The sequence below is a fragment of the Cricetulus griseus genome, chromosome 10 (genome assembly GCF_003668045.3).
Source record: "Cricetulus griseus strain 17A/GY chromosome 10, alternate assembly CriGri-PICRH-1.0, whole genome shotgun sequence".
Taxonomy (NCBI): domain Eukaryota; kingdom Metazoa; phylum Chordata; class Mammalia; order Rodentia; family Cricetidae; genus Cricetulus; species Cricetulus griseus.
The window spans coordinates 21621924-21764056 of NC_048603.1; the positions used below are offsets into that span (position 1 = coordinate 21621924).

General features: G+C 49.8%; 2 protein-coding genes and 1 long non-coding RNA gene across 5 annotated transcripts; 2 read left to right on the forward strand and 1 right to left on the reverse strand.

Moving 5' to 3' along the window:
- Positions 1-19808: 19808 nt before the first annotated feature.
- Ndrg1 (N-myc downstream regulated 1) lies at positions 19809-60632 on the forward strand. Its single transcript, XM_027431706.2, has 16 exons — positions 19809-19964; positions 29689-29769; positions 30803-30838; positions 42611-42716; positions 44565-44685; positions 45113-45175; positions 45868-45928; positions 47114-47200; positions 49386-49442; positions 50546-50649; positions 52024-52080; positions 52954-53005; positions 53632-53679; positions 54598-54633; positions 55922-55973; positions 58908-60632. The coding sequence occupies exons 2-16, from the start codon at positions 29707-29709 to the stop codon at positions 59147-59149; spliced, it is 1185 nt and encodes a 394-aa protein (XP_027287507.1). The 5' UTR covers positions 19809-19964; positions 29689-29706; the 3' UTR covers positions 59150-60632.
- Positions 60633-71585: 10953 nt separating this feature from the next.
- Positions 71586-96344, reverse strand: LOC100755834 (CCN family member 4). 3 transcript variants are annotated; one of them, XM_027431587.2, is made up of 5 exons: positions 96111-96344; positions 84362-84641; positions 78089-78349; positions 74224-74414; positions 71586-72499 (listed from the first exon to the last, which is right to left on the reverse strand). In XM_027431587.2, exons 1-5 carry the CDS (start codon positions 96177-96179, stop codon positions 72200-72202), a joined length of 1101 nt encoding a protein of 366 aa, XP_027287388.1. In that variant the 5' UTR covers positions 96180-96344; the 3' UTR covers positions 71586-72199. The 3 variants fall into 3 exon arrangements, with proteins under 3 accessions (XP_027287388.1, XP_027287387.1, XP_027287389.1); XM_027431586.2 differs by having other exon boundaries at positions 74224-74417; XM_027431588.2 differs by lacking the exon at positions 71586-72499 and adding an exon at positions 73798-74029 and having other exon boundaries at positions 74224-74417.
- A 56-nt stretch (positions 96345-96400) lies between these two features.
- LOC113837474 lies at positions 96401-101940 on the forward strand. The gene is made up of 3 exons (XR_003488055.2): positions 96401-96576; positions 97287-97366; positions 97830-101940. It is a non-coding gene; the product is annotated as an uncharacterized LOC113837474 (long non-coding RNA).
- The last annotated feature ends 40193 nt before the right edge of the window (positions 101941-142133 follow it).

Sequence of the window (142133 nt, forward strand, 5' to 3'; positions counted from 1 at the left end):
AGGCTGGGTGTTGGTGGCACACACCTTTAATCCCAGCACTCGGGAGGCAGAGGCAGGCGGATCTCTGTGAGTTCGAGGCCAGCCTGGTCTCCAGAGCGAGTGCCAGGATAGGCTCCAAAGCTACACAGAGAAACCCTGTCTCGAAAAAAAAAAAAAAAAAAACTAAAAAAAAAAGATACACGGATTTAGGGAAATGTGTAGTTAACACATTTATGCAGCATTTCCAGCAACTACAACTATGTAGACTATTTGGACTGATTTGAGGGGCAAAGGGGGTGCAAATATACAGATATTCAGGAGAAGTTTTGACATTGACTAACTATCTGATCACGGTAAATGTGTTAATGTGCCTGATATGATTGTACTTGTGTTTGGAAGGAACACTTGGTGACAGTGGCGGACGATGTCTGTAAGTCTAGCGCTCAGAGACTGAGGCAGGGAGATGAGGTGTTCAAGGCTAGCACTAAAAGACCATGTGGCGGTTTGAACGTAATTGGCCCCATAGGCGCATGGGGAGTGGCACTCCTAGGAGGCATACCCTTGTTGGAGTAGGTGTGACCTTGTTGGAGGAAGTGTGGGGAGGCAGGTTTTGAGGTCTCCTATGTTCAAGTTAAGCTCGTTGTGACACCCAGCTCCTCCTGCACAATGCCTGCCCGCATGCTGGCATGTGTTTCATCACGATGACAATGGACTAAACCTCTGAAACTGTAAGCCACTGCCCATCAAACATTTTCCTGTCTAAGAGTAGCCGTGGTCACTGAAGGGACCAGCTTCCCTTTTGGTAGCCATAACGGCCCAACACGTGCTTCTATGACCTTGTCCTAGACACTAGAAAGTCAGATGCCTGCCTTGTGACAAGGAACCAATCAGAAGTTAGCTGGTGGCGCTATGCTTTATGACTCTGGGTGTGCTTTACGGACAAGCGCACAGCAATGAAGTAGAGAGCATAGCAACCACCCTGGGAGGGCCTATGGGCCATAACAATCAGTTGACCAATCAACACAGGGCAAGCCCTCCAAGGCTGGAGACACACCAATCATGAGCCTGTGCGTACCCCTAGACACTCCCCTTACGCTGCCCTATAAGATCTCTTGGGAGGCTCTAGGTCTTGTCTTTTGCGAGCCATCCACCATGGTGGGTGGGTGAAAGACCCGAGTTAACATGGGGTTAGCTCGTTAAATTACAATAAAGCCTTGTGCAGTTTGCATCAAGCTCTCGAATCCGCCTGGGGATTGGGGTGACTTCGAACGTGGCCTGGGACCCCGGATACCTGAGTTTTCCAGGGGTCTAACAGTCACGGTGTCTAATCACAGCAATAGAAACCCTAACTAGGACAGACTACGTGCGTGTGCATGTGCCTCTGTAGTTGTGCGTTTATATGGATGTCATGCTCCCCTCAGGTGTCAACCATCTTTTTTTGGAGACATGTTCTCTCACTGGCCTAGAACTGGTCAAGCAAGCCAGGCTGGTGAGCCAGCAAGCCTCAGGGAATCTCCTGTCGCTGCCTCCCTGGCTTTCTCTGTGGGTTCTGGTGAGCAAGCTCAGGCCCTCATGTTTGCAAGGCAAGTACTTGACTGACTGAGCTATCTCTCCAACTGGAATACCTATTTTTTTTTTAATGATTGATACTGAAATGTCTATGGACAAAATAATGTAATCTGTAAGGTTTGTTTCCTAGTAATAGAGATTTTGGAAAGATGATTAGAAATAAACTAAGAATAAATTTAACTGGGTTGGGGTACAGAATACTGCCATAGCATATGTAAGGCCTTGGGTTTGATCCAGAGAGAGAGGGTGATATGGAAACACAGGGTTAGAGATGCAGTGGGGTGGAGAGAGGAGCTCAAACTCTTCTGGCAGATACTCCAGAGAGGGGCATCATCTTGGTGTGGCAACCGAAAACTCCAGAGACCCTACTGCCCTGGCAGTACCCCAGGAGTTGCATGCCAGCGCCTCTCTGGTCTGAGGGAACCCCACCTCTCTTTTGTTCCCCAGCATTTCCAGCAACTTTGAAGTCAATTCCTGTATTCCATCTCCTCAGAATGAAAGCCCTAACCGGATTCCTTTTTACTGACTGACTGATCAAACAGATACAGTGGACGAACGCACAAGAACGAAGCAGCTATAAAATGTTTACGTGTCTGGGAATAAATTTTAAAGGAAATAAGGCTCGCTGTGGAGGAAACGGTAAGACATTGCCAAAAGACACAATGGTAGACCCGAACCAAAGACAACATGAAACCTGACCTTGGCCAGGAGACTCAGCGGCACAACAATGTTAGATTTTATGAAGGATGTATTCTAAATTTAGTGCCATCTCAGCAACAACAACAAAAATCCAAGCTTTTGCTATGGTTTTAGAAGCAGACTGGGTGACTTTCATACTGTACGGCAGGGAGACCTGAGGAGTACTTGCTTAGAATTCTGGAAAGCCGGAGTGGGGTCCCCTTTACTTCATAAAGCCAGGCACAGGGGTCCATGCCATGCAATCCTAGCACATTAGAGGTGGAGTCAGGAGAAATTGAAGTTCGGCTCATCCTTACTGACATAGTGAGTTCAAGGCTTCTAAAATCTAAAGAAAGAATAATGGCAGATACTTAAGTATATCATGAAATTTGGGGATCAGTTAATTGTTAATTGAATTGCCGTGGCCAGATACAGAAATCATCCAACACAATAGAATAGAAAGAGCAAACAGGACTCAGCACGCTCCTCAGTGTAAAAATAAAGGTGGCCCCTAAGGCCATCAGGGAAAAGAGAAAGGATGGAAAGAGTACATCTAGAGAGCCGGGAGCCGGTTAAGAGCACTGGTTGGAGCTGGGCAGGGCATTGGTGGCACACGCCTTTAATCCCAGCACTCAGGAGGCAGAGACAGGCGGATCTCTATGAGTTCGAGACCAGCCTGTCCTGTGGTCTACCAAGCAAGTGCCAGGACAGGCTCCAAAACAATACAGAGAAACTTTATCTCCAAAAACTAACCAACCAACCAACCAACCAAACAAACAAACAAAAAAAAAAAAAAAAAAAGAGCACTAGTTGGTCTTTGAGAGGACCTGGATTCAATTCCTAGCATCCACATGACAACTCACAACCATCTGTCATTCAAGTTCCAAAGGATGTCACACCGTCTTCTGGTTTCTGTAGGTTCTAGACACACATGTGGTGCACACAGGTACATGCGGGCAAACACTCATAAACAGCGCGTTATGTTGCTATTACTATTATTACTTTGAGACAAGGACTCTCTCAGGTTGGCCTAGAACTTGCTATGCAGCCCAGGCTGGCCTAGAACTCTGGTCCTTTTGTCTCAGCCTCCCACGTGCTGGGATGACAGGCTTGCACCGTTACCTCTGTGTTCCTGTACACCGTTTCACACCATCTGTTTAGCAAGCTATTGAAATGTTCCCTAGGATTCAAATTAAAGTGGAAACGCTGGCTAGAGAGTGGCAAGAACACAGTGCAAGCCAGAGGGAAGACTGTGTTCTCTTCTCTGACATGAGCCTGCCCAGGCCCTCAGACTTTCTGTCCCCTTGTCCGGGGCGAGTGGACAGAAAGGTACAGGTTCTAGCAGTCCTGCTCTACTGTAGTAGGAAACCCAGAGGCCAGGGTGCCTGAGTCAGCAGCAGCCCTGCTCCTGCGTGCAGAAACAGCTCTCAAAGATGAGGTCGTGATGAACATGTTCCCAGCCTGGGATGACCTGTCTGCTGCAAAACACAGGCTTCTCTAACCTTAGCGGGAACCACCCGCCCATCTGTGGTGAAAGCCAACGCCTTGTCAATCCTGGGAGACTGCCTGGCTAGCTCAGCAAAGGCAGAGGGAAAAGGACACACCATAGCAAGAGTTTGCATGCATCTAGCCCAAGCCCATGCCTATGTGGCTTCCCTGCCCCTTGAGAGCCATGCTAATTCTCCCAGAGGATTTCAGATCATTAATTTAGAATACTTTAAAAGAAACGACTTCAAAACAACAGTAGTTTAAACTATATGGAAACTAGTTTCCTATGTGCCAAATGCCAACAGGAGCTGCCCATGGTAGCTGTGGTGCCTCAGAGTATAGGAGCCGATGCAGAGACCTTGGAGGGTGCTGCTTCCTGGCTTGCTCTCCATGACTTGCTCAGCTTGCTTCCTTTTGTCAACCAGGGCCACCAGTTTGGGTGTGGTACCATCCACAGTGTGCTGGGACCCCTTACATCAATCATCCATCAAGGAAATGCAATGTAGACTTCCCCCTAGGCCAATCTTGTAGGGGCATTTTTCTCAGTTGAGGTTCCTTCTTCCAAAATTATTTTAGCTTGTGTCAAGATGACAGAAAAACAAACAAACAAAACAAAACAAAAAAACCCAACTAACTGGCATGGGCACCCTTCTCCAAGTCCAGGGCCTCAGACCTCTGTGACCCTGTCAGTCTCTGGAAGAATTCTTTGTGGTAGGCAATGCATGGACTTTGGGGTTTCATCCTGGGGTCAAATCTTGGCTCTTCCTCCTGCTTGCTGTGATATGAGCTCAACTGTGTCCCTTAAATTCGTGCGATGAAGTTTAACTGCCAGAACCCCAGAATGTGACTGTTCTGGGGTCTCTCAAAAGTAAACCCAATTAAAATGAGGTTAATGGGGAGGGCTAACCCAATAGGATTGGAGGGGGAAGGGTGAATAAAGGATGATATTTGGATACTGTCAGATACAAAGACTGCAGAGTCAAGAAGAACCATCCTTCATCTTCAGGAGATACCAACAACGCTGACGCCTTGGCCTTTGACTCTAGCCTTAAGAACTGCAGGAAATTTATTCTGAGAATCACACCATCACTGTAGACACTCACCATTGCCCCAGGGGCTGACAAGTGGCACAACACTTTCCCACTTTCATTGTATATAATCAGAGTCATAACCTCACCTTTCTCCAAATATTCTAAGCCTTCAGATATGGAAGGCTCTTGGTGCAGGGTCTGGTCTCTGTGGGCACACATTATAATTATGCCAATTGATACCAACCAACTTGGCCTCCTGACCTAGTCAAGGCTCATCCTCTATTCTCTTTCTCTGGTGTTAGGGAGGATAGACTACTTTGATCATTGTGGTGGAGCTCTTCGGACAATTGCCTGACTAAATGAATGACGAGAGAATGAATGCATGCTGTTTCAGTGTTCGATGGAAGACACAGGGCTAAAATCCCTGCATAACTAGTGAGCTATATGTGTGTGTATACATGTATTCATATGTGCCTGGATGCACGTGTGAGTGCTGGGGTGTGTGTGTGTGTGTGTGTGCTCGAGCACACGTGGAGGCCAGAGGCCAGACAGCATCAGGTGCTGTTCCTCAAACACCATGTACCTTGTTTGCTGAGGCAAAGTCTCTCGTTGTCCGGGAGCTAGCTCATCACGTAAGCAAGGGAGGGTGGGTTGTCAGTGAGTCCCAGGGATCTGCCTGTCTCCACCTTCTCAGTGCTGGGCTTACAAGGATGGGCAACCATGCTCCTTCAAGTACTTCACTGACAGGAGCTAGCTACCCAGGCCCTTGGGCCACAAATGTTTGAAACCAGAGCTAAACTGTTACTGAATGCTAGGTTTTGGAAATCACAGGTTTCCGTTGAGAGTGGGGGCGGGGGATGCTAACGCTCACCCGCCCAGCAGGCAGCCAGACCAGACACACCTGGCTTCAGGCCAGAGGTTATATGCGTGTCAGGAGGCTGTGCAGACTGTGTGGGGAACGAGGCAGACGAGCGGGACGTGAGGGAACACAGGGCAAGCCAGTGCAGAGCACTGGCCCTGCCCAAAGAGCTGGCAGCTAGCTACCTGTGGAGCTGAGCCGCCAGGGCAGGCAGAGCCAGCATCCTGAGAGGCAGATGAGATGTCTCTAAAGTTAGGACCACAGCACACTGAGTAACACCCGGACTGGGTGGTCAGCCGGAGAGACCGACCTCCAGACCCGGTGACCTCTGACCTTTCAGAGCCAGCCCACCTGTCAGGGTCTGGCTTACTTCAATCTAAGCAGAGCTCATCTTCACACTGTGTTTTCTGAAGGGGTTTTCCCCCATACCTGTCTGTTACAGGATCAAAGGCCACTATGGATTAGTCCACTGTCATCAACACACAATTTCCAGTCACTGGTGAGAAATTCCTGAGGACAGAGGGTCTATCCACTTCAAATCCCAACATGGGTTTTTCCTGCTCTGTGTGGGGAATCAGTTTCCCACTGAAACCCTCTTTTTTTTCTGGTCACCGATCACTCTGCTCTCTGATTTATAACTACAAAGCCAGCTGTGTAGCTCTGCTCAGCCCTGGATTGTTCTGTTATCAGCTTTCTGGCCCTGTTACGAAAGCAGTCATCGTGGAGGAGAATAGTGTCCAAAGCTGGTGGTTCCTAGAGAGGACAGGGCTTTTACAAAGAACTGTGTAGGAGGTCACAGGCTGACATTCCCAGCCAACATTTACTACCCCCTGCAGCCTGACCACCCTAGCTGCATCTCTGCTGCCGTGGTAAAATATATCCTGACAACAAGCAACTTTGGGGGGAAGAAAGGGTTTATTTTAGCTCTTTGTTCCTGGTCACGGTCCATCGCTGTGGGGAAGTCACAGCTGCAGGAGCCTGGAACAGCTGGTTCTGACTTCTACAGTCAAGAGCAGAGAGAAATGAACCCAAATATGTCGCCTGCTTCTTTGCTTGGGCTCAGCTTAGTTTCTCCACTTTTAGACAGTCTAGGACCTTCTGCCTAGGGAATGAGGCCTCCCACGGTGGCCTGGGTCTTCCCACATCACATCAATTAACTCAGTTAAGACACTTCCTCCCAGGCATGCCCACAAGTCAACAATGTAGACAATCCCTCATTGAGACTTTTCCCAGGTGGCTCTAGGCTCACAAGCACATTGGCTGAGGATGCTAGGGCTACTCTCCTGACCAAGAGGCAGAGTAGACCTCAGAACAGAAAATGAAGCAGGGCATTGGTGGCACACACCTTTAATCCCAGCACTGGGGAGGCAGAGGCAGGCAGATCTCTGTGAGTTCGAGGCCAGCCTGGTCTCCAGAGCGAGTGCCAGGATAGGGTCCACAGCCACAGTGAAACCCTGTCTCGAAAAACAAAAAACAAAAAACAAACAAAAAAGAACAGAAAATGAAATGACCATTTGCTGTGTTGTCCCAGAAATCCTTCAGAGACCCCTGGGCAGTGGAGACTCCACCCATGATACGTCCCAGAAGGCCTCAGAAGAAGGGACCTGTGGAGGGAAGTGTCCCTGGGAACACAGTGGCCCAGACCTCCTGCTCCTGGAAATGATTTACACACAATTTTCTTATGCCATGTAACTTTTACCCACCCTCATCTGTTTTTTTAGGCTTCTTCATCAAACTTAACTGCTGGAAACAAAACTGCCTCTAAAAAAAATGGGAGCCTTTCCCTTTGTCTAATGGAAGGAACTACTTTGCTTTGATTACCCTCTCCTGCAAAGCTTGCTAAAGAACGCTCTCTGTCAGTCTAGGCTGTAGAGTCAGTAAACTGGTTCGACTTTCTCTAATGATCGAAATGTGTTTTTGACTAGTTCAGCAGCCAATGGTCACTTGAGTTACTGATTCCCTGGAAAAGGTGCTCAAGTGACACCTCTTTTCGCTTTATCTGAGTTAAGCACGTAGCAACTGGCTGTTGAGTAAGGCAGCCCACCCATGTCCAGCCAGGGAGAATAATACTCCCTCCTGGTCTCCAGGCACCATTCCTGTAACACAGACATACTCTAGTCTCCCCTTGCTCTGTGGACCACATGAACTGATGGTAGTTGTCTTATGCAGGGGTGCAGGACCCTGTTGCAGGTGTGGGGAATGGGGGAATTTGGGCCTCCAAGTCTGACGTTTAAGAAACATCTGCTATGGTGTGACTATGGCTCATAGTCATGCAAACCCATGCCAACCTTTCAGTCTCGAATGTAAGGTCAGAAGAGAAGCCTAGTGGGAGGTGCCTGGTCATGGTAGCTTATGCCCTCCCAAGGACCCAGAATTACATTCATGGAAGTGAGAAGCATCCCAGATGCTCATAGCACCCAGAGACCTGCCCCATCTCAGAACAGGACCTCAAGAATGGACGACTGGCATTTTGTAGAAAGGAGTAAGTTCTAGCTCTGTGGGCCTGGACCAATTATCTCTGCATTAGACTGGGTTGTTTTCAAGGTGTTGGGGTTGAAACAGGTCTCAGAGCATTTGTCAGGCCTGCTGGGATATTTTGTTAATCCCTCAGCCTCCTATCTTTCAGGGTAGAATTACAGGTGAGAACCCCTGTACCCAGTTGTAGAGCAGGTTGTTTAGAAACAGGTTGCATTCTTCCATGCCCGGGTACTCAGCCGTGCTCACCACGCACGAAGGCAACACCAGTTCCTTCCCAGATGCAGGTCCTGTGCTTTGATGCCTCCACACCAGCCTCCAGAATCCCAAGCCAAGATAAAATCTTTTTATAAGCTACCCAGTCTCCAGAATTTCACTATACTACAGCTGCCATTGTAAGACCCCTGGAATCTCAGGCCTCCAGGATCTCAGCCCAGTCACCCCAATCGGTCACCCCAATCACCAGGCAGAGTTGAAAGCTTGATGCAAACTTCACGAGGCTTTATTACAGTTGTTTAACAAGCTAACCCCATGTTAGCTTGGGTCTTTCATCCACCCACCATGGCGGATGGCTAGGAAAGACAGCTTGAAGCATCTGCATAGAGATCTTATAGGGCAGCGTAAGGGGAGTGTCTAGGGGTACACACAGGCTCAGGATTGGTGTGCCTCCAGGCTTGGAGGGCTTGCCCTGTGTTGATTGGTCAACTGGTTGTTATGGCCCATAGGCCCTCCCAGGGTGGTTGCTATGCTCTGTGGTCATTGCTGTGTACTTGTCCATAAAGCACACCCAGAGCCGTAAAGCATAGCACCACCAGCTAACTTCTGATTAGTTCCTTGCCACAAGGCAGGCATCTGACCTCTTAGTGACCAAGGCAAGGTCATGGCAAGCACGTGTTCGGCTGTTATGGCTGCCGAAATGGGGAGCTGGTCCCTTCACCATCACTAACAACAACACAGATAACCTCCGTTTCTTTGTTTTCTGGAAGTCAGTAGTCAGTGTGGACACGTGGATGCATGATCATGTTTCATGGACTCTGTGGCGAGTTCAGTTGGAGTCACAAGAGGAATATACTACAGCTCTCCTGCTAATGCTAAGAGCCCAGGACTATGCAACAAGGACCAGACAGTATCCAAGGGGCCTCAGGGCAGGGCTGCTTCCTGAAGGGTCTCAATAGACAAGGGTGGGGGCTGGGGGCACAGCAGCCCTCCTCCAGCTCACAATGGAAGGGAGAAGAGATGACCTAGCTGTTCACAGCACCTGGGGACCTGCCCGGTCCCAGAACAGCGTGGTACCCTCTCTACTTTACTTCCCCTTGATTCCATTATGGTATTCTTGGCCCAGATCTCTCATGCCTCCGGTTTTACCAAAACAAAAGCCAGCAAGGGCTGTGTCTCTGTTGGGGCTCCATGTAACTCTAATCTTTGGGTGGAGGTCTCTTCTCAAACACTATGCTAAAAATAAGATGAACTCCACTGTCGAATACCGCAATCGTTTGCCATTTCTCGGAGGTCTCCCCGTTGGTTGAGGAAAATAGGAGATGTGGTGGTGGGGGGGGGGAGACATTCACAGAGAAATGTGAAGGAGGAAAAAACTGTACAACTCTGAGGATCTGGGAGTCTGCTGTGTCAGAAGATACGCCCATGAAGTCTCACCAGTGGGACTGCCCAAACACAGTAGACTTGTTAAAGTGATGGGAGAAAACCCACGAGGTTTCAACGCTACACAAAGAACTATAGGCAACTAAGGAATGCTGAGAGTTCCCCAGGGAGAAACAGCCTTCCCCAGGGAAGAGCACACCAGTTGATATCTAATGCCAAATGTCAGCCCTGAAAACAGACACATTTAAGTAACATTATACAGATTGAGGTTGTATTTAGGTGTATGCATATATATGTGTGTGTGTGTGTGTGTGTGTGTGTTGTTACACACATGTAACAACAATTAGTAAAAAGGAGGAAATGGAAAATGATGTAATTATATTATAATCTCAAAAAATTTTAAAAAGCAGTAGCAAAACAAAATAAACAAAAATAAATAAAAGAACAAGGTCCTTTGGGGCCTGTGGCAACTGTTACAACCTGACAGCCACCTAGTTGTATCCATCACAGTGGTGACTGGCGACTTACTTTGTGCCTAGATGCAATTCTTTTTTGGTCTGTCCATTACAAAGACAAGAGAACTGAAGTTTAAAGACGTTAGATGGTATGCTCAAGGTATCCCAGGATTCAGTCCGCCTTCCTCTAGAGGCTTCAGGTGCTACAGCCAGCCTGGGAACCGATGACGTCATTGAGCAGGCAAGGGAAACACTGATTTGCTCTGGAAGTGAGGTGTTCCGGAGATGACAAGCCAAGCCTTCTGCCAGAAAAGGATCAAAGGGGGTGGCCCAAAGCCTGATTCATCCGGGTGACGTCACAAATTTGGACAGCAAGCCAGCCCTGCTTCCCAAACAGCCAGACTATCCCTGAGCACGCACACCTAGATTCTATTAATAAATAGCTGGAAGAAGCAGGCCAAGGTTACTCACCTGGTGACTAAGCCTGTATCATTCTTCAGAGTCCAGGCCCATGGCTGCCCAGGGGCGAGGGAGGAGGTTGGAGCAGCCTGAATTCTTGCAGGACCGGATTTAGTCATGAGACCTGGTACCTGGGTCCAGCTGTACTCTCTGTGGGTGTCAGGTTCCTCTGGTGGCAGAGACAGCACCTGCTTCAAGCATGTTCCCACCAACACGGCCTACGAGGACGTGCTCAGACTCACTTGCACATAGGAGTTGAGGATTTGGTGACAGGGTGTGAGTTTACAGATCATAAGACAAGGTTGGCAGGTAATTGGCAGAGTACCTGGATTCCAGTCCCAGCTTTCCATTGCTATCTGGGGATTTCTGAGCAAATGACTTTGTTTGTTTGTTTCGAGACTTGGTATTTCTATTCATTAACTGGGGATGATTTAAAAAAGAAAGAAAGAAAGAAAGAAAGAAAGAAAGAAAGAAAGAAAAAAAGGAAGGAAGGAAGGAAGAAAGAAAGAAAGAAAGAAAGAAAGAAAGAAAGAAAGAAAGAAAGAAAGAACACTTAACTTCTTAGATAGGTGTAAAGATTATGATGACATGCAAATGGCTTACAGCTTCCTTGCTACTATGTGTTATTAAGCTATCTTTACACCAGAGAACTTTGGATGGTCCAAGACCTGCACTGTCTGCTGCTCAGTTTTCCCATGTTAAGTAAGGGTGATGTTGCAACCCTTCCTCCGTGGTCAGGCAGCTTCCTGTGTGTGTTGAGTGTTTGGAGTCCCAGGAAGATTTTTAGGTATGGCGAAAGATTTTTAGGTATGGCGAGCCCATGCACCCTGTGTTTCTGACAGGCCTTCAGCTCAGGCCTTCTGAGATTCCATCATGGAGGGAACTCTTTTGAGGAAACTCAGGCTAAGAGTAGTTGCTGGCCAGGCGTTGGTGGCACACGCCTTTAATCCCAGCACTCAGGAGGCAGAGGCAGGCGGATCTCTGTTAGTTCAACGCCAGCCTGGTCTACAAGAGCTAGTTCCAGGACAGCCTCCAAAGCCACAGAGAAACCCTGTCTCGAAAAACCAATAAATAAATAAATAAATAAATAAATAAATAAATAAATAAATAAATATGCTGAGTATAGTAGGAAATTACCAATACGGAGTCAGGTAGAAATATAGCCAGCCCCTAAGAAGGCATGGCTACAGCTTCCCCTACAGCTGAGGGCATCTGTGGTTCCAGACAGCAGGTTCTAGAAATCAGCTGTGAGCCTTCTTGCAAGTCACCTACCTATCTTCTCTCAGCCTGTTCCCTTGAGTTTCAGGACTGGTATTCCTGCTCCACAGGGTGGATGGGAGAAGTCAGCTGCAAGAAACTCTAATGTCACATCCAGCTGCTACCAGATGTGACCCAAGCACTGGCTTATTCACAGCTAAGGCCGTAATTATTTCCCACTCTCACGATTTTCTCCTGGGCTGGCCCCTTGTTGGTTCTGAGAAGGGAGCAATGTGGCTTAGTTTCCACACCTCCTCCCTGGCAGAACCAGGGGCTGGATACCTTTGATACAGTCCGACTTCCTGTCTGGGAGCCCAGCAATGGCTTCAAAGTATGGACTCGGAAGAGGGATGAGATGAGGGCTTTGGTTCACATAGATAGGGCCAGCTCTTAAGATGGTGTGTCTTGGTAGCACGTTTTTTCATTTGTGATCCATGAGCGTCAACTGTCAATACATGAAGTAAATAACACCATTAACTTCTCCAGCACAGAAGACACTTAAGCACACGGTGTCAAAAGCAGAATTCTTGCTCTCCCCTTCCAAGCAAGCAGGCATCTCCGTGGAGACAGGGATGGAGCAGCCGGCAGGCCCAGTCCTCTGACTCTGATGGCTTTAGGAAGGCTGAGGGCAACAATGTTTCAAAAGTCTTACAGACACAGGGGACCCAGATTTCGCTTTTATGATTCTACCTGAAAAGGTTACTAGTTATTCTTTTAAAGTGTGTGTGGAGGTACACAGGGCTAGGCATGCCAGCACAGAAACAGAAACAGCCAAAGAAAGGTCTGATAGCAGGAGACACAGGAAATTAGCCGAGGGGTATCCACCAGATGGAAGGTCCCAAGGCCAGGAGAGTGTCTGAAGACATTATGGTAGTCACTTTGCTCTCCTGTGTCTCCCAGGAGCCTGCTGTACCTGAGGTTCCTCAGCTAAGTCTTTCATTACCCTACACACCCAAGTGTGATGCTTTTTGTTGTTGTTTTATCTATTTTATAGATATTAAAAAGGATTGTGTGGGTAGATTCATTAAAATATAAAAGTGCTCCTAATGTATAGTTATAGGGGTAAAAAAGGGAGTTACAAAAAAAAAATAAGCTATATACACTTTGGTTGAGGGTGTAGCTTAGTTGAGAGAGAGCTTTTCTATTGCATACAAAGCTCCGGGTTTGATCCCCAGCAATGCATAAACTGTGGTATAATCTCAGCACAGGGCAGGTACACTGAGAGAACCCAAAGTTCAAGGCCACCCAAATCTCCTCACAGTTAGATGTTTGTAGATGCTTGTCTGGAGAAGTGTGTGTGGATGGTGGTGGTGGTGGTGAAGAAAATCAAGATTTATTGAATGAAATTCTCTTACGAATTAATTAAAGTTAGGCGTTAGTGGCACACACCTTTAATCCCAGCACTCTGGAGGCAGAGGCTAGTGAATCTCTGTGAGTTCAAGATCAGCCTGGTCTTTAAGGGAAGTTCCAGGACAGCCTCCAAAACAATACAGAGAAACCCTGTCTCACCCCCCCCAAAAAATAATTAATTAAAATATTATACAAATATAGTAAGTTTACATATCAACACTCATGCGAAGCTATAGAAAAATTTCTAGAATGAGAAACTCAGAAATGCAATAAAGATTACTTTTACACAAGGGGTTGTTTTATGTTTTATTGTTTCTTATATTTTATATTTTTGTCATATTTTATATTTTGTTATATTTTATATCTTTCAGAGGTATGTATATGCATTTCTGTATCTATTTGTATCTGTGTGGACAGTTACATATGCTTATGTATGTAAGTATATAGCATTTGCTGATCATTGTACACAAAGCCTTTCCTTCTAAAACCTTGAAATGTGGTAAGATGATCTTACCCACTGTTTTTATAACACTTCCTGATTTATGGGCCGCTTTGGATTAAGGTAAACTCTGTTGACATTCTGTGTGCTAGAGGCAAAGTCACCGTGTGCCTGTTCAAATGTGAGCTTGGACCTGCAATAAAGTAGGGACAGTCATGTGTTGTAGGCAGATGGGGCCACTCCTCTCTTAGGCATGGCCCTGGTAGGACTTGGGAAGGCAGTGCTTGTTAGTCCCTGGTAAAGTGAGTGTCAGGATCCCTGTCCTGGGAAGACATTGAACTGGAGGCTCCTGACAATGGTGACTCTTAACAGTCAGTTCACACTTAGCCAGGCAAGGTGTACTGTAGGGATGGCTCAGTCCTTGAGGCCTTTTGCCTTGTAGGCATGAGGACCTGACTTAATCCCCAGAAATCATCTAAAACAAACAAACGAAGAAACAAAAAACTGAGTGTGGTGTCACGTGCTTAAAATCCTGGCCGGTTCTGGGGAAGTAGAGAGAGGCGGATCCCTGGTGCTTACTGGCCACATACTCAGGAACACACACAGAGAGACAGAAAGAAATAAAATAAAATAAAATGGAAAGAGCATGATGAGGAAAAGGGCAGTGGGGAGACACCAGATTCCACAGTTCTTTTTGTTTTGTTTTGTTTTTCAAGACAGGGTTTCTGTGTAGCTTTGGAGGCTGTCCTGGAACTAACTCTGTACACCAGAGTGGTCTTGAAATCACAGAGATCCACCTGCCTCTGCCTCCCGAGTGCTGGGATTAAAGGTGTGAGCCACCAACCCCAGGCCAGACTCCACAGTTCTAAGAAATCCCATAGGACGCCTTATTGTCCAAGATGCAATTTACTGCCAGGTCTAGCAAGGGGCAGGGCTACCTAATAATGTAACTCATCACAAGACATGTAGGCAGGTGACATTTGCCTTGTGATCAGGTTGGGGAGTTCCTTATATGGTTTGCTGTGAAAATCCTTTTGTGTTTCTTGGGCCAGGCCCCAGGTCAGAATGAGCCAGTAACCTCGCCTCTGGAGCCAGGTGAGATGTCAGTCAGGCTAGAGTCAAGTAGAGAACTATGCTCATTTGCTCGTGCGATGCAAAGAGCATCTCCATGGATACGGTAAAGCCAACCCTGGAGGCAAAGAACAGGCTAAAACTTGGGAAATGCCAAGGAGCCATGATGTCTTAGGAACCCGGATGACAGGGTAGCTTTAAGCCAATTGTAGGTATTGTGAGACTCAAGAGCACCTCTCTTTCCTTTCCTACCCCCTTCCATCTCTCTCTCTCTCCCCCCTCTCTCTCCTTCCTCTCTCCCTCTCTCCTTTCCTTTTTCCTTTTTCCATCCAGTCTTCTCCCCTCCCCTCCCCTCTCTCTTCTATGCTTCCCCACCTCCTCATTCTTTCCCTCCCTCCTCGCTTTTCCTGCCTTCCTTCTTCTATTCCTTTCCTCTTTCTCTCTTCCTTTTCTCCTCTTTCTTCTACCTTCAAGGTTCTCTTGTCCCTGTCCTTGTCTGAGTCACTGGAAGAAGATACCACCCCACACGTCTATTTTGTGTGGACTGTGGCTCTGTTCCGAGTTTCTTCCCTCTGGGTGGAGATCCCGGGGTAACATCCATGCCCATCTGTCACTTAAATAACAGGTCCTGCCTCATACACATTCCCTGGCTCTTGATTCCTATCAGGACTGCCACCCTGTCCCCTTATGGGGCAATGGGGCCACCTCCAGGAACCCAAGCTTTTGCCTCCCTATCTGCACACTTCTCTAATTTTATCTCTGCAAGTATGGTCCCCACCCCTCCCCCACCCATCTTCCACAAGCTGTTGCTCCACCCATATCCTTCCTCCAGGGAGGGGACACTTCTCTTGTCCCCTGCCCTGTCCACACCTGAAGTTAACAGTCCCCTACTTCCTGCTCCTCCTCCCTCCTTGAAGTGAGGCATAAAAGCATGACACTACAGCAGGTGAAAGGTGAGTGAATGGGAATGACCAGGAAGGAAAGGCCACAGCCAGTGTCCCAGTGATGGTGCTATACATTTCTTCTCTCCTCAGTTTCTCCTCAGCCACCAAGGTCTGTAACAACCTCATGGTTTCCTGAGCAGGCTGCTGCGTGGGCCTCCCAGGAATCTTCTCTGCCCGCTTTCCAAATCCATGTTAACCATATGCTGAGTTGAATAGTAACCTCCAAAACTATGTTTTCCCAGACACTGCAAACAGCACTGCATTGGGAAACAGTTGGTGTTGTTTGGTTTCATTTTCTGATGATTAGTTAAAATGAGATTGCATTAGTCAGGGTTCTCTAGAGGGGCAGGACGGATTGAATAAGCTTTATGAAATGGCTGTCTGCATGCTGCAGAGGCTGGGAACCTAGTAGGTGCTCAGTCTACACATCTGGATACCCCGGCAGTCCTAATCTGCTGGTGAAGATACACAGGACCCCTGCAGAGCTCTTCAGTCTACACCAGGAGGCCTGAGAAGCTGGCTTCTCTTCTCGTGTCAGTGAGAAGTGACAGAAACAGAAACAGTGGGACAGACTCACGGGCCAACAAGAAGCAAGTAAGACCCAGGGAGTGTCTTCTTCTGTCACATAATTCTTGGAAAAACATCACAGATGGACTCAGGGGCTGTCTCATTGCTGATTCCTGACCCAACCTAGTAAACAATCAAAACTGAGCATCATAGTCAAAGCCAGCAAGCTGGCTCGGCAGGTTGAGGCAGATGTCATTCGGCGATGCAAGCTTGACAACCTGAGTTTAGTCTCCAGAACCTATAAAAAGATGGAAGGAGAGAACTGACAGAGAACTGACAGAGTTGTCCTCTGTGGCCCAAGAGATCCATGTCAGGCAGTGGCATCTTGTAACTCCAGCTCTATGGAACCTGACACTTTTTCTAGCCCCTCAAGCAGTTGTAAACATGAGACACATCTCTCTCTCTCTCTCTCTCTCTCTCTCTCTCTCTCACACACACACACACACACAGAACCACACATAACAATCATGGAGGTCATTCTGGAAGAACGCTGAAGGAAAGTCACAGAGAAAGGCAACTGATAATGTGTCTACAAGCCAATGGGCATCAAGGATCATCAGTAACCCCAGACCCCAGACAAGGCTTCCCAAGAAGTAGGCCCCATTTTGTGCTTTGCCACTGGCTTCTGTTCCCTGGGACTGAGGGAGAATAGACCTCTCGCCTTCATTTTCCACAGCTTGTGAGACTTGGTTACGGCTATTTTAGCAAGCTTATCAAAGTCAGGAGACACTACCTTCCTGGGTACGTATTCTGTGCCTGGAGCGCAGCCTCCATTTTGCCAAGTTTGCAGCCAGTTTCCTTTCATAGGTTCCTCAGTGGCTCACAGCTGTTTGTCACAGAGAACAGGGTCATTTCCATAGAACCCAAGATAGAAAGGTAGGTGTACAAGGCACCACAGATCTCCACATTCCTCATCAGGAGACCAGCTAGCCCTGGGGTCTCTCCCAACCCCAGCACTCAACAGACTACAAGGAAGAAGGCCAGAAATAGATGAGTCTTGTAGTTGTTTAGAAATCGAAGGTGTTGCCAAATAGAAATTTCCAGTGCACATTAGTCTAGAAAATCTAATCTCACCCTGAGCGGGGGTTGGCAGCCTGTGTGTATTTGCTAAGCAAATCCAATTCTATTGCTGACCAGTGAGAAAGAGGACTCATTCCAACAGCTCAGTGCAGTGACAGTCACATTCAGCTCAACAGACTCTGCTGCCTCAGCTGGCCTGGGCTGTGGAGGTGGCTGTCAGAGCCCTGGTGGGCGACCTCTGTTGAGAGCAGGCATCTCTGTCTTGGGTGTGCATTCTACTGTCTTAGGGCAGTCTCTCACCCAGACATAGGTGTTGTAGCCACACAAATTTGCTTCACCCAATACTCAACCATCAATCAGTTGTATCAGGAAGGGAAATGTGACTGTTTTGGTTTACCTCAACTTACAGTGTGTGGAGTTTCAAATGGATCTCACTCAGAACTTTTCCAAGGTGATTTGCATGTGGGGTTAGAAAGCCACTACTATGAAAATTCCACACCAAGGTCTTCCTCCTCTCTCTGCCCTTCTGTCTTCCACTCTCTTGACCCTATTTCCTTTCCGGTATTGTTTTGAGACTAAGTTTTCCTACATAGCCCATGCAGGTCTTGGCAGTCCCCCTGCTGTAGCAGTAGCCTCCTGAGAACTGGAATTACCGGTGGAGCCACCAGGGCCCAGCTCGTCCAGCCGAGAGTTCAGGGCTACAGGTCACCTAAACAGTTTTGCTTCCTTAACACAGACCCAAGCCCCACAGGCAACATACTCCAGGCTTCAGCCACAGGTCTGGCTTGGTCTACATGCTTTGTCCCAGAGGAAGACTTCCTCAAAAGGGCAGGAGATGGCTTCTACGGGTCAAGTGCCCTCTTCCAGCTCACACTGAGGCTACATTTCCCATTGTTGGGAAAGTTGGCAACTCTGCCAGCATTTCAAATTGGACACTCTTTGACAGGGAGCAAACCGCAGGTACTCAATAAATGTTTGTCAAACGACAAAACAGGGAAGATTTGGGGAAATGGTTATTAGTGGGGTAATAGACTGCTTAGTTCATCTGAAGGTTTGTCAACCAACAGGATGGCTCCCAAGGATGCCAGCGTTCACGCTCACGGCCCCAGGGTCCAGGCAGTTCTTTGCACATAGTAGGTGCTTAGTACAGCTACATACTGAATAAGCTCAGATAAGTCATCTTCTACGGATGTGCTGGGAAACTGAAATCTTTGGGCTTGATTTGGCTCTACTCTGAAAACAAAGAGTTTTCCTTTTTTAGATCTTTTCCAGTGCCTTAGATCAGGCCAAGCTCACAAAGCAGCTTCCTAGACACTCATAGACCAACAGAATGAGGGCCAGGGTATCTAGAGCACACTGGAAAGCAAAGAGGAGCCTTGAGGTCATGGTTTCCTAGGAGGGGGAAGGGAAGGAGGTCCCTTGAGACTGAGAGGCTGAACAGGTGGCTTTGAGACGATAACTGGACTGGGCCTAGATGTACTGGGTGCTGAGGTTCTCAACGTGGCTTCATATCACAGCCAACCTGGATAGTAATTATTTATTTAGTGGGGTGGGGAAGGTGGGGTCTGAGGAAAACTTATGATAGTGGGTTCTCTCCTTTTACTTTTGTGTTTCTGGGCACGGAATTTAGGTTCTCAGGCTCGGCAGGCAAGTGTCTTTACATCTGAGCCATCATGCTGCACCCTTTGGGGAGCCCTTTAAAAAGCCCCAGTGTTGGCGCACACTCCCCAAGATTCTGTCTAAGCTGCTCTGAGGTGTAGCCAGGGATGTCCACCTGCTTAACAGAGGCCTCCCTGGAGTCTCAGGGGGAGGCTAGGGCGGAGAACTGGGTAACAGGCAAGCAGACCAAGGTTTTAGAATGGCACCTACAGCAGGGTCGGCCACGGTTGGAAAGGTTGGAACTCTGTGCAAGTTCTGGGGACCCCAACGCAGCCTGTAGAATCCTCACTGCTGAGCAGGCAGGTTAGAGCAGCAGGGAGACCATAGCGCAGAACTGTAAAGTGCAGGAAGGGAGTTGTGGGGCGTCAGGATCCGAGAGAATGAAGGAAGCTGAGGCTACGTGGGAAGGAACCTGGAGAGAAACTCTGCCTGCAGTCTTGGCTGTAAATGGGGCTCCGGAGTGACTACGTGGAGACCCGGAGGAAGTGGGGGTGCCGCCCAGAAGGGCGTGGCGCCAACAAACGCTTTGGAAACTCCAGGAAGGCGACGGGGGGCCACGCGGCCGAGCAGAGACACAAGGCAGTCGGCATGCACACGCACGAGCGCGCACGGGAACACACACACACACACACACAACCAATCACTCGGAGCACACACGTCCGCTGCGCACGCCGCGGCCCCGAGAGGGGATCGCAGGGAGGAGCCGCAGCCGGGGCCTGGCAGTCCCTCCCGCCGCGCCCCTGCAAAGAAGGCTTGCGCAACAGGCGGCGGCTCCAGCCCGCCCAGCCCAGCCCAGCCCAGGGAGGGTGCAGCGCGAGGGGAGCGGGGGAAAGGGGTGTGTCCCCCGCTGGGCTGGGAGCTGAGGGTCGGGGAGGGGCGAGGCCCTGGGGGCGGGGCCCCGGCGCCTATAAAATCGCCCTACGCCGGGACATAAACAAACCTTGCCAGGCCACCCTCTCGCGGCTGGTTGCTCACCCATCCTCGCCTCTCTCCTCACCTCCCGCTGGGCTCTGCGCAGCCAGTCTTGTTGGCTTTTTTTTTTTTCTTTTCGTGATCGCTCATTAGGTAAGCCCCCCCTTCCGGGCCCCTTCTTCCCCGGGGCGCGACAAGGACCCTTAAGAAGCTTGTCTTCGGACTCCCCGTCCGCCTTTGTGGCCCTTGCGCGAGGACCTGGTGGCGCTGGCGTGGGGAGAGGGGCGTGGGGGGGGGGCGGCTCTGGCATCACTGGAGAGGATTTCGATTACTGTAAGGGAGAAAAAGACATGTCTAGGCTCGCTGTCTTTCTAGTTGGGGAAGGGGGGCTTGAAGTTGAGACGGAGAGCCTCGGAACACCTGGGGTTCTCTTTCCTGGCGCCCCCATGCCTCCCCGACTCACAGCTGACTGTCCAGTGGCCTCATGGGGACACCATGTGTGTGCTCGCGAGTGCGAATGGGGTGTGGGTAGGTGTTGGGGTGACCATGGAGTGAGCGACTGTACAGCCTGTACCCGCGTGGTGAGCAGGGGTGAGCAGGGTTGCAGGGGATCCTGCAGAAAAGGGGGCCAGGGTGTGTACGTCGTCTGCTTTGGAGCCTGGTCCTGAACCAGTGTGATCTGCGCCCAGGTTCCCATTGGGTCGCAGGGCCGGGTGCTTCCCGAGCTGTGCGTGTGAGGGAACATGTGTGTGTGTGTGTGTGTGTGTGTTCGTGCCGGGAGGAGAGTCCGGGGTGTGTCCCGGCGCGTGCTGCACGCGTCAAAGCGAGTGTCGGCGGCGAGCGCAGCACGGGCTGGGCGCGGCCCTCTAGGTAGTGCCGGGGTCCGCGCGGTGGCTGCGCGGGAGAGGTGGCTTGTGCCGCCCAGGGTCGCTCGGGCACCTGGCAGCCCCCCGAGTTGGCTGGAGCTCCGAGTGTCGTCATCTTGGCCTCCGCCTACACACCCCGTCCCCTTTCTTTCTCCCAGGCGGTCCTCCCTGCCGCTCTAGCCGGGAGAGCAGCTGGAACTGCTCGCCCGTTCCCGGGAGACCCGTCGCGGTCTCTGATTCATCCTGTCCGGGGGATTCGGGAGGGGCGTGCGGAATGCTGCGGACTCGGGGAGAAACACGCTGTCACCGCCGCCTCTGTCAGATTAGTAGCTGAAGCTGGGGTTTGTGGATCGCTTCCTTACTCTGCCACCTTCCGTCTTCCCTGCCTGTCGCCCCTGCTGGCAGTCGTCAGGGATCCCCAGAGCAACACCCCTCGGGCTTGAATGTGGGAGAGCGGCAGGTGGGGGAGGGAAATCCAGTGGTCCGTGTCCTAGAACCGCCTTCAGCTCTTCCCACAGGTTTCCTGGGCAGGCCAGCCTATTTGAGTCCTTTAAGCTCCCGTGGACGATGGGGATTTCAGGTCGCCAAAGCACCGACCTCATGTTCTCCTACATTACCTACCCCAAGTGCACCGAGTTTGAAGGCAAATCTTCCGGGTTGCTTCTTCCTGTTAGAAATCCTAGCATTTTGCTTGTTTCACGTGTGTGGATGAAGAGAAAGCCAGGTGCGGAAGAAGACCTGAGAGCCTGTCTTAAAAAAAAAAAAAAAAAGGTTGGGGGTGGACTTGCCAACTTCTGGGGCAGTGTCAGGGAAGGGACAGGCCACTATTGGTGTGTGTGGGGTGGCTCAGCCAGCTCCAGGCCAAGATGGTATCACGTGGGGGTAAGAAAGGTGAGAGGGAGGCTTTTTCAGGAAGGGCTAGAAAAGCTCCAAGGGGTGGAGCTCTGGTTGATGTCGGAGCTAGTCCCACCTGTGCCTTCTTGGCTTGATGGGACTTGGTCTCCCAGTGACCAGTATTAGGTACCTGGGTAAGGAGGATTTTGCCTGCCGCACCCCAGACAGCAGCCTGGCTCATATCATAGGAAGAGCTCACACATACTTGAAGAATGATTGGGACAGCCCTGCCTTCTGCTTTCTGCCCTGACCCACTTTGGGTCCCAGGTAGGCATCCGATATGTCCTATGACTGGAGGTATTGCTTGGTTCCTGAATCCATTGTAGGGTCTCCTGCCCTGGCAAGCTTTCCCCTGGTGATGGCAAATCAGAGACTGCTAACCACTGGTTGGGCTATATGAGAAGGAAGTCGAAGCTTATGACACTATCCTGTCCCATCTCTTGCCACTTTAGAGATGACAACACATCACAGACAGAGAGAGGTCAGTGTTGATGGCAGGGACAGTCAGAACTCCATCCAGGGTTCTCTTGGTTGGCACTGAACGTGATTTTTTTTCTCTGTGCTACAGAATGTGAATAGGAATTTGTCTTTTTTTTTTTTCCTCCCTCAAGTTTCAGGTGAGGCCACCTGGAGGGAAAGGCAGAGGAGCATAAGTGGTTTTCGTTGTTGTTTCTTTAAAAGTTTTTTTTTTCTTTCTTTTTTTTTTTTTTTAAATCAACCAGGTGCTGAGGTTGAAGCAAAGTCAGTTTAGTGAGAAACAGACAAAGGGTCACAGTCCTTTCACCTGGTGGCTGCTCTCTCCCCCACCAACAGTGATGGGGCCCCTGGGTGCATTGACCCCTGGGGGTCTGAGCTAGTCCCAGCATGGGACAGCTGCAGGGCTTCCCTTAAGGCATATCTCCAGAGGCTCCATCTGAGGTGTGCCTCCTAGGTTCTGTGGCGTCTGAGGGTCTAGCCAGAGCGGAGAGAATACTGACTAGGAAGGAAGTTTGGGATGGGATGGACAGAGCATCCTGGTGTCCTTTTAGTGCTTTCAGTCTCCACAGAGACACTACCTGGATTGTATATCTCTGTCTATTGGATGAGGAAACCAGAGGCTAAAAGTAGGAGAACCAGACTGAGCCCTTCGAGTCAGCCTTCAAAACCTTTGTGTTGTAGCCTAACGATACACCCAGGTGCCTGGAGAAAGAAAGGCAGAATGAACATGCAGGACTTTGCCTCAGAGTTCCCCTTCTGTCAAGGGAGAGAAACACGAACAGCCTCATCAGGATGTGGAGAACTTGGTTAGGCTAATCCGTGTGAAGTGAGGCTAGTGGTCAGCTGTGTGGGGGGGTAGCCACTATGTGTAAGTTTCCCATATAACAGGACCCTAGAGAGCCACCCCCTTGACAGTTGGTCTGGAGCATCATTGGTGATGTCCCTAGCCAGGTCTGTGGATATCCCCAGTGCTCCCAGACTTTGTCTTTTTGAGATTCTTCAAAAAGCTAAACAATAGGATTAAACTGAAGGCAGGCACTGGGGGATTCTTGCTTCAGGAGGCTGGCGGGCAGCAGAGGGGAGGAGGGCATAGCCACACCAAGCTTGGCCCCCTGGGTCTAGAAATTCGTAGTTGCTCAATACATAGCACTTGCCTCCCTAGATGGCCTTGTGGTCTAGCATATTGGCTCATACAGTTAATTGAGCTGGAGACAGTCTTAATTCCCAGGTTAGAAAACAGGCTGGGCTGCTGGGTGGTGGTGGCACTCACCTTTAATCCCAGCACTTGGGAGGCAGAGGCAGGAGGATCTCTGTGCATTTGAGATCAGCTTGGTCTACAGAGCGAGTTCCATGACAGCCTCCATAGCCACAGAGAAACCCTGTCTCCGAAAACCACCCCCCCCTCCCAAAAAAAAGCTGGGCACTTGTTTAGAATCTGGGGTGGATCTGGGTCAAATAGATTTACCCCTAACCAATCCCCAAACCCCATCCTTGTCCCTTCAGGCCACATAGAGTCTCTGGGGCCCAGCTTTGGGACTCACATCTGAATCTAGGCTAGCCCTTCTCACTTTCTCTCCTGGGAGATGGAGCTGCTCAACTTGGCCTCCAGTTGTTTAATCAGAAGGAGATTTGCAGAGATGCAGAATGGGGGCAATTGGTCCAACAGGAGGTAGACTTAGAGGTGGAGGGCCACGTTTGTGTGTGGACAATGGCATGGAACTTTATGTGCTATGGTGGGTGCTATGGAGGAGAGCTCAAGCCCTCAGGGAGAATATGAGGAAGTCTGTCTTGGCACCTCAGAATAAGAACGCGCTTACAGCCCCTTTGAACCAAGAGTCTCGGCTTTCCCATAGATTTAGTAGACCTGTGTTCCCGCTGCCTAACCCTGGTTTCTTTCCAGGACTGTCAGTCCAGCCAGCCCTTCCCTACCCAAGGATGTAACACTGGCTCTATGATGTCAATAAACTGTCTTAGCCTCGCCAGCACAGCTTACACCCATCCCACAGATTCACAGAATAGTCCTCTAGTGTGACCCACGTCCTTCCAGTTGCTGGCTTATATCTCAGACAGCCGTCTGCCAAACCTCTAATTGCCAGAACTCCAGCGCCAAGACACCACTGAGCACTTTGGGAGGATGGGGCAGGCAGGTTCCAGGCACTCCCTCTTTCTGCTGCTTGTTCTAGCCAGACCTCTGCTCTTCCTACCTCACTGCTGGGCTCTGATTGAATGCACACACACACACACACACACACCCTTTCAGTAGGTAGTACAGCCCTGTGTTCCCAGCTGCTTGGGATGCACAGGCAGGAGAATTGCAATCAAGGCCAGCCTGAGCAACCTGAGACTGTCTCAGAAGAAAAGGTATAGAAAGATGGGGTTAGGGGGAGCAGACATAGTTCTGTGGTAGAGTCCTTGGCCACATGCTAGGTTCAATCTAAAAAACCAAAAGTTCCAGTCCCCACAGATGCATAGGGGATGGAGCAGCTTTGGTTGCCTGGCAACATGTGACTTCTCCTTATGACCCTTGTCCCATTTTTCCATGTGGACCCAGACAGTGATGCCCAGTAGTCTTCAGGTCCTGAGACCCTGGTCTGGAGGTTTCTGGGAAGGATGTTTGTACTGTGTTTTGGTGTTTGGATCTCTCTGAAATCATACACGCTCTCCCTCTCAGAGCTCCAGCCCATCTACTGCACTGTCCACAGAGCTGGATTACATAAGAAAATCAGTACAGAGCTCCACTGCCTCACTCCCAAAAGTCCAGAAAACACCAAGAGCCTGGGCAAGTGCTTCACAGAGTGACTTTGAACTGACATAGAAATGTCCCAACAGGCTTGTGGGAGAACCCGGGCATGTCCCAAGGGAGTTTTTCCTGGGCTAACACAGAAGTGAGACTGCCCTGAAGACCTTTGTGGGGTTCCCATATTAAGGGCTTGCTATGCTGCCATTGGTGGCAAACACTGATTCCCCAGCCCAGGTGCAGTAAAGGACAAGCTGCTGATGTCACAGTTAGTGCTGAGCCAGGCGTGGTCCCCTCTGGTGTCCCTTTCTCGGCTTCACTACAGGACTCCAGGAGCCTGTTGTCTACCTCCAACAAAGGAGTGAGATGTAGGGATTGAGACAGAACTTTTGGGAAGTCTCATGAGAGATGTTTACCGTGCTCCTGATACCTTTCTAGGAAGTTGGCAATGTCCCTGCCTAGGACTTCCTGGGGCACAGAAATGAGTGTGGTGCCATGGTAGTCACCCACGGTACTTACTACGGTGTGGCCATGCATGTGGGGTTTTGTGCTGTCCACCCCCCATGGATGCTCTTCCTTGGAGACTGGATCCTGGAAGTCCCGGAGCCGTTCATGGATGGGTCTTTGCCGGATGTCTCTTGATTCATCGCATGTTGGATTCTAGGGGGTCCAGGAGAGCTTGCCCAATAGGGTAAGCAGAGGGCTGGATTCCACAGAGTAGCTTCAACTCCAAGGAGTGATAGAATTAAGTAGCAAACCCAGTGTCAGCATAGAGGAGGAGGGGTCTGAGGCCTGATGAAGGAGAACCGGTGAGGCAGGGCCATTCAGGGAGAGCCGCTCACAATTCATGTGGCACTCTGCCTTCCTGCCTGGGTCCCCATGTGTACCGAGTGTGTTGGGAATAATGCAGTGTCCAAAGAACAAACATGCATCCTTTTGCAAGTGGACTCACTGAGGCTCATAGGGGTGGTGGCTTGGAGTCATAAGGCAAGAAGGTGACCTGATTCTCATGCTGGGAACTCCCAAGCATGTCTTCTACTTCTCTGAGGCTTCTTGCGAATCCCAGATTCTGTCCCCTGTGCCCTCAGAGGGACTCCCGCCCTTTGCCCTTTGAGGCCCAGGGTTACATTTCTCTCTGCTCCCAGCTCATGTTGGCTTGACTTGGCCAGGAGCCTTCGAATTCTCGTTTGTTACTGACCAAGATGTGTTTGCTCAGCCTTCTTGAGCCTTGTCACTCATGGTCTAACATCTCTGATATTAGAGGGACCTCATCGTGCAGCTCTGAGACCTGGTCTCCCTCCTGGGCCACTCTGGGACCAACAATGTGTAAAGCACAGGCTGTGTCCTCTCAATGCCCTAGGGACTCCCCAGCAACTCAGGAAGGAAGAGACACTGGTTCATTAAGCAGCTGTTTGCGGATCCTTTGTGTGTATCGTTGTTCAGTTTAAGCCCTGCTGCTTGCTGGGAGCAGGGCTTACAATGTCCCTGGTATCTTATGCACATGGATGAACACAGAGGTGGAGCTTCAGACAACTTGGGTTTTGAGGCTGTGGTAATACTAGAGTCTGCTCCACAACCTGCTATTTAACACCAGGTGGCCTTCACTCCTATTTTATTTTTCTGAATTCCTGGAGCAGGCAGGTGGGACAGGCAACAGCGGTGCCAGCCAGGCTGTCAGCTGGTGGTATGACCCTGAGCCCCACCTCTGTAGGAGGCTTTCGCTGGGAGGAAGTTTTCCCTCCTCTAATGCCCCGCAGCTGCCCGTGTGAGCAGAAGTCATTAGATTTGGGGGCAAGTGGTGGCTAGTATGTACTGGATTAGAGAGTTGTGTCTCATTGACATTTCTGGATGCCCACTTCATACCAGGAGACACCGAGCTCAACCAATCCTAGAAGAGGTTTGATTTTGCATCCAGGGGACATTTGGTAGTGTCAGCAGTCACTCGTAGTTGTCACAGCTTGAGGGGGTGGTTAGCCAAGGTCGGGGATATTTCTGGATATCGTAAGATGCTCAAGGGTCTAAATGCCATAGTGCTAAAACACGTTGGTGGGGGGGGGGTCAGTTTTTCTCCGGATCCAGGAGAGTCAGGCCCTGTAGGGACAGACAGATGTGCCACTTAGCTGCAGAGGGGGCCCGAGGGCCACACACAAGCCTTGAGACTGAGGTCCTGGGAGCAGTTACGGCTTATTTATCCCAGACCCATCACAGGGTGAATTCTCAACACTGCAGTTGCTTTTGTCTTTACTAATGCCCTTCAGAAAAAAACAAAGACTACATCACGGAACCTTCTAAGCCGCCCATGGCATTCAGCTGCTGGCTAAGGGCATTTTTGGAGGTGCAACCCAGAATGGGTTGGGTTGGGAAGGAAGCCAAGGGCCCACAGATTGCCATACCTGTACGTAGCCTTGGCTATATCCAAGTTTGCTGTTTTGGCTTTTCAATCTGTCTCGACACTAAATGTCCTAAAAAGACTATCTTTGTACAGAAGCTTATGGAAAAGAAAATAAACATGGAAGTTTCTTTTGCTGGGCTGCCAAAGCCATTTAGGGACCGGGCCCACCATTGGTCCTGTCAGGAGAGTGAGTGTAGGTCAGTGCTCTAGGCCCCAGCAGCTGATGAATATATGAAACAGAGGTAGCCTATTTGTTGAAGCCCAGGTGTCTGGAGTCCTGGTTACTGCCCAGGCTTGGTTACCAAGAAGCAGTGACCTGGATAGAACAGGTGTTTTCATACTCAGAGCATTCTGGCCCCTAGCATGTCCCAGCTGGGACATGTGGTCTCTCCCCACCAGTTTCTGAGTCTTCACCGAGATGAGGATGCCTCAGCCTCTGCCTGGTTAGCATCATGGGTCAGGTAGGGCTGTCCTGGGCGTTGTAGGATCTTTAGCGGTGTCCCTGGCCTCTACCCAGTAGCACCCCGTCCATCAAAGGGTCTTGAAATACTGTTGGAGACACATCACACCTAGCGGAGATTATACTCAGTGTCCTTCACCCTTGGACTCCCATCAGGCCTTGAGGTGGTCGAAGGCCTGTCAGAAGAGGGCGTCTCTAAGGCTCCAAAGAGCAGATTGGCAAGTGCTTGAGGTGTCAGGAGACTGGCATCTTTTAGCCCTTCTCATCCTATGGGGAAAGGATAAAGGGTGTGTAAGGTGGGTGGGTCAGGAAGTTCAGTGGGGGAGCCAGAGGCTGCCCTTGATCTCTCCTAGTTTCTGAAGAAGGGCAGAGCTGGTGGAGGCTGGCAAATATGTTCTAGAAGCTGAGGAGGGCTGACCGAACGGAGCTAGAAGACAGTGTGTGACGGATGAGTCTGTGACCTCAGGAAGTTCGCAGGGCTAGTGACCAACGGAGGGCAATGGGTGGGGCTCACAGCGAGGGCCCAAGAGGGCTTGTCCAGAACGCACCACACCGTGTGAGAAAGTTGAAGGCCTCAGCTTCACCCTGAGCTCTGTGTCATGTTCAGGATCCCTGTGAACTGTGAAACCCTCCACTCTCAGCATGGGGAGGTGGTATTGCCAGAGCCCAGGGCTTTTGGAAGGTCTCTCTAGACTGTGTAGGCGAGGTGTCCCACGGCTAAGGTCTCGGGACTATGAACGTGCTGAATTAGCAAGACTCTCAAACCGTAGCTTTTCCTGCCCTCTGCCTCGGACGGGGCTGGCAGAGGCCCAGGAATGTTCGCAGATATAAAACTGACTTTGTTTTTGAAATGTTCTGGATCCCAGACCCCAAAGGCTGCATAAAGACATTCTTGTGAGGTGGCTATCTACTGGGGAGAGTCACGTTGGGGGCCCGGAGCAGCACACCCCGTCCACCCACGGCATGCCATGTTTTGGCTCGGGTCTGTATTAGAGCGGCCTGCTCCTGCAGGCTGGCCTGTAGATGAGGGGTCACAGGATTCCTGTGGGCTCGGGGCAGCTGGTTCTCAGGAATTTTTGAAACTTTAGCCCTTTTTGCTGCAGTATCTACAGGGCCTTGAGCAGCTGGGGTTCTGACCCACACTCTGCCTGTAGGTAGTTAGAAGGCCATATCCTGGGCCTGTCTCTTGGCTTTCTCCTCCACCGCAGGGAGGCCTCTGTGTACACTTTGTTTCTGTTTCCCATCATCTCTTGAGTCTCATCCACGGCTGCTCTGTGGGTATTTACTTTTCCTGACTTAACTGTGGCTCTACAAGTATGTGAGTTTATCTCCCAGGTCTGTGGGAATCACTGCTGCCCTCTCCTCTCCACAGGAGCCCATTAGGCCAGAATTCCCAGCTCCTCCCATCTCTGCACCTGTCTGTTTCTGTAGCCTTTATTTCTTGATTTCTTGGCCCGTGGGAGTATATGTGTCCCAGTGCCAGCCAAGGAGACACCTGTTGCCACTCCTGCTTGCCCTTTTTGGTCTGGCTCAGGAAGGGTCATTCATGTTAGGCTCCTTTTTCCAAATCCTACTGAGTGCTCACAGCCTGTCAGACCCTGGGTTTGTCCCCGTGTCCTGTTCTTCCTCTGTGGTCAGGCAACCTGGAGTCCTGGCCAGAGGTGTATATAGCGCCCGGACATGGTGACACCCAGGGGACTTTTGGTCTCCTGATTGTTGCTCTGAGGATGTCTGGCTTTGGTGTCAGTAGAGGGGTCTCCTTCTAGAATGAATGAAGAAGTGTTTGGGTGAGCTTGGTGGATCTGGGTTAGATGTGGCTTTTGGTTCTCCACCTGCTTTGGTGTAGCTGTGACTGTCAACCTGCTTCCTCTTTCAGAAATCTACTCCCCTTGTAGAGGGCTTCCTTGTAGCCCACAGCACAGGCATGGTTGTGGGTGGGAGGAGCTGGGGGGACAGTGGGGAGGACCGGCGTGGCTTTTCTATGTGTTCCATTCATGTATTAGCCTCTTTCACCAGGAAATGCTGACCTCCTGACCTTTTTCCCCTGGTAGGTCTGTGATACCAGGGACATGTCCCGAGAGCTACACGACGTGGACCTCGCCGAGGTGAAGCCTCTGGTGGAGAAAGGGGAGGTGAGTCCAGCACGTGCTCATAGTGGACGGACGGACACACACACACACACAGATGCATGGCATGTACACTCCTGGCTGAATACATTTGTACATAAACTTGCACACGTGTGAACAAGAGCATAGCATATAAGCAAATATATAGAACACACACACACACACACACACACACGTGTGTAGGTATGTGGCATGCGCACTCGTGGTTATGAATACATTTGTACATGCACACATGTGAACAAGAGCACAGCATATAAGCAAATGTATAGAATACGCACGCATGCACGCACCGCACAGGCATTGATCCTCTTTGTTTATCTGTGTTAAGTGATTCTTGATGTTTTTGTCTATTGCGCAGTCACAGCCCCTGCAGCAAGATATCTGTTATTGTTGGTTTACAGTTTTCCAGCCTCTGTGGTCCCCTGCACCCTGCTTTGTTTCCCTGGCCTCTTGGCCATCTTCTGTCCTGAAGGCTCATGGCTCCGCATTCAGACTCTAAAAATTGGGCAGAAAATAATCCAGTAGCAATCTTTGACCAATGCTGACTGACCAGCCAGGCTCCAGGTCCTCCCTGAACCACACTGCCCTGGCTTCAGTGGAGTCAAGACCTTCTCCTACCTTCCTGTCACCTAAGGCTGCTGTTTGTGCTGAAATTCATTTTGTGTAGATTGAGAAAAGGCTTCGAGATTTCCATTATCCTCTTCTCCCCACAAAAGACTGGATTTAAATACAGAACGCAGACACTGGCAGCCATGAGGAAACTGCAGAGGTGATGTGGTTTCAGGAGTACAGCACACGGGTGTGCTGTCACCCGGACTTGTTCCCTGCTTCTTCCTCCAGATCTTTTGGCCAGCTGTCCTCAGAAAACAATCTAGCATATGGGCCAGTTTTCTATGGGGCTGCTGTTCCCTGAGATGAAAACAGTCTCTCTTTGCAAGTTCTCAGGGAAGCCCTAACCAAACAGGGTTTAGATTCAGGCAAACCAGAGGACCGTTGTCTCTAACTGCAGAAACTAACCATGACTGTCATCTCTCCACAGACCATCACTGGCCTCCTGCAAGAGTTCGATGTTCAGGCAAGTAGAGGGCGGGGCCTCCTTTTTTATCCACCTGTCCACCTCTCCCCTCCTTTCTTCTTCCCATCAGTGTGAGTGGATTGCTGTCTAGATTTGGTATCAGCAGAGAGAAGGCAATTGGGCTCAGCCTATCCCCACACTTTGTAGCTAGCCTGAGTTCCAGACAGGGAGGCAGGAACTGACCAGCCCCCCCCAGGAGGGCAGAGAGGCATGTGGCCCTGGAGAACTGGCATGCGTGTGGGAAGTTACAGAAGCCCACTGGGACCCTGTGAGAGGGGGATGTACTAATCTTGACTGTGTTAGGAAATCTGGAACAGGGGTCCTTTGGCCAAGGTTGGAGTATGTAGCCTACTCAGAGCCAGCTGGAGGCCAGTCAGGGCGTGTTTCCAGCTTTGTAAGATCATTTGTAGAGAGTGGAGAAACCCTGGTCTGTCCAGTGCCCGGTGCCATCATCCCCACTCATGAATACCATTGACGGTGGGATAGGCATTTGCAGGGTAATCTGCAGGCAGTCTCACGGAGGCTTCCACCAGTTTTCACCCACACATCTTGCCTTCTTCCCAATCCTGCAGAGGAGCCATCATAACATATTCCAGGGTCTCCTGCTGTGATGCCCACTCATCCTACACAGAGACTTGACTCCAGGAGGAGAGGAAAAATTAGAACAAGGGTTAGAAGCTTGCTTAGTTACATCACTGGTCCTCATAAATTGTGTGAAGCTATGAAGGAGGCCTCTGGGCTTCAGGGACTCCCAGTGTGGGTCTGGGGCCACGGCTTCTGTTTGTTTTCCTGGAAGGACAACCTATCCTACGTAGGTGGCAATAGGAATGGGGTGTTAAGCTATTGCTGTATATGAGCCTTGGAGTCCAGTAAGAAAGTTAGCACCTTCACAGTGCAGAGATATCCCTCCAAACCCCAATAATGCTGTAAAGTGGGGGACGTGTCTGTTTCCAAAGCAGAGATAGGTGGTCTAGCCCACACTTGTGCAGCCAGCGGGAGACCCTCTGGGGTTTAATCATAAAGCATATGCTCATCCTGGCCCCTGAGGGAGCCCTGAACCGAGGACAGTGATCATCTGAAGACTATACAGAGGCTTCCATTGGAGGGTGATGCTCATGCATCATGAAGCCTCACAAGCCTGCACTCTTGGCACAGTGAGGATACCCGGAAGATCAGGTTATGGTTTCCACCCCAGGGGCTCCTGTTTGGAAGCAGCATAGCCTTCTTTCTCCCACCGGAGTCTCCTGGACACAGCCCCAGTTCCCAGTGTGTGGCTGTCCCAGCCTTTGTCTGTAGTTGATAAATTTCCAGTATGGCTGGAGTCTCTACATTCTATGGGGAAATGGAGCCACCCCAACAAAGGCTCAGACCTCAGCATCCTGAAGAAGCATACCTTCTTAAGAGTCTGCAATGCTGTTAGTGCCAAACTGTGTGCCTTTGGCAAGTTACCTCACCTTCCTAAATGGGTTTCATCCAACGAACCTAAGAAAGTTAGAAGCTTGCTTAGGTCCATCAAAAGGTCCACATAAATCGCATGAAGGTATGGGACCGCAGTCTAGGCACTGTTACAAGCATCCCAAGCCTTTAACTGTGAGAAATGCTCACCCTATCTCCACAAGAGCCCTGGGCACAAACTTCTCATCCCTACTGAATCTCAAGGCCAAGAAGTGATGAGCCCTGTATCATCTCTTGATGGGAGCCTCCATGTTGCCTGGGTGGTGTCTGGTGTTGCCAGGACACACACCTGGGACTATGGTGGAGCTCTCCTTCTACCCTGGCTGTGTGTCTCCCATCCTGTGACAGCTCAGATACCAGTAGTGGCCTCAAAGAAAAGGTTGTAACCCTCTAGGAAGCATGGCAGAGGCACACGTGGGCAGGAGCAGCCTTTAAGATTCAGGAGCTTGACCTGTGAGGCACCAGTGGGTAAAAAGACAGGAGGTCAGGCCAGAAACATGTTTGCAAGGATCATGGGTGGAAACATCAGGAGAAGCCCTTCTCCCCAAATTAGTGAGGTAACATGCATTCAGAATGCATCCCACCAGAGATGGAAGACAAGTAGACAGGCCCACTGGCCTTGTGTGTGTAGAAGCAGGAGAGAGCCTATGCATGGGATTGGGGCAGTTTGTTGGGTGTAAAGGACCCAGGAAGGGGTTTAAAGTATTGAAGGCCCACTGAGTACTGGTTGCCACTCCATCCCCCACAACTGCCTGATTAGATATGTTCTGTTTGATTCCCCGTGATCTGGTCCATTGCCCATCAGAAGGTTGAAGGTTTGGGGCACTCATTTCATTGGCTGTGCCCAGCACCCAGAACACATATCTTGATCGCCTGGTTCCCCCAGTTCCACCCCCATTCTTGTTAAGAATCGGGGAGAGACAGTTCTGGAGAGTGGCTAGCCAGAGGCTGCCCTGTGGTTGCAGCCTGTACCTTCCTGTCTCAGACCCACAGATGTCTGTGTGGTATTGATAAAAAAGTCACTGCCTGTTCCCATATGCAAGGCACCTCACCAAGGGCTTCCTGGACAGTACCTCATAATTTTACACCTCAACAGTCAGGGGAAGCCTCATGTCCACCTAGCTCAGATGGAGACACAGGTTGAAGTGGTAGCATGGGTATCTCACCAGGTCCAGGTTTGGCTACACTGGAGGACATGTACATTTTTGGGGTCACTGTTCCCAGGTATTGAGCTTGTGTGTTTCATCTCCTTGCTTTTGTGTGCAATGTCCAGAACGCCACACCATCCATCTCTTTCTCTAGAACTCAGGGGTGTACAGAGACTGTGATGATCTGGAGGTCAATGGAATATCCTGATGACTTTGCTTTGTCTTGTTCAGCCATGCTAGGTCCTGCTGGAGGCACGGAGTGGCAGTGGTGGCTAAGATCCTGCTTCTAAATCACTGATTCCTCTTGTCCCAGGGTAGTAAGAGCCATGAAACTATCCCCTGAGGCCTTGGTTATTTAATTGGCTTTGTGGGCTGAGCAGAGCTGTAACTGGCAGTCCCGGGGGCCCACCTGTGCAGTCAGGGTTGAGCCTCACAAGCCTCACCCCGATAAGAGCATGGTGACTTGCTTTCTTTGCTCTGTGGGCCTTCCTGCTCAGCGCATGGTTGGTTTAGCAATTATCTGTTCTCGGAGTGAAGGCTGAGCGTGGGCTCAGAGAGGGTGGGGCAGAAGTATCAATTGTCCTTTCCTGGTTGTCAGCCCAGTCCCTCCAGCCTCAGTTTCCTCATTTGTGATATGGGAAAGCCTACAGACATGTCATACCATTTTAAAGTGTGCGGTTTGGTGGCAGTAAATGCATAGATGTAATTTAAAAGTCCGAGTTCCCCTCTCTTAGGCCCTTCTGCCACCATTTCACCCTCTATTGAATGAATTTGTTTCTAAGCACCCTCTGTAAGTGGGTCTACATAGAGCTGTGTTCTGGTGACCTGCTAATTCCTCATAGCTTCGTAACCCCAAGGCTCATCATGTTGTAATAAAATGATGCCACTTAACCTGCCATGGTGTCCATGGACAAAGCCAACCAGGTGCCCTGTGCTCTGGCTGAAAATCCAGGGACCTGTGTTTACCATCTCATTGTCTCTGCTCATGGATGCTGAGACCATGACAGCATCTGTGAGGTGCTCTCATGAGTTCAAGCTTGGCTGGAGCGCTCCCTGTAGAACTTTCCTATAGTTTCAGACTTGGGATAAGATTCCACTGTGGCTTGCCTGTACCATACCTCTTTGGTCTGTCTGGCCAACCACATGGTTTGTACTAGTCCATTGATTTCTTGTTAAATCTTCTAGGGTAGGGTGTGGTGTGTGGCTTAGAATGTATGTTCCTTCTTGACAGCTACTCAATACCTTCATCCACTCCCTGCTCCTCCCATCTCAGGGGAGTTGGCTTGAGGAACCCAGTTGCCTACTGTGCCCATCTGAAGGCAGTCTGGGCTGCTACATGGAGAACAGCTCCTACTTTGACATTTTCTTTCTTTCTTTTTGTTTTTTCTTTTTGGCTTTTCAAGACAGGGTTTCTCTGTGTAGCTTTGGAGCCTATCCTGGCACTCGCTCTGGAGACCAGGCTGGCCTTGAACTCGCAGAGATCCGCTTGATTCTGCCTCCAGAGTGCTAGGATTAAAGGTGTGCGCCACCAACAACCGACTCTACTTTGACATTTTCAATGAGTTTAGCTGACTCTACTTTTTCCATGGTCTTAAGAGCTTAAGTTTTTGGCACCTCTTTTCAATGAGTAGAAAAGTATGCTCCTTAGTTCAGAGCTGACCAGAAAAGAGTCTGTCACCAAGAAGAGAGATAGCTTATATCCATGTGTGTCCTTTTGCTAAATGGTGCCTGGATCCCTGAGTGTGCCAGCTGGTGGCTGCTAGCCTGAGTGTTTCAGGAAGGATACAATTTGAGCTGGTCCTGCCAGGACAACTGTCCTCAGAGGATGATGGCTCTGCCTATAAATTTGACGAGGTGGGGGTTTTGGGAGTGTGTGGGATTTGAGCTTATTTCCTTTGACTACAATTCTGGAATTCAAGATGATCAAAACTGGCAGATGCCGTTGAGATGGTCCAGCCCTGCCCTAGTGCTCCAGATGTGTCTGTCTAAGCTATTGGATATCCCGGGGATTCCTTACCAGGTCACACAGTGTTACCTATCTTTGCAGAGAGATCTGTGTGAAGATGTCCAGGGGTATTGTCAGGATAGCTCCAAGTTTAAGTGTAGGTTGACTCCTGTAAACACAGGAAGGTTATAAAGTTGGAAGTGGATTCTGGAAACTGCTCTGTGCTCTCCACAAATGGCCACATGTGAGTCTCATGACAGCCTGGTAAGGGCAATGCCCCTACTTGCCTAGTGTTAACATCTAAGATACACTCTGGGGAAGTCTCATGATGATGAGATGGGTATTGATGCTGTCTCAGTTTCTGCATCCAGAGCCAGAGTCTTCTCTGCAAGTAGTGGTGTGTGTGTGTGTGTGTGTGTGTGTGTGTGTGTGTGTGTGTGTGTGGAGGGGGTAGTGCTCATGTCCACTCTTTTCCTACTCTGTCACTTCTGGCTCCAAGCTGGTTGGCTGGCTTTTGCTGTTAGGTCTTCAGCCTTCTACCTAGACCCTGTGCTTGTTCAAATGGCTTCATTCAATTTTGTTTCCATGGGAATATGTTAGGGCACCCAGAGCTCTCTGGAAAATGAGCAGCTGTTCCCTTGAGGGCCTGCTGGAGGGTAGAAGGCCAGACAGTGTGTCTGGCCTCAGGGGCTCCTGTGCTCAGTTCCTACTTCCTGCAGCTCCTTGTCTCACTGGAGCAAGCCAGGCTGGAGGCTGTGTGTTTGCTCTTCTGTTGCAAGCCCATTAGCTCATGGGAAACTCCAACAAGCAGCCATCTTGCACTATGTTCTTTCTCTATACATTTTTGTTTCTTCTTTTCATTCCCCATGGCTAGAGGGGGCAGGAAGAAGGTGGAGTCCTCAGTCCCCCTGCCTCACTTCCCAGCAAAGCTTCTGAGTCTCAGAAACCCCTTTGGCAGATGGCAGGGGTGGGGTGCACATCTGGATGGATGTGACACGCCAGCTGCCTGCTCTGGGGTTTCCTAGCAACAGCCCCCTGGACCAGCAAAGGAAAGCTGTCTAGGCTGGGCCTTAGAACTGTGCTGACATGTCTGCCCCAGGCCAGGCTCCGTCAGGCTGACGCAGATAGACCTTCATGTGGTAACCAGAGTGCTGTGGACAGAAGGCCTTCTTCTCTTCACCAGGGCTTAGTGCTAATCCATGAAACATGGAGGCAGGGGTCACTGCCACAAAGGGCATGGCCAGCCTTCTATCCATATATCTTGATCCTAGGCACAGACCACGGTGCTTCCCCACTGTATTGTGGGTACCAGCTGGTCGCCCCTCTTTCTTTTTTTCCTGTCCCAGGAACAGTCTTTCCCTGTCTGCCTTCCTTGGAGACTCTGGCTTTCCACTGTGACTTGGGCTGACCCAAAGCCAAAACAGCTTTTCTTCTGTCTTAGTGGAATGGTGATACAAAAGGTGTTGGAGCCTTGAGCCCTTGTAGTCTCATCTCCCAGTGTCCCCACTGGCCTGGGGGAGGGGTGGCCCATACCACTACCTGCCTTAGAATCTGGGAGCATGCCATCCTCTAGTCTCTGCCCAGGTCCTTCGGGGAAGAGTGAGATTATGGCAGCTGTAGCAGCTGCTGTCTTCTAGAGCTCTAGATTATCCAGCCAGTGACTCAAGCCATTCTGTCTCCATCGTAATCACCCCTCCCACAGTTGCTGTAACAACCAACATGGAGAGAGGTAGCAATGTGAAAAGCACTTTGGGGTCTTAGTTGTGGTGACAAGTCTGACCTTTAACTGTCAACTATCTAGGAAGAGAATCTCATTGCCTGGATCACACTACCCTATGATCATGTCTGTGGGGGATTGTCTCGGTTGTTGATTGACATAGGAGAGTCCATTGTATAGTGGGTGGCACCATTCCCTAGGCAGGTATGTAAGAAAGCTAAGTGCAAACCTGCTGGCCAGATGGCAGGCAGTATCCTCTGTGATTCCTGCCATACCTCTTTTGGCTGTGGCCCAAGTTTCTTGGAGGAAGCATGGTGTGGAATAGCAAAAAGGCCTGCGTTCAAGTTTCTGCCTTGACTTCCTCAATGACGTGGAATTGTAAACTGAAATACACCCTTCCCTTGCTAAACTGCTTCTGGTAATTGTCACAGCAGAAATGAAACCAGAGCAACCCCAGGCTTACGACTCTCAGATTTGGCTGATAGCTTCTAGTAGTGGCACACAATGGACACACTTATACTAGGATGAGTATCTCTCGAATCACAGTTCCCAAACTACCATGGTTGCGCTGTCTATAACCAGCAGGAGATGTATGTCACTCAGCCCCAGGTTCCTTCCGTCTCCCTGCTCAATCATTACAAGCATGTGCCTCCTGACATTATAACATAAGTTGCTGAATCCTTGAGCATCCTGTGAGTGTTCCAGTTAGGAAACAGGTGAAAGAGAGAAAGATAAAGTGTTCCAGTGTTGATCTGTTTGCTTTAAAAGTCTCCAGGAAACCCAGAGAGTCCTGCTGGCCTTTCTTCTGCAAGAGCTGTGTTTCCTGACCATGCTTGGACTCAGAAGTGATAGGGAAAAGGAGAGATTTGCTGGGCATAGGAGTTGGTGCGAAGCTGGGGTTCTCACATAGGTCAGACACTCTCTATCTCAGGCCTCCAGAAGAAGAGTTTGTTGCAGTGTTCACACTCTCAGGCCAGATCTGGCAGCCAGAGGGATGTTTCTCTGGAGGTGTCCCCAAGTGCTGTTCCCTACTTGCAGGAAGTATAGACTGGGGCAAGAGCATGTCTCTTTGCTGGGCCATTGAACTCTTAAGTGTCTAGTCTGTGTGTCCTGCAGTGAGGACAGGTGTGTTGTGGATAGGTGTGCCTCCTGCAGTGTGGACAGGAGTATGTCCTGCAGTGTGGACATGAGTGTTGAGGATAGGTATGTCCCTCACCCCTAGGAAAAATAGTTTCTAGACTTTTCAGGGCAAGTGAGAGATGGGATTTGTCTCCTCCTGTCCTGGTTGTGTGACCTCTGAGCTGGGTCTCTGCCTCTGCCTTGCTGTAGCATTAAGAGTGTTGTAAGTCTCTAACGGCGGCAGAAGAGCAAGAGGCAGGTTCCCACAGCATGCCAGCCAGAAGTGTCCCCTGATGACACAGACAGCTAAAGCAACACACAGTTCTGATGTCCTTGCAGCCCCGAGCCTTGCTGTGCACAGGAAGGGTCCGTGTCGAAGAGGAAATCACAAAGGGTAGTATTTCTTTCTTGAGTGGAGGGGTGACCCCTTCGAGTTATAATTACAACTTGTAAGGTTTCTAAAGAGGTGAGTCAGATGTGCAGCTCCACCCCTAAGGCTGGTCTCAGTGGCAGTGGGGTGCTGAGGATCCCCTCTGCCTGGCTGTGATCCCCTCTGCCTTGCTGCCGGGGCTCCTGGGTTGGGGACATGCTCTCCCTTCGTAGATGTGAGGGCCTGAAGTTTTGTCAAATGGGACAAGGGTTTGAAGGGTAGCAACCACAGGGAGACTGGCTTGGGCTATTTTTAGAAGGAGCCATGTGGGTTGGCCCCGAAGACAATAAAGAATGTGGCCCCACAATGTACCATTGTTTCCCTGGTGGCTTCAGGGTCAGCAGATGACCCGAGTCCCACGGGGCTGCACTGTTGCTCCCGTCCTATGGATTTTTCCAGAGCTTGCTTTGGGCAAGAAAGCAGTGCTGAGCCTGCTTCCACTGAAGGGGAAGCGGAGAGGGAGGCAGGGCTGGGTTTTGTGTTCCCAAGGGCGGGGGACTTGTTTGTGGGAAAAATAAGGCATATGGCCCAGAAGACTCTGTGCTGGAGCTAAGTGTCCCTGCCTGCACCTGTCAGTGCCTACCTATGCCTGAATGTGTCTCCTGATGCCTGACTGTGTCTGCCTGTACCTGGCTGTGTCTGCCTGTGCCTGCCAGTGCCTACCTAAGCCTGAATGTGTCTCCTGATGCCTGACTGTGTCTCCTGGTACCTGGCTATGTCTGTCTGTACCTGGCTGTGTCTGCTTGTACCTAGCTATGTCTGCCTGTACCTGGCTGTGTCTGCCTGTGCCTGTCAGTGCCTACCTATGCCTGAATGTGTCTCCTGCTGCCTGCCTGCACCTGTACCAATGCCTGCCTGTGCTTGCAGTATCCTTCCTCAAAGACACAGGTTCAAATTCTTATTCCATAGAGTGGGGTGAGGGGGTGAGGGGCTCTGAGCTTCTCCAGGGTTAGCTCCCCCCCTGCATCTCTCTCTGTGCCTTGGTGGGGACAGAGCTACAGCTCATCAGTGTGCGTGTGCTCATGTGTGTTTGAGACAATTTGTAGCCCAGGCTGTCTTCAAAGTCACCATCTTCCTGTCTTACCCTCTTCAGGGATGGGGTTGTAGGTGTGCGTGGCCGTAAGCAGCCAGGGTGGGGCCTCGGTGAGATGGCACACTGGGTGCTGGGAATGTAGCTCGGTCATAGAACACTCGCCTAGTGGGTGCCAGGCCCTGGATTCCAGCTCCAGTGTGTGCCAGCAGCAAAAGGAGAAAACCGCGATCAGGCACCATTCCCTGGAGGTGGGATTCGGGAACGAGGGCTCATTCTTTCTGTTTCGTACCCGTGAATCCGTGTGCTAGATCACACCCATGTGCACTGCTATTCACAGACATCGTGTGTATTGTATATTAGGACACAAGCGTGCTCTGCTCTACTCAAAACGAGCACACCCATGTCCACGGACGCTGTTGTGATAGTGTATGTTTGTGTGCGCTGCTTTACCTGCCAATGCAGTGCTCCTGCGTGTACCGCCTTAGTCATACACGTGTGCTTGCTGCTGTCCTTGTCCATCCGTGTGCTCGGATGTACAAGTTCACCCAGGTGCATTTGCTGTACTGCCACAAACGTGAGAGCTGCTATTTTAATACAGGCGTGGGCTCTGCTGTACCAGTCACACATGCTCTCTGTTGCGTATGCTGAACGTCTGTTTGTGCTGCAATAGTGCCCCTGTCGTGGAATCCCTGTCCCCATGGGCTTCACAGCCTTATTCTGGTCACCCAAAGTCTCACAGGAAGGAGACCGCTCCCAAGACAGGCGAGAGTGACTTCCCAGACCACAGCTCCCGAGTGCGTGTCTTCCCCATGCCTTCTCCTCCGTGGGTGCCACTCCTGTCTCAAGAGACTTGTATGGGTCCTAGATTCTGGGAGAAGGTTGGTGCCGGGTGTCCTACTTTAACCTCACATTTGCTGCAAGCTGATCCATCGTGACCTTCTGCGGTGCCAGTGGGCTCTGGTATTTCCAGCCTGTGTGACTGTATGGAGTGACAGATTCAGGGAGCTGAGCATTGATGGTGCACGCCTTTAATCCCAGCACTCGGGAGGCAGAGGCAGGCGGATCTCTGAGTTCGAGGCCAGCCTGGTCACCAGAGCGAGTGCCAGGATAGGCTCCAAAGCTACACAGAGAAACCCTGTCTCAAAAAACCAAAAAATAAAAAAAATGATTCAGGGAAACACAGTTGGTTGACTGGGGCACCTGCCTCTGACCACCAGGTGTGGATGCAGGTGTCACATAACACTGCCCGGCTCTTGCCAGAGATGATCTGGAGAGAAATGATCCAGCTTACAAGGAAGGCCTCAGTGTCCCCAGCTGACCTGGGAAGGGCAGCCAAGAGCCAACCACATCAGAGGAGGAAGCTGGTGCTCTCAGACGAGGAAATTCACTCCCCTGAGATGTGTCTTGGGTCCTTAGAAACCTTGACTGACAGCAAAGTAGACAGACAGCATGGGGCAAAGGCAGGGTCACAGTCATCTATGTGGGAGTTTCAGATGACAATGGCAGGGCAAACCAGCCTCATCACAGGGAGATGAGGGCTTGGAACTAAGATGAAGCCTGTCTTTTTAGGGGCAGAAGAAAGATAAACACGTTCCTTACTCTCATGAGGGTGCATGGTGAGGACTGTGGATTACTAAGAAATGGCCTCCGAGTGGAACACGAGAGAGAGAGAGAGAGAGAGAGAGAGAGAGAGAGAGAGGAGAGAGATTCAGGTGGATCATTTCAGGTTCTCTGGTCATTCCAGAAAGGAAGGTTGTTAGCCCAGGACTCGAACAGTCCCAGGAGGTGGATGCCATTGAGACTTCTACCTTCTTTCTGCCTTTACCATCCTGGGGATGATGGTTTAGTTCAGGCAAACCCTTGCCCTGTGATAATACACTAGCTGCTAGGTAGGCTTTGCCAGGTCAAGCCTGGTCTATTTCCACAGTGAGTGAGGTTAGCTCTGCTTGGTGTCACCTGCTCTAGCATGACAGGTGCCATGTGGGAGTTGACTCAGCCTGTGAAACAGGAAGAGTGAACACCAACAGATACTGGAGCCAAGGGGTGCTCTCTCTCTCTCTCTCTCTCTCTTCTCTCTCTCTCTCTCTCTCTCTCTCTCTCTCTCTCTCTCTCTCTCTCTCACTGTGTGTGTGTGTGTGTGTGTGTGTGTGTGTGGTGTCTTAGTCTTATTTTGCTGTGAAGAGACACCATGACCAAGTCAACTTCTATTAGCAAGACAAAACACAAACATGTAATTGGGGCTTGCTTACGGTTTCAGAGGCTTAGTCCGTTATTATGGCAGTACACATGGTGCCGGAGCAGTGGCTGAGGACTATATCCTGACCCGCAGGCCAAGGGACCAAGAGAAAGAAAGAAAAACACTGGGCCAGGAGTGGGCTTTTGAGACCCCCAAAGCCCACCTCCAGAGACACACTTTCCAACAAGCTCATGCCTCCTAAATTCCTAATTTCCCATCAAAGGGTTCCATTCCCTGCTGCTTAAGCTTTTAAATATATGAGCCTACGGGGCCATTCTTACTCAAAATACCACATTGTGTGCCCCCACAGGAAACAGGGGTTGTCCTTTGAAATGGGGAGTGACTTCCAGGAAGCCGCAAATAAGCAAATAATTATTACCCATAGGTTAGGTGAGGAACAGGTGTAGGGAATCAGGAAGCTCAAGCCAGATACAGAAAACAAAGTCCTTTTCAGGGAGTATGGCTGGGGCCACTTGTCCCTGGAACGTAGTGCACGACCTGCCAGGGCCCTGTCTTCTGCCTCCTGGCACAGCTTTGCTCTGCCTTCCTCCCCTCCCTCCCTCTTTTTGACCTCAAACACCTGTTTGAGGGACCAAAGGAGGTGTGTACTTGGGGCATCCTCAGAATACGACTGGGGACCTGGCAGGTGAATCCCAGGTGACAGGGCTCTGTCTGTGATCTCTCCTCAGGAACAGGACATTGAAACCCTACATGGCTCCCTGCATGTCACACTGTGTGGGACCCCCAAGGGCAATCGTCCAGTCATCCTCACTTACCACGACATCGGCATGAACCGTGAGTTTGGAGAGCCGGGTCACTTGGGGCTGGAGGGAGTGCCAGCTGGGGATGGCTAGTGGAAGACAGCCGCTCTTCTGGTTTTTGTGACTCCAGAAGGGACTCCTGCTTCAGACTGGAAAAACATGAATCACATTGTGTGGCCCAGTGGCCACACAGTGGCCCAGTGCTTCTAGTGCTGGATGCTCTGTGGACAGGAAGCAAGTACCTATGCTACCTAACGACCTGTTACAGTGACTTAAGAATTAAGTGCCACAAACAGCCTTTGATATCACCACAGAGGTGTGTAGTCAGCAGCACAGCCAGCCCTAGGATTCTGTAGTCACTCTATCAAGAAGTCTTGTCCCCTTTCTCCATTGTCCTTAATCTTGCAAGCTTCTCAGCCCTCTGAGGATGCCCTTCTCCTTCCGTATGTCTCTAAGACTCTCCTAAGCACACTCCCTCCAGTGTGGTCCTTCATGATTGGTTCATACCTGGCTTTGTCCAGGTCTTCAAGATTTCTGTGTGTGGGTAGCCTTTAGTAGTATTTCACTCACGCCTACTGAGTGGAAACCACACTTATTTCTCCAACAAATCTCATGGTCAGGCCTGTCATAGCAATACGCCACTCCCCCAGTGCCAACGTCTGTCTTAGTCACTGTTCAGTTGCTATGAAGAGACACCATGAGCAAGGCAACTACTTGGGGACTTGCTTACAGTTTTAGACGTTTGGTCATGGCATAGAGCATGGAGGCAGGCAGGTGTGGTGCTGGAGAAGTAGCTGAGAGCTACTCCCTAATCTGCAAGCAGAGAGAGAGAGAGAGACTTGGGCTGCCACGGGCTTTTGTGAGCAGCCATGTGGGTGCTGGGAATTGAACCAGGGTCCTCTGGAAGAGCAGCCAGTGACTGCTCTTAACCACTGAATCATTTCTTCAGCCCAACTTGGGCTTTTGAAACATCAAAGCCCACCCACAGTGACACACTGTTTCCAGCAAGGACACACCCACTGCAACAAGGCCATTCCCAGTCAATCTAATCTAATCTAATCCAATCTAATCTAATCATCAGTACCATTCCCTGAAGACTAGGCATTCAAATACTGCAGGGGGCCATTTTTATTTAAACCACCAAGCCCCAGGGTGGATATTTGGGTTCACTGGACTTACTGTGTTATACACAGTGTTGTAGTGAATGTTGACACATTGGATTTTTAAGATGACAGGAAGTAAGACAGGCTTGATGGTCTATAGTTGTCATCCCAGCATTTGGGAAGCTGAGGCCAGGGGATCTCTGTGAGTTGGAGACTCACTAACCTAGACTACTTAGTAAGTTACAGGTCAGCCTGAGCTACAGAAAACAAAGCCAGGCACGGTGGTAGTGGTGCGCCCTTCTCTAATCCTAACCTTCGTGGGGAAAGGTAAGAAGATGAGGAGTTCAAGGACAGCCTCAACTAAACAGTTGGCTATTTTTGCTTCAGCCCTTAGCAAGTGGGAGGCTCATTATTGTACTAGCCCCTTGGTGATATGCCAGAGAGGGGAGATTTCAAGGAGCTTAGGGACCAGTTCCACCCTGTACCAGATCTTAGCTCTGACTTCTTCCTGCCACCTGTCACCAGAGGGAGGTCTGCGGGTAGGGTGGGCAGACTTGTACTCTTTCTTGGGAGGTAAGATTTCACTACGTGAAACTGTCTAATGTAACTGGTCTACAACGCTCTGTGTGTAGACCAGGTTACCTCGAACTCACAGAGATGCACTCTTCTGGGAGCTCTTCCCTGCTACTGCTGCTGCTGCTGCTGCTCCTAAGTGGTGGAATAAATGAGTGTGGTTTGCTGCCAGCCCACTCTCCTCACTCCTTTCTCATGTCCTGCAGACAAGACCTGCTACAACCCGCTCTTCAACTCCGAGGACATGCAGGAGATCACACAACATTTTGCTGTCTGCCATGTGGATGCCCCTGGCCAACAGGATGGTGCCCCGTCCTTCCCAGCGGGGTAAGAGCAGAGCCTCCCCACCCCAGGAGCAGGTGGGGGTGTGTGTAGGTGGGGTGGGAATTGTCAATCAATGTAAAATAAAAATTAGCCATGGTAAATACTAGATTTACTCTTTCTCTCTTTTTCTTTTCTTTCTTTCTTTTTATTTCTTACCCCCAAAGCCAGAGATAGAATAGCTCTTCCTGCTAGCCACCTTCTGAGTCAAGTGGCTCCTGAGTAGCTGACAAGACTATAGTGCCAGGGCAGAGGAAGCAGGGTTATGGTGGGGTGTCCTCAGAGAGTGGATGCTGAGGGGTGCCAATGTTGCATCTGTGTTGCTCCGTGGAGGGGCCAGCTGGTGTTGGGCTTCCAGAATGTCCTGGTATGGATGACTTGTTTTCTTTGAGGGTCTGATTTCTCAAGATCTGCCTTCCCATGTCCCCCACAGGTACATGTACCCCTCCATGGATCAGCTGGCTGAAATGCTTCCTGGAGTCCTTCACCAGTTTGGGTAAGAGCAAGGGACCCATTCTTCTAAGGTTGTTAAGGGCAACTGCCAGCCCCCTTCTCTTCCTTGGCATGACCACTAAGATGATCTCAGATGAGTCTGGAAGGGAGCTTGCAGCAGCCTGGACCCACTGTTAACACCCAGCTCATCATCTGTGTCCCGCTGACTGCAGCCTTGCTTCTTGAGTGGCCCCAATGCCCACCCTGTCCTCGCCTTCTGGTCCCATGGCATATTCCTGGAATAGTGTTCCCTGGGAGCTTGGCTTCTCTCTCCAGACGCTTTTCATCCTGCCTTGCAGGCTCCCCTTTCTCTCTCACCGCAGCTTCTCCTAGGGTTAAACCCCATGGTTCTGGCCCAGTTTGTTCTCAGTCCAAGTTTTGGAGACCAGAATAAAGCTTGGGATTGGGGTGAGGCAGCTTCTGAATGGGCCTTCCTAGAAATGCTAGGCATCTCAGAGCCTTGGCTGGCTGCAGCAAAGGGAAAAGGAGGGATGAGGCTCCCAAGGTCACAGCTCTGGACTTGGAGGGCACATGAGGGCAGCCTGCCTCTCATGGCATGGGAAAGCTTGTGGGCATTCCTCAGCAAAGATATCTAAGGGGTGGAGCTCTTAGGAGTAAGTGAGGGGAGTTTATTGGGGCAGGCAGGGGCTCCATCACATTTCCCTTTAGTGATGTGATGGTTCATTTGGCTTCCAGGCTCAAGAGTGTCATCGGCATGGGGACAGGAGCTGGCGCCTACATCCTGACCCGATTTGCAGTAAGTTCTTCTACAGTTTGTAAGACCACATTGAGGAAAAAATTATTTAGGGGCTGGGGAGCAAGCTCAGTAGGAGCTATGCAGGCACAGAGACTTGAGGACCGGAGTTCGAATCCCCAGAACCCACGTGGAAGATAGGCATGGCTGCAGGTACCTGTAACCTCAGCATGAGCCTGGGGCGGAGTTAGGTAGAGACCCTGGAGAGGCTAGGCTAGCCTAAAAGGAGAGCTTCCTATTTGATGAGAGACCCTGTCTCAAGGGAACACAGCTCAAGAGAGAGCAACAGAGATAAACGCCCGTGCCTTGCCCTGCCTTCTGCATGGTTGTGCTGGGTGTGTGTACTTGCACACTCATGTATGTGACACACAGAGAGACACAGATAAATAAATAAATACATACATAAAATTTGAAAAATATCAAAAAGCCCAAACAGGAAAAGAAATGAGCTATACTTCCATTCCCCAAGGGAGAGCCACCGGGGCCACTTGTGGCGTGAGCCGTATTGGTATCTGTGCTTGTCCATTCACACTAACAGCTGAAATGCCACAGTGTGACAGGGTTTTGGTCACGGGCCTTGTCCCCTGAGTAGGAAATGCAGATGGCTTCCGACTCCACATCCTCAGATCCTGCAGAGTTTTGTGACCCAGGTCCTCTGCGATCCTGATGGGAGTCTAAATAAAAATGAGACACGCATACGCACATGACAGTGCCCACTGCAACACTGTGGGTGTCCTTCTTGTCTTTGCCGGTTACCTTTAAGTGGCTCTTGTCCCTCAACTCAGGGTGTTTCAATGCCTGCTAAGTGCAGCGCCTTGAAGTTAGCTTGGGCACCAGCTTCAAGTAGATGCTGGCTGGCATGGCCTTGGTGTCCTAAATACACAGGCATTGCAGGTAACAGAGCCACAGTGCATTTCCGCGCCCTCCTCACTTTGATGTGTCTGGGCATCTGGCGAAGCTGAGGCTGGGGACATGAGGGCAGGTCCCCAAAGTGTGAATGTATTCTTCTGTGGCTTCTTCCTCCTTGGGAGGACCCGATCCACTTCCAACTAGGCTAGAATCTCAGCTCTGCACTGACTATGCCAGGGAGCAGTTCCCACGTGCTACAGGCTTCCACTGTTGTTGGCTTGAAGGCCTCTGTGTTTGTTTGTCTCGCGATTGTGTCTCACGCTGTGTCTCTGATTACAGCTCAACAACCCTGAGATGGTGGAAGGCCTCGTGCTTATGAATGTGAATCCCTGTGCAGAAGGCTGGATGGACTGGGCGGCCTCCAAGGTAGGCTGGGCAGGGTGGGCAGGCAGGTGGGTGGGGTCCCAGCCTCCCCCCAAGGGGGTGCCGCCTTGGCTCCACTCTTCCACTTTCCCTCCTGCCCAAGAGAGTAACCTTCCTCCGCCCTGTTTTGGCTAGCAATCATTTGCTGCTCAGGTCTAAGTCACTCTGCCCTGGTTGCTGTCCCAAGAGTCCCTCTTGGGGTTTTTGTTTTTGTTTGTTTGTTTGTTTGTTTTTTAATTTGTGTTTGCTTTATTTTTTTCTGTAAAGTCCCCAGGGATCTCCAAGGGTAAGGAGAAACTTCCGATCAGGGTGGGACCAAGCCTCTCAGGCTGGAGCGATTGGTCTCTCATTGGAATGGGGGTTTTGTTAGTTTGGGCAGCTGTTGAGGAAGAGGGCATGAGCCATGCTCTCTGCCTTCCTGTCTGCCAGGTTTTGTGGTTCTTCCTAAAGCATCGAGAGCCTGTAGGACAGCCAGGAGCAAAGCACCCTCCCTGGTTTTTAGTTTATTTTCCAGTCAAGAAAGGGACATTCCATTTGGGCCCACTTGGCTGCTGTCCAGCTGTTCTGAGCCAAACAAGGAGGGCTGGACACTGGCTGAGATACGCTGTGGTTTTAATGAATTCCCATGTCTGTCCCTCTGGCCTTGAAGGACCGCCTGCGTATCTAGGGCCTAAGGTGTGCTGGACCTGAGTGTCAGAGCCTGCCATGTCTGGCCGCCTTATTAGATCCTTACTGTGGGAGCCTTGCTACGTCCTGATGACATGGTTTTTAACACCTCCAGTTATAGCCAAGAGACTTGAGGTCCAGGGCCTTTAGCCAATCCAGTGCTGCTCAGCTGCGGGTAGCCATCAAGCCAGTTCAGGGCCCCATGTCAAATGTTCATCTTGCTTACCAATCTCTACCCAAGTGTGCTATCCCTATGGTGTCTGCCTTATCTTTAGAGCACCTATGGTGTACATGTAGCATTTATACAGCTCCTGTTGCTTTGGATTTTATGCCACCATCTGAACATTTATTGAGCACCAGCTGCATACTACCGTGGTTTTTTGGAGGTGGTGTGGGTAGTCATTAGTGAATTCCGAGACTTCAAGGAATTCACAGACCAGGAACTGGGCTGGAGGGGAGAAGCTAGGGGATGGTGGGGGGGGGAGGGGTAGTCAGGGTTGAGCGGACCCTGCCCTGTGGATAAGGCGATCGATCGATCACTGCTGCGTTGGGGTGATGGGGCCTCTGTGCCGAGAACTTGGTGAGCCTCGGGGGCAGGAAAAACTTGGCTTAGCAGGCCTGTAGTGTAACGATAACTCTTTCCACCAGCCACCTGAGTTTCGCTGCCACTTTAGGGCTCCCAAATAACACACAGTTATTAGTTACAATGCTGCTGGCCAGTGGTTAAGATTTCTTATTTGCTAGCTCTGTCTTAAGTATCAACCATAACCATTAATCTATATATTTTATAAAGACTTATCTTATCGAGGACTCCAGTGGCATGCGTCCTCTATTCCTGGGGATCACATGGCGACTCCTCTTTACTACATTTCCCAGAATCCTCCTCTCCTAGTCCCGCCTAACTTGCTTCCCTGTTGGCCAACCGTGCTTTATCAACCAATAAGACAAACATATACACAGAAGGACCTCCCCTATCACTGTGGTTCCACCCCTCTTGCTATATGCCTCCTCCTTGTGGGCTCTAAGAGGAAGGAAGCAACTGGATGGAAAGCCAGGCCAGGCCTGCCCTGGGCTGTAGGTTCAGGAGGGGACCAGAGACAGGAGCAGAACTGTCACACAGCAGATGTGTGCTATCCAAGATGTCTGAGATAACGGACTTGTGTTAAGGAAGTGAGGGCTCGCCAGTTTAGAGGACTTGGTCCCTATAAGACAGTATGTCCTGGCAGTAGTCTAGCCACCTTGTGGCTCTGGGCAAAAACAAAAGAAACTACTCCCATGTCCTGGAGGTCTACTGTGGGTCTCAACCTTTTAAGGGTTCCCCCTCTCCCAACAGTTCTCGAGCAAGCCTTCACTCAGTTGGCCTACGGCACACATCCCAGAGTCAAGCTCTGGCCAGGCTGTCCCCGAGACCTGGGCGAGGCTCAGGGAACCAGGAGTCACTCTGCCCCCAGGGCCCCAGGCTGACTTTCTGTCTCTGCTACCGAGTCCTAGTTGTTCATTTTCCTCCGTTCGCCCTCCATAGATCTCCGGGTGGACCCAAGCCCTGCCGGACATGGTCGTGTCTCACCTCTTCGGCAAGGTGAGTGGTGTGTGTGTCCTGCTGTCCCGCACGGAGCATTTAACCATGTGACACTCAGCATGGAGCTACACGGGGGTGGTACTCACATTATACAATCAAGGGGTGACCCAGGCTGAGGTCTGTAAATTATTGTGAAATATTGAGTCACCACCAGCAAGCCATTCACACTGTTTTTCTACCCACCCCTTTTTAGAATTTCATACGAGTGTGACCATACACATTCTATACAATCGGCTCAGGAGCCCTATGACCACACATTAGTTCTATTTTGAGGGGCGATATTTCAGAACAGACTGAGCCAGGAAAAGCGTGACTGGGATCTGAACTTGTGAGTTTGCCTACAGCATCCACCTGTGCCCGTTTGCAGGGCAGGCATCCTTGCAGTTTACCGGTGGCAGGCCTGGCCCCTGCCTCTGTCTGGGGTCACAGATCTGACCTCAGTCAGAGCCAACAGCCCCGAGAGAGGATGTACTTTTGGCTCACATCCAAGTCCAGTGTCTGGAAAACCCCTTGGTTGCCCAGACTCGATGTGCGGCTTACTGGGTGGAGCAATGTTTGCTGCCCAGCTAATGAATGTGAAGACAGTGTGATTCCACCCGAGTTTCAGGGCAGCAGAAAACACCCTGCTTTGCTTTGGTGTCACTCTGGGCTTGTAAACAGAAATGGCTTAGAGCAACCTGAGGTTACCATCACACATTTCAGAATGTCCTCGAGTCCCTTGAGGCTGGCTGATGTCCCCAAGTTGCGCTGTTATTTTAATCAGATCCCGTAGACCATTGTCCCCCGGGATGTCTTTGCCATGGCTTAGCATCCTTGCTGACAAAGGGCCCTTCCTATCTAAGTGTCAGGGGCAGGTAGCTCTGAGGTCTACCGTGAAACAGGAGTCATGAGTTCAGCAGAGGCTCCTGAGGGAAAGCTAGGCCTCCCTGGCGGGCTCCTTCTGGCTGTCATTAGGAGCCACTCGGCAGTCTGCACTGGGCACCACAGACGTGCCACGTCCCCAGATCACGGCTGTCTCTGCCTCGGCCGCCTTCTCCCTCCCGGTCGGTCGCTGTGTCTTGAGTGGTGACAAGCCTTCCCCATTCTTCCGTCTATCACCACAGGAAGAGATTCACAGCAACGTGGAGGTGGTGCACACGTACCGTCAGCACATCCTCAATGACATGAACCCCAGCAACCTACACCTCTTCATCAGCGCCTACAACAGGTGAGAGCCCTGTGCAGGGGTGGGCTCGGCCGCGTCAACCTGGGGGCCTCAGCAGCCTGCAGTGGAAGCGAAGGCCGGGCCTGTGCAGCTGTAGGTTAGGAGGGTGGAGCCCGGGAGGACAACGCCTGGCCCTCGGCACTGAGTGACGCTTCTATCCGGACTGTGGCACCCCATGAGTGGGGGGTAGCTGCGCAGTCAGGGTAGAGAGCTGAAGTATGTGTCCGTGGCTGGCTCAGGGTAAAAGCTGCTGCGGGCAGAGCTGGGAAACAGAAACAAGGCGGGAATGCGGAACCCTGGAGGCTGCTGGGAAGAGAGTCTGCCCAGCTGAGGATAATGGAGCTCCCCTGGGGGGGAGGGGCTACACGGGGTCATTAGCATCAGTCAAGGTTCTGGGACCTGCACTCCTCAGCGTGGGAGGCACCTCACTCCCAGCACAGGGGCCAGGGGTGCATACGTCTAACCTAGGACAGTGCCTAGGACTTAAAACCTCCTGGAAGTGAGTTTGCATTTGTAACGAACCTAGCATTCTGGTGCCCTTTCCACAGTCCCGTCAGCATCTCAGTGCAGGGGACCTGTGGCATTCTCACTGCCGTCTGAACATGCAAACGGGTACCCAGAAAGAGGGATACCTGGCTGGACAGTGGGAATCACAGGACAGGTGTGAACTGGGCCTTGCACAGCAGCCGATGGAAAAGGGCTGTTACTGAGACCATTTTTCCTGGAGAGGAAGCACGGAAAGGTTTAGACTTCTTCCCAAGGCCACACAGCTAGGAAGTGATTTGAATGTGATTTGAATTCTGCAACGCTAGCTTCAGTCTCAGAGGTTCAGAGGGCAGAGAGGTCAGGCGCTCACTCACAGGCAGGGACCAGGTCCACACTGAATCTCTGCTAGCAGAGTGGCACACCAGCGCAGGCTTTGGAAGACATGGAGAGCAGGCTCGAGTTTTGGAGATGGCTGCCTGTGCTGAGGCTTCAGAGCTGCTGAGGCCGGGCTTCAGTAAGGAGCTGAGGGGTGCCCGGAGGCCATTCTGGAGCTTTTGCAGTGGTGGGTACAGGCCCTAGCTAGGGGGACAAGGAGGCAGGAACCTCCAGTGAGGACCTGTTCTGCTTTCCTGCAGAAATATATTATTAATACTGACAACAAACTTCAGGCAAAATAAGGAAGGTTTTGCTAGAAACAGATGAGACCTGTTGGCTCTTAACATTTCGATGGACGCTGAGTGTCCATGGGGTCGTAAGAGCTACGTGATCTCATAAAGATGATCTATGGGCGTTCTTCTAGAATGGCCTGTGGTGGGACCTCCAGGGCTGGCATGGTGGGAGTGGCTTCCGGGGCGGGTCTGCCCGTGCTAACCATGCACATGTTGTCTGCAGCCGGCGAGACCTGGAGATCGAGCGGCCAATGCCTGGAACCCACACCGTCACCCTGCAGTGAGTAACTCCCTTCCCCAGTGTGGCCAGGCTGCCATGCTGCACTCTGGGCTGCTGCTGGGTGTGAGAAACGCCACCTTAGGGAGGAACACTTTGGTAGAGAGTGTCTTCCCCAAGGCATCTGAGCTGAGCTTCTCCTTGTGGAGTTGGAGTCAACACTGGGTCAGGGAGTATGTGATCACAACCAGAGCTGTTGAAACAGGAAGCTGGCTGCCCTTGTTAGGCATGCTCAACACCAATGGCCGAGTTAGGCTGTGCTTCCCAAAGCCTAGACATGAGAGAGTCAGCCATAATATTGCCTCTAACACACTGCACCACTGGCAGTAATGGTGTCTCTTGTGGTTCCCGGTGTTCACCACACTGTAAACCTGGCATGTGTCATTTTCTTTGTCATGTATGCCAGACATATTTTTGTCCATTTTTATTTTCCGAGACAGGGTTTCTCTGTGTAGCTTTGGAGCCTATCCTGGCACTCGCTCTGGAGACCAGGCTGGCCTCGAACTCATAGAGATCCGCCTGCCTCTGCCTCCCGAGTGCTGGGATTAAAGGAGTGCACCACCAACACCCAGCTTTTGTCCATCTTAATTCCTGGAAAATTCCAGTTGCTCCTTCCCCAGGCAGAGGGTGCTTTGGAATGAAAGCACTAAGACACGGTAATCACTGGGCTGCAATTTTATATGGAGGTATGAATAACTTACTAGTCCGTTTTTATTCAAAGTTCAAAGCTGAGGATGGTAGCGTAGGGGCCATAGAGGTGCAACGGGTTCCAGGAAACCTAAACAGCCTTTTAGAATCCGGCTGCAGCCCGGAGCTGGCGTGTTAAGACCCTGGAGATGGGTCCTGGGCTGACTCCTCTTTCCCTGTCCTGTGCAGGTGCCCTGCTCTGCTGGTGGTTGGGGACAACTCTCCTGCTGTAGATGCTGTGGTATGTATCAGTTCAGCCACAGGTGCTGTGTGAGTCTCCCTGCCTTCCCCTCCCAGTATAAGGACATTGTTTAAATGCCACAGCAGCCTTAAGGCAGAGCTCAGGCCAGCTTCTCACTGTGATCACCAGTCATGGCTGCCTGGCCATCTGCCTCCCGTCCCTCCTGCTTTCCATGGGCACACATCTATGTGACGGGATTACGGTTTAGTTTCATGGTTTAGTCTCCAGCAGGTGGGCCTTTCCTTCTGCTTGTCAGAAGAGCGATGCAGGCAGTCAGGTCAGGCAGAGCTTTCTGCCTCGGTTTACCCTCTGGGGAGACACAGAGGATGTCTACTCTTCGGCATCGCCACACCTGTGGAGATGTGTGACATGAGCTGTTGCTCAGAGTCCAGACTGTCTTGGCTCTGCCTCCGCAGTTCTCCACAGAGCTGGAAGTACCCTGACTTGTCTCCGGGTCACAGAGCTAGTTGTGACAGGGCCAGGGTCCAAAGCCACGTGTGTTTAACAACCCAAAGCCTACCTCTTTCATGGCCAAAGGAATGCTGGTGTTTCAGATGGTGGGGAGAACAGGGATCTGTCGACTTGGGGCTGAGTCAAGTACTTACCTAGTCTTCCTCCTTGTTTAGGTGGAATGCAACTCCAAGTTGGACCCTACGAAGACCACCCTGCTGAAGGTATGAGCAACAGTGGGGCTGCAGTGGGTGTGGCTTAGAGGCGCCATGTTTTGGGGACTGAGCTAAGCTTGTTGAAGCATAGAACTGTTGTTAGATCATTAAAAGTAAGCATTTGGAGTTGGGTGCCGTGCATATCCTAGCCCTCCAGAGGCAGGGGAAGAACCTCAAGTTTGAGGCTCTCCTAGGCTACACACAATGTTCTAGGCTAGCCCAGACCCCATCTCTGAAAGGGAGAAAGGAAGGGAAACACTGAAATAGGGTGTTAGTTAAGGAAGCAAGCAAGCTTAGAGGTGATCTGCAAAGCCAAGTGGTCCATCCTGGGGACTAGACTGCAGGGGTCTACACACTTTTGTCTGGAGCAAGATAGGCTGGAAGGATAGGACAACAGTCTCTTTCCTAGGGTGGGGCAAGGACATCCCTGTACCAGGCCCCTGGTGCAGTGAGAGGCCAGGCAAGCCTCCTCCAGGGATCTTCCGAGTTCAGAGTGATTGCTACCTTGTGTTAGAGATCTTCAGAACCCCCACAGCATGCAGTCAGGGCTGTTTGTACACCCAAAGCCACCCGTGTGTGGCAGCTGTGTCTGGACTGTGCTACAGGCTCAGGCTCCTTGAGGATCTCCCCACTGAGTATACTCTGGAGGCTGGAATCTTGAAAGAACCATGAGCAACCATGGCTTCCAAAATGGCACCGTTGAGCCCTGTATGCTTTTAAGGGTTAAACGGAGTGGTCTGTGGGGCTTGTTGCTGTGTGTAAGCTTTAAGGAGTAGTTGCCAAGAAGCATAAAGGGGTGTACAGTCGACAGCATCATCCAATCACAGTCCAGGGCAGTGTCGGGTGGGCAGTCCTGGGGCCGAGCACAGATTGCCGCCGAAGCTATGGCCTTCGTGTTTGGTGCTAACCAACCTCCCTCCCTTCTAGATGGCAGACTGTGGTGGCCTCCCTCAGATCTCTCAGGTGAGTGAAACTGTGGCTTTCAGCACCCGTCACCTCCCACTGGTGGGCTTCGTGTGCTTTTGTGTAGCCTATGTGCTTTCTTTCCCACACTCCCTCTGGGTGGAGTCCAATGGTGGTTTATGCATAATACCTTCTTCATAAAATATGCTTTTGGGGGATTGGGTGACCCTGAGGTCCACAGGCTTATGAGATTGTCCAGATGGACATGGTGTGGCCATGGGGTCAGAATCACGGTTTTCCTGCCCTAGCCAGGGGCCACTGGGAGCTCAATCCCAGAACAACAAAGGGGCAGAGAGACTATGGCATCAAAATGTCCATCTTCCTTTCTTTCTTCTCTTTCTTTCCACTAATATCTTCCCATCACTGTCCTTCTTTCTACCCAACCAACCGTCTTACCGTCAACCTGATGGGAACCACCTCAAGCACGGAGTTCCTGGCATGGAGGAACTGGTTCACCCATGTGACCCTTGCTTACTAGTTCTGGTCTTTAGGTAGACACTAGCCAGTCCATCTGCTCATCATCTCTGTCTGTGCACCCAGGAGCACCGGTCTTGTCAGGCTGGTAGCAGGTTTCCTGGAGATAGTTCTGCAGAGCCCCTAGCAGGCCAGGTGACTCATGGCACCGGGCTTTGAGCACGGAGTGTGACTTGGTCCCATAGGGAGTTGAGGATATGACTCAGAAAGTGCTGGAATTTATCCATGATCTTTCAGCCATGAGGCAGGTTGCGGGAGTTTTCTTTTGTTCCGCCAGGTCCCGCCGCCCTTCTCAGCCCCTATCCCCCCAAAAAACATACAGACACTATATTAATTATAAAACTGGCTGATGGCTAGGGCTTCTTCTTGGCTAGGTCTGTCTTAATTATTAGTCCATTTCTATAAAGCTATATATTTCTACATGGACTTATCTTGCCGGAGAACGCCTGGCGTGTCACATCTCTCCCAGTTTCCACATAACTCTCTGGCAGGCTCTCCCTGCCTGTCTTCCCCCAAATTCTCCTAGCCCTGCCTATCTTTCTGCCTCTACTGGTTATTGGCCAAACAGTGTTTTATACATCAATCAATAAGAGAAACATATATGCAGAAGGACGTCCCCCATCAAGGCAGGTTGGGTGACATTTGTTCCTGACCAAGGCTGACTCTGGTCCCCACAGCCATCCCTTGGTTCTTGCGTGGCTTCTGTCCCTATGTAGTGGCTCCATTTTGGGCAGAGCTCTGGCTTGCAGGTACAGGTGGTCATGGTGATCTGGACCTCCAGTCATTGACCTCATACTCTCTCTCTCCCCTACAGCCCGCCAAGCTTGCTGAGGCCTTCAAGTACTTTGTTCAGGGCATGGGATACAGTGAGTAGTACACCTTGGGCACCAGGTGGGGATGTGGGAATGGCAATGTCACAGCCAGCCAGGGGAGGGAGAGGGCTCTGTCATCTTGGTTGGCTTTAGCTCTTAAACACTGGGGCAAGTCTGAGAAAGGAGTCATCACAACCATGCATGTCTGAATGAGGAATACATCAGCAACCAGTTTGGTTACCACGAGGCACACATCACACAGCATGTTGACACAAACGAAGAGGGTGATGGCTTCTCTGAGCCCTGTGGTCTCAGAAGACCTCATCGTGTATTCAGTCTGTTTAATGAGATGCCATTATGTTTGCATGAACAGAAGATCGGACCCATTTAAAGATTATTTGGGGGCAGGGGTGAGATAGAATATCCCTATTGGTCAGGCTGGTCTTTAATTTGTAATAATCTTCGTGCTCAGTTTCCCAAGTGCTAGGATTACAGGGCAGGAATTATACCAGGCTAGGACTATCCCTTTAAACACTCCCCCACCCCTAAAAATAATGATCAACAGCTCAACAAGGAATGCCCCTAATTTTGATTACATTCTTGCTTGAGAGACCAGAGTTGTAGCAAAGGAGGGGAGAAAAGGTTAGCAAGTCTTTTCTGTTTCCTCCTTTAGCCATTACAGTAATCCTACAAGGGAGGGCCTAAGCAGGCCACAGGGGTGTGTGGGAGGCCAACGAAGCCAGAGACCCATGTAAGAGGGAGACCAGAGTGCCTGAGACTAAAGGCAGAAGAATGTGTCCTTGCTAGATCATTAAGTCAGGGACCTAAAGGACACCACAGCCTGCTTCAGGGACTTTGTATTTCCTGCTTCAAGCTTAGAGTGAGTTTGTCACTCAGCAGTCCTTTTTTTTTTTTTTTTTTTTTCCCAGAAATACCAAGCTATGACCAGGGCTCACATGTTTGGCTGGGATGGTTCACTGACTGGGATGGTTCACTGACTTTGGCTGGGATGTTAGTTGTGGCTCTGGCCCAAAGTTCTTCCTGCCTTCTGCTTGGAGTTACCATCCATGCATCCTTAGCTGGAGAAGTCTAACCTTGTGTTTCTTCCCTACTTTGCCTATTTGGGGAAGCACCAGTTTCCCAGCAAGATACGAGTGCCTCAGACAAGGTGTCCATCGCTAGCTGTCCATCACCAACAGAACACAGTTGCCTGTTGACCTGATGGAAATGGGAGAGAACTGCTGGGCAGTCCAGTTTCCCTTGCTGGGAGTGGATCACAGCCCCTTTGCTGTGTGTTCTGGGAGGAAAGGAAGTAAAAGCTAGGCCCTGGTTGTCCCCAAAATTTGTCTCACATCTGTCCCCAGTTCAGTGTGACAAGGCTTCCCATAGACCTTGGGGAAATAATAGGAAGAGTCACAGACCCAAAGGTGTTGCCCAAGGGGAGGTTGCTGATCACAGGGTGTCAGCCTGCGATGCGGAGCTTACAACAGGGCTAGTTCATTGTGTGTCTGGTGTCAGGGGAAGTTGCTGTTTCCGGGTGAGGTCATCGGGACTCACGGATTTGGGTGGAGAAATAATGACTCGATGGAGAAATAGAGACATACGAGCCACAGATGTGCACTGACCCGGTTCTTTCTGAATTAAAAATAGGCTGTTAGTTATGTGGTGATACAGGACTGTCATCTCAGCATTTGGGATGCAGAGTCAGAAGGGTCATGTGGTTCGAGGTCATCTCAACCACACAGAGTTGGAGGCCAGCCTGGGCTAAATGGAGCTTTACTCATAAAAGAGAGAGGGAGGCAGGGAGGCAGGGAGGGAGGGAGGGAGGGAGAGAGAGAGAGAGAGAGAGAGAGAGAGAGAGAGAGAGAGAGAGAGAGAGAGGAGAGGAGAGGAGAGGAAAGGAAAGGAAAGGAAAGGAAAGGAAAGGAAAGGAAAGGAAAGGAAAGGAAAGGAAAGGAAACTAGCAGCAGCAACACTTACTTGTTTAAGGAGGGGATTCCACCCGGCAAGGACTAATCCAACTTTGTGTGTCTGCTCTAGGGCACTGCTTCATTGGGGTGTGGCCTTAGTCACCCCAATGAGTACCCTAAGATTCCCCCAGATAGGACACTTAAATATCAGGAATGCATTTCCCCACAAGTTCTGAGGCTGCAGGGTATGGGCAGGGCTGGGCTCACTTTGCAAGGTCTTTTCTCACCTGCTGGCTACTGTAAGTTATGCATCTTACAGTCTCCAGCCATAAGGGCATGGCCCTCTCTTGCCTTATTAAGGAGACTGCGTTTGCATTAGGGAGTCACCCTAATCCAGCATGACCTCATTTTAACTAAATATCTAAGTAAATTAGTAAGTAAGTAAATTAAGTGCTCCAAAGAAGGTACTATTCTGAGGTTTCAAGTGGGCATGGGTTTGGGGGGAACACCGCAACCCCAGACAGGATGAGGGTTGTTTTGTTCTAACCTAGTCTGCCAGTCACCTACTGTGGTGGCATGGGCACTTTGGGTCTTGCTAGGGCTTGAGAGCTAGCAGGGTTTTGGAAGTCGGTCAGATTGCTAACATCTCCGTGGGAACCTTGTGGTGAGAGCTTGGGTCCTCCCTGGGGTATGCAGGCTCCAGCCTTGCTGGCCTCCACGTTCTCCTGCTTACTGACAGTGCATGGCAGAGAAGGTTACCCGATCCTACGAAGGTCTTCATTTTGTAGACAAGGACAGGAAAGCTTCCAAAGTGATACTCCAGCCACCACCCAGCTAGTAAGCACGTGACAAACGGCGGTTCAGACCCAGAGAATGGCTCACGTCTCTTGCCGTGTGATCATTACACGCGTTTCCTACATCTAGGCTTTACTGTGCCCTTTGTGAGCGGATGCCCCAAGGATGACTACAACAGAGAAGGGGCGCTCCCCTGGGTTCCTAGGAGGACATCATGATTGAGACAGGGGAGTTAATTGTCCGACTTCCCACATCCTAACCACATTGTCTTCTGTGTTCTCAGTGCCCTCTGCCAGCATGACCCGCCTGATGCGCTCCCGGACAGCCTCTGGCTCCAGTGTCACCTCCCTGGAGGGCCCCCGCAGCCGCTCCCACACCAGCGAGGGCCCCCGCAGCCGCTCCCACACCAGCGAGGGCCCCCGCAGCCGCTCCCACACCAGCGAGGATGCCCGTCTCAATATCACCCCCAACTCGGGTGCCACCGGGAACAATGCCGGGCCCAAGTCCATGGAGGTGTCCTGCTAGGCAGTCTGTGCACCAGTCATTCCTGGACTGTGATCTCTCCCTTAGCCCCCAACCCCTGCCTGCCACCCTGCGCTAATGCGGTATTAATCTAAAACTGCTTTTGTAAGAGTGAACTCTGGCGATGGCAGACCCAAGATGTTCAGGCTGCCTCCTGGGACCAGAGTGGGTGGTGGTGGACAAAGGCAAGAAGCAGTTCAGTGTTCTGTTCTGCTAACAAGTGGCCTGGTGGCCCCTCTCTCTACCCTCAGACGCCAAACTGCCAAAACTAAGAAACACATAGCTGTAACACTGCCTGGCTCCAAGCCCAGGTTGATCCAGCATCCTGGTTCGCAGGCACTTTGCCAGCCTCCCCCTCCCTGCCCCTGCTTCCTGTTTCCTCCCCACTAAACTCATTCCTGGAAACAGACTTCTGATTTGAAAGGGGAGCGAGGCAGGGAAGTTGGGCACCTTATTTTAAGAAGGGAAAACAAGACAGAGATTAAGAAGAGGCAGGATCTAGGGCAGGTAGAAGGAAACCGAGTCCACGCAGTTCACTCGAAGGGACTGGCTTTAAAGTTTTGGATGCTGAAACCCCACAGCCTGTTTTTTTTTCTGGCAACCTTTTAACATCTGAGGGAGACTGTCAACAATCTCCCGGGCTTTAAAATGAAAGTGATCCGCAAATACTGGGTGTCACAGTGGTTTAAGACTTCTGCTCTGCAGTCGGTTCCTGGCTCCCATCCCACAGTGTGAACCAGTGGGTGATACCTTTGTCCCTGGGGAAGATGGTTTTGGTTTGTAGTCGCCTTCTTTGAGACAGAGAACTCAACAGGTGGCAGTGGTCCTTGCCTGTGGTGAGTCTCTAGGCTGTGGAGGGGTGGCGATGCAGTAGGCATGGGATTGGGTAACTGGAATCCCGTGGGTGTGATTTCAGGGAAAGCCAGCCCGGGACCTGGAATCTCCCTGGGGATTGAGCCAAACCTTGTCTCCCATTATTGACATCTGGGGTTGGCTCTAAATGTCTCTAACTGGCCCATTGCTGGTTCTTCAGAGAGAACCATGTGCTCTGGTGGGGGGTGGGCTGAGGAGGAGGTTTCAGAATCTGTACATTCCATGGGAACTCGCTTCCCTCCCCCCTGCCCCCTCATCCTTCCCCTCCTGCTGACAGGGCTAGCAGCGATGCCAGCCTAATGCCCACGGCCTGTTTTACTGCCCTTTGATTCTCAGTGTAGCTAACCTTCCTAAGAAATGTGATCAGATCAGTCATCAAGGCCTGGCGAGTTCCAGGACCTTGGAGTTGCTAGAGAAAGGTAGTTACGCCCTATAGGCTGCATGAGAGGCTCGGTTCACCCACCAACTCCTACCATGGAGGCTTCCTCCGACCTTGTGTAGAAAGATCAGGGATCCAGACCAGGATGCCTGAAAGCGGACAAGAAACCAGGGCAGTTTCTTAATGAGATGTTTGTATTTATTTCCAGACCAATAAATTTGTAACTTTGCAGTGGCTTGTGTCTTTTCCTTTCCCCTTGAGGGCTGTGTGTGGCAACTGTGGAACAGGAAGGGGTGGAGTTTTAGCCCAGAGCTCCTTACTGTTGGAGTTCTTTGCCACAGATTGGTACTGACCAGTACAAATGGCACTGTCTTGTCACATGGGTTTCTAAATACTGAAGAAAGAAGAAACAGGTGAAGGTAATTTAAATATTGCCTCCTTTAACCATCCTTTAGCCAGACATATCTTTTTCTGTACTAAAGAACATACTGGGCCGGGCGTTGGTGCCTCATGCCTTTAATCCTAGCACTTGGGGAGGTAGAGGCAGGTGGATCTCTGTGAGTTTGAGGCCAGCCTGGTCTACAGAGCGAGTGTCAGTCAAGACAGGCTACAAAGCTATACAGAAAAACCCTGTCTTGAGAAAAACAACAAAAACCACTGCAGTCAGCCTCGCCATACACTAGGCATCCAACAACAGGTCACCACAGTTTTGGGAAGGAAGCATTTGGGTAAAAGACAACTCCTGTTCTCCCATCCCATGGGAGATGTTTGCTTTGTGTGCATGGTTGTAGGCATTTGTATTTATGTGGACATGTGATGGATAGAGGTTGACATTGGGTGTCTTCCTATATTGCTCTCCATCTTATGGTTTTTGAGATAAGTCTCTCCCTGAACCTGGAGCTTGCCATCTAAGCTGAGTTGGCCACAGAGCCCCAGACATTTGTCTTGCCTCCCCATCACATGCCAGCCTCTGGGGAGGTGGCTTGGTGGGTGAAGGGCTTGCTGGGTGAGAGTGGAGACCCAGAACTTGCTTCTTAAATGAGAAAGTTGTTAACAGGACTTTGCATAATTCCTCATTTTTATCAAAAGCATTTTGTAATTCTCTTGAAACCTATAGAACACCTGTAGTTGGTTTCAGTCAGTTTTCCGTGGTCATGACAGAATCCCTGATGTAAACACCCAGAGGGTTTATTTCAGCCCACAGTTTCAGAGTTCCGTCTGGTTATTGCAGTGGCCTGATGGTTCAGAAATCATGGAAGCAGCACTGTGGAAGAGGAAGCCGTCAGTCACATAGTGACAGCCAGGAGGCAAAGAGCAAGAAGCTGGGACAATAAACACCCAGAAAGGACATACCTAAAAGACACTTTTTTTTTTTTTTCAATCGGGCCCTACTTTCCATGGCTCATCACCTCCCTATGGGAGGTGTGAATCCATTCGGTTGTGAATCCACTGATGGATTAACAGCAGTCATGTTCAGTGCCCCCATGATGCAGCTGTGTTTCTGAGTGTTCACTGAGGACTAAGTCTACAGTGTGTGAGGTTTTTCGGGGTTTCTTTTTTTGAGGGGGTCAATTTATATCCAAACCATTGCAAATCACTCCCCTCACAGGTCCCTGGGGCCCTGTCACTAAAGGGCTGGCACGAGGGCTTCTTTTCACCAGGTTCTAAGGTGGCACCAGTTCTCTCTTACCGTCCCCTCTGTATCCCAGAATGCCTCACGATAGAACTTTGTGTCTTAGTTTATTATTGTCTGGGCATTTTGCAGATCTTTCCTACTTGAGCATTAATTGTCTGTGTGAAGGGCACTTGCTTGAGAGATCTGTGTAGGGTTTTTCTCAGCTGGAGGACGGCCACAGAAACCAATGCCCCTGGTTGTGCAGGTGCACAGATGTGCTCTTGGAGTCTAAAGGACAGTCTCTGTGCTGTTGCTATGGTTTACTTATCTTTCGAGGCATGGCCTGGAGTTCATCAAGTAGGCTAGGCTGACTGGCCAGAGTGCCCCTCTGATCTTCCTATCTCTATGCCCCCAGCACTGGGATTGCAAGCACGCACCACCATGCCTGGCTTTCTAGAAAAGTGTTTTATGTGTGTACGTGTTTGTTTGGATTCGAGTTTGTACTGCATCTGTTCCTGGTGCTTGTGGGGGCCAGAAGAGGGATTCTGGGAACTGGAGTTACAGACTGTGAGCCACCATGTGGATGCTTCAATTAGAACTCTAGAGGAACAGTCAGTGTTCTTAACCACTGTGCTGTCATGCGGTACTTGGCTTATGCGCTCTCTCTCTCTCTCTGTCTCTCTCTACCTCTCTCTCTCTCTCTCTCTCTCTCTCTCTCTGTGTGTGTGTGTGTGTGTGTGTGTGTGTGTGTGTGTGTGTGTCTGTACACATGTATCTGCACTTGTGTAAGTCTAAGGGCAATATCAAGTGCCTTTTTTGCTTTCTCTCCACCTTATATTTTGAGACAAGGTCTCTCACTGAACCAGGGACTCATCAATTCAGCTACACAGGCTGGACAATTAGACATAGGAATCTGCCTTTCTTCACTCTCTCAGCCCTGAGATTACTTTCTTGACCAGTTTTTACTTGTTTGTTTGTTGTTTTAGTTATTAATGTGGGCCCTGGGCCCCTTGAATTCCGGTCCTCATACTTGTGGAGAAAGCACTCTACTGACTAAGTTTTCCTCCGGTCCGTTTTGTAAATAAGTAAGGATCAAATTGGTCCAGCTTGCCTAAGGGACCCAGTCAACTCTGATGGGGTTCACGTTGTCCATTTGCACCCCACAACGCAGCAGGTGCTCTGTGGTGGTTTCTCTGAGAATGGTCCTCACAGCCTCACATGTTTGAATGCTTGGCCCGTTGGTCTCAGAAGGATTAGAAGGTATGGCCTGTTGAATGAAATGTGTTGCTGGGCATAGACTTGGTTTCTATTGAACTGGAAACCTACTCATTTCTCTCTCTCTCTCTCTCTCTCTCTCTCTCTTGTGCTTGAGGATCTAGGTCTAGATGAAAGCTCTCAGCTTCTGCTCCAGTGCTATGCCTGCCTTCTGTCATGCTTCCACCATTGTGGTCTTGAACTCTAAGCCTCTGAAACTGTAAACCTCAAATTAAATGCTTTTCCTTTATAAGTTGCCTTGGTCATGGTTTTTTATCACAGTGACATCATCTCCTGACCACCAAGTCCATGGGCACAAAACCCATTGTCACTCATCCCTGCTCTGAGAAGTGATTCCTGCATCCCAGCATTCCTAGGAAGCAGAGAGCCTTGCAGACAGGAAGCATGCAGCTGCACACTATATGTTACTTTGCCACTCACAAACGACTTCCTTTTAAAAAGAATTTGCATTACATTTATTTAGTGTGTGTTTGTGTGTGTGTACACCTGTGTGTGCATGTGCCTGGAGACCCGAGGTCGACATTAGGCATCTTTCTCCATTACTCCCCACCTTACTGTTCGAGGCAGACTCTCACTGAATTTGGCACTCGTCAATTTGGCTAGACTGGCTCCAGGGGAGTCTCCACTGCCTCAAAAAACGTAGTTTTCAAAACCCAGAGAGACTGAATGACTTGACTGGCCATCCCAGGGTATTTTCGTCTCCCTGCCTGTAACTCCTGAGCACAGGACTGGCTCAGGCCCTCACCTTTCAATGTTGAGGGATGGTGGAACCTCAGTTAGCTCCAGGAATCAACACCATGGGCCTGAAAGGTTTTCACTGGCTCTAGGTGCCTTTGTTCTTCCATTAAATGCCTCTGTTCTTCCATTAGATGGTCACATTCAAACTTGTTAGATACAAGGGCTTTGGTGTGGTTTTGAGTTTCTCTCCCTTCTCCATGCTGGCATTTCTTAATGTTATCAGTGAGGCTGCTTCCAACAGCTCTTGCTCCCTTTTACTGAAATGGATGAAGAAATCCACATTTTTTTGTATTATATAAAAGCCAGAGAAAGGAGGCTTAGAGTGAAGAGCCTGAGGTGTGCTATACAGAGAGTACCAAATGGTAAGCAGACTGTGCCAGAACCTCCTTAAAATCCGTGTCTGAGCAGTTCTGTGATAGAAGGAGCCTGGATTACAGCAGGACATGGATTTCTAAATAAGGAGTGACTAAGGTGTGAATAGGTAGGTGGGTAATGCTGACAAATAGAAGATATGTATATATGTATGTAGATAGATAATAGATACATAGATGGTAGACAGGAGTGATAGATGATAGATAATAGATAGGTAAACAGATGATAGATAATAGATTGATAGACAGATGATAGATAATTGGTAGACAGATGGTACCTAGAGATAGATGACATATTTAGGATTGATGGATAGATGGGTGGATAGATAGATAATAGATTATAGATAATTGATACACATATAATACCTAGAGATAGATAAATGACAGATTTATGATCTATAGGTAGATGATAGATAATAGATTCTAGATAATTGCTAGGTAGATGATATCTAGAAATAGATGAGATTTTTTCCCAGATTTTTTTTAATTTGAATTAGAAACAAGATGGTTTTACATGACAATCCCAGTTCCCTTCTCTCCCTCCCTTCCTCCCCTCCCACCCCCCAACTAAAACCCTACCTAGCACATATCATTTCTGCTCCCCCTGGATGGTGAGGCCAGAGTGAAATAGATGAAATTTAAGATAGAAGATACATACATACATACATACATACATACATACATACATACATACATAGATCTTTTTTTGAGATAGTCCTGCCCTGTTGCTCAGGCTGGCCTCAATACTGTACACTCAAGCAATCCTCTTGCCTTAGTCCACGGGGACAGGATTACAGGCTCGCCAGCCTGTCCTGCAACCATTATATACATTTTACCATTTCCTTCAGGTCCCATTTTCACCAGTTTCAACCCACTGCTATTGAGTAAATGTCGGCTAAGGCCCTCTTATTCCCCTGAATCTGAGGCACCCACAGGAATCCAGACCCCAACTTCCAATTGGTTTTAGATTTTCCTTTATATTTTGATTCCTTTATAAAAAGCAGGCTTCCTCGTAGTCCTTCTTATGCACCTGGCTTCAGTTGTGTTTCTCCCACCCCTTCCCCTCCACAAGCTCCATACCCCTACCCCTCTTAGTCTCTTCCACCTTCCACTTTCATGTTATCTGTGTCTATCACCCTCCCTAATTCTCTCCATTAAAGCCATTTCCCCCCTGTAATGGGCCTCTTTCTGGTTTCCTGGCATCTGTCCATATACAGTCAATCCCCACATAAATACACATATTAAAACTCGGAAGCTAGACCCTTACGTGAGAGAGAATGCATAGCGTTCGTCTGTCTGAGGCTCAGTCACTAAAATATTTTCCAGTTCCACCCATTGCCCAGCAAATCACAGAGTTCCATTTTTCGTCATGGATAAGTAACACTGCTGCACCTACGTCCCTGTTTTCCCTCTCCATTCAGCCCCATATACACAATCTAGGCTCGTCCCATCCCCTGGCTGTTGTGAACGAAGTCGAAATGAGAGCGGACACGGCGAGGTATCTCTGTGATAAGATGCAGAGTCCTTCTGAGGAAAAGAAAAGCTGTGCTTGAGTGTGGAGGTGTAGTGGAAATGAGTCACGTGGCTTTTCTAACCCGGAAGCGAGTCTCTCCTTGGCCTGGATTGTGGTATCATTTGCTCTGGGAGAGATTGACTAGAAGGGACTGGGAGAGGCCTTCACCTCACCCATCACAGCCACCGGCAGCTGCTCACATGGCTAAGCATACCACACCGTGTGGGAAGGACCAGCATGCTGCTCCTGTCTTAGAGAAGGTGGTCTGTAAATCAAATTCCAACTTCAAACAAGGAAAAACATTCGGTGATTAAGCAGCGCACGATTAAAGTGAAGGAATGCAACTGAATACTGATGACGCTTCGTGCTTATTACCTTAAATAAGGATGGCCTTAAATATATAGATGCATACACTTAGGTTTAGTCTTACTGTAACCACCCCGTCTGCAGGGAAACAGCTAACTAGTGTTGGTGTGAGTGCACACGGCTGCCACGCACAGGTGTGTGAGTGCGTGCCGAGGCCAAATGTCAACCTCAATTGTCGTTCTTCAGCCGTCACCCACCTTGTTTTTCCAGGCAGTCTTTCATTTGCTTGGCCTTTGCTGATTCCAGTTGGCTGGCTACCCAGGGAGTCCCAGGGAACCACCCGTCTCTGTTTCCCAAGCACCTGTCACCACGGTCAGATTTTTGTTTCTAATGTGGGTTCAGGGGGGAATTGAACCTAGGTCCCTCAGGCTTCAAGTTAAACATCATCCTTTTATGCTAGCCCTCTGTTTAAAAATGGAGCAAGCAGGATGTACTCTAACAAGAGGCAGGTGTTATCATTTCGTGAATTCCCCAGTTGGGGACACTGAGCCGAGGCATCCCAGGAGTATTGTGTTTTAAGACCCAGCTGAACGCTAATGGTAGGACTGTTTCCATGACAACTGGCAGCCAGCTTTAGGCTTCTCTGTGGCTCCTTTTGGCACTGAGGACAGTATGCAACAGATACTCTGTCATCTCAGCCCTGACATGCTCCAGGCACTGTGCTATGTAGTCACGGCCCCGACTTCAAGGTACCCCACATCTAGTGAAGAATATAGCAAGCTACTAAATAAATGAGTAAGAATGGGAATAAAATATCCCTCTTCTGTTTATTTTTAAGCTTGGGTACTGTTGTGTAACAATTTTCTCCAAAGCTCAAAGCTTGTTAAGATCGGAGAAGATCTAAGACAGACTTTTTTTGGTTTTTGGTTTTTGGTTTTTCAAGACAGGGTTTCTCTGTGGCTTTGGAGGCTGTCCTGGAACAGACTGCTCCTGCAGTCTGGTCTCGAACTCACAGAGATCTATAGTGGGAAATTACCAATACGGAGTCAGGTAGAAATACAAGGGTATTTAATAGGGAAAAGCCTTACTTAGAGAGCGACCTAGCCAGCCGGCGTGGCAGTAGCCTGTACAGCAAGAAGCAAAGAGAAACCGAAAGCGCAAGCACAGTCACACTACGTCACTCTGACCACGCCCTCACAAGCGTGGTCAGGCACACCTGTAGCCAGCCCCTAAGAAGGCGTGGCTACAGCTTCCCCTACAGAGATCTGCTTGCTTCTGCCTCCAAAGTGCTGGGATTAAAGGTGTGCGCCACCACCACCTAGCAAAGACAGACTTGTTAAGCCTCAAAAAATTCTAAAGACAGGCTTGTTCTTAAGCCCCCCCTCCAAAAAAATCCCAAGAGTCAGGAAGTAAATAACTGGGGATACTCAAAAAGTCCCTAAAACTGACCAGAAACACCAACCCCCATGCTCAAGACTGTGAAAATAGTAAAAACTAACTACCAAGGAAACAAAGGCCATTTGAGCTACCTAAAAGAGATGAATCAGCAGGGCGGTTTAAAGACAGATAGGCTGAGGTGCCCAAGAGAGACCCTCTGACCTGTTGAGCTGCCTTCAAGTCATACAGTGAGCTGGGAAATCCCAGCTTCCCTCGCCGGGTTTGTTTTCTGTGGTGCAGCGGCCCTTGAGTTACGTGTACTCCTGTGGTAACCTTCCATCTAGACTCCTGTAAGTAACTCCAACAGAATGCCGAGGTTCACCAAGTCAGACTTCAGTGCTATCCTGTCGGTCTATCCTCTCCTATTCTCTTCTATCCAGTATCTGGGACTTAATTTCTCCCATCCATACATTGGTGGAACATGCTCAGTCCCCTATCACTGCCTCCTAACAACAGAAACTACAAGAAAAAAAAAATAAAAACACAAATCAAGGAAATCACTTTTGCTGATGATTTATTGCTTTAAGGAGAAAAGCTGTAAACAAAGAATTTGAACAATGAAAACCCATCACGGGTGAACAAACACATTCCTTGCTACACAAATCATGAGAAAAATGAGGAATGTGGTAGAACGTGACAGGCGGCCCAAGGGCTATTTTTTCTCTGTTTGGAAATCTAAAGACATTTCTTTATGCGTGTTCACTTACAAAATGGCAGTAGGAATATTTAAATACTCAATCACAGCTTGAAAATAGATACACACACACACACACACACACACACACACACACACACACACACACACCCACCCTATGCAGGAACACACAGCTAACCGTGGCCGTTTCGGCTTCCCAGCCATTTAGGGCCGTCACTGTGGTTCCTCTGAGTCAAAAACAAGTCTCAAATGAAATGACAGGAGTCAACAGCATAGTCAGAGGTTGTAATCCTCTCTGCATTCTCCACTCATGCACAGTCCAAAATTCATTAGGGTGATTACAGACAATCATATCATTTGAAATTACTTTCTTTGATCAATCTCTAATCACCCTCGAGATTAGAATTTCTGCACCGGGGTCTGTGAGTCACCACTTGTGACTCTGGAGCCTTTGGCTGAGGACAGACAAGCAGTCTGAGTGACAGGACAGATGGCATAGGATGCCACATGATCCTGGGCTTCGGAGCTTGTCTGCTATGCCCTGTTTGGCAAGAACTTGAGCAAATCATCTAACTCCTGGAGATCTTTCTGCGTCAGCCCGGAAATAGGCAGTGGTAATGCCATAACTCCTGGGCTCACTGGAAGGATTAAGTGGACTATGCCAGTGAAGCATGGAGTAGCAGTCTTGGTTGATGTATGTTCAAGCTCTCCAAATGCTAACTGAAGGTTTAGTAAGCAGCTAGCTCCTGAGTTCCGATCTCTCTCTCTCTCTCTCTCTCTCTCTCTCTCTCTCTCTCTCTCTCTCGTAAGCACACCCAATAAATCCACTCTTGGTGCCACAGTGAATTTCTTTGCAAAAGGTTAGCTCCCTCCTGTTGCTCCATTTTCTTTGTTTCTAAGCACTGGGGTGGGGTGGGGTTTAAAGCCAAGATTATGTGAGACTCCAGAAACAGTGGCTTCAGTTCTGTCTAGGTCTCCTCTGGTGGTAGAGTATGGTAAGCATAGGTCTGGACCTCAGTTCCCCAGTGTCTTTGAGCTTCAGAGTTTCTATTTATCCAATAGAGAAAGGTTGCGTACTGAACATAGCTCTGATAATTGATAACCTGATAAAAATGCACCTCAGTGCTTAGCACCAAGTAAGTTATCAATAAATGGACTTTTGTTTCCTTAATTGTAATTGCTATCTTTACCTTTCCTTGAACCAGGTCACATCCATTCCTAGCTGGTTTTGACTACTAGAAAGAATTTCTTTATATTCATGTCTTCATTCTCTGGGACTTCAGTTCTTGGTTCTAAAGCAGTTCTTCAGATCCTGGTGTAGGCCAGGTGCATTTCTCAGAACCAGTAACAGCTGAGCTACTTGGGCCTCCTCTCCTTCCTTTTCTCTGGAACATTCACTCTAACTCCTCTACCTGAGTCTGGTTTGGTCAGAGATGCTCTGTTCAGTTCTCCCAAATAAGGATGGATACTTGGTGAGATCCTAGCTTATGGAAGTTCTTTCAGAGTTAGATGTTAAGACAGGTTTTTCCAATCAAAGAAAATCTGACGTGATCCACAAAAAAACTTACACAAGTGATAATTCCCAGGGGTAACATATCTTTACATGCAAGCCGTTGTACACATATGAACATACATTTATTCAAAGTACTAAGCCTCCTTTAATAGAGGATTTTCACTGGTAGGAAGAGACCTTGGAAGAAGAGTGCTTCTAAGGAAAAGTAGGAGTGTTATATAAAGTGTTTTCTACCTTCAATATGTCTTGAGCACCGCTGTTCACCTTGCACAAGGCCAGGCCTTGGGGAGCTTACTGGAAGGAGGGGAAATCAGGGGTCTCCTTTCCTACTTAAGAGTCCATTCGTGTGCTGTGTGTAGTTCTCCCACAGGCATCCACCACCACACATGTGCTGGGAGAAAAGAATCATCTTAGAAATTCATGTCGTGAGCTGGCTCTGATTTCAAGGCAGGAGGAGGCACAGGTGTTCCATGAGCTTTTCCCTGTCCCATTTAGTCTGGATGCTTAGTACATAAACACCCGCCTCTTGGGGGGAAGGAGCTAGAGAGACAATATGAAGAGGCCAAACTGAGAAGGACAAGTTGCCGATTTCAGTTTGCTTTCCTCTCCTGACATGTTTGGAAGGTCCGTCCAGCAGCAGAGAGGCAATATGAATTATTAAGTTAATCTATCTGGGATCTGAATCTCCAGATGGGTGGCTTTGGTTGAGTTTCTTCTTTGGGCTTCCATATCAAAGTTTCAAGGGCAGAAATGATAGAGGGAACTCCTCAACGTTGTCACAAAGCTTCAATGAGCAAATATGTGACAAATATTGAGAACAATGAGTAGCTCGTAGAACATACCCAGTAAATAAAGATGACAGAGAACCTTAAATTCTATTGCTAAACAATCACCTCATTATCACTTAGGAGAAATCTTTTTCTTCAACTTATAAACTCTTTGGTTTTTACCTCTGTTGAACAGATTTCCATTTCTTTTTCTTTCTTTCTTTTTTTTTTTTTTTTTTTTTTTTGGTTTTTCGAGACAGGGTTTCTCTGTGGCTTTGGAGGCTGTCCTGGAACTAGCTCTTGTAGACCAGGCTGGTCTCGAACTCACAGAGATCCGCCTGCCTCTGCCTCCTGAGTGCTGGGATTAAAGGCGTGTGCCACCAACGCCGGGCCTCAGATTTCCATTTCTATATAGCTGGTCAATGTCTATCTTCAGACTAGAAAACTGAGCTGTTTTGCTCCACAGCCACTAAAGCTGTGAAATAAGTCACTAAAGCATAAGACATATATCCTGAGCCCAGGGACTATTGTGGCCTCACCACTCCTGCCAGAGGCCACTCGGAGCAGTGAAGGGTGACCTACATATTTGTTTGATGTGTACATCCTGCTAGGTCTGGTCTGAACTTCAAAAGAATCTTCCAAGGCTCATGGGGGCATCTTCCCACCATCTCAAGGTTCCAGGGTAATGTTGAGACAATAGACAGGCTAACCCCAAGGTCCCTACCAACTCCCAGGAGCCCCAGGGCAAGGGAGGCCCAGGTGTTAGAGAGAGTTGGCTAATTGCCCTAAGAACTTGGTATGCAACAGATTCAGTGAACTTATCAACTGTGGCCTGTGAGACTGGCTGGCCTTGTCCTCTCTCTGTAGGATGGATTGGGGGTTGTCACCTACCAGCCAAAATAAAATTTCTCAAATTACATTTCTGATCAACATGAACCCGATTTGAGTCCCTTCATACCACAGGAAAAAGAGAAATGTATCCTCAGTTATTCCCAGATTAATGGAAATGATTTTCTATTGCAAAGAAAAAATGGCACCACCATTGACCTCACCTGGAAAGTGTTTGGTGACTTCATGGTACAAAGATCTTTGGAATGAGAGCACTTTTGGTGTGTTGTGGGCAGAAATGCATGCCCATGATAGTATCATTTAGCAAGGCCCAAATAATAGCTTATTCCTGTGTCCCCGGCCCCATCCATCTGCCTGAGAGGACCCCAGCATCAGCAGGTTTGGCATCTGAAGAAGGGGTCTGTGATACTGGCTTTTCAATGGATTCCATCCCTTGTGCAGCTCCATCAGGATCTCTGACAACTTGAGCAGGCTGGAGCCAGACAGGCCTAGTCAGGCTTGAGATTCATCTTGAACAGTCTGAGATGTTTATTTCTTTGGAGTGATTTAGAATATCCCCTAGGAAGGATGCCTTGTCCAACCCTGAGCAGCATTCTCCTGGGCCATTGGGATGGTCGGAGTAGGAACAGAAACTGAGAGTCAGGATCAGGGAATTCGGAACTGAGTAGGAGGGGCTGGAATAAGGCTCAACTGTGAAGTCCTGGGCCTCAGAGGGCTGACTGCTCTGCAAACATGGAGCTTTGCCCCGAGCCACACACCTAGCTAATTGGCAATCTCTGAGAAGTCAGGGTAGGACTGCAAGTCAGCAAAGATATCGTTTGGATTCCTACAGCTCAGGTTGCAGAAGCAAGCGTTGATCCACAGGACCTGACGGGAGAAGCCTGGACCCTCTGGACACTGGAAATTGACGCTGATAGTCTTGGACTTGTAGGGGATACAGCACCTGTTGTCAGTGCAGACACCACAGTACTTGGGTCGGTAGGTGTGAGTGCTGACACAGCCCGCGAGGGTGAAGTTTGTGGGCTCCTCCGGCTGGTACACAGCCAGACACTTCTTCCCGGCCTTTGGGAAAGGAAGGGGGGCTTCTGTTAGTACGCTCTGGTGAGGCACAGCCACCTTGTCCCTCTCCAAGCCTCCAGTCCTCTCCTTCCCGTCACTATGCATGGCAAGCATCACCTCTGCTCCAGACTCTGCAGCACCTTCGAGCAAGGAAGGGCATTGGCAGACACAGCGAGGCCTAGCCACACGGCACAGGCAAACCTAAGGCTGCAGAAGGGGATTTCCATGCTGTGCTCAGATCTCACAGTCTGCAGTCTCCCTTCTCTCCTACTGTTTTACCGCTTTGGTGTCTATATGTCAGTGTGGCCAGTGCAGGAAGGCTATCTCTTTTAGCTAATCAAGCTTCCCAAGTAGCAAGTGGCTGAGCTGGCATGGAACTCCACGGTCAGACAGGGCATTTTCCCTTCATCTGTCCCCTCTAATCCAATACCCCCCTCTCTCTTGCACGCACTCGAGAGCACACACACACACACACACACACACACACAAACTATTCTCATGTAGCATTTTCAACAGCACTGACATTACTCAAATACAATTAGAGCCTTCCAGGAGGCCTCGGGATCCTTGATACTTGGGCGTCTTTCTGTATCTCGCTAATATAATTGTGAAGCTGGCATACAGTGGGTACTTACTAAAGGCCTTGAGCTAGTATTTCTTATGGTATATTATCAGCACCACATCAGAGCTAGGGGCAGAGCACATCCAACGTGGGTGGAGCACGTAACTGATCCAGGTGAGGCGACCCAGCTAGGGCAGATGCTCATGGAGATAGGAGAGGGCTCACCAGCCTACAGCCTTGTGACAAATTTTCTTAGCCCAGATTTGGGCCCTACTTCTTACTTCTCCCCATGTTAGGCCCTTCCCACCCCTGCCTCCAACTGGAAGACACTCCATGAGGACCCGATGGCACCCAGAGTTGTCATAGCAGAGGGACAAAAGAAGAGAAGGAAGAAAAGTGTATGTCTGTCGTCGAAGACAAGATGCTGTCTTGATAAGGGGCAAGCCCTGTGCCCGGAGATGATGGGGGAAGAGGGATTCTCTTCCCTACTCATCCTTCTCTCGGTATCCGGAGACCCCCGGGGATGAGCCCTGAGACGTTTGCTTTGTTAGATGTGATGTCGGGTGGACCGGCACTAAGGCGTGAGTGAGGGGGATTGAGTTAGACAAGGAAGACCAGGCCTAAGTCCTAGGGCTGGACTCAGCCTTTTGCAGCTTAGCAGAAAGATCCTTGACTCTATGTTGCCCTCATCTTGGGCTCTCAGCCCTGGAAGGAATTCAGAGATTACCGACACTGTTATACTCATGGGAAAGGGGCTGCAGTTTAATGAGAGCAGGAGACTGGCGAAAGCAGCAAATTCTAACAGCAGAGGGGCATTTGACCCCGCGTGTCTCCGGTTCTAGCAGTCTTCACACATGCAGGCAGGTGTGGGATGCCGTGGGAATGAAAGGTGCTGCAGATCCCTTGGAATCACTACTGAAAGAACACGTTCCATGGTTCCTGAGTTCTCCTTGCTTCTGATAGGATGGGAACTACAAAAGCATCCATCAGTCTAGCAGTCACATCATCCTAAATTATTTACTCCGGGGCCTGCAGACAGACCTCATTATTTCCATCTTAGGAATGACTCCCAAGAAGTCCAGTGGCCAGGCTCAAAGCCAGCTATAGCCATGCACGCTCATCACGCCTATGCCAGCCCAAGACGCCTATCCTTGCTACGACTTACCTTGATGTGTGAATGGATGTCCACATCACACGGCCGCAGGTTACAGAGGCGATTTTCCTGCTCTGGCCAGCACCGGGCGTTGACGTTAGAGATCCGTGTTGAGATTCCTAGGCCACAGGTGGTTGAGCATGGACTCCAGGGGCTAGTGTAAGCTATGCAGTTCCCGTGCCATTGCTCCACTGTACCCGAAGCTGCTGTAGAGGGACGCCAGAGTGACCATGAGTCTGAAGCCGCCACAAGCTCCAGCAGTCCCTGCCATCACCATGCCCCTAAGGTTTAGGCTTCTCGAGACTCAGAAAGAGGCACAGACAAACAGATACATGAAAGTAGAGGCAGAGCCAGGGGTCGGTGGCGCATGCCTTTAATCCCATCACTCGGGAGGCAGAGGCAGGTGGATCTCTGTGAGTTCGAGACCAGCCTGGTCTACAAGAGCTAGTTCCAGGACAGCCTCCAAAAGCCACAGAGAAATCCTGTCTGGAAAAACACACACACAACACACACACAAAAAAAAAAAAAAAAAAAAAAAAAAAAAAAAAAAGAAAGAAAAGAAAGTACAGGCAGAGACACAGAGATAGACAGACAGAATTGTGCTGTTCCTTCCCACAGAGAGGAAGAAAAACTGCCTTCTAATTGGCAGGGGCACCCAGGGAGGGGAGACTATATCTTTACCCTTAACTCTTTTTTTTTTTTCTAATCGAGAGATGAACTATGAAATCATGGAAGGAAACCCATCTTTAGAGCCAGGTGGTCCCCAGGTCAAATTCTTTTCTGTGATGGTCACTATTGACTGTCAACTTGACCGGAGCTAGACTCCCCTAGGAGACAGACCTTTGGGCGTGTCTGGCAAGGATTTTCTAGACTGGGTTCAGTGAAGTGAGAAGGCCTACCTTAACTATGGGCTGGGCTTCCAGAGCAAACAAAAAGGAGAACGTGAGCTGTGCACCAGCCTTCATCTCTCTCTGCTTCCAGACTGGATGCCATGTGACCAGCTGCTGCCTCATTCTCCCGTTGCCTTTTGTACTCTTATTGTCATTAAAGTGAGATTTATTTTTGTATTTATTTTTTATTTGTGTGTGTCTGTGTATGCATTCGGACTCTCCGGTTCAGTGAGTCCTAGTACAACCCAGCTGGTGTGGGTACCCAACAATAGTCCCATTGGACTGACTATCTGCTCTTGACTGGTCCTGTGAACATAGAGTTCCCTAGCAACCCATGGCTTCCTGCTTCGCCAGGGGTGAGCAGGAGAGAGTGGTGAGCTACGGAGAGAGACAGGCAGATGGCAGGCAAGACAAAACAGCCTTCGGAAAGATGGGACAGACACAGAGAAATCCCACAGGAACAGGAAATCAGAGAAAAAGAAGGGGAACCGAGGGAGAACAAGGACAGACAAGGTAATCAAGAAATGGGGGGAAGAGAGAGAGGAAAAGTACTCCAAGCAGATGAGGAATCTACTCAGGCTAACACAGAACTCTTGACTCAGTCTCTGGAGCTTGCAGGTGTGCAGCAAACACTGCTGGGAAAAGAATTTGACATAGGGAAGTCACCCACGGACAGAGGGAGGAAGCAATGGAGGCATCCAAGGACAGAGGCAGGCAGTCTGAGATGAGCTGGCTGGGAGCATGCAGCGAGCTAGGAGGGAGGGATTTGCCTGGGAGGATGAGAGGATAAAAGGGCTTTGGTTCTGGGTCTCCTCCATACCGCCGCAGGGCCTCTGTCTGGGATGGCTAAGAACTGGGTCACTGGGTCACACACAGCGAGCAGGCAGCCTCTGCCTCCTCTCCACCACCCAAGGACTCTTGTGCAGACACGCTGCTGGATGAAGGTTTAGTGGGAGGAGCCACCATGCTGTCCTGAGCTACCAGAGACCGAGCCTTTTTCTGCCACTGGTTCTCATCTATGCCACACGGTTTCTCCACGCGTGTGTCTTTGTCCCCCAGCCACATTTGTTAATGCCTGGAGGTGTTTTGGATGCTCATAACTTAGGAAACCGCTGCTGTCATCTGAAGGGACTGGCTAGGGATGCTGCCAAGCCTGCAATGTCCCTTCCCTTAACAGCAACAACAACAACAATGCTAAATGCTGACGGCACCAAGGCCAAGACCCCGGTCCTTCATGAGCTGAGCAAACTTGTGTAGGTAGAATTTTTAAAAACATTAGCAGTCCCAAAAGCCCAACAGTAAGCAGTCTTCTCTCCTTTGGGGCCACCTGCTCAGAGGTGCTTTTCTCTAGTGATGTACTCATTCTGTGGCCTATTGTGTCAGATTCTCCCAGCATAACTGCCTCCACCCCCGTCTCCTTAGTCGATGGACAGTCTCTTCTTCTCTTGTCTACTCCTCAAAGGTCAGCCTCCCTAGACCACTGCTCCAGGCTCCTCTGTCTCATTGTGTGTGCTATTCCCAGGCCACTTTAGCAGCCAGCAGCAGCTGTAAGCAGAGTCATCTTCCTGGGGGACCCCCTCTGTGAGTCCATCCTCACTGGACATTCCTCCCCCTTCACCATCCCCAAAGTCAGCCCTCTCATCCCACACAGCCAACTATCACCTTAAATATGCTCCTTGTCTTGTGTTCCAGTCCCAGAAGCCACTCTTGAGTTCCCCCCATTACCCCACGCACAGCACAGACGCCGGGCTCTGAAGGGTACTCCAGTACTGCTTCTTACCTTTGTCCTTCCTTCCTTCTGTCCCCTCTGCCCTAGTTCAAAAGCCTAACTGCATTTGTCCACTACCATCCAGCTGGGTACCATTTATGTGTCCTTTATCAACCCACGCATCATCCATCCATCCATCAGTCCATCTGTCTGTCTGTCCGTCCTTCTGTCCATTCATCATCCATCCATCCATTGTATTCATTCTATCATCTGTCTGTCTATCATCTTACGCTACACATCTGTTTTCCATCCATTTTTTTGTTTTTGTTTTTGTTTTTCAAGACAGGGTTTCCCTGGGTAGCTTTGGAGCCTGTTCTGGAACTAGCTCTTGGAGACTAGGCTGGCCTCGAACTCACAGAGATCCTCCTGCCTCTGTCTCCCGAGTGCTGGGATTAAAGTCGTGTGCCACCACCACCCTTTCCATCCATCCTATAACCATCTATTCTCCAAGCATGCATCCATGTTTCCATTGACTTAGCCATCCATTCGTCTGTCCGTCTGTCCATCCATCCATCCATCCATCCATCCATCCATCCTCCCACCCGCTTGCCTTTCATTCTCTAACCATTCCTTCTCTATGTGTCTATCCATACATGCATGTCTTGATGGTGCAGCACACACACACACACACACACACACACACACACACACACACACACACACAATCCCATCATTTCAGTAATCTTTTCAGCCAAAAACCTACATGGCCACCACTGCAAACATGAGCTGGGTGCTTTCCAAGTATCTGGCAAGTGCACTGAGCTCCAGTAGGCAATGGTGAAAAAAATCATGTTGGCTCCTGTCCCCTCTCCCAGGGATTCCTCTTCTCAGGCTTACCTAGGGAAAGCCTCATCTTTTCTCCTGACCATAGTAATGGAACCCCTGAGTTATCTGAAAGGTTCATCTACTCCCTCCTATGCCCTGCCATCTGATCTTCTCTCTAGGTTCCTAACTGCTCTCTGGGATACTTTAGCAAGATGACAGAAGACTGCATGCATCACGCCAAGCTTTTATGCTGGGAACAGCCCATAAAGTAGGCAGTAAAGATGATACCATTTGCATTTTACGGATGGGGAATTTGGATTCCAGACAGCACATCCCCAAGACCATTTAACTGGTGAGTTGTGGGATGGGTAATGGCCTTGATTTATTAAGAGAAAATCAGGACTCCAGGGGCTCCGTGGTATCCCGAGACTCCACTTGTCCCGCCCACACTTACCAAAGGCTCGGGTGTCCAGCAGTGCAGTCTGGCGTGGCCTCCTGGCATCATCGTCACACACCCACTGCTCGCAGCACTGGCCAGGGACTCTCACATGCCGGGGCTGTCGGCACCAGAGGCGCGGGGGCCTGGGGCTCAAGCACAGTGGTGTGCAGCCCACCGTGCCATCAATGCAGGTGCAGTTGTACCTGCAGTTGGGCTGAAAGGACTCGCCATTGTTGTAGCGTACGCCATCCAGGACACAGCCCACACCGACCACCTCTGCAAAACACAGGTGGTAGACATGTCAGGCCCAGAGATGTGGGCTCTGTGCCAGGATACTTCTGTGCTGTTTTTCCTCTGTGTAAGATGTCATGCCAAGAAATCACTCATGTGTGGATGGAGGGGCTGTCCCATATATCAGCTGGCTGCACCCCAAGGGCAAAGATTAGGCCATGTGAAGGGGCGGGGAGCGAGGGTATGGTGAAAGTCTTTTATGACATCAGGGGACAGCCACCGAAGACTCTGCTGGATATTGGATGGGAGGGTCCAGGAAATTTTCATCCCTACACTGTGCCCAGCTCCAGGCCTGGTACTGACGAATGCCGGTCCAAGGGAGAAAGGCGTACATAGGAAACCAGAACCTAGGAGTGGAAGAAGGGGTTGCCTTCCTCAGGACTGACTGTGGAGTCTGGCAGGAGCTGAAGACCCGGACACAATGACAACAGTCTGGTCCTCGGAGATCTCACTATAAGGTAGAAGGATGGCCCAATGGTCACTGGGAGTGTCTGTTGATGATGACAGCCACCAGTGGTACGGGTTGGAGATAATGGAAGAATGAGAGGGTGGTGGACACTGACATGGCCTGTAGGCTGAGAACAAGTGGACCTGCAAGGTCCATGGACACGAGAGGGCTTTCTGCCTGCCTTCCACAAAGACCAGAACAAGAGGGAGGCAGCCCAGGCATTGACGAAGTCTTCCAGGTAGCGGGGGCATCTACTGTGGGTGTGTAATGGCCGGATGAAGGAGCAGGCCTACGGGGAGGGAAGCAGGAAGAGAGAAAGAAAAGGGTGTGTGGAGGAGCAGCGAGACCAGATACATCTTCCTCCTGTCTCGGTGGAAGATCGACAACTGTTAGCATCTAGAACTCTTCCTGGCACATAGTAGGTCTTCAATAAGTGACTTGGATGAACGAGAGGAATTATGTATTTCACGCAGCAGACAATAGGCTGGAGAGGGCCACAAGACAGCTCTGGGGATCACACCCCAGTGACCCAGGCAGAGGTTGGTGACTTCTCAGACCAAAAGCAACGAGAAAGTTCAGCTTCCAGACACATTTTCAAGGAGAGTTGCCAAGAAGGAAGACTTCCAGCCCTCTGTACTCAGGCCCAGAAAGCGAGATCTTCTGTTCTCTCTGGGACTGGGGCAGGCTGGCTCCAGGTCTTTCTTAGACATGAGATATGCCCAGTGGTGTTGGTTATACAAGCTGGCCTGTGGGCTTGGGGGACGGTCGGGCCAGATTCTACCTTGGTGCTGTGTGCTCCTTGGGGATAGCACCTGGCACTATACACAGAGCATTCTGGGACAGCAATGATGCCCACAGAGGAGGACGGTTAGGAGTCTACTGCAGCTCTGTCCTGTCTCCTGGATTGGTGGGGGTGGTGGCTGGTCATAAGAATCAGGCCATCTGTCAGGTGCCCATGCTGTCAGAACGAGGGACTCTACTGTGTGTTTCATGGCATGTTTTGTTTTGTAAGGAAGCACATAGCTCCTTCCATTGTTATGTACAGCAAAACAGTCCAGCAAGGTGACATGGGAGTGTAAGCTGGCCAATGAGCCGTAGGCTCGGGGTGTGTACATGCTGCCGTTGTTATCATTTTCTGGACATCCAGGAAGCAGGTGCTGGTGTGCATTGACACCAGCTTCGGACCCATGATCTCACTCATGACTTCATCAGGAGAGCTTTGTCTACTTCTTTAGGGACAGGAGAGGTCTGGGAGAGGGAGGGATTCGTGTGCTCAAATAACATGAGTGATGGAGTGAATGACACAGCAGAGACGCTAAACCCCCAACAGCCTCCCTCCTTCTACCTGATGCCAAAAAGGAGGGAGATGAGGGGAGAGGAAGGAGAAACGTCAGGCAGAGGAGGAGGAAACAGTATGCAAAGGGACCCCTGAGCCTCAGTCACCTGGCCTCTCCCTCAAACTCCAGGAAGATGTGTATGTGTAAATGTGTATACGTGAGTGTGCACATGTGTATGCACGGGAAGGTACATCTGTATACATGCTAGTTTATATATGTTTGTTTACATGTGCATGTGTGCGAAAGTGTGTAGGAAGATGTGTGCACGAGCGTGTGAGTCTCTCTCTCTCTCTCTCTCTCTCTCTCTCTCTCTCTCTCTCTCTCGTGTGTGTGTGTGTGTGTGTGTGTGTGTGTGTGTGTGTGTTGGTGGAGAGGAGACTGAAGCTTATGCTCTGCTCCCGTGGGTAAAGATGTCAGTTCAAGACTCTGGAGTCCTTGGCAAAGCAATCCTTCCATCAGCTCAAAGGAACTCACAGGAAAACCTTTGAAAATGTTGATGCCCAGGCTACATAACACGAGACAGCCCTACATACTGGAGCGTTGCTTCCCTCAGACTTGGTATTCTTTAAAATCTCCCGGGAGTGTCCAGTGTGCAGCAAAAGTCAGGGATTGTGCCCAGAAAGTGCTATCTCTGTAGGCTGAGGAATGGGGACACATGGGCAGCTGATAAACCTGCCCCACGTTGACCAAGAGAGATCAGAGTATGCAATGACCATGCAAAGCCACCATGCTCCTTTACTGGGACCTTCAAGCCCTCGTCATCCGTGGCCTTTCTGGAGTAGGAACAAGGCTTGGGTCCTGTAGCCTCAACCTTCATGTTGTCCCTAGTTAGTGGGCCGATGGGTGGATAGAGGCATAGGTGTGTCAGGGCCCCTACCTGCACTAGATTCCTACTGTATCTCAGCACGTGACAGCCTGACTCCCCACAGAGGTTCTCACTCTTCATCACCATGTCCTTATTAAGGACAGTGAGGTTTGGGAGCTCCAGGGGCTTGTCTGACATCCCAGGAGGACTTCGTAGTAGCAATGGAATTGCAGCTCTAGTTGTGTAGCCCCAAGCACCATGCTGCGTTTTCCATTCCCTCCTTTAGCAATGCAAGGTTGGGTGGTCCTGGATTAAGACCTTCCCCTTACCAAGGATGACAGTGGACAGGGCTGCAATGATTTTCAGAGCGCAAGCAAAAGCCACAGCTACCAACTTCCTCTTTTCCCCTCCTTGCACAAGGTGGATTTAATGAAGACACTCAGCTGTGTGGCCCAAGGTGGGGGGCAGCAAGAGGTAGACAAGGGATTAAAAGGCCATCTGTGAACACGATGTTCCCTTCACCAGATCTTTTAGCCCTGGTGCCTCTTTTAGCTGCACCAGAAAGGTGTTTGGGCAGCCAAAATAGTGGAACCTTCTGAAGCAGAGGGCACTGTGCCCATTACCGTGTTTACGTTGGCCTAGACACAGCTTTAAACGTTTCTTTGAATGTAGCTCTAGTGTTTACAGATCACACACAAGCCTAGATTCCTCCTGACAGCTGAGCATTCCAGGCAAGACTAGACTCACTGTTCTTCCTGGCCTCAGTGGCCCAGGAAGGTGACCACTGACAGCCCAAACTGGTGTTTACCGGCATGCCGATGTCTCTCCTGAGCTCCCTGGGACCTGCATGGCAGCATTTTGATGACTTGTTTTTTACTCCCCTTGTCTTGGCCTAATTCTCTGCAAATCTCCAGACAGGTTTAGCCCAAACTGGGGGTCATCCTTGAGCTAAGCTGACCACGTGCTGACGGGCTGTCTGTCTGAGAGGCTCTCTTTTTCTCACTGCCTCTCTGCACTTACAGGCCCTGCCTTGCTTCTTGTTTTTGAGAACTCATGGATTCTGACATTATGCTACATTTCTGGTGAAATACTTGGGGTACACCAATGGGTTGTTTATATGTGTGCACATGTTTACATATGAAATGTGTGTATGTGCGTCTCTCTCTCTCTCTCTCTCTCTCTCTCTCTCTCTGTGTGTGTGTGTGTGTGTGTGTGTGTGTGTGTGTGTGTGTGTGTGTGTGTGAATGCATGCATGTGTACAGAATGCAACTGATGTGTGTCTGTGTGACTTGCTTGTGGTGAGGCTCATGGGTAAGAATGTACCTGGATGAAAGAATTAAGTTTTGGAGTCGGAAAGGTCAGAGCTCTGTGGAGGCTCCTTTATTCACTTAACAATACGCTGGGACATTTCGAGTCCCTGTAACTCCTGGTTAAGTGTTATTTATTTCAATGTCTGCAAGTCCACATGGCCAGGGAAGTCTCAGGAAATGCAAAAATGCATTGACTCCTTCCTTAGGTCAGGGTGTTTATTTATTTTTCCCAAATAAATGGAAAGGAACTGCATCAAGGTTCCTAGGGGTTTGGGGTGAGCCCTTCAGTCGGAAGCTGTGAGGGTAGGGAGGGCATGGCATGGCAAGTGGGGAAGACAACCTCTGGGTCCATGAGACAATGTTTATAAGGGGGCAAGGCCTGTCGTGCAAGATCCTATTATGGGTTTGGAGATTAGCGTAATCACAGGGAACTAAATTATCTTCCAAATGACCTTAAAGATAGCTGTTAGCCAGAAGAGGAAATATGAGCTGGTCCCATATGCCTGGTCTTATGGGTGATTCCAGCACAGGGAAGCTGGCCAAGTCTCCCTGGGTTATGGGAAAAGATACATGACTATTTATAATGCCAGTCTTGAGCGCCAGCAAGCAGAGATCACCGGTGACTCAAGGGTTTATTTAAACAGGCCTGGGCTGATGCTCAGGAAACACATTTTCAATCACTGCATTGGGTAACTAATTATGTGTAGGTTATGGTGCAGGTCTTCTTTGAGCATATTTTGTGGTATTAGCAACAGATCTCAGCAAGAGGAGAAAAGCAGGAAAGATGGGGGAGCAGGAACACTTACTTGGAAAGCCAAAGATATAAATATAAAGAATGAAAAAAGAGAGAGAGAGAGAGAGAGAGAGAGAGAGAGAGAGAGAGAGAGAGAGAGAGAGAGAGAAGACAAGAAAGAAAAGAGCTACAGAGGAACCAAGAGGCACAGACAGGGTTTAGTGACTTGGGTTGTGTGCACAGCCCTTATCAACAACCCAAACAGGGATCTAAGGTGTACGGTACAGATGAGGGACTGTACTGCGTATGAACAGAAAGTGGACTAATAGTTACGGAGGAGTCTTGATTCAGTACTAATGGGAGAAGAGTTCCTGTATCTATGATACGTTGAGAAACGTTTCATGTGTGTCGGGCTTTTGTTCATTATCGTGCTGGCTTGCGTCATTTGGCAAGCAATGCTCAGAGATTTCAGACTAAGGACACAGGCATCCAGAGAGGAGCATGAAGTCTAGAAACACGGTCTCCAGGAACAGTGTCGAGGACAGGGGACACGGGATGGAGCACATGAAGAATAAACAACAGTTTTCTTCCAAACACAAGGATACTATGCACGCCAAAATCAAAGAAAAACAAGGGCAGCTAGAATCCCCAGGAAGAGCAGAAGGCACTAAGAAAAGGCAGAATTCAAACACCTATACTACTTAGGTTCCAGCGAACATAGTCAGAACATAAAAAAATAGTCCTGATTATATAGCCAAAAATCAGAATGGACGTTTGGAAGATGACAAAGGTATCTGATAGCATCGGGGAGCTAAGCCATCAACTACCATGTAGGGAAATTAATAAATGATCCAAAATTAGTGTAGCAAACCAATCAAGATATAGCAGAAGACATTGCTACGTAGTGATAACTAGAAAAATAGAGGGCTAGCAAGTTAAAAGTAATGGTGGTGACTGGAAAGGGGTGGCTACCAGGAAATGGTGCCTGCAGTTTTCATTATTTCCTGGTCACTGGATTTTCTTATGCATATTATTAAACATTTTAATTTAAAGAATCATTAACATATCTGAAGTATGGCAGTGATTCAGTGTTATCTATTGAAGAGTTGTATCTACCGAGAGAACGGAACCAGGCTTGGGTATTTCTTGGCAGAATTTCCTTTCCTCAGGGAAAAATGTGTCTAATAGGAAGAAAGCAAGACACAATGGGATCTCAGGAACAAGAATAATGCAGTTATTGCTCTCTCCCCAGGATGACCCATCCTGTGGCTTCTAACTGGACTGGCCAAGGGAAGGGCTGTGGGTGTTCGTGGGCTGGAGCTGGGGTGTGGGGGCAGTTGGAAGATATGGGGGGTCTCACTTACGTGCACACACTCCTATTGCGTACCTCGGCCGGTCCCCACTGTAATCGCAGTAGAGACCCCGGTGTGGGTCACAGATGGCAGCCTCTGTACAGTTGTCCCCGAGCTGCTGGGCACATATCTTACAGCACTCACAGCCATCTGTGATAAGGCTCACACCCAGCGGGCAGTGAGGTGGGGATTGCGGGCACTCACATGGCCACTTGCAGAATTCAGGGCGGGCAGTGGCGTCCTCCAGTGGCACTGGAGTGAGAGTCATGGCTGTGGGGGTTGGAGAGACGACCTGTGGAGGAAGGGGAGAGATGAAAATGGGTTGTTGAGTCCAGGGTTTCCAAGACTAAATGGCTGCAATTGCCTTCCCGCGTTCATTGTGTTTAGAATGATTTCACAAGTTAACTTCCATACAATCAATAGACAAACATCCATTTCTTTCAATGAAGCCAGTAAGATTAGGAAGCTCAAAGTTCAGAGAAGTCAAAACAGTGCCCAGCCTGTGAAGTTCTGGCACCTGGTATCCACCTTAGCCCACCTTGGCTTCCTTCTTTCCTTGGATTCTCAATAGCCCCAGCAGTATGCACAGTGGCACCGAGTTCCAGGAGAGGGAGCCCAGGATGTGGGCAGTGCACACTGATAAGTTTTGTTGCTCATAATCCACAGTTATTGCCCCCTTCTGCAGCTCCAAGCTCTTCCTCTGCTGAGTCTTTTGTGCCTGGTAGAGTCTGATAGAGTGTAGTGTAGTGTGTGTGTGTGTGTGTGTGTGTGTGTGTGTGTGTGTGTGTGTGTGTATGTGTGTGTAGGCCAGAAGACATTCTCAGCTGTTTGCCTAAGGTGTTGCACAACTTGTTTTTTTTTTGAGACAGGGTCCTCTCTCACTGGCCTGGAACTTGCTGCATCTGAGCACAAGACCTTCAAGAGGCTTGCATCTCTGTAATCCAGTCTCCTGCCCTCCCAGGTCCCATCTGGGTGGGTTCCTTGCCCTGCACTGGAGGAGACTGAGGCACCTGCACCCTGTAGTTATTTCTGGCCTGTTTCAGCCATTTGACAGATGTTTGCATGTCGCCTTCTTGAAGATAACGTTTAGTAGGGCCTGTACTTGAAGCTCATGCAACATATAGAAGAGACAAGCGTGAGGAGTTATGGATCATAGAATCAGACTGTGGTGGCTGTGGAAAATGCAAAAGGCTCTCTGCAACTTGGGGCAGGAATAGCTCTGGCTAAAGAGGACCAGAGTTAAGCCGCTGCATTAGTGTGACCGGCAGACTCTGAACCTGAAAACACCACAAGTGCACAGATACTGATGCAGAAAACAGAGCCCACTGAAGGTCAGCAAGGCAACCATAGTGGGCTTGTGTCACCTGGAGCTGCAATTTAAGACTCAGCCACATCACTTCCAGGTTCGATTTAGGGCCCAGCGTAGAGCATCCTGTCCCTGCCCCAAGGCATTTCGGTGTCCTTCCCTGTAGTTGCTCTCTATGACCCGCTATGACACTCTGAACCCCCAGTCACTAGATGCTTGCAATGTGCATGGAGCAACTGACTGCCTTGTTGGGGACAGACTCCGTGGCTTCTCCGTTAGGGCTTCATTTCTCTGCCTGAATGCAACTCAATGTGCACAGCGGGGGCTGCTCGGGAGTGGAGTGAGGGTGGGGGTGGGGTTCAGGATGAAAGTGCCTTGGGGCCACCTGAGATTGGTGACATCATGCTCCGGATGAATCTCTCCTCTCAGCATTAAGTTTGGGAGCCGAGGAAAGACCACAGAGTCAGAGAGATTTAGATAGGGGTATTTCCAGATGGGTTTGGGCGCACATCCCTGGCCTCCTTGAGGCCCGTGGCACAAGAATGCCACTTTGGAGAGCTGTTACGATGTCGAGGGTCTCGTGAGTGAGGAAGCACGGGGCACACGAGAGACACTGAGAGCACACTTCTCGACGCCTGGCCAGCTCATCGTACGGTGGGCGTACAGACTCTAGGGGGTCACCATCAGCCCCCTCCGCTCATCTCGAGTAAGCAATCTCAGAAGGCAGCCTTCTTCCTAGGCACCTGCCTGGAGCCCCCAGGCATTGGGTAGGGAAGGCAGGAAGGCCTTCCCAGACTTAGGAGATGCACTGGGCAGTGTCTGGCTAGGCAAAACTTACTTTGAACCAAGTCCTGGCTGTTGGCGCCATCTAGTGGTAGCAACACTTCCAGTTATCCCCGCCCTCCCCAACCAAGCAAGAAGCACAATGCCATCCCTCTGCACTCCAGGCTACTCCAGGATTATCTGGGGGGCGGGGGGGGGGCAGGGGGGTAGGACTCTAGGCCAGCAGTTAGTGCAGACTTACGTTGACCAACCCTCTGTTACACACAGGGGCACACAGATGCTTGGCAGGGGGCTTCTGCTTCGGAGATAGGCAGTTCAGACAGAAATGCAGACAGGCTCTTTGGCTAATGAATCCACTGATTCTTACTGAACACCTACTATGCACTAGGCCCTGTGATGGGGCTTGGAGGAAGCAGCATTGCATAGAGTCCCTCCCCTCGCTAACACACACCCCGTGGTGATGTGTACATGACAACTGCATGATCAATGACACAGTGACATTATCCACTCAACCCGTTTCATTTGAGGACTCAACACAACCCTTGCTTTTACTTTGTACTGGGTGCCGGGCTGTGTGCTGAAGTAGGAGAAGTGGACAGACATACCTGACTTCAGAAGTGTGTGTGTGTGTGTGTGTGTGTGTGTGTGTGTGTGTGTGTGTGTGTGTGTCTATGTCTATATGCCTGTGCCTGTCTGTATCTGTGTGTATCCCATGTGTGTGCAGGTTCCCATGGAGACCAGAAGAGGGTACCAAATCCCCCGGAGCAAGAGTCATAGGGGATTGCGAGCTGGTGGACATGGATTCTGGGAACCAAACTCTGATCCTCTAGAAGAGGAGCAAACCACTCATATCTGCAAAGCCAGCTCACCAGCCCCTTCTCTGACGCTTTTAAGCAATTAACTCATCTGTCCTTACAGTAAATCAACTAGGAGGACTGTTCTACAGGGGCCTTTGTTGGTCAAAGAGAGCAGGGCTTAGTGTGACTGTACTCTGAATACAACCAACAAGGCCATCACCATCCCATGGAGGCAACAGGTGTGCAGGCAAACTTAACAGCTTGCAAAGCTCAGCCTCAAATGGTCTGGGAGCAGGCCCTGGGTGAGGCAGGGGGATGGGAAGAATTTCCTGGTGACCCACAGTGGGGAATTTGTGCTTTTTAAGGTGCCATAGATCTCCAGAGGCACCCTTCTTTTGGGGGACACTGTCCCAGATCCTCTTCCGAACTCCTTTTGTTTTTTTTGGATCCTGTCTCTGCTTTTCTGAGCATGACCCTAGCCGTCTTCCCAGAGAGCCCTGGCTGCCAGAGAGCACACGGCAGGGTCAATATGCCTATCCTGAGAATAGGCAGACACATCTGTGCAAACACAGTGCCCTGGGACCCTGTGCTACTCTTAGGAAGGAAGAGGAAAAGGAACCATCAAGTAAGGAGCATGCTGGCTAAGAAGGACAGAGACCGGAAAGAAAAAGAAAAAGAAAAAGAAAAAGAAAAAGGCTCGGTCTTTCCAAATTGAAGTTGCTCACATAAAACTCTTTTTTACAATGTGCTTCTGGCACCGGACCCTGCAGATGCTACTGTGTTAATGGAAAGACAAGGAGAAAGTGGCATTGCCCAAGAGGCCTCCCGGACAGAAGGCCCAGTACATGCTCAGTCTTAGCTGGCCTACCCTGCTCTGCGGCTGCAGGCCTACCACCCTCACCACTCTGAGACCCTCTCACTCTCTACTCAGGGTTCTGTAGCAGAAGCAAAGCCCAACGGAACGTCCTGGACTTTTGGTCCACCAGAAGAATCACCTCGAAAGCAGAGTACACTGAAGACCCATCACCGTCCCCAGAGACCCAAACTTAGGCCACTAGGGAGAAGACTGTACAGTGAGGCTGTTCTGGCTGGCTCTGAATGCAGCCACCACCAACACAGATGCCCCGATCCCAAATTGAACTCTCTGGATTCTTCTAGACATGCCTAGAACCCGAGTCAGCTCGTAGCCTTTGTGATTCATTCATAAGAGGGTACAGACAATGGTTTGAAAACAATGGGCGGGAGCTAGAGAAAGGGCAGAGCCTCCAGTCATCTTCCTGCTTTACCATTGGTTCTTGTGAAGCTGTCCCCGTCTCCATTGGAAGAAATGAAGGCTCAGATAGCTGAAGGAACTTAGATGAGTTTTCACTGCCCCGTGAGTCACACGTCTGACCCTGGTGCCCCCAAGAGTATGCATTTGTCATTGCTAACTGACCCCTGGTGGAGCATCCGGGCACAGAATTCCAAAGACTTCAGCCAGGCTCCTCACCCTCCCTTGCTATTCTCTGAGCATTGCCCAAGTAAGCCCTGGAATGTGTTAGCACTCAGGAAGCTTCCCCTTGCTGGACCAATGGATGTGCGATTTGTCACTGAACCAAATCCTTATCCATCCATATTCATCCATCCCTCCATCCATCCATTTATCCATCCATCCATCCGTCCATCCATCCATCCATCCATCCATCCATCCATCCATCCATCCATTCTTCCACCTTCCCACCACACTTGTGCAATAAGCCTCCCCCAAGTATCTGGAGCCCAGAGGGACAAAGCATGGGCCACTACAGGATTGTAGTGCAACAGGGATCATCCTTGGCTCCAAAGGGATCCAGAAGAGAAGACAATAGCTGCATCCATTAGTCCAGCAAGGGGCAACCTCCTGAGTGCCCACAGGTTCCAGGGCACACTTGGGTAACGCTCAGGAAATACCAGGGGAGGGTGGAGAGCCTGGCCGAAGCCTTTGAGATGCTGTGCCTACATGTTCCACCAGGGGTCACTGTCGAGGCAGGAATGGCAGAGCACACCTCTAGTGACCAGGAATCCAGAGGGAGTCTCCCTGCCTAGAAGCAGGGGCTGAAAGGATTGGCTCTGGGGGAGGTGGGAGACAGGGTGGGCCTGGGCCCAGGCTGTTGCATGCACCACAAGGACCTGTGGATCCCACCACCTTGTTGCCGTGTTTTTCTGGTCCTTTGAATGGTGCCACTTTCCCAGTGCCTCCTGGGACTTTCTGGGCATCTGTTCCCCTAGACCACCGTGTGGGAGGATCTTGGCTCCAAGCTTTGCAAGTCTGGGCCAGGCATGAGTGGATGGTCTTTTCCCCTCTCAGCACAGCCTTGGACCCCTAGGTTGCACATTCAGGAGGGGTTTCAGGGAGCAACGTTGCCCCAAGATTTCACTCCGGCTGGCTAGGGCTCAGCTCAAGGAATGTGGAAAGCTTTGTCATTTTCTTTCCAACAATTTTACACACCGCACTTTGGGAGCCTCTGGAGAGATGAGGCAGTTTTGTGTGGAGAGGATAAAGGGGCCAGAGATAAAGATGCTTCCAAACTGTAAGCAGGAATTCATTCATCCTTCAGATGCACAGAGAGGCCGGGCATGGCAAACAGTACTGGGAACCCAGCCTTTGAGAGGCAGAGATAGAAGGATCATGAGTTCTAGGTAAGCCTGGTATGTATATTAGTACCCAGTGTCAAGTGCCAAGGACAGCGTACTCAGAGCCTCTACTAACTTCCAGGTACAGTGACACATGCTCACTACAAGTTCTAGTTCCTTCTTTCCGAGGAGACAAGAGTGTGAAAAAGATCAAGGGAGGGATGAGGACAGTCACAGCCTGGTTACAGCCACCTCGGGGCTTCTATGCTGAGACTAGAGGTAGTTTCTTTTAGCAGTTTTAATTAGCAGTTTTAAGGAGCATCACAATAAAACCGGGCAGGGGTGGCATACACCTTTAATCCCAGCACTCTGGGGGCAGAGGCAGGTGGATTTCCAAGCTCAACACTACTCTTGATTCGGTACCGAGTCTGGAAGCACTAATTGTTGCCCTGGGCGTCTTGGATACTGGGTCAGGTCCTTTTTCAACAATTCCACGCCCTTTTCCCAGCAAGCCATCTCTGCTTTCAAAAGGTCCTTGGTCACCCCTTACTGTCCATTTCCCCTATATACAATGCGCCCAGCCCCCACTAGGCCTGGCCTGGCTTTATGAGTCACAGCAAAGCTGGCCCTGAACACCTACAGTGTACCAGAAGGGCCATTGACAGACCTGTGGGTGGCATTCCAATTCAGGAAGGAACCTAGCATGAGCCAGGCCTGTGGAGGACACGGCATGTTCGAAGCCCAGGATTGAGGAGCCCAGGTGGCTCAAGGATGAGAATTAAGAGGTGTTAAGCTCTGTGGTAGTACAGGGTATGAGCAAAGGTCGTCTGTGGGGTGAGGCCAGTGCAGTTCCAGTTGGGCGATGTGATCCCTTCCCCTAGTCAAGGATAAGATCTACTGAGATGTCTGTAGCTCTACTTGGGAGACATGAGGACATTTTCTCGGAGTTGTCCCAAGTAGGTACCACTCACGGCGTGGAATACACAGGCTGGGATGGAAGAATAGCCCCCCCCCAAGGTCAGGTTGGGATAGCTGTGGTCACTCAGGACAACAGGGAACAGCTGTGGATTTGCAAAGAAGGCTAAGACTGGAACCCGAAGAGAGGAACGCGGACCAATGGGACATCTTGGAACAGGGACACATCCGTTTTGGCAGCAAGATTAGCAGCTCTCTGCAGGAAGGCAGAAACTCCACAATCCCCCCCCATTCCCCCACCCCACCCCCACATCCATGAAGATTATTAGCCAGTGCAAGTCCTGAAGTTTGTTCAGTCGTGGCTCGACCCCAGGAATGAACACGGGCCTTCTAAGCAGCTTCTGTAGGAAGCAAGTTGAAGACTCAAGCCCAACCTTTCCTTGCTTTCAAGACGAGAAAAGTGAACTTTGGAAGTGATGTGCCTGGCGTCGCACAGCTATTCAGGGAGGGTTACCATTCTACTGAGGACAGGGTTAAGGTTGAGCTTTCTTAAATATTCCTCTATCCTGCGAGCCCCCCTGAACTCTCTAGCCCTGGGGAGGCTCACGGCCCACTGTCACTGGAGGATCCCTTAGGGCCTGGCCTCTGGCCTCACCCCCTGCCCCCAGCAAATCTGCACCAGTGGAAATCTTGCCTGGACTTGCCTCCAGATCCAGACTGGTGGGTGGGCCGAGATCAAATCTCATCCCTGGAAGGCCCATTATCCCCTTTCAGGGGCCCAGTTTAGGGTCCTCCCCCTAAAGCCTCCTTCTCCTTTTAGTGGATGGAAAGGGGAGGAAGAAGAGGAGGGGAAACGGGAGCATTGGACGATGAATGAAAGATATCAGTGTGGGAGCAGAGAAGGGTTTATCTCGTCCACCGTTTTAAAGTCCAAAGCAAGCTTGAGTTATCAGGAAACCATCTTCCAGGCAGGCACCTCGCTTTCTCAACCACCTAATGCAGACCCCGTGCAGGTTGCCCCTGCTTCCCAAGAGAACAAGCAAGCGGATGGGCCGTGACACCTACAGTTAGGATGGAAGGGCTATTGCCCCGACTCAGTTTGTTTTTGAGAGACACACACACCCTGCAAGCATCCTCAGTATTACCGTCACCATCACCATCTCAACCATCACCGTAACTGCCATCACTACCTTAATCCCCACCATCATCGTCATCTTCACGATTTCTGTTGTCACCGCCCCCTCACCATCGTCACGACACCGGTACCACTCCCATCCCTGTCACCACGATGACCTTCATTACCTCTGTCATCACCAGCCAGATTTCCTTTCTTGCACAGTGTCCTGGTGTGCTCAACTGACTTTGCTCTCAGGGCTGGAGACCTGGCTCACAGGCTTTAGAAGGTTCCCTGCATGGAGCCCCGGACGGCAGACACTGCCCTGCTCTACACAGTAGTGAGCCCAGTCCTCCCTAGTGCCTGCCTGAAGCCTGGGCTTCCACTGGCTTGGGATCCAGCACAGCTGCTGGGACAATGGAACTCTTTGCTGAGTCGGCAGGCCTCGTGTGTTTGCTCTCTATGCCTGCCTTCCCTCAGTCTTCTCCACCCTCCCACCATCCCTAGAGTCGAGTGGGAACGTTTAAAGGGACACTTTCCCCTTCACAGGGACAAAGCCCATCTCAGAACACTCCCAAAGGACCCTTCCTCACCAAACGTTGAACGTTTTGTGTCCGTTTGCCAGCCACAGACAGAATTTTCTAGTAGCTATATCAGGAGCAATCAGAAGCAAGAGAAGTTGACGTCAATGGTATGTTTTCTTGAACACAAAACACAGTCTAACTGTATCCTGTCAACAGGGTGAGGGTAGGAATTAGAGTCTGCTAACCCTGCATTGTTTACACTGAGCTCTGCAATCCAATGGACCACTCAGCATGGCCTCAGGCGCCTAGAGGCTGCAAAGGATGGTGAGGCTCTGGACCGAAGCACACTCTGTCTTCTCAGTGCGCCAATGTGTTGGTCTACATGGAAGCTAAAGCTGCATGCCAGAATTGAGTGGGCCTCTTATTTCCCTGTGGCTGGCAAATGGGGCATCCGTAGTATGCTGACCGTAAGAGCTCACATGCCAAAGTGTAACTCTGAGTCACCCTCCTGGCCCTGCTTGGCTTCTATGGCTGTGGAAGTCAAGCCGTGGCTGTGGCTCCTTCCCCCGCTCTCAGGGGAGCCATTTTGGGGAAGAGTCTTGTGGTCTCTGGGAGACAATGGGACAACACAGCCGTTTTTTGAGTTGGTGTCTGCACCAGGTCTCAAGCAACCTTGGCAGCTACCTGTTCAGTCGTCCTAGAGGGAGCTATCACTAAACCCTGTGTTGTGTGTGTGTGTTTGCCAAAGGACCAGAGGTCTGCCCAGCACATAGGTGGGCCACAAGTCTGTCCAGGTTAAGATGGGGCAGCCCTCATGAGACCCATCCCTGGACAAATGCCATACTCTGGTGGTCAAACTGTCCATCAGCAGCCTCCCAGCAGCTCCCTGAAAAGCCCTGTGGTGGGGTTGAGCCAGGCAGAGACTTTAAGGCACCCACAGGGCTCGGATCAGGAGTGGGTGGGCGGGAATGGGCAGAGCTGCTGACTCACTGTGCCTAGGTTTGTGGAGTCTGTCTGTGGCTTCTGCTTGCTTTCTCATTTAGAAGAAAGATTTCATCACACGCCCAGGTCCCTGGCATTCTGTAATGGGTTCTGGGAATAGAGAATGAATTTGCATTCCCTTCCCAAACAACGAGCTCTTTCCCTTACCCCCACCCCCAAACACAGTTGTGTGAAGAGCCCACACACATGGACAGGGTGAGAAGATTCAGCCAGTGGCAGAACCTGAATGGCAGCCCGTTTATCCTGGAAGACATTGCCTTGCCTTCTCTCATCTCTCACTCCAGCACATGTGTGGATGTCTCCAGCCTTAAGCCTCACCGACCTGCAAGCTCTTTTGGGGTCTAGCCTGTGTGTACTCAATTTCTGTGCAAGGACTCAGAGCAGCGTAAGACTTCATTGAAGAATGCTGCTCCCGAGTTCAAATGTCACTTCCATGGACTATTAGCTGTGTGGCCTTGGGAAGTTTACCTAACTTCTCTGAGTTTCAGTTTTTCCATCTACAAAGAGGGATGGTTACCTTTTCTTATTAAAAGGACAGGGATTTCAGAGATGCTGAGCATCAATAGATCAAATCTCTCCACTCAGGCATGACACGTGGGTGGGTATTTCCAGGCACACAGTCCCTGGGAAGGCTCACATACTCTACCAGGTGGGCACTTAACACTTGTCCAAGAAGAAGAAGAGAGATTAAACAAACTGCTCCTCACACCGAGTGTCAACCACAACACGGCCGTAGGTACCAAGCTTGGCATCTGAGCTCTGGATCTGCCTTTCCGAATTCTGATGCTCCCTTCCAAGCTGGCCTCCCCGTCTTGCCAACGGCCCATTGGCCCATTAGGCTGCATGCACATCAGACGGCGTCTCCCTGCCAGCCCACTTCCTCAGCGTCTCCTTGGCAATTCTAGCTTCCCACATACTTTTCCTTCCATATGGCCAATGCATGTCATTCTTTCCATGGGGCCCCCTGACCCCTTGCTGGATTTGAACTCCCTTAATGTATTAGTTCTGGAGGATGCCATGTGTGGAATTTGGCCACAAAGCCAGGCACTGGATTCTGGGCCGGGCCCAGCTCTTTACCGTCAAGAGTCCTGTGCCAGTGGATGGGGTTGTGAGGACATCCTGGGAATCCAGACCTTTGTATGAAGAGGCCTTGTGTCCCCTGAGAGGATGGGGTGTGTAGCCTGGGAGCTTTTGTTGGAAGTGCTCCCTCCCTGCTGCTGCTAGGTCCCTCGGGACTCTGGATCTCTCTGCTGAGATCCCTGGAAAAAAGCCCCGATTCTGTCCCCCGTTGTCCTCCAGCCATGCCAGCTGTACTGGCAAGTGAGCATGCTCCAGTCAGCACAAGACTTGCCATGAGCAAGTCCGCTCATCCTGACTCTGACTGTTGTTCTACCAATTCTCCATCCACACCCGGCCCTCCCGGGCCCAGCCACCTGCAGGCTTGCACCCCATACCATCCAGTCCCAAGGCAGAGGCAGGCCTAGTTTCTTCCTTCCTAGGCTCCAGAATAGGAAATGCTAGGAGGACTGACTGGTGAGGATGTGCCACCGAAGGTCTGACTGTGACCCTGGCCACTTACTCATCCTGACCCTGGGCAAGTCCCAAGTCACTCCAAACCTCTGTTTCTTTCTGGCTATCCTTTCGGAATAGAGCTGGTATTATTATTATTATTATTATTACTATCATTATTATTTATTATTATTATTATTATTATTATTTTGGTAGGGTTAGGTGCTGGCACCAACAAGCACCGTGCAAGAACTGGAGGACTCGGGTACAAACTGGACAGGTTCATTCTCTGGAAGCAACACCCCAAGGTGCTATTACCCAGTCCCAGCCAGGTCTATTTCTGAGCTGCAATACTCACAGGCAGGTAGCTGGGCCGTGAATAGTCATGTTAGCCCCCATCCCAAAGAAATCCTTGGTGTATTTCCATAACAATAGCCTTGCAACTCCCAGGGTTCTTGGCCCTGATGTGGGACTCAGATTCTGAAGCTGCCCAGCGGCTCACCCTCTGCCCCAGGCTGCCTCCCTTCTGCCAGGGCGCCCAGCTCACTGCTCCTAGCAGCTTCTCCTCCTGCCCAGCCACCCCTGCTCTGCTGCGGCAGGCTTCCCTACTTTGCCACGTGTCTCCTTCCCCTGGTTCTTGAGGGTGCAGACACCTCTGTCCCTCCCTCTGGACTCAGGTGGGAGAGAAGCCTGCAGATGTCTTTTGGGAATGGCAGGATAGGAACACTCTCACTGGACAAACCACAGAGGGCCACAGGACCTCGAGGTGGCAACCTGTACAGCTCCAAAACACCCCAACGCTGCTTGCTCAGCGGGAATTTGCTGAAAGCGGGCATGTCCCTTCCTGGCTTTTCCTGGGGTTTCCCAGGACCTCTCCTCTTGGGAGTTCTGATGCCCAGAGTCACGGTGTTTTCAGACTCACAGGCTCTGGATGTCCCCAACAACCCCCTTATCATATGCTGCTCTGAATGGGTGAGTGATCCACCCCAGATCACACAGCCAGTCCGGGATGCTGATCCCCCATGCCCTGTATGAAACAGAGGAAAGCAGGCTGGCTGTCTTGAGGGCTGTTCCTCCTGCCCCCCACTCCACCAGCTTCTTTTCATCCCCGCAACCCTCTCCCCTCTCTACCCACCATTCCAACCCATCTTGTCTTGACCCCCAGTCCCTTGGCCTCAGCACCAGGCGGCAAGGGATCAGGTCCCCAGGAGGGACTCACCGTGGCCAGGACGTTGCCCGCCACCACGACTGCCACAGCTGCCAGCGTCCAGGGCAGGAGCCACCTCATGCCTGGAAGTCAGTGACACAGGAGCTACCTTTCAGCCCAGAGAAGGCAGATGCCTCGGGGGAGCTGGGCCAGGACTGGGCTGGCCCATCAGAGCGGCAGAGAGCCTTCCTCAGCCCCCCCTCCCGGGGGGGGGGTTATGAAAGCTGCATCTGACGTCAGGCCAACAGACTAGCCCTGCGTTTTCCTCTAAAAAAACTTTTCCTGCTTCTCTCCCTCTCTCTTTTTCTTCCCTCTGTCCCCACCTCCAGCCCAGCTTGGCCGGCCTCCCCGCTCACTCTGACAGCTCTTAAAGGGAAAGTCCCAAGACTGATTCCACATTCTCACCCAGCATCCTCCTGTTCCAGAGGGCTCAGGCTCTCAAGGCAGGAGGGAGGAAGCAAGAGGGTACAGGCTGGAGGTAGGGGTGCTGGAGACAGTGTGGGGCTTTGCAAGGGCTCAGGGTGTCGGAGGAGTGGGGTGCGGAGGCCCCCTTCTGTCTCACTGTTTTCTTCCCATGGGCTAGCCTTTCTTCACTGTCTCCCACCTCTAACTCAGCTGCAAGCAAAGAAGGGCTCCTACTCCACCCAGGAATGCCAAGAGTTTACCTCTGACATTCTTAGAGGTGTGAGGTAGCTATCAGCAGGGGTCTGCACGGCTGCTCAAGGCCATGGACACCCATGGCAGTTCCTCTCCAGCTGGCTCGTCAGCCAGGACTCCTGAGTCCATTAATCTGCCTTCGCTGTCATTGGATATTTCTTTTTCCTGGTGGGACACGGCTCCTGGCCTTGGTCCTTTCTAGACCATCTCATGTTTGCACGACAAAGCAAAGGGAGCAGAGGACCTTCTGAGGATCCAACTCCCCCTCGTGGAGTTCGGCCTCCTGCCTCAGCTTCCCTCTCCTGTTCATGCATCCCAGAGAGACCAGAGCCATCCTCAGACTGGCATAATGGTCACTGTGTGGGTCATCTCCGGGGTATTGCCAGCCAATGCAGGTCAGAGGATCCTCTCTCTCTCTCTCTCTCTCTCTCTCTCTCTCTCTCTCCCTGCAGAGCCTCCTCACAGCTGCCTGCCTGTCTCCTACTCATAGGAAGACTCCATCTATGCATAATCTCTTTCCTTTCCTGGCAGCTCTTCAGCAGTCTGTTTGGAGCAGCAGTGGCCATACCCACAGAAGTGTTTGTGATCACCATAGATCTGGCCCCCTAAAGGTGACTATGATGATTCATTTAGCCATTCACTCCGGTTGGGCCTCTGACCCAGTTCTAGCCAGTGAGATGTAAGAGGAAGTCTAAAAGGGACCTCATTTGTAGAGAAAAGGGAATTCTCTAGTCATCTTCCTCCTGGTGTGTATATGTGATGGCTGGAGCTGGGGCAGCCATTTTCGTATAAGAACAAGGTTGAATCTGATGAAGAATTCCGGGTTCCTGGGAGTTTATCCTCTTATTGAACCAAATGCGGTCTTAGTCGCAGGTATTCAGGTATTTCGTTCTTTGGAGGCAATCCGCGTTAACTGGTATTGGAGAGTTGAAAAAAAAATCATATATGGCGGCAATGAGACCAATCACCTCGATAGCTTACTATTTCTGCCTCCGGAAGTGCTGGGATTAAAGGTGTGCGCCACCAATGCCCGGCTATTTTTCTTCTCATTAACTCGTTCAATTGTTTCTGTAGCTGGGACCCCTCAAGGCCAGTGTGCTGCCAGGTGGCATTAAAGGACTCTCCCTAAGTCCTGGGGACCAGTGAATCGTTTATGGCCGTTTGACAGACAGCAGGCATGGACATGTCCCACGCCATGGACCACCTCACTTCCCCCTCTGTGCTGTGGCCAGGAAGAGCACACTTGGAGGTGTCAGGCAACTTCAAGGCTCACATATCAGAGTGCCCTCGTTGCTGACATGCGTAGTGTCAGAAACAGATTTCCCAGGCCACCTGGACCAGCCTCAGCCCCTGAGGATTCGACATCTCCAGCCCGCCAAGCTGAACCCCCAGAACACAATGCTGTAACTCCTTCCTCTGGACGAGGACGTCTCCCTCCCTGCGGGCCCCATGAGCCCTGCTTCTCCTCATCCCTAGGGGCAGCTAGTTTTGTGCCCTCCAGCTGCAGTGACTGACTGTCCCACGTCTCTATCAATTTCCCAGCAGCCAGCCGTTTCTTTAAAAATGCTCACTGAAACATTTGGGGAAACTGAGGCCCAAAGAACAGATATCTGGCATGCCTTTAAGTGTAAACAGGGAACAGTTTCCTGAGCAAAAATTCTGAAACCAAGCCCTGGGCTTAGGTGGGGTCTTGAACCAAGTCCATGGCAGGTGCCACAGCTTCCCTCAACCTCTACTTCCACTATGCTCTCCTTGCTGGTATATGGCTCCCGACGGCTGCCTCAGTGTCTGCCATGTTTGACTTTCAGGTCTGACCCCATCTTGTTCTCCAGTGAACGGCCTGGCTATACCTTCAGTTCCCCAAGGCTGGCCCAGAGAGCTTCTCACCTTTTAGGAGTCTCTCAGGACTTGGGATTTAGGACTTACTCTCTGGCTATCATCATAGTTGATGCCATGCCCATGTGACTGATGGATGGACCAGCACTACCTGAACTGGGTTGAATTCCTGCCCCCAGACACGTTCATCTGTGTGGCCTTGGAGAACTCACGGGAGTTCTCTGTGCTTTCACTTCCTTCCTGTGGCTCCTGGCACTGAGAAAGTGATGACAAAGATGGTGATGATGATGGTGGTGATGGTGATGCATGTGTGTTTGTGGGGGGTGTTGTAGGCAAGCTTAACACAGAGCAAGTGGTATAGAATGTTCTCTGTCTTCTTGGCCCCTGTCCTGGCAATACTCCCAAGGTGGGAGTCTGGCCTAGGGCATTCCTGTGTCCCACACCCCAGCTTGCCATACACGCACAAGTCACAGAAGGACTGGTTTTGGCTGGCCCCTTGCTCCTTTCAAAGCCCTGCCTTCTATTTTATCTCAGGCAGGCTCTCTGCACCAGCAGGAGCTGTAATCTTGCAGGAGGTGTCCTGGCAGATCTCCTGGAGCAGCTGTAAATAATAAATAGATTCCAAAGAGGAGATGGGGGAAGGGCTTCCAGAGTAGGGTCAGAGAACAGCCTTGCTCCACCAGGCAGTGAAGCCGGTCTGACTAGGGCCAGATGCATGGAAGATTCCAGACTCAGTCTGGGGACCAGGTACCCAGAGGCCCTGAGGCTGACATCTGTATCAGATCTGCTCACAGCCTGCTTGTTTGTCATTTATTCATCCCATGAACATGTTGGGAGCCCACACTGCTTGCAAGTAAGTGGCAGAGGGCCAGGTCTATGCAGGCCTGGGCCGGCTGTTGAGCATACACAATGGTGACCTGCCGATCTAGTAAGCTGCCTTAAGTGGCAGTGGGTGGGATGAGCTCTGTTGGGCCCAGGCACCACCTCCTTTCCTGGGACCCAAGGGACAATGGAGAAGCCATGCAGGGAGCTCTGGGCTCCAGATTTTACTAGATGCTAATAGGAGCAAGGTAACTCTTCCTTCACCATCTTCAGCCTTCTGACTCCCCCATGGTCTTTCTCATCCCCCCTCTCTGCTACTGGGTCATTTAGCTGAGGGTGACTTTCTAGAATCTGGCCACAGATAGGGGAACCCTAGGACTCCCCACTACTCACAAGAGGAGGAAACAGAGAAAAGCAAGGGCCTTAGTACCATAGCCTAGGTTACTTAACCATACAAATGGTAATGTTTGCCTCTGGGGTCCTGAGGCACAGTTGGTCCTCAGCACCTGGTAGAGGCTGAGCAAACAGTTGGTATTTGTCTTCTTTGTTCTTGTCATAGAGGCTCAGCTTGTATTGCCAGCCTGGGGCACCTGGGGTCAGTCCCTCTCACTCTCAAGGTCCCTTCCCTGAGGTTGGCTGTCGTGCAAGGTGGGACCTCCAGTTTCTTTATTTCTTTCATCACTGGTCACCAGGTAAAATCTGCAGTCCTGCTGTGTAATGTGAGCTTTCTGGCCTGGCAGGTTCTGCAGGCCTTGAGCCCCAAGTAAATGCACATACACTATATCAATTATAAAACTGTTGGCCGGTGGCTTGGGCTTCTTTTGGCTAGTTCTGTCTTAATTATTAACCCATAACTACTAATCTATGTATTTCCACACGGTCTTGGCTTACCAGAGAATGCCGGACCTGCAACTCCTTTGCCTGCTACATCTCAACTGTTCTGATGTGCTCTCCTGCCTACCTTTCCCAGTAGAGACTCCTTTCCTGACTCCTGCATGGTCTTGGGCCCCTGATTCCAGCACTGTGGAGTCTCTGAGCATGTCTGGCAGCATTCTGTGACCCCTATGCTCGATCAAGATGGAAGCTTGCCTCCCTTGTGTCCTCTGATCTCAGTGTCTCTCATGCTGGAGCCCACACCCCCACCTCCTGTACCCACAGTGCCTCTGTGATAGATGCACAGAACCCATGAGCTTTCACTTCCAACTTTCTTGACTGGAGGTCCACCTAATCCCTTTAGTGATGGCAGCCCGGGATGCTGGGGTTGGGTTTTATGGAACATCTGCTTTGGGGTCATCTGGTTCTTTGGTCAACATTTCATTCTGTGCCTCAGGGTTCGGGTTCTAGCCACAATGATCTGAGATGGTTTCAAAGTGGCTGCTGTTGACCATCAGCGACACACCTGCCCTTTATAATCTCTATGCTTCTGTGGGTTGACCGTGTCTTGTGTGCAGTAGGCACTCAGTAGATGCTCATTATGAGAAAAGGGTGGGGCTAAATAAGTAGATCAGTTGGTGAGTTGCTTGCTATGCAAGCTCAAGGAACTGAGTTTGAGCACCCAGTTCAATGTGTAAAGTCAGTCACGCTGGTGAGTTTTAAATCTCAACATGGAGGAGGTGACAACAGGTGGACCCTTGGAGCTCATTGGTCATCCAGTCCAGTTTAAGTTGTGAGCTCCGGGCTCAGTGAGAGATCTGTGTTGATCACCTTTCTTGTTGCTGTGGCAACTCGAGGGAGAAAGGGTTTGTTTTGGCTCATGGCTCCAGGGTACAGCCCATCACAGTGAAGGAAGTCAGCTTGCTTTCTCCTGTTTATTTATGCAATGGTACTACCACAGTGAAGGTGGACCTCCTGCCTCAATGAACATAGGCTAGATAGTTCCCCCAGAGACGTGTCTCCTGGGTCCTTCTTAATCCCGTTATAGACCCAAGATGGACACAGGAGGTTGACTTTTGGCTTCCATTATTGCACATGTTCGAATACACACATGCACACACACACACACACACACACACACACACACACACACACACACACACACACCCCAACACACCAGACAGAGTTACTTCACCTTTTCTGGTAGAAGAAAAGGAGGAGTATGCTGTCTTTCTCATCTTTCAGTGATATTAAATTGAAGGGAGTGTGTGTCTTTCTGTGTCTCAGTTCTGTGTGACAAGAAGCAACACAAGCTGTTGTTACTTGATGAGGCTGGGCATACCCTCCTCATGGCCAGGCAGGCATCGGTTTCCTCTGTCTCTCACAGAAGCAAGTACCACAAAGAAACTCGGCCCATAGTCTGGGACATCTGAAGACTTTGAGGGTTTGAAAAGTCATGCCATTTTCACTTTGCTGTCTCTGCTTCACAACTGTGGTCCAAGACGAGAGGCCTCTCGTTCCAGCCACCAAGCCTGCCTCTCCTCCCCGACAGACTCTGTACCCTGTAACTTGCCCTGGCTGTGGTGTTTTACCCCAGCAAAAGAAAAGTAACTAATACACTGGCCAAAGCCCAGGCAGGTGCGAGGGTCTGCAACCCTGAGTGTTGTGTGGCCTCTGTGCAATGGTCTCCTGAGTTTCTGGCCTCTGGAATACTCACAGTAGGAATTACTTGTGGCTCGGCGGTCCTGCAGACTTGCTGAAAGAGCTGGGCACATGCTGCATCTTGGCTCCCGGCTGGTTTGGGTTGGCAGCGACTAGCAAGTGGGCATTCCAGGCTGGGGAACAGCGAGCAGCTGCTGCGCAGCTGTCACAAAGGCTGGCATGCTGCCTTCATCCTAGGTGCCAGGGGTTCTAGGGAACAGTGGAAGGAGGGATAGAGACTTAGGTCAAATCCAGTTTGTGATAGGAGGAGCCTCACACCTCAGCCATGCCAATGACACTCCACGGTTCTACTGGGCCCTCCCTGAGATGTCTGTCTGCCGGCTGAGCCCTCATTGAGACATTTAGCTTCAGGCTGTGGGCTTAGGCCAGGCACCAGCTGCCTCAGAGGCAGTGCTAAAAGGAGGCATCTCTAAGGGCCTGTTCATGAGGCTCATTGGAAACTCTTAAGGCTTACAAAGCCTTAAGTCTGCACACTGAGCTCCTGAGTCAGTGTCTCTCTGAGCAGCCCCAGTCCCCACTGAGTCTAGAGGAAACTCAAGTAGACAAACATACGGAGGTGGGATCTCAAGTCAGCCTGGGGAAGTTGAGGCTGTGTTAAGGGCCTCAAGTGTCTCCTGTGCGAGGTAGGAAGAGAAGTCATATGTTTCCTTGGCCAATGAAATCCACGGAACCTCAGAAAATGAACACGCTATACATTGTTGGGAGCCATACAGCTTGGCATGAACCTTTAGTTCTATAAGCCACAGGCTTATAGAACTGTCTTTTGATTATAAATGGCTTCTAGAAGCATTGGCACCCAGAAGGAACAACATGTGCCAGATGTCAATCCTTTGTTCCAACCACAGGCCCACTTACCTAAGCAACCGTCACGCATCCCCACCACCCATGAACTTTTTACTCTGCCAACATCCTCCTCCTATAGTTTTCTGACATCTGGCTCTTGGCCTTTTCTCCCCCTCCCCTTTACCCCACACTACTGACTATATAAGCTAGCCTAGAAAAAAATAAAATCTGCCACTTGATCAGAATCCTGTCTTGTCCCCATTCCGCTCCCTGGACTTCTTGCTCTAGGTTGCTGTCCCATGGGTCGGGACAACTACAATATATCCATCAAGTGGGAAGAAACTCACATGGCATTGCTTATGCTAATGGGACCCGAGGCATCCTGAGGAAGGAAGGGGAGAGTAAGCCTTGGGTGGTACCAGCACAGGATCCCATTAGGAGCAGTGGTCAATGGGCAACGGCTTAACCCAGAAGTGACTGAAGGCAGAGCATTGGGAACAAGGCCCCAGCCACCACCACCATGTGCGTGGGAGTCAGAGGCACACATTTTCCGAGGTAGGTATATGTGGTAAGACATACATTGGAGACGCTGCCTACAGCTGTGAACAAAGGGTGAAGGACACGAAAATGGGCCCAGAGAGGAGCTTGGCATTGAGCTATGGATGATGGGAAAATTCAGGTGACTTTAGTCCTCTGCTCCTCGGGAAATACCATCTACCTGAGGGGAACTGGAAAAGATAAAGAAGAAGGATTTTTATTTTTTGTTTTTTTATTTTTTGTTTTTCGAGATAGGGTTTCTCTGTGTAGCTTTGGACCCTATCCTGGAACTAGCTGGTCTCAAACGCACAGAGATCCGCCTGCCTCTGCCTCCCGAGTGCTGGGATTAAAGGCAAGCCCCGCCATCACCAGGCAAGAAGGATTTTAAAGAAGAGGCAGGAGAAAGAGAAATGGAGAAGAAAAGGCTGGAATGAAATAGTGGGCTGAGAGATGGAGGAGGGGAAAAGGAGGAGGAAGAGGCAGGAGGGGAGAAGGGAAAAGTCACATCTGTGCCAAACCAAGTCCAGGGCTCTTTCCAGAAACTTCAGCTCTGATAACGCCCCCCCCCCCCTGCACACACAACAACACAAGTGGAACGTCCTTCCACAGGTGAGCGCTGAAGTCACCTGTGACTTCATGAGTGCAAATAAATAAATAAATGAATAAATAAATAAATAAATAAATAAATAAATAAATAAATAAATAAATAAATCAGGGATTGACCACAGAACGTAGAGGGAGGAGCCGAACTTGGGAGAGAGAGCGCCATGTTGTAGGCATGGGGGGCGGGGGCAGGAGCCAGAGAGAAGAGAATTGTCTTTCTGGGCATCAGCGGAAAATGCTGTGGACTTTATTGGCCCACACGACAGAAGTTTATTTTCTAATAGTCTGATGTCTTTGAGGCCATGATCCAGGTATCAGCAGGGCCCGTCTCTCTCCTTGCCTTGAAGGTAGTCGTCTTCTTCCTACATCTATGTGTCCTGGTCCAAAGAGTCACACTGGGGTTAGGGACAGTCCCCATGATACCATTTTTTTTTTTGTATTAGTTCAAATTAGGAACAAGCTTGTTTCACATGTCAATCCCTTCTCCCTCTCCCTCCCCTCACCCCCATCTCTCCTCCCCCACCCCGACCTACCCCCACCCCATCCACCCTCTACTCCCCAGGCAGGGTAGGGCCCTCAACGGGGAGGGGGCTCCGCAAAGTCCACCAAATCTTCCTGTGCTGGTCCTGGGCCCTCCCCCATGTGTCCAGGGCCAGAGTGTAACCCTTCACGTGGGATGGGCTCTTAAAGTCCCTTCTTACACCAGGGAAAAATGCTAATCCACCACCAGGGGCTCCCTGGAGTGCAGAGGCCTCCTTATTGACATCCATGTTCAGGGGGCTGAATCAGTCTTGTACTGGCCTCCCTGACAGCATCTGGGGTCGATGACAGACCAATATCCCTCATAAACATGGATGCAAAAATACTCAATAAAATATTGGGGAATCGAATCCAAGAACACATCAGAAAAATCATCCACCATGATCAAGTAGGCTTCATCCCAGGGATGCAAGGATGGTTCAACATATGAAAATCCATCAGTGTAATCCACCATATAAACAAACTGCCATTGCTGGACTGCTATGAAGACTGCCTGGAATGATCAGAGGGCTCTGAGCCTTGGTCAGGAGATCCCATGATATCATTTTTACTGAAAATGCCTTAAAGTACCTTTCTCCAGATCCTGCCAAATCCTCAAATTGAGAGGAGTGTTGAATCAATCTTTCTTTCTTTCTTTCTTTCTTTCTTTCTTTCTTTCTTTTATTCTTCCTTCCCTCCCTCCCTCTCTTTCTCTCTTTCTTTTTTTTATTCTTTTTCTTTTTGTTAACTTAACAAAAGCTACGGTTACCTGGGAAATAGGGACTTCAGTTGAGAATATGCCTGTGTCACATTGGCCTGTAGGCAAGTCCATGGGACACTTTCTTGACTAATGATGATTGTGGAAGGATCCAGCTCCTTGTGGGGGGTGCCATTGCTGGGCTGTATAAGAAAGCAAGCTGAAGGCTGGAGAGATGGCTCAGCAGTTAAGAGCACTGACTGTTCTTCCAGAGGTCCTGAGTTCAATTCCCAGCAACCACATGGTGACTCAAAACCACCTTGAATGAGATCTGGTGCCCTCTGCTGGCATGCAGGCAGAAGACTGTATACATAATAAATAAATGAAATCTTTAAAAAAAAAAAAAAGAAAGAAAGAAAGAAAGCAAACTGAGCACTCAGCGAAGAGCCAGCCAGTAGGCAGCATCCCTCCAAAGGTTGTGCTTGAATTTCTGCCATCATTTCCTTTCAGGGAGGACTGTACACTATAAAGCGAAACAAACCCTTTCCTCTCCAGGTGGTTTGTGGCCGTGATGTCTTATGATGGCAATAGAAACCTAAGTCATGCGGGTAGGGCTTTCAGCACTGTTCAGCCCATGCCAGATAGCTGGGTTACCCACAGAGGCAGAGCAGAGGCGTGCAGCTTTTAGGTCATTCATCCCTCTGGTTACGTCAGAACGCTCACTGGCATCTGCGAACCATTTTCTGGACACACTGTTAGTGCCTGTAAGTATGAGTTTTCTGGCCATCATAGTCCCACTGCTCTTGAGCCCCAGATGCTATATTAATTGTGAAACTGTTGGCTGATGACTAGGGCTTCTTATTGGCTAGCTCTGTCTTAATTACTAACTCATTTCTGTTAATCTAAGTATCTCCACGTGGTCTTATCTTACTGGAGAACACCTGACGTGTCCTACCTTCCGGGTCTCACATGGCGTCTGCTGTCTGCCTATACTTCCCAGAATTCTCCTTGTCTCCTAGCCCTGCCTGTACTTCCTGCCTCATTGGCCACAGTGTTTTATTCATCAACCAAAAAGAGAAACATATACACAGAAGACATCCCCATCAGGCGCCCACAGTAAAGCAAGTGGTGGGGTGCTTGCTCCGAACCTGCAGCTGCCTCATCCAGTCAGGAAAGCCTTGAAACCTCATCAGCAGGACAGCACACCTAGCTGTAACATATCCTTACCCTCACACCCTTCAAAACCAGAGTGACTCAAGGATGTCTGGGCAGCTGGGTTCTGAGTGTACCCTGGCCAGATTTCCTCAAATCTATCATCAGCTCCTCCAAGGACAGGAAGCAGATATGCTGAGGGACAGACAGAGCCAGATGAGGCTTGACATCTAGAAGAGCACGTTCTGGCATGGGGGGAAGTCAGGTGGGCTACTGCGTCTCTCGCAGAGCACAGGAAGCATGCGGCATGGACAAAGAGCAGGTCTGTGACAAATGATACTTCCTTTTGGCACCAGTGCAGCCAGCTGGACGCAGATACGGATTTTTTATCTGGCAGGAGGGAGTGCTGGGTTTCACACACTCCAGAGCCTGTGAGAGCCAGACAGCCCTTCCCCCAGTACCGAGTCTTCCTGTCAAGACTGTCTGGGAATCTTGGACAAGAACAGGACGGGATTCCTTCTCGTGCCTCTGTGGAGTGTGACGCTCTCTGGAGCTGAGTCTGTGGTGCTACATCATCCGAGTGTGACTCCCAGACCTAAATCCAGATTCCAGGCCACTGGAGGGACGAGAATGCCGCCATGCTCAAACAATGTGACCATGTCCTACCCCTCTCCCTGCTCAGCCACCCAGATGTTCACCCCTACCTGCCTCTTACTGGAGTGTGGGTAAAATGGGTCATTTTTGGTCCATGGGTGCCGGTGGGCTCACCCAAGAACCAGGCCTGGGCTGACACAGAAGGGAGGGAGGGCTCCAGAGACTACCAAGGGGACAAGCCACCAAGGTCAAGAGAGTCTCTGTGTCAAAGAGGAAAAACACCAGGTAGGTGGGTCATGCAGGATGAACAGGAGTTTGGACATGAAAGGAGGAGGAGAGGAGGAGGATGATGAAGAGGAGGAGGGGGAGGAAGGGGAGAGGAAGAAGAGGAGGAGGGGGAGGGGGAGGAGGAGGAAGAAGAAGAAGGGGAAGCAGAGGAACACAACTGTCCAGTTTCGATAGACCTCAGTATTTACAAAGCGTGTTGTACACACTAGGTGCCATTGAAGGCAGCTTGCACACGTTAACTTATTAATCTTCATGAGAGAACAAAATGCTTTCCTCACACCAGCTCCATTTTACATACAAGGAAAGTGAGAAGCAGAGCCATTAAGCCATGGACACCAGATTCCCTGGCTAGCCATTGGCAGAGAACATTCTAGCACCTGCTCCTTATGTGCCCTCTGGCTCTCCGAGCGCTTAGAGAGAGACTCTATCCTTGCTGGTTAAGCGTCAGACACAGGAGGGAGTCTGGATCTTTGTGGCCCAAAAGCCATAGTCTTGACCTCTAAGGGTATTAAGACTGAAAGTAAACCTAAAAAGGGTATATAGACTAAAAGTCCAGACCAACTATGTCCACTGTGGTTGTAGTTGAGACAAGCCCAAGGAATTATGGGCCTATCAGGGGGCCTTTTACTCAGTCTGAGTTGAGTAGGGTGGTGTCAGAGTTAGACGGGAGTTAACGGGTAGGATTTCTTAGGTAGAAGGAGAGAGCATGGATTTCGATGTAGAAGGAAGATTAATGGTTCAGGCTGACAGAGCTCGGCATGTTTGTGGGATTTTAAAGACTTCAGCCTGACAGGGTAATTCAAGGTGCTTTGAACTGGTGAAAGAGAAGGAGGTAGACGGGGTGAGGGCTGGGCTGGGGAGAATGGACCAAGAATCAGGGAAAGGGTTTTAACATAACCATGCTCCTCGGGAGATGGATTTATGAATGTCTGTGGAGGTGGGGGCAGTTTGAAAGGTTGCTGATGAATCAGCATTCAGGATCTGTGGACAAAGACGTGAGAAGGGAGAAGAGGAGTGCTCCAGCTACCCAGCAGTGTGCTCCTGGGGGTGGTGTGTCCTCGTGGGTTTCGATGTTGGAGGAGTCACGGGGGTCACAGGTTTGGCATTGGCATTCAAGGCAGAGCTGCAGCCTGGGACTGTCTCCACACACCGTAACACCATCCTCAAAAAACGCTTGGGCCTCCCCACATCCAGGACTTCCTCAGCAAGGACACCTTTTGCAGCCGCGGAGCGCTCACCTTCCCCGCCGTGGCGCCTTTGGCTCTTCCCACTAGAATGTCAAGAGCAGTTCCAGCTATTGAACAGGAAGCACACATGTCCTCTGTGGACTGAAGCAATCTGCACACGCCGTCAGTTCTCCCCAGAGATTGTACGCTGCCTGGGGACTTCCTTCTTTACGTCCTTTGAGCTAAGTGTCTGGGCCACATCTGATTATGGAGGAAGTAGGAAGGAGAAAAAAGAGGAAGAAAAGAAAAGAGAAGGGCTAGTGAGAGAGCTCAGTGCACAAGGGAGTTTGCTGCCAAGCCGGAGGACCAGAGTTCGATTCCCAGGACCCACAGGGTAGACTGAGAGAGATGACTCCCACCAGACGTCTTTCTGATCTCCACACGAGCACCACAGTGCACACGACTCACTCCAAAAACAAGTGAAAAGAATTCAATAAACATTTTCAAAGAGGAAAAGGAAAAAGGAAATAAGATGAGTAAACCGGTCAAGTTGATACCTGGCTGCCTGGCTGGCTATGGGACGGAGGGGTAGATGTGTGGATGGATGGACAGATGGATGGATGGATGGATGCTTGGGTGGATGGACAGATGGATGGACAGATACTGATTTTGTGGACGAGGAACTGAAGGAGGCAGGGCACACGCCTGCATGTGTGCATATAACTGCATATGACTGGAGCAGAAATTTGAGAGTTTGTGAGCCATCAGCTTGGAGGGTAAGCCAGAAATCTGTGCTCGGTGTCCTCAGAGAACTCAGAGAATGTGGGCAGAACTGGGCCTAAAGCTCAGAGATCAGAGTCTTGGTAAACCTGTAACTGGTGCTGTGTGAGCCATAGTGAGCAACGGACCTATGCTCTGTGCCCACTGCTGCACCCTTGCTGCCTGGCGCGTTGCCTGGTGAGAGCTAGTGTGCCCCTCGAAGGGTCTGAGTTCTTCTCACACTCCTTTACCGTGTGTCTCTTCCTTCTCTAGGCCTCAGTTACCTGTTCTGTGAAATGAAGGGTCAGAGTCACTCTCCGAGGGACTTTCTGCTGCTTTAAGCTTCCTGCCACCTTGGCCCCCAGCCCCTTCCTTAGTTGAGGGCACTTGGGGACAGCTTCTGGCTTGGCTGGCTGGCAGCCTCTGGCTGGGGAGGTATCTGATCCCCTCGCTTCTGCAGACTCTCTGGCTGCTGTGGCTCTGTGTGGGCAGCCATCCCGCACTGTCCCCAGCCTGCACTTACCCTGGGTCACAATACAGCCTGTCTTCTCCCCTCCAGATCTGGGTTAGATAAGACTTCTACATTTTTTTTTGTTGTTCCCCTCTTCTCTGAGTTTCACCAGCTTTCCATCTGTAATGAAAATTAGAAAAGTTGGGCTCCGCGAGCATTTATGAAAAGCATACTAAAACATTTAGAAAGTCTGGCCACAGATGGGCGCATGGAGACAGCAACTACTTTTAATTCCAACTTATGTGTGTTTATGTCTACAGGCCTATGTAGTTTTGTTTGTCGCCTGTTTACGTGGGTGTCTCGGGGGGTGGTGGACAGAAAAGGGTGCTGAATACCACCACAGAGCTGGAACTATATGTGGTTGTTAAGCTGCCCAACTCCAGTCCCCTGGAAGAGTAAGAAGTACTCTGACCCACTGAGTCATCTCTCAAGCTCCTGGTTGTCAATTTTATTTTTTTTTTTTTACAACTATGTTGATCAAAACCAGGGTCTTATACAAAGTAGACAAAGGCTCTACCACTCAGCCACACCCTCACTCCTTACACTTAAAAAAAAATCAAATCATACACATAGACTAAATTCTCAAGGATAAGTGCTGTTATATTTTGAGAGGTTTTAAACATTTTTCTACTTTTAAATAATTGTCTATATAGTACATAATTATTTAAAAGCTGAAACCCTGGCATTTTGTTTACTTACTTCCCCACAACAGTTATTGTCTTATTTAATAATATACCCTTATTGAATTTAGTATTATATTGACATGATATCAGTCACTCAATCTACAACTGAAAAGACAGAAAATTTTTCATTAATTCTGTTATACGAAAGAGTATATAATTTACCAGCTAAGGGAAACATTGTATCTGTTGCCGTTTTTTCCTTAGAAAATTAATAACTAAATAAACTAGATAAAAAATTCAGTAGCCTGATTTAAGCAAAACATTATTGTCCTATGGAAGGGCATGAAACAATGCCTTCTGTCCTCATACAGTTTTGCAAACTAGAAGAGACATAGTTGGGTATTTGTATTTTAATTCTTTAATATACTTAATGGATAGTATAATAGGTAATACTTTCAGGCAATCAACAATGACACAAAAATTGCCCGTTGAGTTTTTTTTTTTTTTTGAGAATTTTCTTCTGATTCATTTATTTAATGTGACGTCATAACCTATATATTTTGGTGCCTTCTCTGGGGGCCTGGTTTGAAACGGCTGTGTGTTGTCCTGTGTATGGTGAGCCAGGCAGTCTCGTTGGAAACAGCTTGCTTCCAGCTTTCCAATTTCGCAGGAGGCTTAGGATCTGGAACCAGTTATGTTAGAGCCCAAAGCACGCAGCATTTTTATCACTTGCAGTGCATCCCTGCGGGGTGAGGCCTCGGTGCCCCTCTGATTCCTCTTTTTGGATACCGTCTTTATTCTCCGTTCACTCCCCACAGCCGCTCTCTCTGTAGAAGCCCAGTAGCCAGGCACCACACACAGCTCCCTAAGGAGTTTCAGATGTGTCCTTTTAGAATCTGCGTTGCTCTCTCTGAGTGTACCCTGCAAGGGGTGAAGGGGAGAAGGAGGAGGGACTCTGGGAGGCCAGGGCGTAGGGAGACATTGCTTCAAGGAGGTCAGAGGGATGCTCCTTGTAGCGGATTTTTTTCCCCTCTGGGTTTGGCCCAGGCCTTCAAAGCACAACTTAGATGCTGTTCCTGTGTATCCTAGGGCTGCTGCTGTTTGCGTGGGAGGAGCCAGCACCATGTGTTTCTGGGTCTGTTTACTCCACATGAGGAAACACTGGTGGGGGCTGAGAAGCCATGGGCCCTACAACACGAGGGGTTCTGGGTAAGACCCTTTGCCTGCTGTGTGTGGATGTGTTATTTCGGTGACTCCCGGAGGGCCTAGAAAGTGACATATGGGGATCAAAACTTCCAGCCATCCCCCCTGCCTCCCTGTAACTCCCCCCTTCTCAAATTCTCTCTGGCTGCCTGAGCAGCAGCAGGTCTAGATAAAAATCTCTCATGTTTTTCCTGAAAGCTCACAGGCACATGTCCTCTGCTGACCCCTCTGCTCTCATCCTCCTTACCTGACGTGCCCCACCTATACCCCTGGGCGCCATGGGTTTTCTTGTTGGGTAGCCATTGTCTTAGTTTGAAACACTGTCCTACAGGAAGGAGCAGAAGCTTGTGCAAGTGACTTACGAAGCCCACGGAACCCAGAAAGTCATGAGGACCCTCCCCAAGGTTATATAAGCACGGGCAACTGCTGAAGGGGGGACTGTCAGGCCAGCAGAGGCCACCTGCAAGCCATGTTGGGAGTCCCAGGAATGTAGCTGTCATGAGTCATCACCCATACCAGGCAGGGTTTTCTTTGGTGGTGCGGCTGGTTTTGAGTGCCTGTGCTCCTGTAAGTAACCCCCTCCCCAAAACTCATTGATTCACTAGGCTAGACTTGGGGTAGCATTGTTTCCTTTGTCTTTTATCTGTGTCCTTTCTGGGATGACTAGACATTTGCTTACAGGTCCTTAGGATTCCTTCCCATTCTCTAGTCTCTCCCACAGTCTAAACACCCCACGACCAGCCTGAAAAATGCATCCCTGGGCTTGTCTTCTGTACTGTGCATCACTTGTCCCCAGATCTGTGTCCACTTGGAAAGAATCCTTAGGGAGCATTATAGTGGGAAATTACCAATACGGAGTCAGGTAGAAATATAAGGGTATTTAATAGGGAAAAGCCTCACTTACAGAGCGACCTAGCCAGCCGGCGTGGCAGCAGCCTGTACAGCAAGAAGCAAACCGAAACCACAGTCCCACTACGTCACTCTGACCATGCCCTCACAAGCGTGGTCAGGCACACCTGTAGCCAGCCCCTAAGAAGGCGTGGCTACAGCTTCCCCTACAATTCCCCTTTTAGTCTAAAAGAGGATTAAAACTTAACAGTTTAAAGTATCCAAAATTAACAATCATAAAGGTAAAATATAAGAAGATACAACAATCTGCTTATGTCACATCCTAACTATCTATGTTAACTAAACCCTAAAGTCATCTGAGAGAGGTATCCAAGCCTGAACATCTCCTTCCGATCCCAACCATAAACAATAGGAAGCTATCCCTAACTAGGTATATACACTATCCTAAGTGACAACAATGGGGAAAGGGGCGTAGCCTCCTCCGTGTTACTTCCTGCTGAAATGGGACGATGATAGTCATGTGGGGTCCTGTAGGAAGAAAATGTTAGTATAGTGAAAGTGTTGAATGAAAACAAAGTAAAACCAAAAGAGCAAACATAGTCACACTACGTCACTCTGACCACGCCCTCACAAGCTTGGTCAGGCACACCTGTAGCCAGCCCCTAAGTAGGCGTGGCTACAGCTTCCCCTACAGAGCATCTTAACTTGGAAATGGGTTTTTGTAGATGTCATTAATTTAGGGTTAAAAAAAAAATCTTGGGTTGAAGACGAGCCCTAAATCCCACATTGCTCTCCTTAGGTGAAGAGACAAAGAAGGCACAGGAAGTCACACAAAGAGGAAGTTCTGTGAGGCTGGAAAAACAAATGAAATGACAGCTGTGAGCCCAGAGATGTCAAAGGTGGCATCCGTGACGCCAGAGAAAGAACAAGGCACGTTCCCCCCTAGAGACTGCCAAGAAACCAGCCCTGACAGCAGGAACTGACGGGGAGTATGTCTGGGTATTGTCCTAAGACATGATGGAATGGTGAGGTGCAGAGAGCCTGGGACTTGTCAAATATTGAGCCCCAAAAGTCTCTTGCTCAGCTACGGATGTTGCCCTGAGCAGTCACCTCGCCCTAAGGGTTTACTCGGTGTTCTCCGTGTTGTCTAGATGTGGTCTCTCTCTCTCTCTCTCTCTCTCTCTCTCTCTCTCTCTCTCTCGCTCTTGCTCTCGCTCTGTGTGTGTGTGAGAGAGAGGGGGAAAGAAAGAGAGAGAGCAAGCGAGAGAGAGCAAACTATGTAGCTTAATTTACCCCAAAGCTTTAAGAACAGTGGGAGCTTTATTCACAGTACAGGCAAAACATCACTATAGCCATCCCTACCCTCTCTGCTTATGTCACATTTAGGGCCTAGCTCTTCTGTTTTCTTCCCATCTCCACTGTGAGTCCATCTTTACTTCTAGAAGTCCCTGATTTAAAGTCTCATTGTGGCTCAAGATTCCAATATCACCCTCGAGTGGTTGTCAAAGCCATCTCCTTCCCAGCTTTGTTAAGATGCCAGCCAGGCAGACTGTGGTGTCAAGAGCAACAGGCTCTCTCTCTACCTCTCTGTCTATAAGCTAACCCACAATGACACCCACTTTATGTCCTGATTGTCCTTCTCCCTGTCCTCGTGTGCACTTCAGGAAGGAAGGGCTTTGTAGTCTCCACTGTTAAGAATATGATGTCTTGGAGTAAAGCAGGTTACAGGAACTCAGTGGAGGTTTGATACTGGGGTGGGTGAATAAGTTAATAGATGGATGGATGGATGAAGTCTGGTGCCAACAAGACCCTTAACAAACTCATTGTACTGCCCAGTAAGATGATCAGGGCCTTAGCTTTTGTTAGAGATCAAGTTCTCTTATCTAGGGATTTCAGATCAACAAGATGGATTCTGCATGAGGAGCTCTGGTGGCTACAGCAGGTCACATCCCCACCTGGTACCGCTAGCCTAGCCACACTGCCTCTACCCTGGTAAGAATCCTTGTCCTCCTCCCTTGCTGCTGCCATCTCTAGCTCACCCAGGGTCATGACTGAGGTCTACCTAACTCTGCAGACACCCCTCTTCCCAGCCTTTGCCTTCCCCCAACAAGCCTGAGGCAGCCCTCTCTCGTGGCTACACAGTGTGCTGAGGAACCCGAGCTGATCTTGCGTCCTTTCCATGGCTCACCACCGTGAGCTCACTCATAAGCCATGTATGATTTCAGAGATAATGGAAGATCCGTGCCTGCCTGTGGGGACAAGTTTGTGGTTAGTTAGAGACTCTTGGAGCCCACAGTGGACTTCAGGCTTCCATCCCGCTAGAGCCTCCTGTTGCTCTGCTCCTGGTGGGTTTGTTTTCCTGCTGTGAGTGATGAACAGACATCCCAGGAATGTGGTGTAAACCAGAGTCAGCCTTGTTCACACACGTGGCCCAGAGGTGGAACCCAGACTCAGATGCGCTGTCTAGACCACTCGTTCATCTCACAGATAAAAGCCCGAGGCCAAGAGAGGCTTGGGCCAAATTAATGAGGAAGTTGGATTCCAAGCTCACTTTCACAGCCAGATGAAAACTGAAGGCAAGAGGGAAGGAGGCCTGAATAGTATTATTAATGAGTATCAGACAGATGAGGGACCCCATCCTGCTCTGAAATCATCAGTTAGCTGTGATTTTCTGGGTGTCAGTCAACATCTCTGAGATGGAGTATTCTCATCTGTAGAAAGGGCCAAAAGCCATTCGCTTCACAGAAGCTGCTGGAAAGATGAGAAGGCTCACAGTGTTCAACACAGCTTGCCTTTCAACTCCAGTGATCTGGGACACCCAAAGGAAGGGCTGCTAGTCCCGTTTTCCTTAAAACACTTAAGTGGGGCCCGGCGTTGGTGCCGCACGCCTTTAATCCCAGCACTTGGGAGGCAGAGGCAGGCGGATCTCTGTGAGTTCGAGGCCAGCCTGGTCTCCAGAGCGAGTGCCAGGATAGGCTCCAAAGCTACACAGAGAAACCCTGTCTCGAAAAACAGAGAGAGAGAGAGAGAGAGAGAGAGAGAGAGAGAGAGAGAGACAGAGAGACAGAGAGACACAGAGACACAGAGAGACACAGAGAGAAACAGAAAGAGAGAAACAGAAAGAGAGAAACAGAGAGAGAGGCAGAGAGAGAGAGAGAGAGAGAGAGAGAGAGAGAGGAGGTGGCAGGGCCCTTTTAAAACCAAACACATTGAATAAGGCACAGGTGGTGCTCTTGTTGGCAGCAGCTGAGGGTGTGTCTTGTCAGAACCCCCAAGGCAGGCCAGAAAGGTACCTAAACACTAACAATGAGAGTGCAGAGAACATCTATGCATTTGAGTCTCTTTTGGAGCTTTGCTGAGCAGCTGCTCACATGAACACGCAGTGACTGTGACAGTATGCACAGGACACAGGCAAGCCCAAGCCAGCATGGAGAGGAGAGATGGGCACAGAGTTCCACCCTCAGCTGAGGAGCTGTTGGCAGTTGGGAGCTTCTGTGAGAGGGAGAGTCGGTTTTCTTAAAAGTTGTGGCCCCTGGCGTGTTGGCCACGCTCCAGTGGAAGGCCTCACACCCAAGAGCACCCAATACAAATTGGACTTGACGGGTCCAAAAAAGACACTAAGTTGGGTGGATAGGGAAGGGTCATGCATCTATCTGCAAAGAGTTAGGGTGGATATGATAAGAATACATTGTAAAAAAATCCTAGTAAAACTTACAAAAAAAAAAAGGCCGGGCGTTGGTGGCACACGCCTTTAATCCCAGCACTCGGGAGGCAGAGGCACGCGGATCTCTGTGAGTTCGAGGCCAGCCTGATCTCCAGAGTGAGTGCCAGGATAGGCTCCAAAGCTACAGAGAGAAACCCTGTGTCAAAAAAACCAAAAAAAAAATTTACAAAAAAAAACTTTATAGGGAAAATGTGAAGAAAGACTGTGTAGAGCGGCTGGATGCTGGCGGGAGCCTTTTGCTGTTGTTAGCATTGAGCCTCTCTCCGCTCACTCCCAATCTTCATGGAGTTTGCCTTACTATTTTTCTTTACATTAGAGCATTTCTCTCCTTGTAAAATTATAGGTAACTATAATTACCTATACTTATCTCTTCACGGCCAATTACTTATCTCTTCCCCGTTCCCACTTGGATAGGATGTGTCTTTTTTTTATTTCCTGGCGTCTTCCAAGCACCCAGCACTTTGGCCTAAAACATGCTTGACGCATGTTGAGTGGACCGATGCTTCGGTGAACACATAGGACCAAAAGTGAAGGTGTGAGAAGAAGAGATTCAGGGGCTGACCAGGAGGAGCTCAAGGAGAACACAGCCTCTTAGACTCTGTCTTAGTTAGGGTTTCTATTGCTGTGAAGAGACACCATGACCACAGCAACTCTAATAAAGAAAACATTTAACTGGAGTGGCTCGCTTACAGATTCAGGGGTTCAGCCCATTATCATCAAGGCTGGGAGCATGACAGTTTGCAGGCAGACGTGGTACTGGAGCTAAGGGTCCTACATCTTGCAGGCAACAAAGACTGAGACACTGGGTAGCAGTGTCTTGGGCATAGGAAACCTTAAAGCCCGCCCCACAGTGACACACTTCCTCCAAGAAGGCCACACCCACTTCAACAAAGCCACACCTCCTAATAGTGCCACTCCTTATGAGATTACGAGGGTCAATTACATTCAAGCCACCACAGATGCTTACCAGGGAGGATTTGAGGCTTGGGTGCTAGCTCCCTCTCCCCACACCAAACCTGCAGGTACAGAAAGGCTGGCAGGGAGTCTGTAAGCACTTCCTTGTGACTGTCCCTGTCATTTCAGAGTGTTTTGAATTTTCAGAGCTTTCGTTTGAAGCCCAGGGTATATATACTTCAACCATGATTTATTCTGCATGGGTTTGTGTGCACAGTAAAGGTATAATGTTCCTTGGGCTGGGGGGAAGGAGACTCTCAGACTTCACATGCTGTATAAAATGGGGTTGTACAGGGGTCATTTTGGGGACAGAGAACAGACAAGCGCTCTTTGTCTCTGAAGAAAGCACACAGTAGGTTTAGGAAGTTGCCATCCCGGAGTCAGCGGTCTTAGAAGTCCAGAGGTGTGATGGCTGATAGGCTGGCCTGGAGGTCAGATTCAGGGGTCTAGAAACAACAGACCATAGCTCACTAAGAAGTCCACAGTCTATGTAAACCAATGGGGACAATCTAGTAGTCCTTGGCTTCCACCATCTAGCATTGTGGCCACGCCTCATAGTCTCAGCTGTCACCCATTCTAGTGACACTGTGTTTTCCTCTGGTGCCTACTGTAGAACGGCGATGAAATTTGCTGTCACTGAGTCCTTGGTACCTCTTACTCCTGCATAATTTCTTTATAATAATTCAGCCCACTGTCCCTTCACTCAAGCCACTTCAAGGTCCCCGAGGAGAACTTGCTGCTTCCTGAAAGGATGGTGCCTGATGTACACACGAGAATACAGTTCTGATCATCTGTTTTGGTTCACTACAACTACTCCTTGATGCCTTCTCTGGATCAGAAACCCTGGCCGTCTCTAGAAACACAGAGCCCAAGAAGGCCCAGCTCCTGGGAGAAAGTGACTCCTTAAGTGGGGGAGCAAAGAATGTCGATTAAAGTGTCAGGAGCCTGCAGCAGTGGGCTCACAGAGGAGGGGCGCCTCCCTCAGGTCAGGGCCACTGAGAAAGGGACCACAACCAGGGAAAGATGAGAAGGCATTGCTGGACAAGTGAGGCATCCATGGGGGAAAAGGCGTACCTCACTGACAGAGGGGAGTGGGGAAACCAGGGAGAGCAGACAATGGGAGAAGGGGCAGGCAATAGCTTTGGCATTGAACTCTGGAGAGTCTTTAGCCTGAGAGAGACTAGGAACCTGTGAGACCTGGGGGTTGGAAACTGAGAATCAGATTGTAATGAGAAAAAAACTAGTAGTATGAGTGGTGTGTGTTTGTGTGTCTGTGTGTCTGTGTGTTTATGTGTGTGTCTGTGTTTGTGTGTGTGTGTGTTTGTGTGTCTGTGTGTCTGTGTGTCGGTGTGTGTGTGTTTCTGTGTATGTGTTTCTGTGTGTATGTTTGTGTGTGTGTCTATGTTTTTGTGTGTGTCTCTCTGTGTGTCTGTTTCTGTGTTTGTGTGTGTGTGTCTCTGTGTGTGTGTGTCTGTGTGTCTCTCTCTGTGTGTGTCTGTGTTTGTGTGTGTCTGTTTCTGTGTTTGTGTGTGTGTCTCTGTGTGTCTGTGTCTGTGTGTATCTTTGTGTGTATGTGTCTGTGTGTGTCTATGTGTGTGTGTCTGTGTTTGTGTGTGTCTGTGTGTATATGTGTTTGTGTGTGTCTCTCTGTATGTGTGTCTGTTTCTGTGTTTGTGTGTGTGTGTGTGTGTGTCTGTGTCTGTGTTTGTGTGTGTCTGTGTGTGTGTGTGTCTGTGTGTGTGCCTCTGTGTGTGTGTCTGTGTGTCTCTCTCTCTCTGTGTCTGTGTTTGTGTGTGTGTTTATGTGTTTGTGTGTGTGTCTCTGTGTGTCTGTGTCTGTGTGTCTCTCTGTGTGTGTTTGTGTGTGTCTATGTGTATGTGTCTGTGTTTGTGTGTGTCTGTGTGTATATGTGTTTGTGTGTGTCTCTCTGTATGTGTGTCTGTTTCTGTGTTTGTGTGTGTGTCTGTGTGTGTGTCTGTGTGTCTCGTGTCTGTGTTTGTGTGTGTCTGTGTGTATATGTGTTTGTGTGTGTGCCTCTGTGTGTGTGTGTCTCTGTGTGTCTGTGTCTGTGTGTCTGTGTGTGTCTCTGTGTGTGTGTCTGTGTGTGTGTGTTTGTGTGTGTGTGTGTGTATGTGTCTGTGTGTATATGTGTTTGTGTGTGTGTCTGTGTGTGTGTGTGTGTGTCTCTGTGTGTGTGTGTGTCTGTGTGTGTCTCTGTGTGTGTGTCTGTGTGTGTGTCTGTGTGTGTGTGTGTGTGTCTGTGTGTGTGTGTGTGTCTGTGTGTGTCTCTGTGTGTGTGTCTGTGTGTGTCTGTGTGTGTGTCTGTGTGTGTGTCTGTGTGTGTGTGTCTGTGTGTGTCTCTGTGTGTGTGTCTGTGTGTGTGTGTGTGTCTGTGTCTATGTGTATATGTGTTTGTGTGTGTGCCTCTGTGTGGGTATGAGGGGGGGCTAGGGTATGAGGCTCCAGGCAGAGTGGTGAGCACTGTATAAGTTCCATCTGGGGTGGTGGTAGAGAGGAACAGGAAGGGAGAGGCAGCCATCACTACCGCTTCCAGAAACTGATAACATGCTAATGGAGAAGGGGCAGGGTCTTGGAACACTGTCTTTCCTTCTGGTTCCAGCAGTTTGATGAATGGCATTGTTAATAGAAATTAGGACGGTGGAATGAAGGCTGCCATTGGAGGAAATAAAACAGCAACAAAACCAGACATCAAGAATCTTGTGTGTGAGAGAAGTGTGTGAGAGAAGCCGTGAGATGATGAGTGGACATTAGCAAGCTGACATTTGGTGACATATTTTTGGGGGAGGAATGAATGGTTGTGAGAAGCATGGCAAAAAGAAATTGGCTTTCTTCCGCCACCACTCAGCCAAGAAAGATGTCCACACTGACATTGTCTTTCTGTAGCTACCTTCTTGTCCTCCACAGGGATTCTCAGCTTGACACTATGACCCCCACCCCACATCCTGGGTCTGGGTTTCCCTAAGTGCAATTCACCACTCCCCTCATTATGCTAAACACCTGTGGCTGATGATAGCACAAGAGACAGAAAGCCAAGCTTTGCCAAAACTCTGTGGGCCCTTCCGGAACTTCAAGACCTAAATGGCATGGCATGCTTGCAGAGCCAGAGTGAAAGTAAGAGGAAGGCAGGCTGTGGGATCACGGGGCCTGGCATGGGACTGTGGGTGGAGGCATGGTTTCCAGACCAGCTTAATGAAAATCTTGTCAGCTAGACCACAGCCCGAGGTCAGCAATGTCCCTCCTGTAGCCAAAGATGACTGTGGAATCCCACACCACAGAGGAAATTCTTCCAAGTCATTTACTTCAAAATCCACCAGGATCTGGGTATTTTGTTTGGAGTCGCTGAGTTGTTTTTTGAATTTTGTGAGGGTCTTTCTATGCTTCAGTGACGTCATACATTCCAGTGGCTTCAATTCCACTACGTGCCAGCAATTCTACGCATACCCCTCCCACCCAGCCTCCTCTAAACCCCAGACCTGAATGTCCTGTGGACTCTCACAGACATCCTACGGACAGCATGTCCAAAACTGAGGCCTTGGTGGGACCCGAGAATCTGTCTCCCCTTTGTCTTTCCATGATGGTTACTAAAGCCAGAGAAATGGGACTTTCTTCCTCCCTCCCTCCCTCCTTCCCTTCCTCCCTCCCTCCCTCCCTCCCTTCCTCCCTTCCTCCCTCCCCCTCTCTCTTTCTTTCTTTCCTTCTTTCTTTCTGAGACAGGTTTTCTCTGTGTAGCTTTGGAACATGTCCTGGAACCCACTCTGTAGACCAGCTGGCCTCGAACTCACAGAGATCTGCCTGCCCCTGACTTCTGAGTGCTGCTATTAAAGGCGTGGGCTACCACTGCCTAGGCTGGGACTGTTTCTTATAATGCAGCATCTATTTTTGCCTCCCAAAATGAGTGGGAGTCTTGTTATCTCTCCTCTTCCTAGTGCCTTGCTAGGAGTCACCATTCAGTACGACCTTCCCATCTTGTAACCTCCTCATTACACACCAGTGGCTTCCTGCTGACCTGATGCTAAAGGCCCCCTGCTGTTGATGAAGACTTGGCCTCAGCTTCTTCCTTCCCAAGAAGCCATCTCCCCTGCCTCACCTCAGGGACCACAAACATTCCATAGGCCCAGCTGCCTTCTGAGCCCACATGGTATCCAAACTCTCTCCTGAAACATCCTTGCTTATGCTCTTGCCCTTGTGTTGGCCTCCACACTCCAGCCTTCAGATGTCCCCCAAGGGGCCTCCTGACACTACTGTTTGAGGCCCTACCCCTAGTACTGACCACAATGGGCACTAATTAGCCACAGGACAGATCCTACAGCTGCCTTGTTTAATCACATTTCATAATTTGCCAGAGTTATGATGAGGATTAAATGGTATAAATTCGGCCAGATACCTGTTATGCTGTGAAGTAAGTACCTTGTAGCCACTCATATTTAAAAAAATGCAATCGCCGGGCGTTGGTGGTGTACGCCTTTAATCCCAGCACTCGGGAGGCAGAGGCAGGCGGATCTCTGTGAGTTCGAGGCCAGCCTGGTCTACAGAGTGAGTGCCAGGATGGACTCCAAAGTTACATAGAGAAACCCTGTCTCAAAAAACAAACAAACAAACAAATGCAATCAACCAACGGGGACCTTCAATATCCTCAAGTGACCCTGGTAATTAAGGGTAGGGCTAATTATGAATGTTGTAGTCTTGGCAGTGAGGTGTTTTTTTTTTTTTAATTATACTTGTTATTCTTTATCGATTGTATTCGAACACTTTACTTGGCACATGTGTGTCAGATTCTTTGTTAGCTCATGGAAACCTACAGGCAAACGAAGCGTGGGTCATAGCCTCACAACCTTCATCTTCTCACATGACTCTGGGATACTGCTTTGCTGTTTCTTCCCTCTGGAGCCTACAACACACACAACTCTACCCACCTATCAGCTCACTCCTGTCATCGGCAGACACCACAGGCATCTGGGGTCTATTCTGTTTAAACTCCACCAGTTAAATAAGGAACTGTTTAAAAGAATTACTAAAATTCACAGGGCCAAGTCAAATGCTATTTGAGCCTGCCTACAACAGTTTCTCATGAAGACCTTAAATTTACCACCACCAATATTCTCACATACTGGCTTATGGTTGCTGAGCCTCTCAGGACAAAATGAATCTTGTCCAAGTCTTCATTTTCCTCCTTGCATAGATTATGTGTGAATGTCAGAATGGTCCCACAGTAGAAGAGTCTAGCCCTTCTTTACGAAGGCATCAAATACTAGCTATAGTCCTAACATACCTTGTTACCCAAGATGAATTTGGTAGGACTGTCATATATAGGATCCGTTGCCTTTAAGTATGCATTTCAAAATGTTACCAGTTTTATAATGAGATTTGATTATGCCTGAATAAAATAAAGAGGGCACAGAGAGAAAGTTGAGGCTACCAAGTACTCAACTAGACTGAGGGGTAGAGCCTCCTTAACGTAGGAGACACTGGAACAGAACATACATATTTACATAAACTTACAAGTCTAGCACTCAATAGGCTGAGGCAGGAGAATTGTGGGTTACAGGCCAGTGTCAACTGCATGATGAGATCCTATCTCAAATACTCTGAAGAATAAAATATACAGCACAAGTGTCATCCATTTAAAGAGCCAGGTATGACTTTGGGGCATATACCCAAAGGATGCACACTCATGCCACAAGAACATTTGCTGAACTATGTTCATAGCAGCATTATTCATAATGGCCAGAACCTGGAAGCAACCTAGATGCCCCTCAGCTGAAGAAGTGATAAAGAAAATTCGGTACATTTACACAATGGAGTAAGAAACAATGACATCTTGAAATTTGCAGGCAAATGGACACAACTAGAAAAAGCCATCCTGAGTGAGGTAACCAAGACCTAGAAAGACAAATATGATATGTGCTCAGTCATAAGAGGATGTTAAGACATGAAGCAACGGATAACCAGACTACAAGCCACAACCCCAGAGAACCTAGGTGGCAAAGAGACCCTAAGAGAGACATACATGGATCCACCTAGGAAGGGGGAAAAGACAGTATCTTTTGAGTAAATTGGGAGCATGGGGGGGGGCAGGGAGAGGGTGGAAGGGGAGGGGGAGGAGGGAAGGATAGTGGAGAAAGATGTGTATCTCAATAAAAAAAATCAAAAGGAGCCAGGTATTGTGGTGCACACCTGAAGCTGAGGCAGGAGGATGGTTACTTCAAAGCCAGTGTGGGCCAAATAGAAGTTCCAGGTCAACAACATAGGTTACATAATGAGACCAAGTCTTCCCTCTCATCTGGGATTCCATTCCCACAGGCATCACATGAGCCTGGGAGAATGTAGACCATCGGATGATTCAGGGTGTAGCCCCAGAATATTTGGGAAATGAAATAATCCAGACGTTTGAAAAAGCCGATTAATTAAGATTATAACATTTACCATCTGTTGGATGGTACTTGGCGCACAGAAAAGCCAAGAAAGAAAAAGACACGTCGAGAAATACTCAAAGCTTGATGGAGTTACGGATGATCTTTTCTTTCTGGTTTGTATTTCAAAGTTTGCTTTCATGAACGTTTAGTTTTATAATCACGGAAATAAAACAAGCATTGTTTAGTCTCCGGATGAGCACTCCGATAGCCTAGAACATTCCACACTCCGAGCATTTCACGGAATGACTAAATTCTGAGTCTCATTGCCTGTGGCCATGGTCCCTGGGATGGGAAGTGAGGGGAGGGCTGCACCCGGACCACTAAATCACACCTGCTATTGGCATCAGTCCCAAACCTGCTATTGGATCAATCCCAAACCTGCTATTGGCATCAGTTCTGGAAGCTGCTGACCTCTTTGTCATGCTGAGGTGAGTCTTCTACTGACTCTGTTTCTTCTCTTTCCCTTTGCTGGGTGAGTAAAGCAGAGGAAAGGGGCATCACAGGGTACTTCCTGTAAGGCCACAGCTGCAATATTTGCCCTCGACCTTTGAAACTAAATGAGGTCAAACAAACAGGATCACATGGGTGCGTTACTCCCGAAGGTCCCAGGAATGGCAGAGACCAGACTTGAACCTTAGTGTGTCTGGTAAAGTCTATTCTTCCAGATGTCTCTTCTGGCTCCTGGTGTCACTCGAGGGTCACAGCCACCCTCATAGGTGTGAGGCTAGCTGAAGCACCCCCTTCTCCCAGGCCAGAGCCCTCATCCTCAGAGTGTTAAATGCCTTAGCCATGGGCTGAACCCCGGGTGGGTGGCAAGCCCACACTTCCCATTGCCCAAGTGAGAGTTATTGGACTCTTCTCCCACCCACGATTTCCCTTCAAGTTTTGAAAGGAGGTGACGTGTGAAAAGGGCATTGGGTGATTCAGCATTTTCCAGTGAATTTCCTGCTCTTCAGAGCATAGGGAGGGTGCTGCTTTTTCTGGAAGCTCCGGGGCCTCCCGCTCTGTAGATCCTCCTTTCTGAATTTCTGGAGTTGAGGAGGAGGGTGGAGACAGGTAGAAGAGAGGGATCCTGAAATCCCCAAGCAAAATAGCCTTATCTTCCCTCCACTCTCACAGCTATCCTCAGTGTGTGTGTGTGTGTGTGTGTGTGTGTGTGTGTGTGTGTGTGTGCGCGCGCGCGCGCGCGCGTGTTAGGGGGGTTCAGAAACTCCCTAGTGACTGGCAGCAAAGAACAGCATTCTGTTTGCCCAGTGTCTACATGAGCAGCTGCTTACATTTTCCTTTCTGGTTTTAAACTTAAGAGTTGGCACTCACACGTGAGTCCCTACCAGAATGTGCTCCTGGGATCACGTGTGCCATACATGCTGGCACATGCACGTGTTCCCCCAAACGCCACAGGCTGTGGTCAGTTCCTCTGGATATGTCTGTCCTCCACCTCACCCGTGCCACACACAAGTGTCCATTTCAAGGTTTTTCCAGAAGCGATCTTGTTTGAGGGAAGTGTGTGGGAAGCCAGGCGCACATCCCACAGAAGGGGATTCATCTTGATGATTAAGTTCGTTGTGAACTTGATGAGATGTATGATCATAGTGGAAAGAAATCTCCGGGCATGCGAGGGATTATCTAGATTAAGCTAAGTGTGAAAACTCACCCTAGATATAATTGATACCATGCCGACACGGGCTGAGGTCCTGGACTGAGTAATTGGAGGAAGGTGCTGAGCGCAAGCGTTCATTATTCCGTTTCCTGACTGGGATCACATGACCATCTATTTTTCTCTCCTGCTTCCATGCCTTCCACACCATGATAGAACATCTCCCCGGAATCCCTGAGCCAAAATGAACCTTTCCTTCCTTAAGCTGCCTTTGCCAGGTGTTTTGTTGCAACAACAGGAGAGCAACTAATTAATACACATGGGAAAACCTATCAGGTTATCTCAGAGTGTTGTCAACTCAAATGGAGACCACAGGTATTGTAAGACCCCCAGAGGCTCAGACCCCCCAGGATCTCAGCCCAGGACCATGGCCACCCCAATCACCAGACAAAGTCGAAAGCTTGATGCAAACTGCACAAGGCTTTATTATAGTTGTTTAATGAGCTAACCCCATGTTAGCTCGGGCCTTCCATCCATCCACCTTGGCAGATGGCTGGGAAAGACACCTCGAAGCCACAGGACAGAGATCTTATAGGGCAGCGTAAGGAGAGTGTCTAGGGGTACGCACAGGCTCAGGATTGGTGTGCTTCCAGGTGTGTCCTGTGTTGATTGGTCAACTGGTTGTTATGGCCCATAGGCCCTCCCAGGTCGATTGTTATGCTCTGTGCGTCATTCCTGTGCACTTGTCCGAAAAGCACACCCAGAGCCGTAAAGCATAGCACCACCAACTAACTTCTGACCAGTTCCTTGCCACGAGGCAGGCATCTGACCTCCTAGTGACCAAGGCAAGGTCAGGCAAGCACATGTTAGGCTGTTCAGGCTGCCAAAATGGGGAGCTGGTCCCTTCAGTATCTAGGACCCTTTCCCCCAGGAGATCTGGGCTAAGGCACAGATCATGACTCAGAATCCTAACACCTGAGGCAGGAAGAGGTAGGAGCTGTATCCACCAGGCTCAACATCCTGTCATGGTGGAAGGCTGCTTCATGAGGGTCATTGTACAAAGAAATGCAGTGTCCATGTTAGTTTCTGTAATGATTGGTACCAGGAAATACCAGACTAAGACCTCAAAACAAGACTTCTATAATAGTTTAAAATTTTACTCTCTTCGAAGTCTCAACTGGCCTCATCTGTAAAATGGGCGGTTACTGGACCCTTGTACCATATCTCAAGTCTTCTCTCTTTCCCACCCATCTAATTCACTCCATCCCAGCCACTCTGGTTTTTTTCCCAGCCCACTGACAATACAAGTACCCTCCTGCCTCAGGGACTTTGTGTCTGCTGTGTTCAACACTATTGGTCAGACTCTGTCCCAGTGATAAAAACCCAAGAGAACACCTTCAAGGGGGAAGAGTGATTTGGGCTCATGATTTCAGGGTTGCAGTTTGGGGTTGGCTGGCTCCACTACTGGGGGCCTGTGGGAAGTAAACGTCATGGTAGCCAGGCCAAGTTGCTTAACACATGGAAGCCAGGAAAGAGAGAGGGGCAGAAAGGGGGCAAGGATGAGATACCCTGTCTTACTTGGGGTTTCTGTTCCTAAAATGAAATACCATGACCAAAATCAAGTTGGGGAGGATCGGGTTTATTTGGCTTACACTTGCAGATCATAGTCAATCCATCATTTGAGGAAGTCAGGACAGGAACTCAAGCAGGGCTGGAACCTGGAGGCAGGAGCTGATGCACAGGCCATGGGGGGGGGTGCTGTTTACTGCCTTGCTCCTCATGGCTTGCTCAGCCTGCCTTCTTATAGAACCCAGGGCAACCAGGCCAGGGATGGCCCCACCCACAATGGGCAGTCCCTCCCCCATTGGTCATCAATTAAGAAAATGCCCTACAGCTGATCTTATGGAGGCATTTTCTCAATTGAGGTTCCCTCCTTTCAGATGACTCTAGCTTGTGTCACGTTGTCACAGAAACCTACCCAGCACATACTCTTTAAAGGCAAATTACCAAGGGCCGACTTCCTCTAACCAGACTAGACCTCCACTATCTCTCCACAACGGATCCATCATTAGATTAAACTATGGGTGAGGTCAGAGCCTTCATGAGCCAACTACCTTCTGAAATAGAACCTACCAGCTAGGGAGTCAACGCAGGAGTCCGGGTGGGTGGGGGACACGTCATGTCCTCAAATTACCCAAACGGCCAACTCCCTCACTACCTTCCAGCCATTGATCTTTACAGCGTTTTCCACAGCACTGTATTGCTGGTTGCTATCTGATTTCTCAACCTGTTTGCTGTTCTCCACAGCTCTTAGAAGTATTGTTTGTTTTTACCTGTTCTTCTTAGTATATTCTAAAGCAATGTCTGGCGATAACATTTCTGAGAGAGAGAGAGGGAGAGAGAGAGAGAGAGAGAGAGAGAGAGAGAGAGAGAGAGAGAGAGAGAGAGAGAAGAGAGGAAGGGAGATGGTTAAGATTTTAAGATTCTGACTGCTGGAATCACAAGCAATAATTCAATTTAAAAATATTCTTTTTAAGAGGCAGGGGAATCTCCCGGTTCCAGGTTAGTTGGTTTATAGATCAAGTTCCGAGACAGCCAGAGCTACATAGAGAAACTCTCTGCCTCCAAAACCAAAAAATATTCTTTTTAGAAGACATATTTAATATGTTGTGTGCATGTGTGTGTTTATGCCTCTCTCTCTCTCTCTCTCTCTCTCTCTCTCTCTCTCTCTCTCTGTGTGTGTGTGTGTGTGTGTGTGAGAGAGTTTATGTGTGTGCAGGAGTCCACAGTAGTCAGAGGGATCAATGGATCTCCTGAATTCTGAGCTTCAGGTGGTTGTAAGCCATCATAGGTGCTGGGAATCGAACCCAATGTGTCCTCCGCAAGAGAGGCAAGCACTCAACTGTGGAGCCATCTCTCCAGCCCCATCAATTCCACTTTGTTTCCATAATTTACATCACCTGTCCAAACATTAGCTTCCTGATTCAGAAAACGAGAGAGGGAAGAGTAGAACCTAGCTCTCCTGAAAGGGAGAAGGGATAAAACATATTAAAGTCAGTGCTTAGTGCGTGTTGTATCTTTTGAGAAAAATACATCTAATCTTTTAAGTTTCAGTTTCGACTTCATTGGTGGCTTCAGTGACGTCTTAGTAGAAAACTGAAACAGCTCATGGTAACAGATGTAAGAAAACAAACAAAGAAAGGATGTGAAGCTCCTGTAAAGAATTAGCAGAGTTTCATAAACGTACACACACCCACACAAGGAGACAAAAGGACAGGAGAGCATACGTCACAATATTTACAGTGGTTATTTTACAGATTTCTGACGGAACTGTGGGTTTCGCATTTACACTTTCTTTACACTTAACAATTCCCATAAGGAATTTTGTTACTTTTACAGTGTAAAATAAAAAGAAACGAATGGGTTTGAAAGAAACAAAAGGGCCTTCCACAAAATATGGCTGTGCTACTGATGTCCTCAGCTTGGTCTTGAAGGCTTATGGACCACACCCTAACTTTCCTGAGTCTGAGAGTCTGCTGAGTCTGACACAGCCAGACCTATCTCCTCTGTGGCTCACTTCCTACCCAATGGTCAGATGCGGGAAAAACCTCCATTCTCAGAAACTTCCTGCAATCACCCAGAATCCCACTGGGGAGTACAGTAACACAGCTGCTAGAGTGCACTCCAAATTGAGTGAGCTGTCACTCATTTTCTTGGAACAGCCTCGAGAAGATTGGCGGCTCAGTGTAGAGAGCTGGGTTGCAGCCCAGCTCTTCCTTTGCCCACCTTGGGAGAGCCCAACCCTCATGTTCCTTTCCTGCTGTCCCAACACACGAAGGCCAACTCCTAGGAGAGACAATTCCACCAGGTCCTGTCACTGGAGAGGGATGGAAGATGGGGACACAAGCCACTTATGTGTTCCACATCTGTGACCCTGGAAGGATCTAGAATCGTCTAGAAGATGGACATGGGAGCATGCCTGTAGGGTCTCAACCACTTTGTGGGGGTGTCAAACGACCCTTTCACGGGGGTTGCTTATCAGATATCCAGCACAGCAGATATCTACATTATGACGATAACAGTAACAAAATTACAGTTTATGAGGTAGCAATGAGATAGTTTTATGGTTGGAGGCAGGGGGGGGGAGGGTCACTATAACATGAAGAAGACCTAGGAAGGTTGAGAGCCAGCATTGTTGGGGATTATCTGGATAATGTTGATTAATATATAAAGCTTGTCTTCATGGTGGGTGGGACCATTCTCTGCTTGGGAGTTTGGACGGCGTGAGTGGGGATGCCGAGCTGAGCAGCAGAGTGTGTTCAACCCTCCCCGCCAACGAGATGTGATGCTTCAAGCTCACGTCACCCCGACTGTGCTGACATTGTGGACTGCGTGCCCTCAAACTGTGAGCCAGAACAACCCTATTCCCCTCTGAGTTGTTTTCCTTGGGGTATTTTTATCCCACCGTCTGTACCTCATGGCCTGAGAATTCTGATGCCATTTCAGAAGACAGGGGAAGAAGGTTCCAGATTCGGCGCTTTGTCCCTGTGGTTACTTCAGTTGCTGCCAAATGCGCTCAACATTTTATTTTATTACCCGACAAGATGGAGAGGGGTGTACAACAGACTTCATATTCAATTCCTGCCCATCTGTTGACGGCACAACTCACCATCCAGCATGTTACTAATTCCTCAGACGTTTCCTCTGGAACTTAGAAGCAACAGCTGATAAAGGGGTAGCCTCTGTCATGCAGGGCTAAGCTTCATTATCCTGTGGCAGCACCTTGGAGGGCTGTGGGGGTGGTCAGCCCCAATAGTCCTGAGTCTTCCCCTGGGATTTGCTAGAATCCAGCAGTAAACTTCTTTCTTGCTCATCCCAAGGGCAAAAGAGTGGGAGGGCGGGACCCAGAAAGCAGAGGGCTGGGAGGGGAGACTTAGAACGGCAGGAAGCAGCAACAGGTTTCTCTTTGGCTGTGCTCACAGTCTGGTAAATTCTAGAAGAAGAGGTGGTAGGTGAAAATGGCCATTTCTTCTGCTTAGAAGAGAGGGCTGTGCTGGGAGAAAACCACTCCCCATGGGCATCTCAGTGGGCTGCGAATGCCTGAGTGTGTATAGTGTCTATGTATGGGAGACCTGCGTGAGGAGGTGGGGGGGGGTCTCCCATCACAGGGAAAGCAACCACTAGTAGATGGAACATACTGTCAGCAGATGCTGGCCCAGCACGTTGCCTGTCAGCTATAAATACAACAGTGGCTGCCCCACATTTCTGTGGAGTATCAGTGCCCATTCTTGTGGCACTCACAGAATCTGTGTCCTGAGAAAGGCAGGCCCCAGACCCCAGGACATCATCATGCAGGTGAGATACACTCTCAGCATGGCAAGGTGTAGTGAGATATCCACCCTGCCCTCACCTGTAGCACTGACCACACCCAGGTGGGCGTGCTCACAGGTGTGGATTTGCTGGGGAGTGAGTTTAGTTCTGGGGTCCGGACAGGTGGCTCTCTCTCTCTCGCCTGTGGTCAGGTCACAGGGAGCAGCCTGTGTGGATCCTTAGAGCGGGAACCTGCGGCGGTCACTTGTGTGAGTGTATTCTCCCCGAATAAACTTCGCTTAACCCGTACTGAGTCTAGTGAACCTTGATTCCCACACAATAGTAAGGGTCACCAGCATCGGGCAGGACCTCCGAAGAGGTGGCCGTTCCATAGGCTGAAGCAAGATGGAGGGCACGGACACAGGTTGGCTACCTGTGAGACGAAATAGCCGCCTGCACATTGGTGACCATGCTGGATGAATGATTCTAAACCTTGGGAATCTGACTTCATGGCCACCCTCCCCAAGGAAGGAGGACCAGGAGTAAAGTGCCTGGGGTGTATATCCCATGGTATTGAAATACAGACGGTGGACTTGCAGCTCATTTAAACCCTTCTCCTGGAAGCACAGTAGAAGAAGTGTGTCCGCTCTCTTACCCACGTCCCAGGAGGTAGCCACGCAACATGGAAACAGTGGGGGAACATCCCTGGACATGTGCTCCACCATTGCTGCCAGGGAAGGGAGTGAACAGCGAACTTGATGAGGCCAATGAAGGAACTACTATCATCCTGTAAGTGTGCGTTGCTTCTCCAAATCCAATCTCCAGGACCGGACATCCATTCAAGGTGTCATTGGTAGAATCTTGGGCATTGGGCCACAGGCTCATTTCTAGTGCCCTCACCAATACCCACTTCCACAAAGGTTTTTAATTTTTTTCAGCCTGTCTCCAGAGGTGACGCGATCTTTTCTACGGGGCTCTGAAGTGACGCGTCACCCAGGGGTCTGCTGGTAGAAAGGCAAGAAAGAAGAAAGAGAGCATATGGAGCCACAGGACTTGTGGGACTTTGACGAAACTCCCTGCCCCGGGGCCCTGGGAATCGTGGGGAGTCTGTAGTTATCTTTGAACACAGAGCAGGCTTTGTTCCATAGAAGAGACCAGGCACGGAGGAGGGAGTCAAGACGCGCTGTGTGCTCCGGGGTCTCCACGTCCCCTTCCAGGCTGTACTAGAGGAATGTGGGACCGACCTCAAAGGAACAGTGTGGAGGCCCGGCTGATGAGGCCGAGTGTGGGACGCACGGTAGTAAGGGCAGCCTGCGGGCTTTGGGAGTGAGTCAGGGACTGGCTGCCTACGGCGGTATTTTCCACCCCAGGCCGTATGGGCTGATTGTGAGCTTCAGAGGAAACCACTTGGCTGGAAGCAGGCTGAGAAATCTTAAACCATACGCAGACTTCTCCCTCTCCCACACTCCACGGGACCTCTAGCCCGGCCTGCACAAACACCGCCGCACACCACCCCAAACCCAGCGCATGTGAGCGTCCACAAGTGCACACGTCCCCACCAGCACGAGGAATAGATCCATATACACGTGCCTGGGTGTGTGCGCGCGGAAACACACTCACACACACACACACTCACACACACACACACTCACACACACACATACTCACACACACACACACTCACACACACACACTCACACACTCACACACACTCACACACACACACACACTCACACACTCACACACACTCACACACTCACACACACACACTCACACACTCACACACACACACAGACACACACTCACACACACAGACACACACACTCACACACTCACACAGACACACACACACAGACACACACACACTCTCTCACACACACAGACACAGACACACACTCACACAGACACACACACACAGACACACAGTCACACACACACACTCACACACACACACTCACACACACACACACACACACTCACACAGACATACACACAGACACACAGTCACACAGACACACAGTCACACAGACACACACTCACACACACTCAGACACTCACACACTCACACACACTCACACACTCACACACTCTCACACACTCACACACACACTCACACACAGAGACACACACACACTCTCACACACAGAGAGAGACACACACACACTCACACACTCACACACACAGACACACACACACTCACACACACACTCACACACACAGACACACACACACTCACACACACACACAGACACACACAGAGAGGAAGATGGGGAGAGAAAGAGGGAGGGAGAGAGGAGAGAGGAATAGGGAGAGAGAGAGAGAGAGAAAGGAAGATGGAGAGTCAGAGGAAGAGAGAGAGAGAGAGAGAGAGAGAGAGAGAGAGAGAGAGAGAGAGAGAGAGAGGAGAGAGGAATAGGGAGGGAGGGAGAGAAGAAGATGGAGAGACAGAGGAAGAGAGAGAGAGAGGGAGGGAGGGAGGGAGGGAGAGAGAGAGAGAGAGAGAGAGAGAGAGAGGGAGAGAGAGAGAGAGAGAGAGGGAGAGATGACCCACAACGTGAATGCTTTAAAACTGTCTTGACACATTAGTGGTTTCACTCCCTCGCCCTCTGCAACGCTTGCATCAGGAAGTCCCACACTGTGGAAACTGCACACCGGCCTCCACCGTTATCAGCAGCCTCCTTGGAGAGGGACAGGAAGTGAGTCTAGCACTTAGGGAAGCACACCGGAAGCACACCGGAAGCACACCGAGGAACTGTATCATCTCAGCCCCCTGAAACTTCCCGGTGGAGCCGCATGGAAATTTATGTAGTCGTTTCTCTAGAAAAACGTCTTAATGGGCCTTTGAGGTTGGAAAGGAAAACTTCCAAACCTCCCCACGCCTTGTTATCTGCTGAGATAAAAGGATTTCATAATTTCTTTTCCTTACGGGCCGGAGGAAGAAAGGCCAGAACCAGGATCTGGACTGAGAGACGGAGGCCTCACATCAGTTCTTTTTAGAAGACCTCACAGGCCAGTGGGAGGCTCCGCCTGCAACAGGATGGCCAAGAAACCAAATGATCTAGAATCACGCGTTCAGGGGTTTCCTGATGTTCTGTGGGTTGTGCTCAGGGCATCGGCTTTGGTAAGACTCTGCCTGAGCCTCAGGTCCCGGCAGAGGGTGAGGGGGGCATGAGTGAGGGGAGGGCCATTGTGGAGCACCCAGGGCCATTGTGGAGCACCCCAATGCCATTGTGGAGCACCCAGGGCCATTGTGGAGCACCCAGGGCCATTGTGGAGCACCCCAATGCCATTGTGGAGCACCCCAATGCCATTGTGGAGCACACAGGGCCATTGTGGAGCACCCAGGGCCATTGTGGAACACCCAGGGCCATTGTGGAACACCCAGGGCCATTGAGGAGCACCCAGGGCCATTGTGGAACACCCCAGGGTCATTGTGGAGCACCCCAATGCCATTGTGGAGCACCCAGGGTCATTGTGGAGCACCCCAATGCCATTGTGGAGCACCCAGGGTCATTGTGGAGCACCCCAATGCCATTGTGGAGCACCCCAGGGCCATTGTGGAGCACCCCAATGCCATTGTGGAGCACCCAGGGTCATTGTGGAGCACCCAGGGCCATTGTGGAGCACCCAGGGCCATTGTGGAGCACCCAGGGCCATTGTGGAGCACCCCAATGCCATTGTGGAGCACCCCAATGCCATTGTGGAGCACCCAGGGTCATTGTGGAGCACCCAGGGCCATTGTGGAACACCCAGGGCCATTGAGGAGCACCCAGGGCCATTGTGGAACACCCAGGGCCATTGTGGAGCACCCAGGGCCATTGCTTGATCTTCATCATTGGCCAGGCATTGGGTTTCAGGTGAATTGCAATGTTACAGTCCAAGAGCTGGTGGTTTTCTTGATAAAGCTGTGTTGGCAAGAAAAGAGAGGTCTTGTTGCTATCACAGTGGCACCAGGTTACTTCCCAGGGGAGGAGCACAATAACTTCCCTAAGGAGGCATCACGACAGTGAGGGTTTTCATGGCAGGTCTGCATCTGGGTGCTTATTGTGGACAGCTGTTGTGGGGGAATCTGGCTGCCTTGTTTGCAGCTGTAGCTCCTGATGGTGGCTTGCAAGGTCTGGTCCAGTGACTAGACTCACAGCTTGGGTGCCAGCCTCTGGCTGGGAGGGGAGCTCTTGGTCCTGGACAGCTCACAGTCCAGGCACCCAGACTGACATCCCAGGACTCCTCCAGACATCTTTTCTCATTACCAGAGTTCATGAGGAGGATAGTGAGGAACAGGAGCTAGAGCTGTGACATTTTAGTAAAGGAAAAGATCAACACAAGTAAGTGGAAACGCGGCAGGCAGGAGACTACCTCTATAGACTCTAGAGCCGCTGGGAGCAACAAAGATGATTTGCCAACCCCCAAACTGCCCAGTGCCTGGAGGAGAGAGGCTTGGAGCTGATTGGTAGCAAGCACCCAAGTAGCCAGTGACAACAAGTAGCCAGTGATAACTTGATAGTCTATGGAGTGGTAGAAAGTTCCCATCTGCCTAGAGGGGCCAAAGAAGGTAGAAAGGGGGCAGACAGGAAGAAGGAAGTCCCAGGCGTAAGAGAAGATGAATGGTCTCCTGTGTGTGTACCAAGGCTGGGTGAGAGGCCTCCTGGTCCTGTACCTTCCAATGATGCTGACCTCAGAAAGCAGGTGTTTGGAATGCTTCTTTCCTGACATACCTTCTCTTCCATCTCCTACATACACCTCAAGATCACTGTTCACAATGGTTAAGACTAAAGTCTTGGTCAGATTGCCCACTGTGGGCATTCAACAACATGAATGTCTTTCCTGCCTTCTTCCATTTTTCCGATAGCTAGGCAAGTTGGAGGGATTTCTGCATCTTTGTTTTAGTTTAGTTTAGTTCTGAGACAGGGTCTGTCTGTGTAGTCCTGGCTATCTTGGAGCTCATTATGTAGATCAGGATGGCCTTGAGGCTCCTGCCTCTCAAGTGTTGGGATTAAAGGGGTATAACACCACGCCCAGCTTCAGTTTCTGCATCTTTAATACACAAATGATGAGAGACCAACTGACCTCAGGTCAGGGCTCAGCTGAGCAAGTAGGTAAGGAAGGTGGCTGGGGCTAGATGAGGGAGTTATGTCCTGTACAGTGGCATCAGCTGAGTGCCCATAGGGCCAGCACTAGAGCAGACATCCAAGCTCTCACCTTGCTGCCCAAGTTCCAAAGGAAAGAGGACTTCTCAAAGTGAGGATCCCCTCCCAAGTGATGCAGGTACTCAGTGGAAGAGTATCCTAGCTTCCAAGGAGGACCCTAAGAGAGACATACATGGTCCCCTGGAGAAGGGGAAAGGGACAAGATCTCCTGAGCTAATTGGGAGCTTGGGGGGAGAGGAGAGGGAGTTAGAAGAAAGAGAAGGGGAGAAGAGAGAGGGTGAGGAGGACATGAGGGAACAGGGAGATTGAGTCAGGGGAAGAATAGAGGAGAACAAGAAAAGTGTTATCATAATAGAGGGAGCCATTATAGGTTTAAAGAAAAATCAGGCACTAGGAAAATGTCTAGAGATCTACAAGGTTGACCCCAACTAACAATCTAAGCAGTAGTGGAGAGGCTACCTTAAGAGCCCTTCTCTGATAATGAGTTTGATGACTACCTTATATGCCATCCTAGAACCTTCATCCAGTAGCTGATGGAAGCAGAAGCAGACACACACAGATAAACACTGAGCTGAACTCTGGAATCCAGTTGCAGAGAGGGAGGAGTGATGAGCAAAGGGGTCAAGACCAGGCTGGAGAAACCCACAGGATCATCTGACCTGAACAATGGGTTGCTCATGGACCCCAGGGTAATATCTGGGAAACCAGCATAGGACTGTTTCAGACCCCCTGAAAGAGGATGACGGTTTGGAGGTCTGGTTAATCTGTGGGGCCTCTGGTAGTTTATCACTATTTATCCCTAGTACATGAATGGACTTTGAGAACCCACTCCGCACGGAGGGATGCTCTCTCAGCCTAGACACACGGTGGAGGGTCTATGCCCTGCTCCAAATGATATGAAGATCCCCCATGGAAGACCTCACCCTCCCTGGGGAGCAGAAAGGGGATGGGATAGGGGGTCAGTGGGGGGCAGGGGAGGAGGAGAGGGAGAGGGAACTGGTATTGACATATAAAAGAAACTGGTTTCCAATTTAAATCAAAAAAGAAAAAAAAAGAGTATCCTAGTTTCATTCCTGTTGCTGTGATGAAAATAGTCTCTCAAAAAGCAGCATAAGAGAGGGAATGGCTGGTTTGGCTTACAATTTCTAGCACCAGTCTATATCATCTTGGGGACATCAAGCTCAGGAACACAAGCTGACATTCGGGAGGAGGTCACATAACAACCACATTCACATAACTCAAGCAGCTCGTCACACAACATCCAATTCAAGTGCACAGATGAAAAAATTCATTCATGCTGCATAATGACTCACTAGTTTTCTTTACTTTTATACAATTCAGAACCCAGCCTAGGGAACAGTGTCACCCACCGTGGACTGGGGGGTCTTCTTATATTTTTGGTTGTGAGCCTAGCCTTTAACAGCTAAGCCATCTCTCCAGTATGACTGGGGGTCTTCTTTCAACAATTAAAAATCCAAGCCATCTCCCCAGACATACATGCAGACCAACCAAATCTAGGTATTTCCTCATTGAGACTCTTATCCCAGATAATTCTAGGTTATGTCACGTCGACAGTTAAAACCAACCAATGCAATGAACAAAGGCCCCTGAGCTCTATCCTGTGGTTAGTCATCCTACCGGCTCCCCAGAAACATGAGCCCCGACTCTTTTTCTGCAGAAATGACTAGGTTGGCCCAAGTTTACATAAAAACTAAACAAGACAGGGTCAAATCTTCAGCTTGTGGTTTTATGTGCCTGAAAGTCAGCATAGCCTGTTATTTCTCTCTTCCGTTAGAAGCAGGTCAAAGCTTTGGACCCATGATGGTATAGACAGAGCTGTGGTCACACTCAATCAGATGGCCCCAATAAGCAAGTCATGATGTGGATTTTCCATTGCTTCTTTCTTAAAGGGCTTCCTGCCATGTGGGAGAAGATGAGATTCAGCTGGTCCTCACACAGACCTGCTCTTAACCTCCCCACTCTCTTTTCCACTGAGAAGCTGATCCTGGGTAGGTGGGCAAAACATTCCAGGGTGTTCTCAAGGAGAAGGTCTCAGAGTCAGGAAGGAGCAGGGAATCATCAGTCAGGCACATTAGTGGGCAAAATCCTCTCAGGTATTGTTCATCGTCTTGTCACACAAAATGACCGAGGGAACCCTCATCTCACCCAGTTCCAGAAGGGTGAGGACTCCTGCCCATGGTCACGCGGCTGAGAGAACGCTTTGAGCCTGGCCCCCTGGCATGAGAGCTGTGGCGTCTATGCCAGGCATCTGATCTGGATGTCACTGTGGACAGGGAACATGCTCTTTCAGGACTAGCTGGTCCTCTGGTTGCAGAGGCGGTGTCATGCAGGGGTTCCCTCCTGGCAATGTAGCAAAGCGGGGGCTAGACATGAAGACCTGCTGGGAATTATCAGGGGGCTCCCTAAGAAATTCCTGCAAAACCACATGGATGTAGTAGACCTAGTCTTTATCTCCACCGTGGAGCCGCAGGAGGCCAGCAATGAGAGCAGACCTGGAAGGGCTGAGGCCTACATATCAGGCTCCACTCCTGCTAGCTGCTCCCTAGGCAGCTCTGGGCCCTCTCACGCGGTCTTGCTGTCTTCCTGGAGGCTGAAGCCAGATGACACAGCTCTCAGCAGAAAGGACAGAGGGCTTTTAGAAATTCTGCTCTGCACTGTACTGACTTGAGCCACCCACCCTGATAGCAGATGGGGTCACAGGTATGAGCCGGCCCACTAGGTGACATCACCAGTTCCTCATAGCTCTGTCATGTGTTAGCAGTTGAGAGAATGAGGAAAGTCAGTGGTGGCCTCTGCTCTCTGCCATCACCATCCTGTGGAATCCCTCTGGGCACTGGAGACTTGAAACATAGCTTGGGTAGAGATTTCTAAGATCGGTCATAGAGACAGAATTGGATAAAAGGACAAAAGGTCCAGAAGCCAAAAAAAGGAAACACATTGTCACCCATGCCTGGCACTCAGAGTGTCATTTCTGCCATTCCCAACTATGTCCTCCTAGACTTCAAGTCATGATCTCATAAGGAAATGTCACCCTGCCTGCCTAAGGTGTATGCTACCTTGTCAAGGGGCAAACACCCAAGCAAAGCCATTACTAATGAATGAAGCCTTCATCTTGCTTTGTTTCTCTTTGGGGAGCGGGCAGCAGAAAGCTCAAACCTGCTTCTTTGGCATGAACTATAAACGGTACAGCCCTTTTACCTACAGTCCTCATGGACTTGGGATACTCAGAAATTTATTCCTGTATCACCTAATCATTTCATGTGTGAATAAAAGGGGGCTGGGGTGCAATACCTTATGGCTGTCTGTAGCTTTTAAGAAAAGACATAAAAAATGTGGGCATGATCTGTATCACAGTTATTCTTCTAAATCCTTTTTTAATTACAGTACGTGCATGCAGCATCGCTGAGCCAAGTCAAGTTCTGATGTCTTGACAATGCTGACTTACCCAAAGTAACCCAAAGCAATCACAATGGTCAGCTTGTTGACATTCAGTGCAGGACCAGAGACACAGACACATCTTCCAAAGATGTCCTTGTCAACTTCCTCATTGTAGGTCATTATATTTCTTTCTTCACAAAGGGGTGTTGATCATGGTCAAAGACTTGCAGCTCACCCCAGTCTAAAGTTATGATCTTCCTAGGGGGACAACACATGGAGTTTCTAGAGCCACTGCACAGGACAGTGGTAGCTTGCAGTCTCCATTCTGGAAGCTCAGGGTTCTTCAGAAGCCGAGAGGAGACGTTCGGGCTCAGCAGACTTGGTCCCAGAGGTCTGCCCTGGTCAAATTTACATGTTCTTGGTGTCCAGGTGCAGTCCTTCCTCTTTTCAGTGACTCAGGGTATTTATAGTTTGTCCTTCAAAGGGCAATGAGCCATTGGCTTCACTTGGCAGGCTAGAATCTCTCAGAGAAGCAGGGGCGAGTCAAGTACTTCATTCTAATGAGAGAACAAGACAAGGGAAGTAGTGCTGACGTCAGCAAACTCCAGTGGGAAATGTCACATCCTGCCCCCTGTGCGAACCTGCCCTTCTCCTGAGCAGGTGCAGTGTGCCAGCCCCTCCACAGACTTCTCCGGGTGAGAGTTTCTTTCCTCTTCAGAGCACCCATTAGGAGTGGAGATGCACGACTTCCAAGGGAGACTAAGAGAAGGGAGGTATCTTCTAGCACACAGAGCCAAGGCCCTGGGGAGGAAGGGCCCCGGAGAAGAGGAGGACAAATGGGCACATTTGCACTCTAAACTGAAACACCAGTGTGCCATTCTCCTGATCTTCCAGGATCTACCTGCTCTAGACAAATCACGCACAGCCACACTCGCTGTCTGCTGATGAACCATATGGCACAGGTGTACACTGTCTGTTTGGCTCTTGAGACCTGGATCTTCCTAATTTAGTCCATTATTCTCTGAGATCTGCCCACACAGAACAGCTTTCGCTCCGGCTCCAGCTCCTCAGTCTGAGATACAAAGGGATCATCTCTTCCAGGAGGGGACACGAGTCCTTTCTTCCCCACTTTACTCACCTCTGGCCTGACATACAATCATACTCAAGGGCTATTTGGGTGCAAATGTATTAGAACACGTTAATGGAGAACCCTGAGTTCTACGCAGAGGGAAGAAAGACCCAGCGAGATACAAGAAGACTGAGAAAAATCCCAGTAGTTATCATAGAGGACCAGCAAAGGTTTTTGAGGAACACTGGGCCCCACTCCACTTTGTGAGGCCCTCAGTCCAAGGCTCAGTGACATTTTGGTAGAACCCAAGAATTGCAATGCACCCATTTTCACTTCTGAGCTCCTTTCCCTGCTCTCTCTCTCTCTCTCTCTCTCTCTCTCTCTCTCTCTCTCTCTCTCTCTCTCTCTCTCTCTCTCTCTCTCTCTCTCTCTCTCTCTCTCTCTCTCTCTCTCTCTCTCTCTCTCTCTCTCTCTCTCTCTCTCTCTCTCTCTCTCTCTCTCTCTCTCTCTAACCATCACTTGCTTTCTAGCCTCTCAAGGTCTGAGTCCTAGTTCCCAAGGAAACAATGGAGATAGCAATGCCTTCCAGGTTATTCTGATTTGTGACTTTAAAGCAAGATGTTTCTGTCTATAGATGTGTTATACTCCACCCATAGCTATCTGGGGATGGGTGTGGCCCATGGGTCTCAGATTGGAATCACCTGGGAGGCTCTATGGGTGGAGTTAGGATCTTAAGAATCAAAGAAGGGAACTCAGTCATGTTAATAACATTTAGATTCTGCCGTAACATGGCCAACACAGAAATTGCCCTAAAACTGACTAAGATATGGGCCATGAGCACGCAACACGGTGTGCGATTTCAACATGTTGCTTGGTCTATGGGCAATACAAAGTCTTACCGGAGCTAAACCAGAGAGGAGCTCCCTGGTTTTCAGGTGTTAGGACCTTGTGGACAGATCCTGGAAGGCTCAGCTGAGATTTCAGGACAAGGCAAAACAGAGTGTGGGTAGTTAAAATGGGAGGGTAGCTAGGGACAAGAGAGGGAAAGGAAGAGGTGGGGTTGTGGTTGAAGGAGCTGAGCAACTCATTTACACAGCAAGCCAGGAAACTGTTAGCAAAGCCACGAGCTAGGAGAGGGTACCGTAGAGATGTACAAGTGACCCAGAGGAGAGCTGGAAATTCTGATGCTACCCAATTTGTGGGGGTGCAAGAGGTGGGTGGCATATGTAGGATGGGCACCCCCACTTTTCCTAGAAGGAAACCAGCAAGATCAGTGCAACAGGTGACAGGGCTGTCATACAGTGGAGAGCCGTGGGTGACAGGAACCAGGTGGGAGCTGTTGAAAGAGGTCACGGGAAGGTGGACTGATAGCTGGCTGAGAGGTCTATGCAGGTACATCCTACCATTCATTCAAACTGTGGGTATATGAACCATATGTAAATGTGTGATCCTCCTGCCTCAGTCTCCTAAGGAGCTGTAATTACAAATTTCACCACTATGACCCTTTAGGAAATCTCATTTTTTTCCTATAAGTTTTATTTTATTTTTAACTATATGAATATGGGTATCTGTGCACGTGTGTAGATGCAGGCAAAGGTCAAAGGAAGGCTATCCAACACGGGGGCAGGGAACCTAACTTAGGTCCTCTGCAAGAGCAATATGTCTTCTTAAGGGATGAGTCATCTCTGCAACTCAAGGGACTCTTAATTTTTTTTTTTTTTTTTTTGGAAATCTCATTTCTAATAAACTGTTTGGGCTCTACCCTCTTAGCCTGGTCCTCCAATAATCACCTATGTACTAGGATAGTCTGAGAGGAGCCATCTTTCCCAGGTTGGTGAAGGTATAGAGAGCCTCTAGAAGCTGGGTATCCACTGCCTCTCTTGGGAAAGGACAGGGGCACGTTCAGGGATGTCTCTTGATTCCCTTAAAGAAAGACACTTGCTTCATGGTGCTTCTCTCTATCAGGAAATGAGCTTACTTGGTTTCCAGCACATGTCAACACTTCCCTGCTGAATCACGCCTGCCCAAGCCTGAAAGTCACTGTTTCTTCATAGATGATTCCCTGTTCACTTGACCTTTGTGTGAACCTAACCTGGGTGTTCTGTGACCTCTCTGACCTTTTCGGGCAAAGAGCAGGACTCAAGAGGCCGTCAACGCTCAGTTGCTGTCACCAGAGGTGGTCAGGGTCTGGCTTGGGTGTTTCCAGG

Bases quoted from the DNA above. Each gene is read 5' to 3' on its own strand.
- Ndrg1 (XM_027431706.2), top strand. From the start codon at position 29,707: ATGTCCCGAGAGCTACACGACGTGGACCTCGCCGAGGTGAAGCCTCTG. The intron at 30,839-42,610 runs GCAAGTAGAGGG...ATCTCTCCTCAG, and splicing joins TGCAAGAGTTCGATGTTCAG to GAACAGGACATTGAAACCCT. The intron at 49,443-50,545 runs GTGAGTGGTGTG...CTATCACCACAG, and splicing joins TGTCTCACCTCTTCGGCAAG to GAAGAGATTCACAGCAACGT.
- LOC100755834 (XM_027431586.2), bottom strand. From the start codon at position 96,179: ATGAGGTGGCTCCTGCCCTGGACGCTGGCAGCTGTGGCAGTCGTGGTG. The intron at 84,642-96,110 runs GTGAGTCCCTCC...CTTCCTCCACAG, and splicing joins CGGGCAACGTCCTGGCCACG to GTCGTCTCTCCAACCCCCAC. The intron at 78,350-84,361 runs GTAAGTGAGACC...TGTGTTTTGCAG, and splicing joins CGCAATAGGAGTGTGTGCAC to AGGTGGTCGGTGTGGGCTGT.